Source organism: Perca fluviatilis, chromosome 18 (assembly GCF_010015445.1).
Source record: "Perca fluviatilis chromosome 18, GENO_Pfluv_1.0, whole genome shotgun sequence".
In the NCBI taxonomy this organism is placed as follows: domain Eukaryota; kingdom Metazoa; phylum Chordata; class Actinopteri; order Perciformes; family Percidae; genus Perca; species Perca fluviatilis.
In genome coordinates, this window is record NC_053129.1 from 14,143,741 (window position 1) to 14,287,919 (window position 144,179).

At 40.9% G+C, this 144,179-nt stretch overlaps 4 protein-coding genes and 1 long non-coding RNA gene across 11 annotated transcripts in view; 3 read left to right on the plus strand and 2 right to left on the minus strand.

The window, feature by feature from the left end:
* The first annotated feature begins 844 nt into the window (after positions 1-844).
* On the plus strand, positions 845-85,487 carry LOC120546405 (1-phosphatidylinositol 4,5-bisphosphate phosphodiesterase beta-4-like). The gene is made up of 40 exons (XM_039781330.1): positions 845-1,123; positions 4,643-4,688; positions 20,401-20,462; positions 47,295-47,392; positions 52,174-52,251; positions 53,354-53,413; positions 57,603-57,746; positions 61,346-61,425; positions 61,605-61,658; positions 61,768-61,849; positions 61,961-62,061; positions 62,544-62,739; positions 63,438-63,462; positions 64,046-64,256; positions 65,522-65,615; positions 65,909-65,988; positions 66,095-66,179; positions 66,278-66,368; positions 66,450-66,545; positions 66,847-67,001; positions 67,268-67,363; positions 67,466-67,610; positions 67,812-67,896; positions 73,322-73,446; positions 74,541-74,592; positions 75,178-75,280; positions 75,627-75,791; positions 77,504-77,708; positions 78,618-78,706; positions 78,983-79,139; positions 79,232-79,281; positions 79,987-80,052; positions 80,566-80,681; positions 81,027-81,102; positions 81,232-81,407; positions 81,531-81,632; positions 81,754-81,811; positions 83,798-83,884; positions 84,562-84,598; positions 85,342-85,487. Exons 4-40 carry the CDS (start codon positions 47,309-47,311, stop codon positions 85,416-85,418), a joined length of 3,783 nt encoding a protein of 1,260 aa, XP_039637264.1. The 5' UTR covers positions 845-1,123; positions 4,643-4,688; positions 20,401-20,462; positions 47,295-47,308; the 3' UTR covers positions 85,419-85,487.
* Positions 85,488-88,537: 3,050 nt separating this feature from the next.
* On the plus strand, positions 88,538-91,251 carry LOC120546497 (inversin-A-like). Its single transcript, XM_039781439.1, has one exon. It carries the CDS (start codon positions 89,118-89,120, stop codon positions 90,576-90,578), a length of 1,461 nt encoding a protein of 486 aa, XP_039637373.1. The 5' UTR covers positions 88,538-89,117; the 3' UTR covers positions 90,579-91,251.
* Positions 91,252-91,538: 287 nt separating this feature from the next.
* Positions 91,539-96,858, plus strand: lamp5 (lysosomal associated membrane protein family member 5). Its single transcript, XM_039781440.1, has 6 exons — positions 91,539-92,031; positions 92,482-92,660; positions 93,185-93,316; positions 93,789-93,885; positions 94,375-94,563; positions 95,701-96,858. Exons 1-6 carry the CDS (start codon positions 91,971-91,973, stop codon positions 95,874-95,876), a joined length of 834 nt encoding a protein of 277 aa, XP_039637374.1. The 5' UTR covers positions 91,539-91,970; the 3' UTR covers positions 95,877-96,858.
* Positions 94,686-99,535, minus strand: LOC120546499. The gene is made up of 4 exons (XR_005636876.1): positions 99,307-99,535; positions 95,308-95,339; positions 94,884-94,982; positions 94,686-94,719 (listed from the first exon to the last, which is right to left on the minus strand). It is a non-coding gene; the product is annotated as an uncharacterized LOC120546499 (long non-coding RNA).
* Positions 99,536-100,700: 1,165 nt separating this feature from the next.
* The window catches only part of pak5 (p21 protein (Cdc42/Rac)-activated kinase 5), a 77,701-nt gene continuing 34,222 nt past the window's right edge, over positions 100,701-144,179 (minus strand). For 3 of the 7 annotated variants that reach the window (XM_039782010.1, XM_039782011.1, XM_039782008.1), the window contains 11 exons: positions 137,129-137,352; positions 135,118-135,162; positions 116,503-117,342; positions 111,143-111,352; positions 110,383-110,524; positions 110,130-110,284; positions 108,503-108,636; positions 104,465-104,591; positions 103,812-103,937; positions 103,532-103,666; positions 100,701-102,568 (listed from right to left, as the gene is read on the minus strand). In XM_039782010.1, coding sequence (XP_039637944.1) covers positions 102,413-102,568; positions 103,532-103,666; positions 103,812-103,937; positions 104,465-104,591; positions 108,503-108,636; positions 110,130-110,284; positions 110,383-110,524; positions 111,143-111,352; positions 116,503-117,342; positions 135,118-135,162; positions 137,129-137,332 — 2,274 coding nt within the window. In that variant the 5' untranslated portion in view covers positions 137,333-137,352 and the 3' untranslated portion in view covers positions 100,701-102,412. Of the gene's footprint in view, positions 102,569-103,531; positions 103,667-103,811; positions 103,938-104,464; positions 104,592-108,502; positions 108,637-110,129; positions 110,285-110,382; positions 110,525-111,142; positions 111,353-116,502; positions 117,343-130,132; positions 130,157-130,286; positions 130,470-135,117; positions 135,163-137,128; positions 137,353-143,854 lie in introns of those variants that run through there. The other 4 variants (XM_039782007.1, XM_039782009.1, XM_039782012.1 and 1 more) reach the window with 4 other exon arrangements.

The following is a 144,179-nucleotide window of genomic DNA, read 5'->3' on the forward strand; positions in this document are numbered from 1 at the left end:
TTCAGCAGTTTAGTCTACTTTTGTATTCTGTGACACAGGGATTGGGAAACAAATTCATGCAGTGGTTGCAAGGGTACTCCATCGATATGACAAATAAACATCCATTTCGTTTGGGGTACTACTGTGAAAACAACTTATTCTGTGGCTCTGGAAGACCTGGAGGTCTTAAGTCTGAAAAAAATCCTCATCAGGGTTATTTGAGGACTGCTCATCTTTTAACACAAAACATGCGCTACAAATTAGGAGTGTTTAGTTTGAAATATGTGGACTTTGACCTTGCAGGGTGGGTCTAATGTATACTGGTCTAATGTTACATTAGGATAGCTCTGCTGCATCTGTTTTGACCATTCTTTTTAAATGTGTCTCTCACAAGTCAGCAATGCTGGCACAGCCCTGTAAAGAAAAATGCTTCAACAGTTTTCACAGAAGAACATGCATTTCACGTAACTATAGCTCCCCAAAGTCCACTATATCTTCCCATTTTACACTTGCAGTTACATTCCAGCTAACTGACTAAATTGTGAATCAGATTATTATAATCAGGCTATGGTTATGAATTAATGTCATAAAGATTCATTTCAGCTACAGTAGCCACACAGAAAAACAGAGCAGTGACTTTACAAAGGGGAGGCAGTGTTTGTCTTTATCAACGCATGGCGGCTACAGTAGTCAGCTGTTAGAGAAAAGCAGGGAGGAGCTGGGTCTGGTTCTGCTGGATGACTCACTCTGTCAACCCAAGGCACACTCATTCACTCATCTGCGCACACTTTTGTACACACACAAACGCTCGCGCACGCACTGAAATTCACGTTTGTCGAGGGGTGGTGGTGGGGGAGGGGGGCGCGTGCTGCAGCAGCTGAAGAGGGGGTTCCTAATCAAAGCGCATCAGGGCCACGTTCATTCTCCACTGGAGGGCGAGTGGTACAAGAGCACTGGGACACTCCGGCAGCAGGGAGACAGGGCAGAGAGTCGGAGGGAGACGGGATAGAGCAGCAGCCACTGGAAGACACACGGGCAGAGACACAGACAGACAGACAGACAGACAGAATATCCCGACCCGGACTCTGCAAAGCATTGTTTCTTTTCGCCGTCGGATTAAACCCGTCCCTAACACCGATATCAAGTAAGAAACAAACACTCTCTCTCATTGCTGTGTTAACGGAACATTCAGAGTTAACGTTACTGTGCCGACTTGCTCCGTTTAAACGTGAGCTAGACTGTGTTGAATTTAATGTGTTTGTTTAGCTGCTGGACGGATGCACTTGAGCCCGCGGACACTTTTCATTTAACTCCATCACGCTAGTAGCTTTCAGAGGCTCACTTCAAATCCTGCTCTCATCATTCAGACATCCTCTCACTGCCTCGCTCTGTCTCTGTGTGTCTCTCTCACACATACACACAGCTGGAGACCGTAGCTTTTGCTAGCTAGCTAGCCAGGCGCATTGAAATGGACCGTTTATCAATTTTATATCGAATTTAGTCTCGCTTTCCTCGGCACTGTGGCTTTTCTTCCAGGTAAACGCGATAGAGAAGAGAGCCGCCGCGGCTTGATAACTTCGTGAAATGCAGGGATTATTGATGTTTCCATCGGCTGGGAGGCTAGCCAGTGGAGCTAGCTGTAGCGGGATAGATCAGAAGCCAGGCATAGTGCACACTGCATGCACACAGTGGCCATAAAAGTCAACGGACAAGCCGTGCTTTTTATGTCCTATATTTAACGTTACACCGACGTGTGTACATTGTGGCTTGCTGCACTGCAGTATTCGCATCCTACTGCCCCGCCAAAGAATCGTACTATAATGTTAATTAAATCCGTTAAACTGGTGCGTCTATAGCTGCTGCTAGTCAGCTAAGTGAATGTGGGAGCTGCAGCTGCCATGCATACATCCCAGACAGCCACAGCAAGGTGTCATTGATTCACTGTCAGGACAACCAGAACGTAGTTAGTGTTTAGTCTATCTTCAATGCCATCCATTTTAACCAATGAGCAGGAAGATGTTAAAATGGTATTAGATTTTGGTGCTGGGTCTGCATTCAGTGCATTCAGTCCATTTGCATGACATGAATGAGTTAAAAAAGATGTAGAATATTGGATTTCAGTGTTGATACCTTGACATTGATTCTAGGTTAAATCAATGTCAATTTCTTGTTTGGGACTTCTCATCCATTTTTATTAAGGGGAAGAAATACAAAAAAAGTGTCTTTCTTTTGATGCTGGTTCAAATGACAGCGTTGCTTAGTTTGACTCTAGTTCGACCTAGAGTCAGACAGCGGGTTTCTATTTTCAAAACCTGTTTTATCACACACACCCAGCAGGTAGAGTGTTATTTGTTCAGGAATAACCTGCATGTTACTCTGTAGGCTTATTTGCAGTGCAAATAGCCCATAATGTTTTATTTCGCTCAAGGTTTCGCTTGGCAGCCTTAAAAATAAATTGATGAATGTGTGTAGATGGCGCTGCCTTAACAAGCTTGTTTGGCTATCCCATCTGTTCACACCGACTTGGTGTGTCTCCTTATACATTATGAGCCATATTTGCAGAGGAACCCTATGTTCGTCTTGTAAAATGCAGATCAGGTGTATTACAGTTTATCTTAATGTTGTTTGGCCACCGTATCTAATCTCAACAGGCTTTTGGTCACAGATCGCAAAGTGTGTCATTGTCTATTGCTGTAAAATTACAGAAAGCCCATGAAAGATCACAACTATTATGTTAAGAAAAGCAAATTCTGCTCTGGCTTATTGACATTGCAACGTAAACGTTTTACTGGTGATTACAGAGGCAAACATGACTTTTCCCTTACACAATAACAATCCCTTACCTGTGGCTTAAACCCGGACTCTGAAGCATTTTGATGAATAGCAGCGGCCTAAGAAGCTTAAAGGCTAACTGAGGGTGTGCAGGTGTTTTATTATTTTCTTTTTTTGGACCAGATGACGTTGTAAGGGCAATATCTTTGGTGCACTCAGTGTTAAGTGCCTTTGATAGAATCTGGTTATTTTCAGGAGGTGCTGAACAGTCCAGTCCAGTGCTATCCTATTTGCTAATAGGATAGCTGCATGATTAGGGCTTTAATGGTAATCCCTATTATTATTTTTTGCAAATGTACTGAGATCATTGTTATCACCTGCTATTATAAGTTATATTATGATTTGAGGAACAAAACTAACTGCACCTTTTGCATCCTATGTGTATGCATTCTAAATTTAATGTCTTTTTGGTGTCGGGGATATTCTATAATAATCAGATTTTGTGAACACTGACTGGCACACTTTTAAGAGTTTGCCTGGCTAATTGTATCCATATAGCTTTAAGAAATTAAATATTTTCCAAAGGCTACTCTCCTGTAGTTGTTGCTCTACTGTAGTTCCGCTGGTTGTTAATGTGATGCAAGTACAGAGTACGGAGCCATATTGTGTAATACCTTGAAAACGAGTCACACGTAGTGTGGTGTAATTTAATTTACTGTTCAGAATTGGATAGGTTGAAGGTAAATTGCATTTCCTTTTTTTTCCTTTTTTATATCTGTGGATTTAGACAGACAGAATAACAATATATTTGCTTTGAGTCACAGAGAGGCTAACTACAAAACTAGATTTTGACTCTTGGATTAAACGACAGCATGTAAGAGAGGAGGAGGAAAGGAAAACGACATCCTGGCACAGACATCCTATGCCAATCATTTATTAGAAATATAAATTCTGGGTTTACAAATGTGACTGTGTTGGCAGCCATAGATACAGTACAGAATTAGATTGATTAGGCCATGAACTTTGTCTAAGCCAAACATTGCCCAGTGTTATTTTTTGGGATGCTTGTTTTTCAGAGTGTAGCCTGAATGTAGCTGTAGGGTTTGCTTGAAAACAGCAATGAAGTGAGAAAATCTCTTTTTGTATGTTTTCACAGTGACGCACTTGCCAGCATCATATTGAATTGCTCGAAGGTTAGAGGTTTATTCTGGAGGGACTTTGTTGTAATCCATCCCACTGCCTGCCAGTTTACTGCGTACATCTCCATTGCTTGTTTCTCTTTTGATAGCTGGCGTGCTCCCTCGCTTGTTTCCCCTCTTATTTATTTTCTTCTTTCTTTTTATAATTAGGATGATCTTGTCTTTTTATTAGCTTGGCAGTCTTTAGTTCCATCCCTTTTGTTTTGATGGGCCTATCAGGTTTTGATCACAGCGCAGTTTCTTCTCACAGCATTCTTGACAAAGCTGTCAGTCATCCTCATGGATGTTTAAAGGCCTCACAGAGGGATCTAGAAATGTGGAAGTGCAGACAGACCACACATTGATAGGCCAACAGACAAGCAGCCTGGCACACCAACTGACAGGCCTAGTGTTGTGGTAATATGTCAAAAACATGTTGACTCACAGCCCTCGGCATGTTCTTATTGTTAAAGTCTGACGAGCTACGGCCGTGGTGAAGCGGTTTGTCGATATTGCGATCTACTTTGTTTTCCTTGGCAGGGGAGTAGCGCGATGTGGTATCTGCTTGTCTCTCTGTGTGGTTCGACTCAGTTCCTGCCCTTCCTACTGTATAGCAGGGTTTTAAATCTCAGCCAAATAAGTCCAGATCCAGGCCTCTGTGATTTATGAAATTCTCTCTCCTTCTTACTGTATGTCCTTTTTTGTCTCTGCAGGCCAAGACATGAGCTCCTCCCACTGAACGTTATTGATGCTGAACTGGTGAGTTTTGGGGTTGTTCACTGCCAGTGGTCACTGCAGCGACACATATTTATTTTTCTTCAGTCCCAGTTCTGTCTAATTCTGTCTAATGGCACTGCTGGCTACCATCTGGTAGCAATTGATGAAAAGGATCTGTTCCCATAATTTAGTATAACACAGGTTACCTCTTCAATATGAGTTTCCTCTTTCCAGAGCATCCGGTTCATGATTACATATTAATAACTTTTAAAATGTGATACATTATAACTTAATCTGCATTAATTAAGGCAATTGATGAAACTGTATGCATAATGTGTATGAAAACTATGGCCTACTTGATAAGTTATGTAATCTGTTGATGTCTCAGTGTGTAATCTAATGGGTTTCTGGATGCACAAAATACAAAAGGGGAGAGAAACAAAACTATCAGAAGGTGAGGAATGATTAAGGACTTTCCTGCCATCTGATATTTAGCTCAGTTATCCTTCGGTCTCTTATTTTGCGTTTTTGGTCTCATCAGTGAATACAGATGCTTTTTCAAAGTGTTCAACATTGCAAACAAGTTGCATTGAGAGATGGAAACTACTGACATTTTGTTGAATCTGTGCTAAGTGACGAAAGCAGGAGGCCCTATTTTTCACCGTATCTTTCATACCAGACTGATGTGAAGTGTTCGCCGATCCAGAGCCAGACATCACTCAGGGATAAGCAGGTTGTGTGGCTGCTGCTGTATACTCCCTTATGCCAAGCTAGAAACTGTAATGTGGCTGAGAGGTGATTGCTCTCTATAATATGTTCTGTATTAATGATGTAATCTGTGTTAATAATGTATTGAGCAGCATGCAGGCTGGTCTGTTGGCTGGGCCTGATTTAATTTTCAGATGCTTTCTACTTTAGGAGAGAGGTATACATTTTCATTATCCCAAACTATATTTGCTTTATTGCAAGTACCCTGTAAATATTTATGCTGTTATTTCCATAACAAGCAACGCATCAGTGCAATGGCAAAAATAAGGCCCATAAGTAGACTTTAATATTCTAAACTATTTTTAAAACGTAAAGCATGACATACTGCATAGAGACAGATTTTACACACTGTTCCGTCTCTCTATTCATGAAAATGCTATATATCTGAGATTATCTGCTGACTTTTGAGATGTCAGTGCCCTGTTATTTCCTGGCTACTTATTAATATTCACTGCACTGTGCTAACGGAAGAAGTGGATAACTCAATAGCTCTTTTAGAAAAAGTATGCTTGTTACTTAAAGTGATTGCAGGATGTATCATAAATTATTGTCCATTTTTATTTTCTTTTAGTACGTCTTTCTTTTGTCACCGTTAGCTTATTTATTTCCCCCTATTTTTGGTCATCATTGTAATCTATGATTCCCACATAGCACAGGACTCTAACACCCATCAGTTGGTAAATATAAAACATGTATAAGACTTGCCACATTACCAGTTCATTGGTCCTGACCAAGCCTTTGTTCAGCAGCTGCCCTCTTTTGGGGATTTGTAAAACATGATATAACTTTGCCCCAAATTCTGTAGTGGTTCTCGGCCTAGGACCAATTCGGTAGAAGAAGAAGCAATCACCGTAACAATCGCTTGCTGGTTTTCCATTTTGTCCTAAAGTGGTTGCATGTTAGCAAAGATGTGACAGACGGAAACACAGTTCCCCTCTTTGTAGTCAATGAGGGATAGAATGACTCACAATAGACACGGTTCATGTTTCTCAGTTTTGTGGTCATGGTTCAGTTTATTTGAACATGTATTTGGTACAGCAGGGAAAGTGCATTTGCTCATTTTAAGGTGGCCCCTTATGTATCTGCTAACCGAACCTATTAACCTCCCCAGGATTAACCTCCCCAGGATTAAAAATGTTATAAAATAATGTAAGTACAATACAGTGACACAAGGCTCAGGTCAATAACCTTTTTATAGAAATTCCTTTTGAGGAACTCTATCAAAGTGTTTTTTTAATATAGAGCATTACTGTAGTAAATTATTGATTAAAGTATCATTGGGCTCAGAAAAACAGAAGTATTAAAAAGAACATCAGGCTCATCCAATGTTAGAGTCAATGGTGGCTCCTATTAAGCACCTCTCTTCAAATCCTTACAAATGGTCAAAACTCATGTGCTGTAGCAGCAGCAGCAGTCATGCATCAACAATGCCTGTACTAGCAGCAATGTCACCAGCAGCAGCAGCAGCAGAGTCAACATACCTACATCCATTCCTATTGCGAGTGTCTAATTCGACGATCAGTCGACGATAGGCAAGACTTGACGATTCTTATTCAACTATGTAAATTCTTAGTCGGGGACAGGCCTATTCTAATATTCGACTTTTAGTGCACAGCCCTCATGTTTACAAACTTTAATGTTCAAAAAGCACATTATTATTCTCACTGGCTTTTTGAATATACTCTGAATTCACCCTGATTCATTTTAGCGACTGTCTCTTTAAGCCCCCCCTTCCGAAACAGCCCAGTCTGCTCTGATTAGTCACAGTTGCCGGGTTTTCCGTATCTGTGCTGGCAGACTCTCTGCCCCGTCATTGCAGCCGGGGAATGACTGTATCGGCACTGTAGCAGCACTTTCACTTTTGGTATAGGTGTGACATCACAACCATACGGAAATCCTGACTCCTTGTTTAAAGGCACCGTTTCTGAATATGGGTTGTGTGCATTTCTCTGTGGATTGAGCATTTTGATACTTTCAGTTTTATACAGCACCTCAACCTGCTTTATAATCATGGCCAAAATGGCCTCTCCAGGGCTCTAGAGTGCGACCAATTCGGTCGCAAATGCGACCAAAATTTGTAAGGGTGCGACTAAGATTTTTCCTAGGTCGCACCGGTGCACCTAACGCCCTCGCATCCGCTGCCTCTCCACTAACGAAGCGATGTCGTTTATATGGATATGGTTTAATGTTGCGTTACATGACCCATTCCTTCTGGAAAGCCGTGCCTGTGTTTGGATCTCTCCTCCGCGCAGCCCCGCCCCCATTCACTGACACACGGCTCCTCTGCAACATGGAGAGACACAGCGCCGCCGGTCCACATGCTGACATTCGTCTACAGTTTTAATTGTTATTAACACAGCTGTATATTGTTAAGTATGAGAGGGAAACCTGTATTGGTACCAGTGTTACCGCTGGTAACTCTCTGTTATTGCAGCCGCCACGGCGAAAAACACATTAGAAGTTATTAAATGCAACTAACTTCAGTTCGTTGAGTAATAGCGTGTGAGACGGAGCCTTCTGGATCATAGTTCATAAAAATGCAGCGCAGTGACGATACAGCCATTTCATAGCCTACACAAGACAGGTGTAACGCCGCTGATGAGTCAGCCGTCACTCTCTGAGTAGCATATGCACCATCGCACTCCCCCTGTCTTTCGGTCGTTTTATTTTTTTTAATTTTTTTTTAAGATTTTCGGATTTAGGAAAGCTGAAGACATGGGGGGGGGGGGTGACATGTAGGAAGGGGCCGCAGGTCGGAATCAAACCTCTATATTTACCAACTGAGCTATCCGGGCGTCCTCTCTTTTTTTTAATCAGTCTGTTATTGTTGTTGAAAACAAGTGAAGGAGCTTTCTCAGATTATCTATCTATCTTAATAAAAGAGCTTGTGAAAAGTGGCTTTGACTTAAAACTGAACATTTAGCCCACTTTGTAAAAAAAATAAAACAATACAGCGCTGTAGATCGTGTATCGCTATTCAGTGTTAGCGTTGAAAAATGTGGGTGCACCAAAATTTTGCACTGGTGCACCTAAATAAAAAAAGTTAGGCGCACCAGTGCAACCAAGGCAAAAAGTTAGTCTGGAGCCCTGGTCTCTAAAATGGCTCAAAACCAAAACGGTTTAATGTTCATCTAAATGTAAATATGAAAACTGAAAAAAAAAAAATCATTGAATATTTGTGCAATGAAGTTCAAGAATATTAGCTTCAATGACTGTCTAGTTGTGGTTAAGAGTTAGAATGTCTACATCTATTTGAGCCACACTAACTACAGTAGACCCGATTTAGGCTTAGTTGTTTTGTCGTCAAAGAACATAGTTCTTAGCCTCGTGAGACCGTCCTGATCTCGCGAGCTCCAGTTTTCCACTCGCAGATCAGTCTGGCATATTGACCTAGAGAAAATTTGGAGCCGTTCGCCAAACGACTGGGCCAATCAGCGTTGGTTTTGAGGCGGGTTTAGGTGGTGATAGACTGATGGTTTATCCAATCAGCTAACCAGTATTTTCAGACAGCGGTAGCCCTAATTCTGTTAGCTGCTCGCTAATGCTTTTTTGGAATATGGACCGGGAACCTGAAAGGGTGCCTTTTTTTTTAAATTTTATTTATTTATTTATTTGTATTCGTAAATTCTCGTTACACAAACGGCAAATATCCTTTACCGACATGTTGCTCGCTTGCTGAGCTAACGAGCTATGCTTTGCCTGCAGCAGCAGGGGCTTGTGGTTGTATTTTCATACGCTTCGTTGATCTGAATGGTTGATTTGGCCTGTCTATCACCAACATAGGTGATAGACAGACAGATGGTTTATCCAATCAGCTAACCAGTATTTTCGCCCCTTCCCAAAAGTTCTCCAACGGCAAGTTCCCAGATAGATATGCCGAGCACATGCGAAGCAATCCATCTTGGGGAGTCAGGTTACATAGTTATACCTTATCTTAAAAAGTCTAACCTCACTTAGAAAACCTATGAAACCTAAACATGTAACACTTTATCATCATGGATGCACAGTTCTGCTAGCCTGTGACACTACTAAAAAGCTCAGCAAATCCCTGCATCGCCCTCTGCTCTCTTCGCTGATAAACTCAAACTCCACTACTCCACTCAATCAGTCTCGGCTTCAAATACAACACAACTGATCAAAACCTGGCCTCAACCCTCACTGGTCCAGATGTTGTAGATTAATATGTGAGCACAGCGTTTGCTTAAAGGAAGAGGGAGAGATCAATGATGAGTGCGTCTTCAGTGCAAGGGTAAGTGTGGCTGGAGGGTGAATACAATGACCGGGGTATTCTCTGCAGACTCTCAGCCAGCAGCAGAGAGAGCAGGAGAGGTGACGAGCGAAAAGCAAAGCAGACCGAGAGGGAGATGCTTACTCTCACACCAACAGATGGGATCTGCCGTCATCAAGTCAATATTTACTGTTTCTTAACAAAAAAATTGGCAGCATTAGCTTAGCTGATTCAGAAGCAGGCAGCGGAAGCATCATGGTTTGTGTGAAAGAGGCTTAGAAGAGTAAAAACAACACTTCAGTAAATAATAATTGTAGCTCTGCTACACGTGTGGCTCTAAAAATACATTGCAACTGAATGAGAGAGATATTGGCCTCCCCTACACTCTTTGATTCTTCCCTCCTTCCATCCTCCCTTCTCCTTTTTTAAATGCCGACACGCTCGCGGTGTGCACATTTCACTTTACCCATGGCTCAATCCACTATGGGGATACATGTGAACGCAATTTGCACTTCCAATTAAACTGTCGACCTCTGCTCCAGAATGCAAAACTTGATCTTGTACCATTCTCTCCTGGATAGCTATTATTACCCAGCCAGCCCAATAATGGAGAGAATAGGGCTTCACAATTACACTGATGAGGATCTTTTGAAGTCAGCAAAATAAATGGTACATTTATCAGACTTGTCAGTATTTTAAGGAGGCGAAACTAAGACTTTAGAGACACTATTGATTTTTTTTTTTTGATTTTTTTTTAATAAAGATTTTTTTTTTTTTTTGGCATTTTAGACCTTTATTTGTATAGGACAGCTTATACTTGAATGGGGAGAGAGAAGGGGAATGACATGCAGCAAAGGGCCGCAGATCAGAGTCGAACCCGCGGCCGCTGCCTGGAGGAGTAAACTTCTATATATGGGCGCCTGCTCTACCAGGTGAGCTAATCAGGCGCCCCTATTGATTAGATTTTTGTGTCTACTTGTGTATTGATGTATTTGTTTGTGTGACATGAAGAGACCAAATCAAACTTGTCCTTCTCATCACCCGAGATGCCATACTGTATCTAACGTATTGCAGGTTGCTGTTTGTGGTTTCCTAAAACAGAGGTTTCAATAAGCAGAAAAAAAGAGAAAATCAGTGCTGTTTGTGGAATGAGAAACGGTTTTCTGATACATGGCATTCTCCAAGCAACCTAAAACCAGGAAGCTACAAATGTGTCATATGCAAAGTCCTCTTCACTGCAGCATTTGTGTGTTTTCGATGGAATGCAGCGTATTCACATTAAGAGAGAGCAGTGTGAAAGAATAACTGAATACATGGCAGAATATGTTAACCTAGCGTTAGCCTAAAGCATGCTGCCAAGCCTCCAACACATGACTTGCTAGCCAGATCAGATGACTAGATAAACAGAAGGAATGTTGCTTCTTCTTCCTTCCTTTTTTTTTTTTTTTTAATACAGCATTGCTCTAATCTGTGTGGGCAATGACAGAGAGATGCGTATGTGTTCTGTATGTGCCAGAAGAGCATCCCACTACTGTACCAGATTACAAGTCCAAGCAGAGCTGGGCACACAATTGTCTCTATTTTGTTATCAACTTGCATAATCTAATAGCTGCAAGGGAATGCCTGGTTTTATGCAGATATCCCCGAGTGGAACACCATGAAGTATTTAATATGGGCCTAATTTATGTCTTTATTTGTCTTGCGTATTGAAAGACGAAGTGGATTTTAATGGTGTGTTTTTGTTCTTTCAAGTTTTAATAACTTTATTTAGCAGTTTACAACTCTATGAAAAAAAAAAAAAAAAAGTCGTTTGAGTGTTTTAAATCATACTTTAACATTTTCCTAAATGACACTGTAACAACTATACCACATGAAGGAGAACAGCAAATGATATATACTGTGTATATATATCACATATTATATGTATACAGTTTTTCTAGCTGCACCTTCTTAATCCTAAAGGCAATTACTCAGTGAAAACCCTTTCCAGCACCTTCAACATGCATTGTCTCCATGCCCCCATTAGTGACTCTGGTCTCGTAGAAGGCAGTGGAGTTAACGAGCACAAAATATTGGCTGAAGAAAATCTGAATAAGAGGTGTAAAGTGGCCAGTGATCCAACCCAATAGCTGTTAGGGCTGGGACTATATGCTTTTGTCCCGATTTTAGATTTATTTTATTTTTTTTCACGACACATGGGTGCGATCTTCAGTTATTGCGATTCTAGGAGTATTGTGATTTTTTTCTTTTCCTTCATTAACAAAAACAAAAGTTTGAAAAAAAAAAAAAAACACTTCTAGAGATACTATGTCATGAGACATTTTCTAAAAACTTAGTTTTTTAAAGAGAATGCACATTACAAGTCAGTCAGTCTGACCTTTTTATTTCAAGTACATAACTTGGATTTTCTGCTTTTCCGTCTGTTTGGTGATGTAGTCACCGTCAAGAAAATATTTAGGTGAATCATTGGTTAAAAAAAAAAAATGCATTTGGGGGAAAGGAATAGATTTTTGAAATTGTCGCAAAAAAATCACAACAATTTCAAATTTTCTTGACCCCACCACCCCTAATAGCGGTTGTTGTTGTTTCACAAAGAGAGGGTTGATCATTTCACAACAGTTTATCTTTCTTGGCTCAGCTAAACATCTGCTGATGGAGATCATCAATGAGAAATACAATCTTATGATTGGTGTCATTGTAGTACAATCAAATAAATTGTTGCAGTTATTTTCACTTAAGGCTTTTGAATTAAAGGCACTTTATGTAAATGCACTGGCAATTTTATGTCAGTTTCAGGTTTAAATAAGTCATTACTGCAATCCTATGAGGTCAAGCCTCAGATCAGTCTATAAAGAAAGAAAATTATTTTTTTTTTAACTCTGAAGACTATGAATATCAAGCAAAGTCGTAATCCTTAGAGTTTCAGTCCCTGGTGATTTTGCAACACTGCGGTTGCTGTGACAACAAGTTTAATAGCACAGGACCCAGAGTCCTGGGGGCAGCAAACACTCTTGGCGCAGCTATTTTGTCGGAAATCCAACAAAAGAGCAGCTTACATGCATGCCTCATTTCCTGTGAATCCCTCATGTGAAAGTAGGCAGTTTAACAACCAGCACGGGAGGATCACTGGCTCGTAAGTATTGGCATGTAAGCCAATACGAATTATATACTTATTTATATATAATTCTTTTCTATCTCTATATCATTATTTTCCAAGTCACCGCTGGTCTGTAGCAGGGCCACGCTCCCTCTTGTGTACCAGAGGCCAAATATTACATCTCCATCAGTAATGATCATGTCAAGTTTGAGGAAAGTTATAATGCAATATTTATGTGACAACTTAAGATTTTAACGTTTTTAAAAAGCCTTACTGGCATTAGAGATTTTACACATATTACAAGTCTGGAAAGGGCTAAACCACTGCAATACGCGGCAGCGTTCTGCAGAGGCTTCATCTATACAGTGTGCAAATTATGCTGTATAATAGCTGAGGTTGAATGGATTCCTATTATTGGTAGTAAAGAGTGTGTGTGTGTGTGTGTGTGTGTGTGTGTTGTAAGATGGTCATTCTTCAGGGCAAAAAGAATGATGTTCTCTTGGTGTTCACTCTCTGACTCACTAAGTAGAAAAACCTCTTCCTCTCACCTTTTCACTCTGCCTGGATTTTATTCTCTCTGGCTGCCTCTCTCTTTGGCCCTCCAGGGAGTTGGCTCCTGACAGCATCACAGAGAAAAGGGAGAATTTAAAAGTCAAAGTGTATGTGAAATGTTTTGTGCGTGTGCATATCTCTCTTTGTCTGACTGCCCTTCTCTCTTCCTTCATCGTCGCTGCTTCTCTCAAGATGCCTCTCCTTTTTGTCTTTACCTCCCCATTTCGATTTCACCCACATTCTACTGAGAAGACAGTAAGAGAGTGTTTCAAGTCATTCAATTCATTCAAGCCACTGCTGGTCTTTTGGTTGGCTTGTTTCTTATGTATCTTTACACGAAAAAAAATTGAAATTTTATTATATAACGTACAGTAATTAGACATAGTAAGAAAAATAACATTCAATTGTATTCTTCTAAAATCACACAGAAAATACAATTATCATTGTGATCAGTTAAAAGTCACAGTTCCCTCTGTTGCTTTAAATATTTGATGCATCGCTAAATGTTTTTAAGAGAATTGGAAGAGCTTTCATAAATGTCAGAAGTTCACTGCACATAATAATAGCGTGCTCTGACCAGGCTAACCTCAGGATGTGTTAATCCTGGAGCCTTTTCTGTTCACTCAGCAGTGGTGTTACCTTTATTGTGATCAGCTTGTATTAAAATACAACAGGTGCATATTGCTGTTTTATGTAAGTACTGCTATTATTTAAAGTTGTGACAATCATTTTTTATAATTATTCATGTGAAAGTCATAGTTACTGATATTGCTGTATGAAGACTGCTGTTCATATTGTCGTTAGAAGTTTGGTGAATATATCATGGCAGTTGTTGAAATCATTAGAAAAGGCTGATAAAGCATTTTTTATTTAAATGAAGTCAGTTACTAAGGGCAATATATAAAGTGCTGTACATGTGTGTTTCTATAGTGGACCAATGCACCTTAAATTATTTTCGATGTTTAATTTTTTTTGTATTCTTTAACAATAAAGGATTCAATACATTGGCATTCGTAGCACACAATTTGTCTTGTTCAGTAAACTGGGACTATAATTTGGGAGGATTGTACATTATAAAAACCTATCCTAATTGTACAATCCTCCTTATTGTCTTAGTTCACTGACCCAATAACTATATGTGTAGACTGCTGTACATTCAGGTAACAGGGAGAGGACACGTCAATGGTTTTTGACCTTCTATTTTGCTGAGGGGAAATAACTGAATAAACTCTGTTCCATTCATGTTTACAGGGTGCATTATATTTATCACTTATCTTTATAGTTTCTAGAGTTAGTAGAATAGTTTCCAATTTCTTCAGTGTCTTTCTTTTCTATGTCCATATGAGGAGCAAAGCATATAATATGTAAAGAAGGAAACTCTCTATTTATAAAAAAAAAAAAAAAAAAAGTGAGAAAAGAGTGGCAGATAATTCAATTCAGAGCAGTGGTCAGTAAATGTAGATTTTTAGGCTACATACGCATTCAGGCGGTCCGTGATCGTCTACCACGCTTGCACTCGGCTATCGACCTTGCGGTCTATTAAGGAAAGCAGTGACCACACATCTATCCAAAATACTTCAGCCTGGCTCGACCTAGTCGCTCCTCCTCAGCCTGACTTGACCTTCGTGAAACGCACAAAGCCAGGCTGCAGAGATTAGACTAGGTCAAGCCTCACTTTATCAGTTATCCTGGATTTATAAATTCTGCTTTTGTGAAACAGCCCCCTGGTTGCCCGACAACCTCACAGGGACGACAAGACAATACATGACCCACTATAACACCACATTAAACAAACAAGATATAATCTGTTAATTGAGTCGAGGTGCTAGTAGGCAGATTTTTCTACTTTTGAACAGAGCTTACAGTTTTTGTGCTACGTTACGTTAACTGGCTGCTGGCGGCTGCTTCATATTTGCTGTACAGACACGAGGCTGCTTCATTTCTCTGGCCACAGAATCAGCACTTTCCAATCTGGTGACCCTACTTCAACCCTCTCAGAAACCCCGCCACCCTTTGGGACACATGGTGAACAGGAGGTGGGGTTTTTCTCAGAGTGCTCCTCCGCTCACAGAAGTGTAGTTTGATGTCCCCTTCACAGTGACTCTCAAAAGAGCAATATAAAAGGGGAAGATGGTTGACTTTGGGACGATAAGAGAGCTATCCTCTCAGTACCCTGACAGGTGCTGTTCATGGCAGCAAAGCAGCCAACAGTGAGTCCCACAGAGAGCTGCACGTCAGGCTGTGGGTTAGGTCGATTTCCTGAGGTGGGGACATATGCTTTTAGCTTTTGATCCACCCAGTCATTCTTTTCCCATCAAAGACATGTTTGACAGTCACTCTTGTGGTTATTTACTTTTACATATCGCATATGCATGATTATTTTTAGATGCCACTATTCTAATCCTTACAAGTCCTGTCACTCTTGTTGTATGACCATAGTTTTCCTGCATGTGTGTGGAAAATTTTGCTGTTATTTTTTTAGAGAAGTTTATTCCAGGTAACATGGATAATGTCACTTCCCCTGCCATATCCCATCTTGTGATACCTGTGGGAGTGTGTGTGGTTGGCTGTGTTAACAGTGCTGTCCTTTTTAATCAGCACCCCTGTGTGTTTCCCCTGTAGAGCTGTCATTGATTGAGTGATGATGGTAGAGCTGCCACTGTTTACAGCATTTAAATCTGGCAGGCAGGGGTGGAATTACCAGCCTCTCACCTGTTGCCTTAATCAAAGGAATTATTACTGCACTGCTGGCTACCCCGGAATACCCCCCCCTCTAAAAGTACTCCCATACTCTACACACACACACACACACACACACACACACACACACACACACACACACACACACACACACACACACACACACACACACACACACACACACACACTTGGACTCTGTTGAAACTTTTAGGAAACACCTAAAGACTCTTCTTTTTAGACAAGCATTTAGTTAGCAATATGGCTTTGGATTGTATTTTATTTGTTGTTGTTTCTTTTATTTGTTCCGACTGTAAAGCACTTTGTGACCATTCTTGTCTGTGAAAGGTGCTATATAAATAAATTTTACTTACTTACTTACTTACTCAGACAGACAGACAGACAGACAGACAGACGTTAGAGGGAGAGACCCTCTACCCTATCAGGTAGCAAAATTCCTTCATTTGTTTTGATATTGTGTATCTATCACTGGACTTTACTGGTAGTGGTGCTTGCTGGGAGTTTCCATAGTTGTACTTTTGCGCTCTAGTTTGCTAGTATAGTTCTTCTGTGTGACGAAAACATTGTTACTTTTAATAAAACTATTAGTGCTGGGGCGACCTCTAGCTCACCCAGTAAGCGCGTGCGCCCCATGTAGGCCGAGTCCTTTGCAGTGGCCTGGGTTTGAGTCCGACCTGCGGACCTTTGCTGCGTGTCATCTCCCACCTTTCCTGTCTATCCACTGTCAATAACTAATAAAGGGAAAAGCCCCAAAAAAAAATCTTTTTTTTACTACTTTCTTTCACCTGTCTTAATTTTCAAAAGTTCCAGACAGGCTGTCAAAAAAATAAGCCAACAGGTCTTAACAAAAGAATAAACTGGATGTGGCCGGTTAGTTCAGTTGGTAGAGCATGCACACAAATATAGAGGTTTATTCCTCGATGCAGAAGGTCCAGGGTGTGAGTCCGACCTGTGACTGTTTTCCTGCATGTCTTCCCCCTCTCTCTCTCCCCTTTTCATGTCTTTCCTATCATTAAAGGCAGAAATGCCCTTAAAAAAAAAAAAAAAAAAATTTGAGCACATTAACCGTATTTTAGTGCCACAGAGGCCTATGAACAGCTCTCTGCTTGTGAGGCCACTTGACATGTAGAATATTAGATCCACATAAGCTGCCACTGTGGGAGAGCCCCATCCACATGAAGAGGACTGAGAGCCTGAGAAAGCGAGAGAGAGCGAGATGAGGCACATGACTCCAGAGACAAGATGGATGGACCAGGGTCAATATTGAGTGGATCAATGGGAGATTACCAGTTGCATAAATATTGACTCCGTTCAATCATTCCTGATTACTAATTGATTTCTTTTTGTTTAGTAAAGTAAATCATTTTCTGTGAAAGGCTGTTATCCAAAACAATATAACAATATTTTTTTGTTATCCCAAAAAATACACACACACACACACACACACACACACACACACACACACACACACACACACACACACACACACACACACACACACACACACACACACACACACACACACACACACACACACACACACACACACAACCAACCAAACCCCTGTAGTCTTATTTTTTATTTTTCTTCAATGTGGTTGTATGTGGCTCAATGCCTTAATATTCCTTGTACACACCTTGATGAGGTGTCTTGCTGCTCTTTGTATTAACGATCCACGGTTGCTGAGATACAGTTTGTTTAATTTGCATCTTTTGTTAGAGGATTACACACTCCATCTATTCAGGCCCTCCAAATGGAGCCCATTGAAGCAATTGTTGTCTTGCAGAGAGATAGAAGTGGTTGCTACTATGTTTTTTTTTTTTTTACTACTTCTGAAGAATATAATGTCATTTAGGGTAACTGAAACCGTATACGTTCATATTATTACATAATTGTGAGTAGTAGCTGACCTTAATCTAAATGAGATGGTATTTTAACCAAGCAGTTTAATTTATAATCCTGTTCATTTTGCTATATTCAAGAACATCTCCTTTTCTATTGTCAGAATTTCCTTTCAGTACTTCGTCTCATTAATATATTTTAAGAACGTGGAGTATCCTTGGTGCTACTTTGGTCCACATTTTGTAAGTGGACTGCGCTTTCAAATCATGAACATGCAATTCGTTATGTGATAGTTATAAAGATGGTTCCTCTGGGAAAGAAAACCTCCTCTAGGAAATGGCTATACAGGAAGTAATAGGCAGAGAGCTTGTGTTAATTTCCAACAATGGAAATGACTGTGGCAAATGTTTCCAGGATAATCATTAGCATGTATTGTTAGAAAGCAGTATTGGAGTTTAAGACAAACTCAGGAGGTACAGTATTTTGCCTCGAGTGCACTCTCTACCAATTGGCGCCAAGGGTTTTGAGGTTATAAATAAACCTTTATAAATGGAATCTACTTTTGATTACACCGAAAAAGCATTTTTCTGTTACCTCAGTAGCTTCCCTAGGGTGTAGCCTCACTTATATTGAAATTAGAATGTATATACATACATCATTTGGTAAATGTTGCAATATTGTAGTCCATATATAAACATTGTGAATGATAAAGGTTAATGTAGAAAATTGTTTCACCCTTTTCGAAATATATCCCAAAAATGTACTGTATGATAAGCCTTCTGCAAAATGGAACAAATGGGCCAGTCACAGGATCCTTTTTTTTTTTTTTTTTTTTTAACCGAGCTTACTAAAATCCAGATGTAAATACAATCTGCAGAACAGCAACTTTCCCTCACTTAGTTGTTGAAATCTATCCTGCCGTGGCTACGCTTATCTGACAAAGTTTATCTTGCAAAGTGACTGTATAAATAAACCATTACCGCCACAGTTCCGGTCCTTCACTGGACAAAGCAAGATGGAGCTGTGATGATGAGGTGATGAGAGACACGAGCAGAATCACTGCTAAGTACAGGAAATGTTAAGGAATTTGTCTTCGGTCCATTCGAACATAAGGATTTAAGATGGCTTGCCAAGTGGAGGATTATCCTTACCATCTGTAGCTTTGTTCCTGTTTCACTCCTTCTCTCTGTCTGCCCCTATGACTCGATCTGTACTTTACATTTACATGTGAAGCATTTAGTAGGCTCTCTTCATTCTCAGTGACAGACCTACCACTCAAAAGCTACAACAGAGCAGATGCGGAGGTGGTGCCGTTTGTCTAATTTGCCAGCTCATTTCCACCACTCTCTGACCAAGGGAAGCAGCTTCCGGTAATGCTTTCTATGAAGCCGGTCTCTATAATGCATTATAAACATAGTTACAATGTGTTTAGAATCTGCTTATACTGCTTTATAAGCACTTGTGAATAATCATGTTTTATAATTATAATCATACATTATAAAGCATATTTATAATGACTTTTAAGATCAAGTATCATCATTTATAATTGCTGTTCACTTTGTCTAAAATGCATTATAAACACATTTGAGTTTATAATCTGCTTATAACAATAAGTATAGTTATAAGCACTCGTAAATAATCACAATGCTTTTTAACAATCCTAACCTATTAAACATTTTATGATGACATAAGGTCAAGTATCATAATACTGTATTGATAAATAATGAAGTAAGTCAGCAGCACAGTGGAGGTCTGCAAATTAGACTTGACTAATTTTATAGGGCTCTAACAATGCATTGTGAATTGGTTAAAAATGTATTTAAATGTTTAAAGATTACAACCGGTTGAGATAAAAAAAAAAAGAATCTCGATGCAATTTTTGCCTATGGCATGACACTAGTTAACATACAGCAGGTAATGTAAGCCTACCGTTAGCCTACAGCTAGTAATGTTAGCTGGCTTAAACACTGTTAAAATGCTGAGAGCTAAACAGTGTAAAGTGTGACTTTATTTCACTGGAAAGAATTCCAGCACTTGGACGTACAACTGTGTTCAGCTGAAGACTCAGAGGGGAATAGCTTCACTTTGAGAAAGCACGGACCCCGCCACTGTCTGATAAACCGTGATGGGACATATTGTTGTGTTTGAGTCAGCTCTGTAAGCTTTTGTTGTGTTAAATGTTGTTGTGAAATATCCTTCTGCCTTCTTCCTTTTGTCGTTAAACAGCAAATTACTGGTGAAAAAAGTTATTACATTTTAAATAAATCCTTTAAATTTACCCATATGGCCTTAGCAATAAACAAGCCTTTCTTTAATCTTTGATTTATTTTTCGTTTCTTTTTGTAATTTAAGATACAATACTATTTCAGTTGCACTTTTAATTAGAGGACCCATCTGCTGTTTTGCACAGTTTATACAAATAAAGGAATAATTTTCAGTCATTTCATTCTGTTAAAGAAAATCGTATCATGAACTTAAAATTGTACATATGCAATTACATACCTAATTTAATTTTTTTTTTTATTTCTGACTTTCCTCCCTCTCTCTAGAGTGGTCCAGTGCAATCCTGCAGTGTTTCCCTCCCCTCAATTTTCTGTCCCTCTGTCACTTGGTGAGTACACTCAGATTCACCTCCCACATATACAGTTTAGAGGCTTTCAGTGTTTTTCAATCCTTTACGTAATCATCAGCTCACTGCCTGCCTTGAACTGCAAATTGCTGTCACCTTTTATAAAACCGACCATAATTTCCTGTTAATGTACATGGAAAGGCATTTTGTGAAATTGTCAGGGTTTATTGCACATGGTAGGCATACAGTATACCACTGAGTATAGTGAGTGTTTTTTTTTTTTTTTTTTTTTTTTTAAGATACATGCATTATCTAGGCAGTATATGAATAGTCCAACAGACAATATTATGTGTCAGAAATCAAAGTGATTAACACTTAACAGAATTCATTGGTAAAAACAACGATTTTCTCTTGATGGGGCAAATGTGCCTCTAAGAGTCTAACCCTACCTTCAGAAATCTGGTTTGGACACCTTTGAATGATCACAGAGCAGCTTGACAGATTTGACAAATTATGGTACAAATAGCCATTTTCAGATCACTGTGACACACCTGGTATTCTTGCCAAACGAAACAACAGTTGCTGTCTCACTCAAAATCCCATTGTGTGAAAACCTCATAACATGAGGCCAGCTGTAATATTTCAGATGTGTTTGAGCAAGGTTTTTGCTCATGTTCAAAACTTTGTGCACATTCAAAATATAACTAATCCCATCTGTGTTCTCTGAGATTTGGAGGAGTTTTGACATTTTGATAAAAATAAAGTTATAATAGGCTGTTACCTGAATAAAGAGCTCTGTGTGTTTGAGTCTGAACCATAGACTGGAAACGTCACTGGAACGTCAAACAAAATCATTAGTATTGCGCTCCTTTGTGTTAACTTAGTGTTAATAGCATCAATGTATCAGACTGATTTGGCTATGATTCCTCCGGAAATTACACCTTTCACAGCTTTCCTCACGTAAAGACTTTGCTAGGTGATAGCAACAAAAACTACAAGTTGGTCAGACCCCGCACGTAGCTGCCCGTTCGATTCGCCTCGGAAAAATATACTGGACAAAGTTCTACCATGAGTTCTACAAAAAACAATGAAAGAACTGCGAGTGCCTTGGAAAATACTTGTTTCCTTTTATTTGCATGTGCCATTCTGGGGCTTTTTTATTCTATTATACATATTTTTGTAAAAAAAAAAAAAAGAGGCCGAGAGATCCGGGGCAATTCATAAAACATTCGGGGACGCCCAGGCCTAAAGGCACCTCTGCTTATCAGTCCATTCATCATTAAATCTTGGGTTTTCCACGTCAACTTTTCGCTTCAGGCTCCGGCCCCCGGAGTGTCGGCATAGAAAAATTAGAAAAAACATTATCGATTTCTCTATGTAATAAGTGTACATATTTAATAAGCAGACAAATCAGCCAATGATCTGTAAGTCCCAGCTATCTGTTATTGCCAATTACAGGGCTTGTTTACTCGGGGTGTGTTGTGTGTGTTGTGTGTGTTGTGTGTGTTGTGTGTGTGTGTGGTGTGTGTGTGTGTGTGTGTGTGTGTGTGTGTGTGTGTGTGTGTGTGTGTGTGTGTGTGTGTGGTGTGTGTGGTGTGTGTGTGTGTCCTTTAATGATGGGGTAGATTGTGTCTGTTTAGATATGTGTGTTCTCTGGTAATGCCTCTAAGGGGTGGTTAGGCTGGGTGGGCTAGTGAGTCCCTCTGTCTCTATAAATACACATTAGGATCCCATTCACAGTCTGAAATTTGCCGGTTTGTGTGTATGGTCTATGTGTTTGTGCGTCTTTATGACGCCGCTGCAGCCAGGCGAGCTGTGGGCTATTACTGGCCAGCAGGGTTGCTATGGAGACCAGTGGTGGTGTCAGAGAGGAGCAACATCTGTGGGGTGTTTGTCAAGGCAGGTTTTCCTCTTTCTGGCTCTGTCTTTTCTCTTTTCTCTGGCAGTCTTGTATTCAAAAGCTCCTTGCCTTGAGGAGATTATGCTGAATGAAGTTGTAAAGCTTGATGAAAAAATCTGTAGTCTCCTGTCATTAGTGTTTTTCAAACATTGGTAAACATGGCACTTAAATGTGGAACCGATTTTTAAAAGCTGTAATTTCTTGGGCAATAGTTCAGCTGCCGATGCTCAATCATGATCAGACTAGGCCCTCGGGCTGTCAGTCAGCAGGGACTCGTGTCAGGGATTCTTCACTGGACTTAAGCCAGTGGAAAGCACACATTCTGGGGAAGCATTTAACCCCTGCCCCCTTCCTGCTCCCTTCCTGCTCCCTCTCCCTACAGCTCCCCTCTCTATATGGACATGTTCTATTTTAACAGCTCCTTTCTTTTGGCTGCCTTATCGGCAGCTCAGCAGGGCACAAATTCTCTTTTAATAGGTACTTATTTGGGCAGTGGGAGAAATTGCATATTTTTGAGCAACCCCTACTCTCTCCTGCCCAGTTCCCCTTGTCTCAAACTCTGAAGCTTCTATTTATTACTAAATGTTTTGTCCTTCTTCCTTTGCTGGGCTATCCCTCATTCCCCCGTGACTCCCTCTGAGATGGGCAGCAGTTACTAGGAAGGGTGGAAGGCTGCATCTTTGGCTTGATTTTAAGATGTGACAATTTTCCTTCAAAATGGAGTTTGTATTATTGAGTATCCATTTATTTGGAACATTTTAGGCTCCTTTAGGTACTGTCTCAGGTAGTAACCCATGGTGCCATTTTGCAGGAGCCAGCACAAATGGCGAACTCCTGTGGATTGAGTTTATCTGAGGAAAATGAAGAAAAAAAAGCTTCTCAAACACTTCACATAGGTCAACCGGAATAGGTTGTGTCTATCTTTAGTATTTCTGACCATGTTTGGGCAAACCTGGCCCAGAAGAGCCCCCAGCAGGGTATGTGTAGCTGGGCGAACCAAACCTTTGACCTCCTAATCTGGTCTAAATGAGACCGTCGCACACACAGCACAGTGCTGCACAGTCCAATGCAGCACAGAATTTGTGATGTAACCGTAATTTGGAGATACTTTTGATATTTTCAGTCTGCAGGCGTCACTCTGCAAAGGCCAGTTACCTAACTTCCATGCCCAAATTAACAGGCTTTTGCAGGGTGCCCTGCATCTCAAAGTAAAACATCAATCCATGTATGCCATAACTTAGCCTTGAGTTATATACTTGCTGGTTCCTCACATGCATTCAGGAATATTACTTTATAACATGGGTGTCAGATAGACTTCTTCAGTATGAACTGATTCTGTTAGGGGCTAGTCTGGAACCGGATCTAGACATCTAACCGGATGTACAGTGAGAGTATATCCCCTTTCTCTATCTATTTAGCAAGGGCACGGTCGCTTAAGGGGCTTTGTGCTGCCCAAGACGATTGTGATTGGTTTAAAGAAATACAAACAACCCAAGCATTTTTTCCCCATACCAGAATGTTAACTCGTGCAGCCAAACCATACTCCAGCGCTGACAGCGCTGTGGAGATAGGTCTGGCAATGCGAGACTAATTAGGGGCCAACTAGAAAATCATGCAGTGCACATACAGTATAAACTACTCTGTATTAAAGTGATAATACTATGCTCATTTTCAAGTTCATAATTGTATTTAGAGGTTATATCAGAATAGGTTTACATAGTTTAATAAAAAAACCACCATATTTTGTTGTACTGCACATTGCTGCAGCTCCTCTTTTCACCTCGTGTTGAGCTCACTGTTTTAGCTACAAAGAGGAAAGTGCGGTCTTTATATCCACTTCTATTTCATCTTTGTTTTCCGTTACGCGCTGAAAGACAAGCTAAGCGTCCTAATAAAGCCCCAGTCAGCAGAAGTCAGAGTACGTGGTTCGAGCTTTTGTGAACCTTGAAAATGCTTGAATTTTGATGTTGTGTTTGAAAAGTTCTTGAATTTTGGATAAAATGCTTGAAAATGCTTGAAATTGTAACTGTATTTCTTTCACAACAAATGCCTAACTTACTGAATAGTTTGTTTTATTAAATGGAGAAATAAAATGTTGGAGAGCCTAAAATTAAACCTGCTCGCTCTGTGACTGCGATCTGCCACCACGCCAAGACCCGCCCTAGGAAGCAGCTCGATTGGTTTGGGTTAGGCATTTCACCTCGAGAGGTTAAGGTTAGGATAGCTGATTGGTCACGGTTACGCTACCTTGCGTAAGCATCACGGACACCTGGCCAATAAATGGTATTGAAGGGCGGGTCTTGGCGTGGCCATAGTGGGATTTGTAATAACACTGCTGGCAGGTTGTCGTTTCAATGAACGTTGACTGGAAAATGAAAAATTATTATGGATTAAACGGGGACAAACCCTACAAGTTGCCTCTTGTAAAGTCTGCAAAAAAGACGTGCAGCTTTTTCACAATGGGCGAGTCTTCGCTCTCCAGTCACATGAAGTAAGTTTCAAGTAAGCCAGCTGTAGCCTACTGTACACATTAGCGCCAGTTAGCGCCTATTTGTTTACGCTAGTAACTTCTAGCTAGGAATTCGCAGGCTAGCTGAGTGAGAGTACTTGGTGTGATAAGGTAATGTTAGTATTGCATGTCCGTTATGGCACGTTCATTTATGGAATATGCAGTGAACATGGCCAAAGTTACATCACAATAACTGTAATATTACTACCCGCAAATTAAAACATGCAAACGTTAGCCCAGTGCTTAACAACGATCGTTGATTGCTGAACAGAAATCGTGTCAGATGGAGTGTCCTACAAGTAGCCTACTGTAAGCTTGAGGATGGCCTTATGCAATATTTGCACTGCTCTATTCCAGTAGATAAATGTATGTCTTGACAATGAAGTACACTTTTTTTTTTTTTTTTTCTTTTCTTTTCTTCAATTAATATAGGCTATTTATCAGGCAGTCAGTCTTCTGGGTTAAAATTGAATTACAGGTTGTTGTTGTTGCACTGTTTCGGATTTTGTTTAAACCTTGTCTATATCAAGAATGTGTCCTAAAACCAGGGCCTGTACAATATTTCTGTTCAAATCCTATGTCTTCATATTTTTAGCCCTTGAAATTACTTCAGTTTTACAGCCTGAAAATCACATTATCTCAGAAGCAATATTTGGACATTAATTTATAGATAGCCCAAACTTTGTAGGTTGGAAGACAAACCTGTCAATATGATTGAACCATTACAAGTTTGTACAGCATACCCTAGATTTGGAAAAAAGTGTGAAAGGACATTAAGGGTAGCATAAACTTTGAGCAAAATCGAAGGTTAATCTAAAGTTTTTCCTGGATTTTGACACAGAATGACGCAGCTGCATGTCATTTGACTCACATCCTCAGTGCTCCTCTCCATATCTGTCTTACTGTATGTTATGAACCATGAAGAGAAGGTGATAATTCAGGGTTAGTGAAGTGAACCTGTCAAGTGATTTTGTTTGGGGTAATTGTTTTTACATTGACTCAGGCAGGTTAGATAGCTTACACAGTGATACATTTTGAAAAATAAAACTTGTGTTTTTGCTTAAATATCTGATTCTTCTGCTATTGCAAAACACAATTTGGGCTGTTTATAGTATTATGTCTTTTAATGTGACAAAAACACTAAATAATAATTTTGACTATATATTGGTATACATTTTACGGTGGTGTAAGGTGCTGGAAAAAGCTTTAAAATGGACCTTAAAAGTGCTTGAATTTGACCTTGGAAAAGGTGTACAAACCCTGAGAGTATGAGGGTGTGCCATGCTAGCAGCTAGGCGAGCATTATAATGTGTGTTACAAAGTGACGCACGTTTGTCACGGAAGTAAAGGCTGGACTACAACAGAGCTGTTTGGAGCATTTGGTGAACAGTGTTTTCTGTTGGAGATGGTAAGTGCCTTTGGGTGGACTTTGGGCTTTTTCACTTTGTACACTTATAACATGCACAAAAAAGATATATAACACAATTAAGGAAAGGGGAAAAGCCAAAAAGCATAATATGAGCACTTTAAATAGTCGAAAATGTAAACCTAATTTCTGAAAATAACCTGTTCAGGCAAAAACATTTTCAATGTTACTTCCTGAGCAAGAGCTTTGATTTAAAAAAAAAAAAAAAAAAAAAAAAAAAAAGGTTGAATCTACTTCAGAAGCAGTTGAAATTAATTTTGCAGTCATCAGTCTGTCAGAACAGATATTGTACTGCCATTTACACAGGATGCTCACAGGCTCACTCTTCTTCAGTCACACTCCTGTCTGAGCTATTTCTTTTTAGATTTCCTACCCATGGTATGTCCAAACCTTTTTTTAAATCGACTGCCTAGACGTTGAAGTCTTTCTAATACAAGTGTTCCGGTGGGATGTTTTATTATTAACCAGACACGGATACCATCTCCTCACCATCACCTCATGAAAAATGGTCTTTTCCATATTCCATTTGGTGGCTTCAGTTAAACATATTCATCAATGTGCAAAGACTGAGGATTTCTAGTCATATATTAGGCTCCTTTTCCCCATACGTTATTTAAAACATTACTGTAATAGAGATTCCCCCTGTCGTGCATGGCTGATACAATTTGTTGATACAATTTTTGTTTGTTCCGCCCTTCCATAATTTGTCTTTCCCAAATACCTTAGTTATACCGTGTGCACCCGTTATACTTGCAAATAAAAGTGATGCAGATACGCTTGCAGAGGAGGTTTCGACCGGAGAGGGTTGGGTAAAGTGTGCTAATGCGTCAGCCTGGCCCCTCTACCTCATTACATTCGGGGAACTCCCTGACTAAGTGCCTTTTTAAACACACACACGCCCACACCCACACACACACTCAGTGTTCTAAATACCTCAGATTAGGATTGCTGATAACCCGGGGACCGCCCTCACCCCTCTCTCACCTCCTTCCCTCGCGTTCCCTCGGAGGGCCCTCCGTATTCCCTCGGTGAGGGTAGTCATTGGACCTCGGGTCAGCAGACTCTCTCCAACACACACACACACACACACACACACACACACACACACACACACACACACACACACACACACACACACACACACACACACACACACACACACACACACTATAATATCCAACATTTGGCAGAGCTCCAGGCCATCATTTATTAGGTGTATGCTCGGTCCATTAGGCCATGTGTTAAATTCTTTGTGTAACTCAATTTGTTTGATGTGGATGACTATATATAGAACTCTTTGAGCATTGTGTGTGTGTGTGTCCCAGTATGGGTGTGTTTTATGAACTCATTTACATCTTCATCTGCTGTAGAATGGAATGAACCCGGAAACTGACCTGACAAAGGTCTTGTGTTTAAAAGTGAGGGAGATCCTACTGCTGTATTTGAATGTGGGAGGTTTTATTGACGTCCATGCACATGGTCTGTATGATACTGTATTTGAATATGTGCGGTAAGTGCTTGTATGTGCACATGTTCTGTCCGGCCTCAGTGTGTGTGACTGAAAGACAGCCAGTTTCCAGTATCCCAGGCTCAAGTTAATTATGTAACCTGGGGCCGAGGAGCGTGAGTGAGCAGGATGATCCTCAACTATAAAAGGCAAAGAAGAGGGTAGAAGAGGGTCGTTTGGCTTGGAAAAATACATTCTTCCCTTCAATAGCATAATGCTGTACTTCCTCGTCAGCAGTCTCCGAGAAACAAATAGTGATTACAGATTTTTGTACATATATCCCAATATTACATTACATGTTATTTAGCTGATAAAAAGCCTACATCAGCCAACTGATAAAAGTTTATTTCTTTTCTTATCGCTATTAAATAACAATTACTTTATCTCTCTCCCAACCAATTCTACACAGAGGGAAGGTATTGCCATCAATGTGTGATGGGAAACTTGCTAATAGACAGGTCAACCTTAAAGAGTGAAGTGTAAAAGTTTAAAAATAAAACCTTTAGACCAATAGGAGACAAGTAGAACTTTTTCTAGCTTTGTTTTCTTTAGAAAACTCTTAATAGGGTCACAATAGAATTCTTAATTGGAGAAAATTTGGTATATTAACATTAAAATGTTCAATTTCTCTCTCAATTAGTAGTTACTATGACTGGTGAAACTACCATGAATGATGTTCTGCATTTTGTAGTTTAATAAGAATATAAAGAGTGGAATTGAGCTGGAATCCATTTAATTTTATAGACACTGAACACTCCTTACTGCAATTTCCCCTTAATCCATTATGTAAGGTTGTGGACTGTGTGTGATTCATCATAGTGCTCGCTTGTTGTTTGACACATTTGCACCTGGGACCTGCCACATACACTGCCACAATCTACGGTTAGCCAATTACCAGCTTCACTGGAGCAGTTGTGTAACTCAAAGCTGTGTGCCTTGCACAATGGCAATTCTATCGTGAAAGAAACAGTTTTTGTCTTATGAGTCATTTGACAAAAACAAACCTTTCATGCAGCAGACCTCTTCATTGTGAAGATGTCTCTCCTCTTAGTTTACAATAAAGAAGTGCCATCAGTAGCAGATTTGTGTGCAATCCACTTGTGTTTTTGTTGAAGTCTGTAAGGAGCCTGTAATAAGTTAAAACGAGCCAATTGAAACCTATTTTTCCCAGTTGTTGAAGGGGGGGAAAAAAGTTGCTTCTGTTTTTCCAAGGGAGAGTGAAGGTTAAAATTTGCAATCCTCTCTCTCTCTCTCGCTCTCTCTCTCTCTCTGACCTGTAGGCTTACACTTCTGAATAATGGTTATTTACACTCCTATAAGTGACTCTTTGGGCTAAGTGGGCAAACGAAAACAAACTTAAATACGCATGGCTTGACAAACACATGGAAACATACAGGCGTGAACATAGACAAACATGGGGACACATACGCAGCCAAACACATGCACACACAAAGTCACACACTGCTGGAGGGGCCACAGAAACCTCAGTTGACACTCAACAGTCAGTAAGCGGAGTGGAGCCCAAATGTGGATCAATTAAAACGACCGAAAAGGGAATTTTAGTTGTGATTAACGGTTGGTCTCACCATTCAGCTTTTCCACTCACTCTTTCCTCAGTCCTGCAGCGCTCCACACTCAAATTGTTCAGAAATTGTTCCCTGCATGTCAGGTTTTGTGTACTAGTCTCGCATTGCCAGACCTTCCTCCACAGCGCTGCGGAGGAGGGTCTGGGTAATCCACACAGCATTCCAGGATGGGAGAAAAACGTGCTCTGGTTTATTGGCATTTCTTTAAACCAATCCCAATCATCCTGGACGGCGCTAAGCGCTGGAGGCAATAATGGTGCCTCTGCAAAATAACCTGGGGAAGGAACTTGTTTTGGTGAAACGTGCTCGTTCAAAAGTACAAGAGAACTCCGATTGGACAGATAGTCTAGGTCAGGGGTCAGCAACCTTTTTGATATGAAGTGCCCTTTTCAAAATTTCTTGTTTATTAGTGTGCCTGAAGCCTGAAGCGAAAAGCCCAGCTTTAATGATGAATGGACTGATAAGCAGGTCCTGTATGCCTCATTTTCAATGAAATGATGCTGTGGCAAAATAACACAACCAGCATCATTATCAAGAATGAAGTACACGAACATAACGACTGCGTCATTCACGTGCATATTAAGTAGCCACATGTATTTGTATTGGTCTTACAATGCATCCATATTTACCGCTCCAGCGGAGAGGATGGTTTCTTCAGCCAGCTTAAGTTTATAAGAATTTGTCCAAATTTCAAGATTCCCTGCAAACGAAGAAACGGACTACAAACCAACAGCTTTTGTTTTAGCTTGTTTCTTTGCTATTTACAGAGTAGAGCTGTGTTCGCGTAAAACAGCGCGGTAGACAAGAGTGTACTGAGCAGACAGAGCAGATTGAAATATCACCTCCTACATGTTTATGCCGGTCTACACATGTGAGTGCATTGATAAGTATTGACTTTTAACTCACAAAGGTTTTAATGTAGCCTACTTACAGTAACAAGACTAGCGTTAGTTCATCTGCCCCAGCGGCCGTTGGTAATCCTCTTTGTATTGTTCCCAGTCAGAGATATGAGTCAATCAAACTACCGTAAATAACAGGTCGCGCAACTGTGAAAGTTGTAATTTGGCGGATGAGAGAGTGCTTCAGCATTTCAACACATCAATAACTCTCTTGCACACATATTGCCAGCGTGCCATTTGTTAAGGTCCCACGTGCCCATGGTGGCACGTGTGCCTAAGGTTGCCGACCCCTGGTCTAGGTGAATCGTCATTGATATTAACTATTGTGTACTAACACATAGCCAGTTGGCATGCTACATTAGACTTCAGTTGAGGTGTGAAAGCCAGTGAAACCAGAGATCTTACACAGGTCACACACGCACACAGGATCTCCATCCTTGTTTAGGGCAAGTACATATTTACTTAGCGATCACTGTGCCCTCTTACACCACCTTGCTATTTAAAGACTACATGAAATGTAAAAACGGATGCAGACGATAGTAACATTGATTTCACTGCCATATATGCTGTTTGCTCAGAGAACAGAGGTCTTCCTGGTGCAATAAAAACACTGTATTCATTGCTAAGGGCTGTCATTGATTTAAAGACTGCATGTATCCAGTTTAAACAGTAGCAGTTTTATGGTTTTGCTTGGTTTTCTCACGGCATAAGCAGTGTGTGACCGGTGTGTGCAGCCACATATGCTCAAACATGAACCCTTCTCCTAACTGGGTTCTATCTGATAGGGAGTTTAATCTAATTCATGGTAATGCAATTGAACAAACCTGCCACCACCAGAATGTTGTAGTCCGTCTACGATGTTGAATCAATGTCACCTCAGAACGTGTGTGTGTGTGTGTGTGTGTGTGTGTGTGTGTGTGTGTGTGTGTGTGTGTGTGTGTGTGTGTGTGTGTGTGTGTGTGTGTGTGTGTGTGTGTGTGTGTGTGTGTGTGTGTGTGTGTGTGTGTGTGTGTGTGTGTGTGTGTGTGTGTGTGTGTGTGTGTGTGTGTGTGTGTGTGTGTGTCCTTTTTTCTTTCTGTGTATCCTGGTTGGTGGTTGTCTTGCCGGAGGTAATAACAGCCTGTTTAACTAAACCAGTTGACCTGATGGGGGGAGGGGGGTTCTCTTCCTTTTCCTTTTAGTGTGTGAATACTGAAATCATTCCACACTATCGTAAACACCTGTTCAATATAATGTATTTCCCCTGCATTAATACTACTTGTGAAGTTTTTATTCAATTTTTCTTTAAACCATGTGAGAAAGGTGTTTATTCTACAAAACTATACATTTTAAGACTATAGTTTGTGTTGTATTGTAAATTATTATAAGATATTCCACTTATTGTCCCCATCTTATGTGCAGATGGGTTTTACAGGAACTCCTTACTATGTAGTGCAGTTGAATACAACAAAATACTGTGTCCTATGACCTTTCTGACATATTTGAGCTAAGATGTGAAAACGCACACATACACAGTACAGTGCAGTCAAAATGGCTATTGAAGTGTCACCTGAACATGGGCCTCTCAGTGTGCTGCCTACAGGAGTTGGTTTCCTCTTGCCTCTGGGTTTCTCCTCCCCTTTGCATCCTAACCTACCCGCCGATCCTGCTAAGTGCTGGAACTCTGCAGGTGTGTGTACTGTATGTACACACGCTAGGGGCTCGGTTTTCTCGGCAGGGACTAGTTTACGTAAGTACAGCAGCAATATGATATTTTGGTATTTTTCAGACTTTTAAATTAACTTTGTCTTTGGTATTTTGTGTGTCATGGATGATCCATGCGGATAAGGCAATGCAAAGCAAGGTGTTCATATCTTGGTGGAAACTGTCTCTCACCAGTGGCTCTGTGGTTACCACTTGCACCATATCCACCAGGCAGACTTGTGTGTCTGCACTCATCAGACAATTAAAGGTTCACTCCCACTCTTAATCTCGTTTCAATGCCTTCTCCAAACCTCGCTCTGTCTCCCATTTTTATTTTTCTCTCCTCATCCAAAAACAACGGGGGTAGGGAGCAGCCATGTGCATCATAGCTTTCTTTCCATCATAGCTTTCTTTCCAAAGTGTCGGCCAAAGTGCTGTTTAATTTTTCATCTTAAGATGCAATTTTAATTGCAATATGATATGATGCAGCAAAATTCTGAATGAAATAAATGAAACTTGTGTTATGCATTTTAAAATGAAAAGGTGGCCTAAAACATTGGACACAGGAAAGAATGGCATGCCAACGCCTTCAATATTCTACATTAATGAGCCTTTGCTAGCAGATTTGTAATGCCACTTGTGTGAAACAATGCAATTTGTCGAAGACCTATCAAGGTGTGTGTGTGTGTGTGTGTGTGTGTGTGTGTGTGTGTGTGTGTGTGTGTGTGTGTGTGTGTGTGTGTGTGTGTGTGTGTGTGTGTGTGTGTGTCAAAGTAAGGCACATTAACAAACAGTATAGGGGGTCCACACAGGAAACCTTCTATGCCTTCCAGCTGGCATGCATACAGGAATAAAGTGTATAATGAGAAAGCAAAATGCTTTAAGTATTTTCAGTTGCATCTCTGTATTGTGATACTGCTATCTAGGCTCATAGAATGTCATCATTGGTCAGTAGTTTGGAGCCCTCTCTATGTAGAAAATGTAAGCAGTGTGTTTCGTGCCTTCACTTCCACACTCTTGAAGTGGCAAGACAAATAGGAAAATATCCTAGACAAACAGGTAAGAGGACATGATGACACATTGTCATATGTACAATTGAGATTAGAGACCCGGATGCAGCAGTGAGACAGTAATGTGATTGCATTGTATTTACATGCGCAATAAAACCTCAAGGACCATGCTACCATCATACATGACATTCGTGTTTCAGCCAGTTTTATTTTCACACAATCACTTTGTTGCTCTTTTTTTCTTTCTTTTTAAAACTAACCCAGCTGTGTGTGTAAGCAGTAGTAAAGTGTAACAACATTGAAAAATATGCTACGTTTCTGTGTGTGCAAAGTATGTAGACAGACATAGTTCTTGTCACTCCTCTTGAATCTAAGGCAACCTTACTGTCTTGTATTATATTATTTGTTTGTGTTGATCATCTGCTCAATCGGTAACAGTGAGGACAGGTGTGCATTATTAGGTTATTTAATCAGTGAGTGAATGATCTTAGCAGTTAACTGAAAAATATTAAATTTAATGTTTTTTTTTTTTTTGTTACTGTGCGTTTATTGAATGCCTTGTTATTAGATATGGCCCGATACCATTTTTTGCTTCCCGATACAGATTCTGATACCTGAACTTGTGTATCGCCCGATAACGAGTACCGATCCGATACCAGTGTGTCATATATTTTATTATGTTTTAACAACTGTATACTACTATCCCTGTATGGATGTGATATTATTTCTATCTTTGTTGTCAGTCTGGCTCAGGTTAAACTCTTTGTGAAACATTAACAAACACAAACGATGAATGCCACAGAACTTTCTTTTATTATCCAGTTTGACATTCAGTTATAACAAGAAAAAAAACATAAACTACTTTTATTTACTTTATTATGTGGTATCGGATTAGTGCATAAACTCCATTACTTCCCGATACTGCCTAAAACGCTGTTATCAGTATTGGAGCCGATACTGGTATCTGAACATCTCTACTTGTTATTATCTAGCTTGCCCTGTTCTTACCAGAGCAGGTGGTAGGTTCCAATTTGACGAGGCTACGGAGGTAAAATGCCACCTGTCGGCAGTAGGAGAGAGTAGGTGGCAGCTTGCTGTAAAGCAGCAGGGGTTTTCGATAGGCTTTAGGTTGTTTTTGGCAAATCTCCCAGGGTTTGTTTTTTGCCTCTGTTTCATGGATATTTTTATGGGTTTAAACCTGTGTTGTCTGGGTCAAAGACACATGATCACTTTAAAAACCCATCACTGTATCCTCAGAAGCTGTGGTTTAAATTGTATTTGTGGTTTAGTCTTAACCTGCTGTGTCCTGTATAAATCACCTAAACCCCTGTAGTGGTCACTGTATCCGCAGTTTAACTTGAACCTGCTGCACACGTGGTTTAAGAGGTCAAAGCAGTCTCAGAAAAGATTTCAACAGTTCAAATCGTTTTATTAATTTCTTAAATTACAAATTTTAACCATGTAGGTTCTTATGAAGGCAACACTATAATCAAGTGTCAAACTTACATAATGTGTAATTACAATTGATGGTTCACACTTTCCTCAATTCAGTTTTGATGTCAGAAACGGGGTTACCGATTATCTAGTCTATATCCAAGACCTTCCACTTCAGGGCTCTGTTGCCGCCGAAAATTCCACCATATGTCCTTCTTTTCAGCCGTATGTCCGTTAGCTTACGCTTTCTTTGTGTTGTGATTTTAAACTCCGGTGGATTTATGAGGACTATGGTTAACTGCTCCTCAGATCTCTGCAGGGTAAATCTGTCCAATCTGAGTGTTTGTGTTGCACGACTAAAACAACTTTTGAACGTACACGTTCCACCAAAACAAGTTCCTTCCTGAGGCTATTTTGCAGCGGCCGCGGGGCTCCGTGCGGCACTTAGCGCAGCCCATGACAATTGTGATTGGTTTAAAGAAACTGCAATAAACCAGAGCACATTTCTCTCCTATCCTGGAATGCTGTGTGGACTAGCCAGACCCTCCTTTGCAGCGCTGTGGAGGAGGATCTGGCAATGCGTGACTACGGATTATTTGACAAACATAACTAGTTGTTAATTAATGCATCACCACCTGCAAGGAGGATGTGTGCCATTAATGATGAAATCACAGAAACAAATAATCAGATGTATTTTTAGACCACTTCCTCCCACAGCTTTAGTGTAAGCTAATACTGTGTTATTTGACAGATGAATTATACTGCAGTAGATTGACAGATAACACGGGGGCAAATGTGCTACGATATGATGTCAATTATACTATTTTACGGTAGTGATAGTCAACTATTACAAGTCATTGTAGGGTTAGGGGGGAAAAAAACTGAGCGAAGAGACAGTTTCTCACTTGCAATTCATGAATTTACTATCAATGTTGCATTGAGCCATCAGATCATAGCCAAGGGTGACAATCTCAGTAATCGTGCACACAACATCACTCTGGTGTAATCTACAGTTACTCAAACATGACTTATTGTATGTGGAAATGTGAACAACAGTGGAAACCTAGTAGAACACAATATCCAGACCTGTATAAAGTACTAGAGAAAAATACAAGTGCTCTATCAATAAAGTAACTTGAGTAGAAGTTGAAGTGCTCTTCTTCAAGCACAACGCTTAAAGCTGCTGTAGGTAAGATTGTGAAGATCCAGGACTTTGCCAACAAATTTGAAAATCAACAACTTCTCAGTCCCTCCCCCCTTTCTGCTGCAGCCCAAACCGTCTCCTAAGCCCCTCCCACACAACGGAGTTTGACAGAACTGCCTAGGCATGTCAGACAACATGTTCAATAACTAAACACTAACACAATGTTAACTTAACCACTGTGCAAACGTTACCATTATCCTCACCAACGTAGCTTTGTGGACTTTTTATTTTACATAATTCATGTAGTTCTACTGGAACATAGGGTCAGTTTCAGCAAATATGACAGAAAGTTAGTTTAATAAGACTTGCCTACTGCATCTTTAAGTGGAAGTGCTAAAGTATTCAAAATGTTTTTAGTTAGTTAATTTCCTATCCTGGCCTGGGACACACATTCATACGCTTTGATAAAGTACTTATTGGACTTTAAAGGTCCCATGACATGGTGCTCTTTGGATGCTTTTATATAGACCGTAGTGGTCCCCTAATACTGTATCTGAAGTCTCTTTCCCGAAATTCAGCCTTGGTGCAGAATTACAGCCGCTAGAGTAGAGCTGTAATCGGGCCTTAAAAGTACGGCCCGAAAAGGCCCGAGCCCAACAGAGTTCGGCCCGAACCCGACCCGTACATTTTGATTGACAGCTTTTTAAAAGCCCGAACCCGTTTACAGCCCGACTGTAAAGGCCATCTATCAGCAGTCATTAGAGTGTCGGACACGCGCTTCGCACTGCGAGCGGGCACACGCACCACTCGGCGGAAAAGGGAGAGAAAGAAAATAGACTGCGCCGCACGCACACAGCTCCTTTGTCTTTCGTAAAAAATTTGTCATTTATACATTTTTTTTTTTTTTAACATCATTTATTCATGAATAACGGAGGCTATAGGCCACTTGGAAGTTGGAACATAGAAATGAATTAAGTCCTCCAGAGACCCGCCTCCGTTTCACTTCCTCAGGATCCATTTTCACGCTAATCGAAACGCATCACCTGACCGCATATACCATGCAGCCCGAGCGCAAGTTAAAATAATAATAGATATTGGGGTGTGTGGGGGGGGGGGGGGGGGGGGGGGGGGGGGGGGGGGTGTGTTTTTTTTTTTTTTGGGGGGGGGTTTTTGGGGGGGGGGGTGTGAAAGGGGGGGGTGAAGCAACTGATCTGGAATCTTGCTCCTTATGACCTCATAAGGAGCAAGATTCCAGATCAGCCCATCTGAGCTTTCATTTTCTCAAAGGCAGAGCAGGATACCCAGGGCTCGGTTTACACCTGTTGCCATTTCTAGCCACTGGGGGACCATAGGCAGGCTGGGGGAACGCGTATTAATGTTAAAAAACCTCATAAAGTGAAACTGTCATGCCATGAGACCTTAAACTTACCATTGCACTTACAATAACAAGCGTAGCTGTCCTCAATTTGTGTGTGTGTGTGTGTGTGTGTGTGTGTGTGTGTGTGTGTGTGTGTGTGTGTGTGTGTGTGTGTGTGTGTGTGTGTGTGTGTGTGTGTGTGTGTGTGTGTGTGTGTGTGTGTGTGTGTGTTTTGCAAGGGGAATTGAGCTGCAGCCACTGAAACAGAAGCAGCTTTCAGCGACTTTAGAGTGAAAAAGCGTTAGAGCGTACATTGATGTTAAAATGTATACAGGTTGGCAGGATGTTCTGAAATGTTTTGGACGGTCTTTCGCTGTATTTTTTGTTGATAAATGTGAGATGTTTGAGTCACACACGTCTCTTCTTCATATCCGAAACAAGGAAATGAATTTAGCGACGTCCGTGTGTTACGGCATCATGTTCTCACTCCCGCTTGGTCATTGGCTCTCAGTCTCATACTGATACAAAGTCTGGCACGTGGGACTACTGGGATTGGTTGAAGTCATGGGAAACTCCGGTTATTGGTCAAATTTGAAGAAACGTTGCGGTGATTGGTCAAAATTGTGAGCCTCACGGTGATTGGTTGAAACGAGTAACAATGCAGCACATAAAAAATGTATCGGCGTAAAAGTATTAAACTATATTAAAAAATATGTACTGAAGTGGAAGTAGGAGAACAAAAATAATACTCCAGTAGAGTACAGATGCAGCCTTTTAGTGCTTAAGTACAGTAGTGAAGTAGTTTTACTTCATTACTATACATCTCTGACAGTAACCCCAATAACAGCGCAGCAGCACACCTAAAATGATAACTAGACCTGCAAGCACTTATGAAGGGGTCCAAGCCTCCCCGGCGAGAGTCACCCCCCGATGACCTGTGCATGGGCTGGTTACCTGTTTCAAGGTATACTGTGGTTTTGAAAAAGTCAGTTTCATAACCATTAAAATGTTCTGTCATACCGTTTCTAAGGTACAGTGCCTTGCGAAAGTATTCGGCCCCCTTGAACTTTTCGACCTTTTGCCACATTTCAGGCCTCAAACATAAAGATATAAAACTGTAATTTTTTGTGAAGAATCAACAAAAAGTGGGACACAATCATGAAGTGGAACGAAATTTATTGGATATTTCAAACCTTTTAAACAAATAAAAAACTGAAATATTGGGCGTGCAAAATTATTCAGCCCCCTTAAGTTAATACTTTGTAGCGCCACCTTTTGCTGCGATCACAGCTGTAAGTCGCTTGGGGTATGTCTCTATCAGTTTTGCACATCGACGAGACTGACATTTTTGCCCATTCCTCCTTGCAAAACAGCTCGAGCTCAGTGAGGTTGGATGGAGGCGGTGTGAACAGCAGTTTTCAGTTCTTTCCAGATTCTCGATTGGATTCAGGTCGGACTTTGACTTGGCCATTCTAACACCTGGATATATTTATTTGTGAACCATTCCATTGTAGATTTTGCTTTATGTTTTGGATCATTGTCTTGTTGGAAGACAAATCTCCATCCCAGTCTCAGGTCTTTTGCAGACTCCATCAGGTTTTCTTCCAGAATGGTCCTGTATTTGGCTCCATCCATCTTCCCATCAATTTTAACCATCTTCCCTGTCCCTGCTGAAGAAAAGCAGGCCCAAACCATGATGCTGCCACCACCATGTTTGACAGTGGGGATGGTGTGTTCAGGGTGATGAGCTGTGTTGCTTTTACGCCAAACATAACGTTTTGCATTGTTGCCAAAAAGTTTGATTTTGGTTTCATCTGACCACAGCACCTTCTTTCACATGTTTGGTGTGTCTCCCAGGTGGCTTGTGGCAAACTTTAAACGACACTTTTTATGGATATCTTTAAGAAATGGCTTTCTTCTTGCCACTCTTCCATAAAGGCCAGATTTGTGCAGTATACGACTGATTGTTGTCCTATGGACAGAGTCTCCCACCTCAGCTGTAGATCTCTGCAGTTCATCCAGAGTGATCATGGGCCTCTTAGCTGCATCTCTGATCAGTCTTCTCATTGTATGAGCTGAAAGTTTAGAGGGACGGCCGGGTCTGTAGAATTTGTAGTGGTCTGATACTCCTTCCATTTCAATATTATCGCTTGCACAGTGCTCCTTGGGATGTTTAAAGCTTGGGAAATCTTTTTGTATCCAAATCCGGCTTTAAACTTCTCCACAACAGTATCTCGGACCTGCCTGGTGTGTTCCTTGTTCTTCATGATGCTCTCTGCGCTTTACACGGACCTCTGAGACTATCACAGAGCAGGTGCATTTATATGGAGACTTGATTACACACAGCTGGATTCTATTTATCATCATTAGTCATTTAGGTCAACATTGGATCATTCAGAGATCCTCACTGAACTTCTGGAGAGAGTTTGCTGCACTGAAAGTAAAGGGGCTGAATAATTTTGCACGCCCACTTTTTCAGTTTTTTATTTGTTAAAAAAGTTTGAAATAGCCAATGAATTTCGTTCCACTTCATAATTGGGACCCACTTGTTGTTGATTCTTCACAAAAAATTACAGTTTTATATCTTTATGTTTGAGGCCTGAAATGTGGCAAAAGGTCGAAACGTTCAAGGGGGCCGAATACTTTCGCAAGGCACTGTATGAGCTGTCTTCAAGGACAGAAAGTGCAGTTCAGAAATCCCTCCACCTTTTGCATTGAATCCTGCATACAGTGCTGCTTTTTTCAACATCCCCTTTTAAATACCAATGACAGGATTTAGCATGGAAGTTACACAGCTGCATTCACCTGTTGATTTGATCTTTTCTCAGAACTGTTTGGTTATGTACACACTGCTTTTGTTTGACATCTAGGGGTGGGACAACTTACTTCTTTTTTTATGTTCTTTTTAAGCAGCAAAGTTCCACCTACTTTGAACCTGAAAAGAGGTTTAATGAGCCAGAGCATCTGAAATTGTCTTTGAAAGGCCTATAAACATTGTGCTTTCTTCTAATTCACCTAGCCTCTTCATTACTGAAGTAGATTTACAATCTGATAGCAATTAGAGATAATTCCTTTCACCTGGCTTCACCTGCTCATGGATGTCATGGAAACAGCAGGTGGGCCAGAAACTGTTGTTCCTTAGAGAGGACAAACCATAACAAAAGTAAAGTCCCAGGAGGTAATAGAAATGCAGACTCTGTAAACCAGAGGTGAAAACAATGATCTTCCACTTCATCTCTTCTTAAAATGAAATAAAACCAGTAACACTCATGGGTGTAGAATTGTATTATGAAGTGGAGCCTGTGAGTTAATGTTTTGATTAGCAAACTGACAGAGATGCTAGCCTGTGGTCTCAAATCACGGGTGGCAAAACAGAATGACACGTTTGTTTAGCCTATCTCAAGATTCCCCTTTGCAAAGCACTTACGAGTAAAGTTGACTGTTTTTGGAAAACTATTTTTTTCATACCCACAGTCGGATGACAAAATCAGTTTTTAGTGTACAGTTATCTCTCTGCTCACTACAGAGGTCCAAGACATGTATAGTGGGGAGAAGCTGCTAGCAAACTATCAAAAGTGGAAAAAGATAGGCCAAAGGTTGTGTTTAGTGCTACACTGTTTGTTTTATTGCCTTTCTCCTGTTATGTTGTATAATATTTAACTGTTGTTAATTAGCCAAGTTATACAATTCAGGGTTTTTCCTCTGGCTCAGAATGGGCCTCTGGGGGGGGGCTACGCACTGCAGTAAGCCTGATCGGTCCGCGTACAGTAAAGGCAATGAGTCTGTGTTACCTTATTTGACTGAAATCTATGCATTTTCAATTTGATAAAAGAAATGTATATAATGCTGGTGTGAATAAAACTCCAATTAACAAAACTGGTTGAAAAAATATTTTATATTTAAATAAATCACTAGGAGAGTCTGGAGATAAAACTGAGATTAGCTCTCATATTCAAGTTTATGTTCTACCTGTTCAACTATTTGGTAAATTGCTCTTAAACACATTTAGAGAGCATTTGAATTGCTATTTTTATCTCAATTCTTGTCATTTTGGTGCTTGTGATTTTCCTTTGGGGCTGGCTAAAACCTCTTTGGGGGATGCCAAAAATTCCTCTATGCAGGAAAAACAGTTTGGTCACGCAAGATAACAAGGGTACAATCTATGGGTATAATATGCAGTGTATGTACAAAAGTAAAGCAAATAATTCCTGGTCCAGTCTAGATCCAACACTGAGACGATAACTTTAGGATATTTTCCCTAAAGTCAGGCCATACATGGTCAAACAAGGATATCTGCAGGGCAATCATTGTCAAGTCGCATGATGAAAACCATCATAAGTACCATTTATCTTATGCTCTAACTCCGACCAGCTGGTCCAAATAAACACTGGGCACAGGAACATGTTTTTCCTGCTTCTTAGGCTACAAAAGGAGAAGACTGCAGGAACTGGAATTTAAATACTGTAAATAGTTTTTGTGAGCCATTGGTGCAGTAGTTTCAGTTCATCTTTTATATTGGCCAATCCTGTTCCAGGTGTTATGAATCAGGGTTCAGTGGAGCCCTTTGCCTAATTGACTAGTGACGGAGTATAATTCACTTACAGTATTACACACCTACTGTAATGTTCTGGCTATCATCCTAGTCAAGGCCACATTCAAGGTAAGAGAAAAACTGAAATAAATTAAATATTTTATGGTATTATGTGAAGTTTTATTGTAATGGTAATGTTGCTACTGTGTCTTAGTAGCCCATAAATCTTATTTCAGGTTAATTTAGGAAGTAGCCTACTCCTCTTGTTTATTGGAAAATGAAACTCCTGTGAACCTCTCGTGAATCTAGATCATTTTGAGATATTGCAGAGATGTAATACTTTTGTAAGCCGGTTGGAAATCTGAATATCAAAAGACGGGTTGGATTGGGCCAAATTTTAAATGAATTCATGATGACTGTACCACCAAAAACATCAGGTGATGATTTGTGCTGTAAGATCGAGTGAGGCATTAAAGCAGGCCTGACTTAAAAGGCCTGTTTTCTCCCTCGGTTTCCTTGGATTCCCTTGGTTAGACAGATCTGCAAGATGTGATTTTTATTTTTTATTTTATTTTTTTTATTTATTTTTTTATTTATTTTTTATTGTTTGAGCCCTTTACTTAATACCTGTTGTGGATTATGCATTAAAGGAGAGCTTTGGTTATTGTGCCAGCCATGTCACATGTGCCTCTCTGCGTGTGTTGTTCACTTACAAGTGTCCATCTGAGTGTGTCCCTAGTCAACCCTTCCACCACTGGCTGACTGATGTAGCCTTATTTTAGTTTATGAGGTGTGGGACCGCTGGGTGTTACCCTAGCTGCCATTTTAGATGAGGAGGCTGGGAACAGTGTGCCTCCTGGGGCTCCTATCTATTGTAATTATCTCATTGTCAGGGGTTGGACCAGGGGCTCGGACCTCACTCACATCCTTCAGCTTCCCTCAGCGCCCCACGTGTACACTCACACGTCCAGGAGCTCAGAGGCCTGATGTGGGCACTGGCATGGCCTTACAGAACCTTAGTGTGCCGTGCTGCTATTGGACAGATTTCATCCCGCAGAGGATGATGTTATCTAATGCATACTGTGCAAGATCTAGGCTAACATCAGACAGAACAGCACAACCCAATTAGTCCAAATTAGACGTGATTTGTCCTATCTGAATCATTTTCAATACGGTTTAGGAATTTGTAACTTTTCCCTCAGATTTGGTTTAGTATTATTAAATAGTCTAGACAGGGTGCAGCCTATTTACACTAGCCTTCTCTCTGTGGGTTGTGTCTTTGGCACCCTGCCTGCCCTCACTTTTTAATCTCCACAGGAAGTGTGCATCGGTGTTTTCATTCCCCTGATGGGATGTGTGTGCCTGTGTTGCAGTCCCCTGGTAGGACACCACAGATGGTGGAGGGCTGGGTTTGATGAAGTTGGCTCCTTTTTCGTACATCACTGCGTGTATTGGCCCAGTCTTGGTGCGACATTTCCTGTAGCGCTGTGACGTAATAGCAGACCACACTTTTGGGTCAGGACCCAAAACAAGCTGAGCTAAAAAGGAGTAATAGTAGGTTTTCTCATTTTCTGGTTGGTCTACGGTCTTCTTTATCAAGAGTAATTGTATCTTTTATTAAACCTGCACATGGGGGTGAGATAAGCTCTCATAAGCTGCTGTATAATTGTGCAGCCTTTCTGAAACACCCTGTATTCTCATAATGACAGCCTAAAGACATCTCAATATCCTTCCTTCATCTGCATTTGTCATGCCGGGGGTGGACCTTAGCCCACCCAGCTAGTAGATTTCTGTAGCCTCTGTTGATGTTGTCTCTGATCTGTGTTCCCCACATCAAAAGCAGACATCCCCCGCTGTACTCACCACCCTGTCCCCCAGCCTCTCCAGCCAGCCTCTGTCACACACAGCTGTTTCACTCATCCATCTCTTCCTGCCCACCACTGTTCTCTTGTATCTATACGTTCCCTCCTCAGTTCATTCTCTCCTCACCTTTCTATTCCATCTTTCTATCTCTCACCTCTTCGTACCTCTAAACTGGCTTTATATCTTATCTTTTAGTGCACTGCTTTTATTTTGCCTCCTCTTTTATCCGCCTTTTTGCCCGTTCATTTTCCATCCTCCCATCTCTATCTAGGATGTGCTCTCTGTCCCAATTCCTTTCTCTTTCTGTATCACCCCTCCTCTGCCTCCCTCTTTGCTATTTCACCCATCAACATCCAGTTTGCCTCTTCTTATCCCTGGGAGGAAAATGGTCGGTTTTGGCATGAAATGTGGGACTTCAGCACACACACACACACACACTCACACTCACTCCCTCACAACTTTAATAAATAAAATAAATTGCACCATCAGTACACCCTTTGGAGTATTTTTTTTTAGACACTAAATTACAGCCATGCCCATCGGAAAGTATATATGATTGTTTTGATTGTGTGTTATATGTGATTTTCTATATATTAGACTATGTATATACTGGCTGTATTGGTTATTATCATGAAGGAATCTTAGCCCTGAAACTCCTAATCAAAATCAAATCACACCTCAGCGTATTCCCATAATGACTTAATACCGGCTGAGTTCTTAGACTATACATAGTATGTCATGTTCTCCCTCTCAGTTTTGCCTGACACATTTGAGTGCTGACGCAAGGAGAGCCTATATTTGGAGCGGTCTCATCAACAATATTACGGTTTCCTGTCAGGACCCTCTCCATTCCCTGAGCTGGATATCTTACATGATGCTACACATGCAGGTGTGTCACATGAATCAAGCACAAAGAAAGCTAATAAAGCTGATTTGGAAACCTTATTTTAAAGATGAATTAGTCAAATTAGGATGTAAAAGAAAATGGTTCTGTAAAGCAATTACAAGTAGAGGTTTGGAGGTTTAAGTCAGATTTCTAAAATGTCCAAAAGGTACAAGTTAGTTGATTTTAGGCGGTGTTGTATTTTGTTCCATGGGTCAGGTGCACTAAAATTAAAAGCAGTTTTTCCAAGTTCAGACCGAACTTGTGGAACATGAAGCAAAAGCTAGTCAGCAGAGCATGTCCCTCTGAGTGACATTTTTTTAAGTTAATATGGTAGTTTCCAAGGGCCTTACAGATTAAGAGACACAAGTTAGTATCACATCTTTCTTGAAAAGTAGGCAACCAAACCCTATGCTGTAAAACACAATATTGTGTAACATAAACATGACCGGTTATAAATCTCAAGGTAGAGTGATAGACAGAGTCCATTGATTTAAGAGTTGAAGAGGATGCGTGTATGTAAATCGCATCACCGTAGTCCAAGACTGACATGAAAACTGCCTCAACAACCGTTTTCCTACAAAACATGGGAAAGGTGCTTTTGTTTCTGTATAAATAGCCAACTTTTGCATGAGTCGGAACACAAGATTATCAGTGTGAAATTTCTTTTTTTCTTTTCATCTATCCAGATGCCATGATATGAGTCTTTGACTCTCGATTCTAAGTCCATTTGTAGTAGAAATATGAGGTCAGTATAGTCTATAGCTCTGGCTTTGGAAAATAGTATGTACTTTGTTTTAACAGCATTTAGTACAAGTCTCAGGTCTTTAAGAGCGTCTTGCAGAATGTTAAAGAACGCTATGTTTTTAACTGCTAGATGAACAGAATCTGCAACATAATACAACATTGTCCGCGTACAAATGAGCATGACACTTTGCCAAAGATTAAATAATATTATTAATATAAATGGTGAAAAGAACTGGACCTAAAATTGAACCCTGTGGAACACCTTTTGTTACTCATTAAAAAAAATAAACTGATAAAAGCTTCCCAATTTAAAAGATTTGTGTCTCTCTGATAGGTAGTTCCTGAACCAATTACAAGCATTAATATCAAACTCAACATTATGTAGCCTCTGCAAGAGCAGACAATGGTTTACACAGTGTCAAATGCTTTGGAAAGATCAATAAAAAGTGCTGCACAGTGTTTATTTTATATCTGAAGTTGATACAATGTAAGTTATGACCAAAGTAACAGCATTTACAGTACTGTGCATGAGTACATGAGATTATTAAATGCTGTTGATGCTTACTGTATGCGCTCTATTGTGGTCTTTCTTGTGCTGAAGGGTATTTAGGGTATAAGTTTGGCCTTTCTGCAGAATGTATTTACTGTCTTCCATGGTCTGGTGTTACTCGAACATGAATACAGTGGATCACATTAAAAGCCCACATACAACTTTTGTGATGCTGTGACATGAAATTGCCTGAATGCTATTTTATTAGGCCCTTAACTACCCTGTGAATATAGCTCTATTTGGAACAAGAGCTTTTCTTCCAAATATGGAATGCTCATGAATATTTAGAATGAGCTGCACGCTGATTGGTTTGAGCAAACTACATAGAAACGCATGGGAGACTTGACAGCAGGTCTCATATTTCAGACACTGCAAAGTTATAAATTGTTTGTCGGGCTATTTCGTTATTAAATTCACTTCTGAGAATTCTTTTAGCGAGATACCAACTATATAAAGCTTAAATATGGGCCTTTTTACGAAAATGTATGGCCAATTGCAAATTTGGTAAGACTGTGTGTGTCGGAGTTCAGCGGCTGGTGCTGCCTGCGTTGCTGCCTCGCCGCCTGGCCTGCCTTCCTTCACAGACCCCGGCCTGCTATGAGGTACTTGGAGCTCCGTCACGGCTGGCAGCCCACAGCACTCCATTAACTCGCAAAGTCACCTACTGACAGCTGACCCAAGATTAACTGGAACTGTGGTAAGAGATTGCTGGCGTAACAAGCTCGCTGACCGCGCACTCACTCGCGTACACCGGGCATTTAGCTAGCAGGAAGAAGGGAGTTGCAGGCCCTGGAGCTCTGTCAGAGCAGCGGTGTTTGGTTGTCCATTAGCCCAAAAAACGGTGACTTTGCGTGTTAATGGAGTGCTGTGGGCTGCCAGCCGTGACTGAGCTCAAAGTACCTCATAGCAGACCGGGGTCTGTGAAGGAAAGCAGGCCAGGCGGCGAGGCAACAACACAGGCAGCACCGGCCGCTGACCTCCGACACACAGTCGGACAAAATTTGCAATTAGCCATCCATTTTCGTAAAGCGTCCCATATTTGAGCTTTACATAGTTGATTTCTCGCATAAAAAAGTTTCAGAAGTGAATTTTGTAATGGAATAGCAGAGATCTGCGCGACCTAGATTCAGAAGGCTACCTGATCTCAGGTCAATTGTGTAGCCTATGTAAATGTTGGGGCGTGACCGTTCTCTTAATACACCCATGGGCGTGACAAAGGTACAGGTCTTGGGAAGCTTACGTAAGCAACCAGCTTTGTTGAGATTCGCCCGTTTTCAGTGGCATTTTCAAAATAGGAGATTTTCATAGTAAAGGGGTGTCAATGGGATTTTGAGCTTCTATGTATGTCCTATTTACCCACCGAACTGTCGTTATTCAACTATGACAGGGTAAAATCGGTTTTGCATTCTATCACCCCTTTAATGAAAACTAGACCAATAGTTTATTATTTGTGATTCAGTATTCATCATCAAAACCGCTGACAGGACTGTCAAATTCCTATTGCAAACATCCAAGTTTTATGTATATGTTATGTTTAATCCAAAAAAATAACCCCAGAATCTTGCATATCAGGTCTTGTTTATTGATAAATGGCTTTACATTTAGTTATTCTACTTCTCAGGAGAGGATATTTTTGGATGAGCCCCTGGAGGGCCAGGTTCAGTAGCTGTGCTCAGTGAATTCAGCATATCTTTGTGACTAAAGGAAAGGAAAAATATATTGTGTGGGTTTATGTAGCCTGCGATCTGTCCTTAAAACCTCCATGGGTCTTTACACCTGGTTGTTACAGATTGTTCACTAATTATTTCTCTTTTTGTATCCGTTTTTCTCTCCTCTTTGTCTCAGGTTTGTGAGCAGCCATGACAAAGTCCTACGAGTTTAACTGGCAGAAGCACCTGCCTGAGTTCATGCAGGATGGCGCCTCCTTTGACAGGTTTGATGAGGTAAAAATTATGCATTTCATTGGTGTTTATAAGGTTTTTACAATGCATTATAAATAAATAAATAAATAAATAGAACAACTTGGAATGTAACAATTAACAGCCACCTAACCTGTTTATGTCAGGGTCATGATACATTATAGCATACCGTATCATAATATAATACGAGTTTAATGTCCTTGATGATCTTATGAACGATCAGTCTGCGATGCAAACTGTACGAGTTTGTCAATAACCTTGTTGTTACAGGTTATTTGCTCTGTCCTATTATCATCCTTCTTCCCTAACGACCGTCTCCCGGTCATTTATTAGCGTGTATGCATACACACACACACGCGCACACACGTACACACACACACGCGTGCACGCAATGTAGCAGAGGCGTCTCCTTTATAACCTGATATGTCATTGTTGTAGTCAGAGCTCTAGCTGTAGGAAGGCCACATTGATCAGAATCATTAAGAAGCTTCGTGTGGCGACTGCTTGTCTACAACGCTTCCAGGTCCTCATCCAGCACTCTAAAAAGAATGTGTGTATGTGTGTGATCTCAGTGAGTGAATTTGTTCTTCATTTTAACATACACACTCACCAGCCTCTATAATAGGTACACCTGTTTAACTGCTCGTTAACAAAACTGTCTAATCATCCAATTATGTGGCCTCAACTCAGTGCATTTAGGCATGTAGACATGGTCAAGACGAACTGCTGAAGTTCAAACCAAGCATCAGAATGAGAAAGAAAGGTGATTTGTGTCTTTGAATGGCATGGGTGTTGGTGCCAGACGGGGTGTTGGTGCCAGACGGGGTTATTTCAGAAACTTCTGGGATTTTCATGCACAACCATCTCTAGGGTTTAGAGAATGGTCAGAAAAAGAGAAAATATCCACTGACTGGAAGTTCTCTGGGTGAAAATGTCTTGTCATTGGCAGAGGTCAGAGGAGAATGGCCAGACAGGTTTGAGCTGAGAAAGGCAACAGTAACTCAAATAACCACTCATTACCTACTAGCCTACCTATTAAATAAAGTGGCTGGTGTAGACTATTAATTACCCTTTTCATTGGTATGTAAAATTATTACAGGTGTAAATGGAGTTGACTAGTTGGATTGAAATCTGTAGAAAATGTGGAAAGCTACAGCTTTGAAGAGCAAGAAGCGTATAAATCCTGAGATTTCTGCAGAGATCCTGAAGTGTTCACAGTGCCGCTGTTGTTTAAAAGTGTAAAACCAGCATCACAAAGATGAGGTTGAAACTGTATACATCAGGATATAAGACGCAGTTACAAAGTGCTTTACCAAAGACAAAACACCAAAATAACATAATGAACACCAACAGATAAAAACTAAGCTGACCTAAACAATATAAATAAATCATTGAAAAGCTATTTGAATAAATCAGGTTCTTAAATGGAATAATATTAAATTATTTCTTAGTTGCAGCCAAAAGAAAATGTATTGCCTGTCTAGCCAATACAAATATAATCAAATTAAAAAAGATTTAGACAAATATTTACCAATAACATTAGTGTCACCAGATAGCCATCTTGGCCTGTGTGTATCTTTGTGTATCTTCCTGTCGTTTTGCCCACGTTTCCTCTGACTAACTTAATCAGGACACTTAGCTAGGACATTTGCAGAGCAAAGGCAAAGTGTGTCACACACACACACACACACACACACACACACACACACCTTTGCACACATCAGGAAATCCCCTCAGTCCTCTTCGCTTATGTGGGCGTCAGTGGGGGGAGGAGGATCCCTCTTAGGTGGAGAAGAAAACTGGAAAGAGCGAGGGGAAAAGCACTATCAAATCAACAGCCATGTCAAAGTGAGCCATGAAACTGGGCCGGCATGCTTTTGAAGAAAGTCTTCAGTGTGTTGCTGCTGTGAATATGAGCCAGGGTTAGGACTGGCCTGAATGGTAATAAGGTCGACCTCTGCTAGTCCCCTTAAAGGTCCCATGGCATGAAAATTTCTTCTTTTTTTTTTAACATTAATATGCATTCCCCCAGCCTGCCTATGGTCCCCCAGTGGCTAGAAATGGCGATAGGTGTAAACCGAGCCCTGGGTATACTGCTCTGCCTTTGAGAAAATGAAAGCTCAGATGGGCCGATCTGGAATCTTCTCCTTATGAGGTCATAAGGAGCAAGGTTACCTTCCCTTTCTCTGCTTTGCCCGCCCAGAGAATTTAGCCCACCCATGAGAGAGAGACATCATGGCTTTCAAACGAGCAAAGTGGCAGTTGGTCAAGGCCACACCCCCACCCTCCACCTTGCCCCCCCCTCTCTCCTCCTCAATAGCTACAAGACACAGAAATGGCACCTACTAAGGAAAGCTCATTGTGGGACTGGCTCTAGTGGCTGTAATTCTGCACCAAGGCTGAATTTCAGAAAAGAGACTTCAGATATAGTATTAGGGGACCACTATATATATAAAAAAAAAATATATATATATATATATAAAAAAGCATTCAAAGAGCACCATGTCATGGGACTTTTTTAAAGATAAAAATTAATGATGTCAGCTGCCTGGGACATACCACTGCCCTCTTACCGTTCTTTGTCCTTAATGAATCATTGTATCCTTTACAGTACTAGACACTACAATATACTCAGAGAGCGCAAACCTCTGCCAAGGCATAACCTATTTCACAATGGTAATGCAGTGTGAATGTTCCCAGTGTGGGAACTCATTTTTGTGATTATTCCGACACCACATAAACACCACAAACTCCCTCGCAATGGTCACGAAAGTGAAAAATAATTTTGTTAATTTAATGTCTGGAGGTAAAAACAATGGAGGGTACAGTCGTTCATTCATTAACAAAGGTGTGTGTGTGTGTGTGGTGTTTGCATTTAATAATTCATGGCAGTCACATTTATCTCACTTAATGTTTGCCCAATAGGTCTCATCTCCTTGCAGTGTGTCTGTGTATGTCTGGTGTTTTACGTCCCCTTGATGTTGCGTTTAAGTTACTTAGCTTAACTTAATAATGCAGACATAGTAGTACGTTAACATAAATCATGAATGTGTTTTACCTGCATGTGTGTTTAAATGCTCTCTGCTTTTTTCTGCTCTACCAAATTGTCAGTTGCTGTTATCAGATCATTGTACGGACAGGAACAAACAAGAGAGGGATACACACACACACACACACACACACACACACACACACACACACACACACAGATCATTGTACAGACGGGACAAAACGAGAGGGATACACACACACACACACAGATCATTGTACAGACGGGACAAAACAAGAGGGATACACACACACACACACACACACACACACACACACACACACACACACACACACACACACACACACACACACACAGATCATTGTACGGACGGGACAAAACAAGAGAGGGATACACACACACGCTGAGCTGACCTGCACGTACCCTTGCACTTAGGAAAGAATGTACACATGTTGAGTGTGAGCTGGACGACTATAACTAGGGGTGTCCATCCACTTCCACCCAAAGATGGTTGAACCTTTAGCTAATTGTTCCTTTGCATGTGGAGTGTTCCCATAAACCTTTTTAGTTTAACAAAAACAAGCCGTCCGATAGTGTAACAGGAGCCTGCTGTATGTTCTAAACAGTCAAGGCCCATTTGGGACCATCTCTTTCATAGAGTTGGATTCACTATGTGCAACCGAAGCCTCTGTCAGTCCCAATTCAGATTAAAGAGAGTCACGCTTTTAACTGCACTTACACCATTGTCACTATTTCCTAAGTTAAGTTAAAATTGTTTAATTGGTTTTCAAGATGGTTTTAGATGACATGATGTAGCCAAATAATAGCCAGTTTAGTCCTATTTGCAGCAGTATATCACATGAAAGCAACCTCCTGAAAGTGTGTGTGTGTGTGTGTGTGTGTGTGTGTGTGTGTGTGTGTGTGTGTGTGTGTGTGTGTGTGTGTTTTGTGTTTTTGTTTGCGCGGCGGCGGTGCGTGACACACTGTTCCCTACTGCTAATATTAGAGTTTGAGTGACCCGGCAGCCATCTCCTATTCTATTTTTTGTATCATGTTTTATCCTTCTCAGATGTGTGATTTGAGTGGGAAAAAACACATATATACACACACACACACACACACACTTTGTCATTCGTCAGCACAATCACAGCTTCCAGCAGCTGATTAAACTGAGTGAAAAATGTTTGGGTAAGATAAGCAGGCTAATGTTAGTAGATTTTCTGCTCTGACACTCCTGTTGAACTGAATAGGGGGCCGCTGCACATTGCACAGGAGCTGAAAGATGGAGCGTGTGTGCGTGCGTGTGTGTTTCTGTGCATCATAGTGGCTGGGCGTGCAAACTTTTTTTTAAATACTGCTTAAACACACATGCATCTCAGCCAGGGTTGTCCCCTGTCTGTAATGCACAGCACTGTGTTCCAGCCAGATGATGTTTGCATTTAATAATTCATGGCAGTCACATTTATCTCACTTAATGTTTGCCAAATAGGTCTCATCGTGTGTGTGTGTGTGTGTGTGTGTGTGTGTGTGTGTGTGTGTGTGTGTGTGTGTGTGTGTGTGTGTGTGTGTGTGTGTGTGTGTGTGTGTGTGTGTGTGTGTGTGTGTGTGTGTGTAGTGTGTGGCTATGTATGCTGTGTGTGCAATGTGTGTGTGTGTGTCTTTAGGCAGGTACATTTTAGAAAATTAATTAGAATTACTTCTGTTTGTCTGGTTGCGTAAGCTGTTTAATGTCTTCCCATGTCAAATAAACCCCTGTGAATGATGAAAGATAAAAAATACTTCTCCCCCTCTGCAGGACTACATTTTTGAGCCCAATTGTCAGATGACGGTGGACGAGTTTGGCTTTTTCATCTGCTGGAAGAGTGAGGGAAAGGTAGAACAACTTTCTCATGTTGGTGTATTCTCTTGTCTACCAGGGTGGTCTTCAAAAGTAAAATGTATTTTTATTTAGTAGTAAAAGGTTTTTGGTATTTTCAGGAATACTTTTTTTCTGACCCCTTCATTGGTCCCTGGAAACCTGTAAAGCATATAGAAAAGAATATCATAATACATCATAAAGCATCATCGTAATACTGCCACTCGGCCAACAGAGTAAGCTACATTCTGGTATTGTACTACAACATGTCATTTTACTTCAGGAAGACGTCCAGTGGCATGTTTGTCAACATTCAGATTATTCTTTGTTAACCTTTTGTGTAACAAGTGAATTTGAACTAGAACACTTCTTATTTAAGTAAGTCAGTGGCCTGGGGTTATTTGTAGTTACAGGTGTTACACCACTCAAATAGTATGCTACTTAAAACCTAAAAACCATGACAGAAGAAATGTGTGAAATTGAGTAAATGAAAAAAACAAAGAACTCTGACGATCAAGGCCCCCAAAATGAAACTGAATTGCATCTGCATCTATCAGAGATTTTAAAGGCTTTAAAGGACCATACTGGTGGTTTTAGTGTGTTACGCTAAACTACAAATCCTCATCCTCTGATGACCATTTTCCAAAGCATATTTTTAGATTGATTTCCTTCCCTCTATGTGACCGGTTGTTTTCAGCGCATGCCAGTACGGTATTAAAATCAACTAGGGCAGAATATAGGTTATCCATCATAGTCAAAGTCCACAGACAAACAAATGTGTTTTTGCAATCGTTACACCTGCTTATCCTGTGTGGTGTTGCAGGGGGCTGGAGACCCATGTATTATAACACCTAATCTGACCACAATAAACAAAGGAGAAAATGTTATACTGTAGGTTTTGGAAACTTGATTATGAGAAAGACGTAGAGATGTTACTCATAATAACCTAAATTAATGACTGCTGTCAGATGCTAAGAAGTAGCGGCATTGCCGCTGTGTTAGAAATGATTGCAAAACAAACAAAATGCCCTGTGACCCATCTGTTTTTTTTAATCTTTTCTCCCCCATCCCTCTCTGTATCCCTCTACATATTTTATCTTTTTGTGTACATCTCCTGCAGGAAGGCCAGGTTCTCGAGTGTTCCCTCATCAACAGTATTCGTGTCGGTGCGGTCCCCAAGGTGAGACCTCGGGAAAGACTATTTCCTCGCTTCTGCTTTTACAACATTACCGCTCTTTTGCTCACCCCACCCAACATTTAGTCTCTTGCTTCCACAGTGACACTCCTAGTAAAATCTGGGGGAGACAGCCACGTCAGGCACATTATTCATGCTTTAATTAGCCAAGGCTACAGCAGCGTATTCTATCGAACGACTGATCTGGGACTCTCCGTTGAGTTCTCACTCCTGAGCTTCTCTCTACCAGATTCACCAGGGAAACTAGCTTAACAAAAACATGAAATATTTAACTCATCAATATGTATACAACCCTGGCTGGGTTTAGCTGCAGGTTGTATCTGAATTCACACTGTGGGATCAAAACCTCACAGGTATGAGACGTTCCATCTCTGTCAGAATGACTTTTCTTATCCTGTAATAGGAAACTGATCTTGAAATAGCCAGTATGTAAGTACCGACCAGCTGCATTATTCTGAATTTTCAGAGCAGCTGGCAACCAATCGGTTATTTATTTGGCTGGTATGGAGCCAGATATACACAAACCCTCTCCTGTGTGGTTTCTCTGTATATTAAATATTGATTAATGCAGTTAAACCTCAAGAGTGACCTGTATATCTACTGTATATGTCATAGTATTTGGCATTTTATAGACCAGATCAATCTTGAAAGCTGTTGCGGGAATACCCATGTAGACGCCCGCCTCTAATTAGGATGCAAACCTGTCAAGCCACTGGTGTGTACTGTGTACATATACATTACCAGGGGCCCGTTTCAGGAAGGAGGTTTAACAAACTTTGAGTCTAACCCTGATGTCTGAGTTGATTTACCCTGAGATTGGAAACTCAGAGTTTTCGGTTTCAGAACAGCTGATATGAGTTGGTTCAATCAACTCACAGTATGTTCACGCGCGTGCACCACCACCACAATAAAAAGGCAGCATGAATGGAGCCATGATACTACGATTCACCATGGTAACAACCACAAATAGTCGGCGGAAATACTCATGCGCACATACAGCAAGTTTGAACATGTATTTCGTTAAAAAAGCAACACAGCGACTGCTGCAAAAGAGAGAAAATTGCTGCTAGAGTAAATGCGTATATTCCAATATAGTGTATATCATATTTAATCATAAGTATAGCCTAATATTACTGGTGAAATGGTATTGAACTTATAATCAATTTCATTTAGGTGCAATACTGCGGACGAAAAAGTACTAGGCCTACTAATCCCATTCTCAGGCTGCAGCACCATCATTAACATAATTATAATTCATAATCTTTTATTTTAAAGGGTACACATGGATGTATTGGGTTAACATCATTCACCTGCAATACTGTGGAACTCCTTTTTAATGGCTCTTACTGGTTTGTGTCCAGGGAACACTACAGAAACATTTAAAACACGTTCCAGAGCGAGTCACACTCTTCTGACAGCGCTTTGCTATACAGTGGCTTTACTAAAATGCTCCGCATTACCAATGTTGTAAAGAAAACTGCCATTTGCAGAAAAAACTTAATGTGACACAAATAATATGCTGGGATGTAGAGCATGTCCACGATGGTGGATGTTCGTGATATGAGGACGGATAAGGTTATGTAGGCTACTGTGAAGAAAAACGATATCGCTCAAATGGGAAGTTATCTGGAAATTAAAATGCGTCGGGGCCTCAATATCATCTCCCGACATACTGTATGTTTAACTCTGCGAAATAATACAGCTTCTTCATCAACAAGATCGTCGACAAAAGGAAATGCCATGTTTTGAGAAACAAAAACATTTTATAGTCTGCCTAACATGGTTAATAAACCAACACTGTTTTTTTTATACATGCAGATAAGAAACTGCACTAAAATGTGCCTGATAAGCCTGAATGAATGAATGAGGAAATGAAAGAGCGCTGTGTCAGAGGGAGGAGACTGAGAGAAACTCGAGGTTTCTTGAAGAAAACCTGCTCCCGACCAGGTTAGGTTCACAGGCTCAGTTACCATAGTAACTGACTCAGGTGACGTTACCTCTCTTTCTGAAATGGAAAACCCAGAGTTTCCCTCATCTCAGGGTTAACAAACTCAGAGTTTTCACTAAACCTGCTTTCTGGAACGGACCCCAGGATATGTGTGAATTGTTGACTGCAGGAGGTGGTCTGTTTGCTCGGTCCTCCGTGTGGACGTGTGTGTACGTACATGCGTAACGACACGTATACAGATACTGCAGCCTGATGGCAGCTCCTCCTGTTTGTTCAAACGCTGTAGGCTCTTGTGTAAGTAGCAGACTAAGAACAACTGAGAGAAGGGCTTCTCTTCAGAGGCTAACATGGTTACACAAGCCCCCGAGAGCTGTTTCAGATAATCCAATGAGCGAGAAAAGATGAATGGCATTGGATGATTGCCGGCTGGGGTTTTAAAACTGCAGAGCCTGTTGCCGTTGATTCAATCATATAACAGAAATGCATTACGCTCTTCCACGGTGACAGTGGTGGCAGACAGAAATCTGAAAAGATAAGAGGGAGGAGTCAAGCTGTTTGCAGGTTTGCATGGATTTTCTGTCTCAGTGATTGAACAGGATTTTGCAGTCATGTCAGCCTGAACTTTGGTGTGGAACGTAGATTATCCTGAGGAAAATAACCAGGGTATTTACAGGTCTTTTAAATGTCAGAAAATACTTTTGCACCAATAATAGGGTCAACATGTCAAACATTTTGGACATTTTTTATTGTGATTTTTCTTATATTGCTGAATTATACAGTATATGGCTTCCTGACTTCATTATGTGTGATCAATCAGATTCCACATGTTGTTTTTTTTGTTGCTGTTTTTTGTTCTGTTTGAGTTGTTTATTTTGGTCTGACTGACTAGTAGCATTGAAAAGAACATTTCTGAAACCAGTTGATTTGCTTTGATGTCATGGTAGAAGCATATGCACGTCCTGTGCGGACAATAAAACCCACTGACATTAAAGACCGCTAATCTAATAGTTTGAGTGTCAAAGTAATTGTATTCTTAGTAAAAACCATAAAGTTTGTGAACTTTATGGCTCCAAACTTTTTAATAAAAACAAAAGACAATATCTGTCACTTAACTGTTGATTGGTTTTTGGCTTTGAATGAAATGAAACCAAACTACACGTGCACATTTACTTGGCTAACATGACCGACTCGTTAACATCCTATTAGCCAATCCTCTAAACATTCCAGTTATGTAAAGTGACATATTACTCACCACTTCCCGGAGGTGTCTACAAACCTTCTCCTACATACTCCAGTAAAGTGGTGTCTGAAGTGTTGCTTCCAGCACTGTTGAACACAACTAAATCTGGATTCAGTGGAACTTTTCGTGCTAAAAAGATTTCTTTTGAATTAAAGTGATGGTTCGGAGTAATTTCACCCTAGGGTCCTTTGCACCATGACCTCGAGCCAGTTACTAACATTGATATTAAGTGTCTTTACGTATACCTACAATAATGCCCGAAAGATACCAACAACAGCAGAGAGCAGAAGCCGCAGGCAAGTGTTATTTACATAAACTTCTGGTGTACTTACAAACTTTACAATCCATCGTTTTATGAGTGCATAACCTATTTGTACTACTGTAGACGTTTGGTATCATTTCGGGCATTATTAGTGGGGTAATGTTAAGAGACACTTCGGATCCATTAGCCCCTGCGCTAAGCTATTCAGCTGATAACGCTACGCTACGCTAACTCGTCCAATGTTCGACCCAGGTGAAAAAAGCTTCTGGGGGGGTGTTTGGCTCGAGGTCATGGTGCAAAGGACCCTAGGGTGAAACTACTCCGAACCATCACTTTAAGTATTGTAATCTGTTCCTCCCTGATGGATGTCAATTGTATATATTTTTAGCTGACACGAAACTTTAAGTCTCACAAGCATTACTGTATATTATACTTTTTCCACAACAACAGTAAACATTTCAACATCCTTCTCTCCAAGCTTCTTTCCCATTATGTTTTCTTGTCAGTGACTATTTGCTGCAACAATACCAGAGTAGGAGATTAAAACTGCCGCTTAGATTTCTTCCATTTCCTCTACTAACTACATTTCTGAGATTATTTCGACACCTGGACAGCCTACACCACTGCTCCCGTTTCATATATTTTTGTCTGTCTGAGCATGTAATTGTCTACCTATCTGTCTGACAGCGTTTTACTAAACTCTCTTGCTTTCTCTTTTTTTTAGGACCCAAAGATCTTGTCATCATTCGAGGCCATTGGAAAGACAGAGGCAGACCTGGATGGCTGCATCATCTGCATCTGCAGCGGCACAGACCTGGTCAACCTCAACTTCATGTTCATGGTGGCGGAGAACCCAGACACAGCCAGGGTAAATACTTGCATGCAGTGCTTATAAACGAGGAAGTCAAATGGTACAATGAGACCGATGACGTGCAGATCTTGGAGAATTAATTTGATGTTTTGTTCTTATCCAAAGTCAGTGCAGTTTTGGAAAAGTCTAACTTGTATTGTATATCCATATTTCTTTTGTCTTAAAATAATTTCCTTATAATCCTAACATGTCCTCAGAGCAGGGTTCCTAAAATACTGCAAGGGACTCGCTTAGCTGCCTTACTGTGTTACAGTATATGGCACTTGTTACAGCTACAGTATGCTACACAACACAAGTTATCACTGCCCCTAGACGCAGTCGAGGCTAACCTTTTTAGATGAATGTTCACGATGGTCAGAAAACAAATGCGGTCTAGGAACAAAGCCGATGTGAACTCTGCTTAGCACCTGGAGTATGCCCTTACTTCATTCAACATTTCCACATCACATGTAGGCTTAAAGAACCCCCGACACAGCAAATATTTATTCCAGAAATAAAGCAAATTGCCAAGTGAATGGTTTATACGCCAACTTCTACACAAAGCAAATCTGGCCTTGGTTCACTCTGATAATTAGAAACATTTAGATCTTTCCCTGTATCACCCCATCTCTATCTCCCTGTGTGCCTCCTGCACTCCTGCTTTTGCTTTCATTTTCTGATCATTTTTGTCTTGCGCTTAGTCTACTCTCTCCCTCTCTCTCTTTACTGTCTGCTTTTCCTTTGTCATCTAGGAAAAATCTGACTGACTGACCTCTCCACCCTTCTCTTTATCGCTTTCTCCTCTCTCTCTCTCTCGCTCTCGCTCTCTTGCTCTCTCTCTTAATCAGACATTATTATTGCTGACCCCTGCTGGCAAACCTCCAAACATTGTACATATACTTTATAGAACACAATTCACAACTGAATGTGCTGATTGAATTGTGGTTTCCTGGAGCTGAATTGATCCAGATTTGAATGACAGAATGAACTAAAACCAGGCTTGGTCATTGTTCAAATGAGAAGGTTAGCATTATTGTATATATTTTTCATTTTGTCAACAAATCTTATAAAAAGGCTAAAACCTGCCCTACCCTGTCTATGGCTCCAAGGCCATTTGTTCTTGTAAATCAGTGTCACGAATGTATAGCTTACTTTTTTAAAAGGCTAAGTAATGTCCTAAAACATCTGGGCACTGCAGTTTTATAAAAAAAAAAAATTTGTTGGACTATTTTTAGCCACAGATTAATACACATTTGGTATGCTAGTAAGTATTTACAGCAGCAGGACGGTTTATGTGGGATTGACTCAAAGTAAACTACAGTGCCCATGTTTATCATAATAAAGAAACATGTCTGTGTCAATAAATTGAGGTTTTAATATTTCTGAACAATGTATGGCACGGAGGAATAAACTTTATCAGGCTTTTAGCCAAAACAGACAATACTTATTAGTCGGGTACATTCGTTGTTGGTTCTGGTCTTCATGATTTGTTGAAAATAAAAAGTATACTATAGAATATTGCCAGTCAACTTCAAGGCAAAGACCTGTGGAGACAAAAAAGAAAACCGTTAAAGTCGGCTATCTTCTATTTAGTGACAAATCCAGCGTGGCCCAAAGGCTTAGCAGTAATTGAAAGACACTGAGCCAAAGCAAGAAAAAACACTTTGACAACCTTCAGTGAGTGTCATTTTATTCAGCCTTAGGGTTGTCAATCCAGAGTAAATAACATACAAATAGTTGATATTAATTCATGTATATGTCATGCACAATTGTTTGTCTATGAAGATCATTCAAGTACTGAGAAAAGTGTGTGTGTACAGTACAGGCCAAAGGTTTGGACACACCTTCTCACTCAATGCGTTTTTTTATTTATTTTCATGACTATTTACATTGTAGATTGAACACATGAACACATATGTAATTATGTACTTAACAAAAAAGTCTAAAAATAACTGAAAACATGTCTTATATTTTAGATTTTTCAAAGTAGCCACCCTTTGCTTTTTTTATTAATAAGGGAAAAAATTCCACTAATTAAACCTGACAAAGCACACCTCTGAAGTGAAAACCATTTCAGGTGACTACCTCAGGAAGCTCATTGAGAGAACACCAAGGGTTTGCAGTGCTATCAAAAAAAAGCAAAGGGTGGCTACTTTGAGGAATCTAAAATATAAGACATGTTTTCAGTTATTTCACACTTTTTTGTTAAGTACATAATTCCATATGTGTTCATTCATAGTTTTGATGCCTTCTGTGAGAATCTACAATGTAAATAGTCATGAAAATAAAGGTACTGTATGTATGTATGTATGTATGTATGTATGTATGTATGTATGTATGTATGTATGTATGTATGTATGTATGTATGTATGTATGTATGTATGTATGTATGTATGTATGTATGTATGTATGTATGTATGTATGTATGTATGTATGTATGTATGTATGTATGTATGTATGTATGTATGTATGTATGTATGTATGTATGTATGTATGTATGTATGTATGTATGTATGTATGTATGTATGTATGTATGTATGTATGTATGTATGTATGTATGTATGTATGTATGTATGTATGTATGTATGTATGTATGTATGTATGTATGTATGTATGTATGTATATTTGATTTGATTTTTAACATGTCCCCAGAACCCCAAATCACAACCAGTTTCAAACCAAACTGAAAATGCACATTTTGTGTTATTTGACACCGCAGCGTCTGTGTTTATGCATCTCCCATGAGAGCGGGTGTTTGTGGTGATGGGTGGTATAAATGATGTTTGCGCTCCGGAGGGCTGCCTGCCACAGGGCTGCCCATGATATTCGTGCAACAACCTTTAGCAAGGAGACACACACACACACACACACACTCTGACACCATCACCACTTCCCAGCATGCAGGTGGCCCTAAGTAGCAGACCTCGGGAGATGACAGCTATTTACATCAGCAGACACACGTTCACACACACACACACACACACACACAACACAGGGCATCACGGACGCCACGTGCCCAAACAGACTACCCCTGCTGCGCTCGTTATCTTGTTTAATGTTTTTTTAATGAGGTCAGTATTAATTTTCTGTGGAGGTGGACAGGCGGAGCACAAAGAGGGAGAGTTGGAGTCAAAGACATTCAGAGACGGAAAGACAGAAGGATCGAAAAAGTACAGATTATCTTACATAGTGACGTTTGTGTTGATGCAGTGTATTCATGTGAACGGCCTTCTCTTGCTATTTGTTTACTGTCACTGCCTAGCATTGAAACAGCTCACTGTTTATCCCTGTGTGTATATTCTCATGTGTGCGTGTTCCTGATTGTCCTGTCAAGGGGTGTGTGTGTGTGTGTGTGTGTGTGTGTGTGTGTGTGTGTGTGTGTGTGTGTGTGTGTGTGTGTGTGTGTGTGTGTGTGTGTGTGTGTGTGTGTGTGTGTGTGTGTGTGTGTGTGTGTGTGTGTGTGAATTAAGAGGCAATTAATTAGCTTGTGTTTATTTCCCCAAAGACACTCGCTTCTAAATACAATGCACACTCTCTGCTGTTGTGTATGTGTGGGCTTTGGTTGGTCAGTGTGTTGAGAGTGTGTGTCCTAAATACTGGTGCTTGTTTATTTGCAGAAGTGGATCGAGGGTTTGAGGTCAGTGATCCACAACTTTAAGGCCAACAATGTCTGTCCAATGACCTGCCTCAAGAAACAGTGAGTGCATTTTACACAACACTCCCTTAATTCTGTCAATGCTGTGCCCTGAACGGTGCTATAAACGGTTCAGTACATTTTCCTCTCAAATCTAAGTGGTATAAATCTGGGAAGAAATTATCCCCTTCTCTAATCTGTGCTCTTCTATGGGTGCGTTTTCATTTCCTTCTCTGGTTTAGTTGGATGAGAATGTGCTTCCTGACCAATGTGAATGGGAAGATTCCTGTGAGAGGGTAAGAGTGAATTAATGGGATATTTGGTTAAACATTGTGCCATCCCATTTTTCTCCAATTTGTCTTACTCGACTTTGCTCTTCACCTGTTCTCTCCGTTTCTTTTACAGCATTACTCGAACATTTGCATCTGGAAAGACAGAGAAGGGGATCTTTCAGGCTCTAAAAGATCTTGGCCTTCCTAGTGGAAAGGTCAGACAATACCGACTGTAGACTGTAGTGGTCAGATGGATCATACGTTTAAAAGCTGTAGGTTTATAGCTCTCACGTTAACGAACGGCGGGGCTCGTTTATCTTCCACAGAATGATGAGATCGAACCATCAGATTTCACCTTTGACATTTTCTACGCGCTCACACAGAAGATCTGCCCTCGCACAGACATAGAGGAACTCTTCAAGAAGATGTGAGTCTCCTTATTTTTTTTACCTGCCTGTCCTCATCTTTGTAATTGTAATGTTTAGTGATTTATACCTCAAAATGAGTACTAGAACATAAACAACTTAATAGTAGCACCCCTGCATTGTTAATACCCATGTTACCCTTTGACTAAATAAAACAGTGCTGTTAGAATATATCCCCAAATGTGTGCTACTGCATCTTGTTGGAAATAATGAGGACAAATGTTTCTGCGCCTGCTGCACTAACTATGTCTGGACAGCCTAACCTGCTTCTACAGTTCAACATTAACTATGAGTGATGAATAACATGTTATTACTAAAAGTGTAACATTTAGGTGTGAACCCCCCCTTTTTTTTTTCTTTTTTCTTTTTTTTTTTTTTTAAAAAAAAGACTGCTTTCCAAATTTACTGAATGTGTGAATGACTGTGAGTGTCTCGTTTTTAAGAAGCATAACATTTTGTTTTTTTCTAATTAATTCCTTTGCAGCAATGGGAACAAAACTGATTATTTAACTGTAGACCAGTTAGTCAGCTTTCTGAATGAAGTAAGCTCTTTATCATTCATTAACTTCTCTGTGTTTTTGCTTGCTCGCACCCCATCTCTGCAACTCCCCCTGCTTTACCCCCGTCCCGCTCTGGGTCAAAGTTGCCCTCCAGCCCGGGCTGCACATCATCCAAACTCTCATTAAAAGTCCATTAATGAGGTGGACAAAGTATTTAACCTCCAGTCAACCCGCAAGGGCAACTTCAACCAGCTCCCCCTGTACTGCATCCCCGCCCTCATCCCATTCCCCATGTGTTCTCCCTACCGCGGCTTGCCTCCTCGTGTCTGATTGGTGTTTCCACAGCAACGGGAGGGTAGAGGTTTTTCGTCCTGTCGCTTTCTGCTCGGCTCATCTCGCTTCCTGCTGTCTGTTTTCTGTGGCCGTGCTCTTCTGTTTGGTTGAATACCCGCACGGTCCCTCCACTGGGAAGCTGCGTGTGTGCCGCTTAATGCCCAATCCTGTGCATCACGCTCTAGACCCGCAAATGGAGGCAAAGCTTTGGTTAGCTTAATTCCCACCTGGCTTTGTGAGCGGGCACTGGCATTATGATGTTTGATTGCTGTTGAAGTAAAGTGCGCACACACAGTAAGTGTGGCTCAGAGTTAGTTTTTCTTTTTAAATGTTTTAGAATACATTTTGTTTGTTTAAACTTGAGTGCTCTCCATTTGAGGTCACTATAATTTAGTTGTTAAAAGCAACTGTGTTGATTTACTTGATGATAATCAAAATAAGGAAATGAGCGACTGTCGGTACCTTTTCCCATGTTGTTCCCATTATTCTGGCTGATATTAGCATGAGAGCCTGTTCACGTTAGAACTACTCAGAGAAATATTTAGAGAGACGAAGAGCTGAAGAAGAAAGGTAGAGGAGAGTGGAGGGAAACGGGAGGCAGAGATATTTTAGGCTGTGCTGCCATCTGCCTGTGTACCTTTTGAAAATACACTATGTTGCATCATGGTATTGGCATAGTTCTCTGCCAATATAAATATTTTCAGCCTCTGTCTTATTTTCCATTCCTATCACCCTGATAAATTGACAGTCAACACAATAGCACCCTCATGACAACATGATCTGCAAACATCTGATTTCCAATCATCTATAGCCTGGAGCTTGCACATGTTGCAATTTTAGATGATTTAAGATTGGATTACAAATGAAAGAGTTTATCATCATACACACAAGCAGTACACATAGCAGTGAAACCATCAAGTGTAAGCAGTCCAAATAAAAAAATCAGCGTTAGGAAAAGGCAGCATCTTTTATCCACAAATAAGAATGATTTTTATTGGGTTCTATCAGGGATTTTAATACTTTGAGTCAGAAGCCATAAATTCCATTTGTAGGAAGTTCATTGTAACCAGCAATTATTTTTCATATAATAAAGAAACATTGCTATTTACCCTCAATCCTATTAACTTCCACCCCCTCGTTCCCTCTCCCCCAGGTTACATGTCCAGCGACGGGTTCTGCCGGTACCTGATGTCAGACGAAAACGCTCCAGTTTTCTTGGACCGGCTGGAGCTGTACCAGGAAATGGATCATCCGCTGGCCCACTACTTTATCAGCTCCTCCCACAACACTTACCTGACAGGGCGACAGTTTGGAGGGAAGTCTTCAGTAGAGATGTACCGCCAGGTCCTGCTGTCCGGATGCAGGTGCGTAAGTGCGTCATGGTCCGTTAAGATGGCGGATACACGTAAGGGTGTAGCAGGGCTCCAGACTAACTTTTTTCCTTGGTTGCACTGGTGCGCCTAACTTTTTTTATTTAGGTGAACCAGCGCAAAATTTAGGTGCACCCAAATTTTTCAACGTTAACGCTGAATGGCGATACACGATATATAGCTCTGTATTTTTTTACAAAGTGGGCTAAATGTTCAGTTTTAAGTCAAAGCCACTTTTCACAAGCTTTTATTAAAACAGATTGTGATTAAAATAAAATGCAAAGACAGGGTTTCCTTTACCAGTTTAAAAATATACAGCTGCAACACATGTTAATGAAAGTTATCTAAAATAAATAGCCTAGGAGATATATATATATATATATATATATATATATATATATATATATATATATATATGTATTTTTAAAAAAAAAAAAAAAAAAACACCCCAAAAACACTCTTTCTTTTTCCCTCTCTCTCTCTTTCTTTTTTTTTTTTTAAAAAAAAAATAAAAAAAAAAAAAAAAAAAAAAAAAAAAAAAAAAAAGAAAAGAGCGCGATGGACTGAAGCATATGCTACTCAGAGAGTGACGGCTGATTCATCAGCGGCGTTACACCTGTCTTGTGTAGGCTATGAAATGGCTGTATCGTCACTGCGCTGCATTTTTATGAACTATGATCCAGAAGGCTCCGTCTCACACGCTATTACTCAACGAACTGAAGTTAATTGCATTTAATAACTTCTAATGTGTTTTTCGCCGTGGCGGCCGCAATAACAGAGAGTTACCAGCGGTAACACTGGTACCAATACAGGTTTCCCTCTCATACTTAACAATATACAGCTGTGTTAATAACAATTAAAACTGTAGACGAATGTCAGCATGTGGACCGGCGGCGCTGATGTTGCAGAGGAGCCGTGTGTCAGTGAATGGGGGCGGGGCTGCGCGGAGGAGAGATCCAAACACAGGCACGGCTTTCCAGAAGGAATGGGTCATGTAACGCAACATTAAACGACAATAAAGATAAGATAAACGACATCGCTTCGTTAGTGGAGAGGCAGCGGATGCGCGGACGTTAGGTGCACCGGTGCGACCTAGGAAAAATGTTAGTCGCACCCTTACAAATTTTGGTCGCATTTGCGACCGAATTGGTCGCACTCTAGAGCCCTGTGTAGACAAGCATGCATCCCATTGCATGCTTGCAAACACACAGTCTTAACAGCTAAGGTAAAACTGTTCTGTGTGCTTTCTATCCTGTCAGATGTGTGGAGCTTGATTGCTGGGATGGAAAAGGAGAGGACCAGGAGCCCATTATCACTCATGGCAAGGCCATGTGCACAGACATCCTGTTCAAGGTACACACACACACACACACACACACACACACACACACACACACACACACACACACACACACACACACACACACACACACACACACACACACACACACACATACATACATACAGTACTGCTGTTGTCAACAGTTGTCTTTTTTTCTGTTGGCTTCAATATTATTGCATAAGGTATGCCTGCCCCCTTGTGTTGAAAGTATGATATTGCATATATCACAGCTTTGTCCTCTGTTCTCTCATCCCCTTTTTCGTCCTTTTTTCCACTTCATTTTTATTCTCTTAACTTCCAACAGGATGTTATCCAAGCCATCAAGGACACAGCATTTGTGACCTCAGACTACCCTGTTATTTTGTCCTTTGAAAACCACTGCAGGTATGTGTACAACTAGCGATAAGCAAGTGTGTTAGTGCATATTCATTTCTTATACAGCACGTGGACCCAACGCATTCCTTGTGCATGTTTGTTTGCGTATCACCAGTAAACCACAGCAGTACAAGATGGCAAAGTATTGTGAGGAGATCTTCGGTGAGTTTCTCCTCAAACAGCCTCTGGAAAACTACCCGGTAAATACTCGGATTCACAATATCTTTCAGAGTTGATTGCATCTGGATGACAGTCCTCTATATATTCAAATGTATGACAACGATGTTCTCTTTGGCAGATTGAATCTGGGCGCCCTTTACCCTCTCCAAATGACCTCAAACGTAAAATCCTCATCAAAAACAAACGCTTGAAACCTGAAGTTGAACAGAGTACGTACACAACTCGGACTGTTGACTTGTTAAATCTGTTCATTATATGGTTTATTGATTTAATGTGTGTGTGTCATACAGAACAGCTAGAGGCCTTTAAGAAACACATGGAGGCAGGAGAGACCAACACCCCTGCTATCATTATGGGAGAGGAGAATGAAGAGGACACAGAGAATGGTCAGCTAAATCTCTCTCTCTCTCTCTCTCTCTCTCTCTCTCTCTCTCTCTCTGGAGAAGGCATTTAATGCTGACATGTACACAACATGACATCTTATCAAACATCTTTTAAACAATCATATTTGAAGGGAAAGCGATAGCTTTTAATTTGATTTCATGAAGATCACAAACAAGAAATCCTCAAAAAGCTGCATCAAGTGCACAGTTGAATGTAAGATTGCTTAGTGGCCCAGCTTGTTTAAATAAAGACTGAATGCAAATATTAACATTTAGAGAACGTTTTTGTTTGGTGTGCATTTAGGTGTAGGAGAAAAGGAGATTGAGGATAAGGATTTGAATTCAGAGGCCCCCGGCAGTCTGTCAGAGGCAACCACTGAGAAAGAGGCAAGTAGCATTTCCCAGAGTAACGCTGTCCGCTCAACGAAAGAGGAAGAACGCAGCAACAGTATAAAGAAGGTGGGTTATCACTTTGCTGATTGTTTGGCTTTTGAAATGCTCAAATTAACCATTTACACTGCCAATAATGCCTTAAATGTCACTGCGAGATTTAGAAATGGCCTCAAAAGTATAAATGGCTGCTTCCTTCAGTAAAACTAAGCGGCCTACTGCACTGCTCTGAACGAGTGCCTCAAAATTGGGATATTTTATTGTCAAATCCCACACTCTGCATTTACCTAAAATCATCTTTGTGTGTGTGTTTTTTTTTCTGTCTGCGTTTCCAGGCGCCTGACGACGAAGCAACAGAGATGTCTGAAGCCACAGAAGCAACAGACGCCACAGATATCTCAGAAGCATCAGACCTAGACAATAACAAGAAGGCGAGCACACAAGTTGATCATAAACCAAACGTCAATCCACTTTTAAGCGTGTACATGTGAAACATCTAGTATTTGTGTACGATTGTACCGTGTCATGTGCAGGTTGCGGAAGAGCCAGAGGACTCCGAAGAGGCACTGATAGCTCAGTACACCTACGTAGGAGCCACCACCAACATTCACCCATGGCTCTCAGCCATGGTGAACTACGCACAGCCTGTCAAGTTCCAGAGTTTTGATGTGGCAGAGGGTGAGTTTTTCACATCCTCCTTACGGTCGTTGCAATTTTTAATTAATTTGTACTGCGGTCCCGCTTCTCGTTGGTGAAAAAATAGATAATGTGGGACCAAACTGTTCATTTAGCATCTTTGTACTGCTTTATTCTGTGTGCGGCTGTGGGTAAAAGCAAAATGCCATAAGCATTTTTCATTCCCCGTTCTCTGTCTTTCAGAAAGGAACATCCACCATAACATGTCATCTTTTAACGAGTCCGTCGGTCTGGGCTATCTGAAGACGAACGCCATAGAGTTCGTCAAGTATCCTTTGGGCTTCAAGTCATAGTTGTATTGCATTCATGCGAACATTCAAACTGTTACAGTACCTATTTAATTACCATTGCGTTTGAGAAAACTGTTTTGGTAATCCAAAAATCCAAGGCGACTGAAATTGAAGGCATCTCAAGGGCAGAAACGTTTCAGTAGTTGTGCACTAGATAGCTGTTTGTTGATGAGCGGACAGCGCATCTCAGTAAATTGAAGTCGAATAGCAAAAATCGAATGTGAATTGTGAGGATTAAAGGCAATTTCATAATATTAAGTGGATTGGAATGGAGTTCCAAAGTACTAAATTCAATTATGCAATTATAGTTTAGCAATTCAAACAAATTGGGAACACATGTCCATATATCAAAGTGCAAGCAGTTGCTTATTGGAACATGCTTGGGGCAATGAGACTAGCTTAGTGTCAAGCGTGCGGTTGGCCGGTGAGCTGTGCTTTAACTGATTGGCGAGGGTGTGGCCTCCACACCTGTAGCCAAGTTCCGTCATCTGTTCCTTGTATTTAACGCAGGCGCGTGTCTGAGGCGGCAGCCTCCGCGTCGGACAAAGACAGAGGAGTCCACGCAGGAGTCTCCAAAATGGCCGGCAGTGTCAGTGATTCTCTCGTTAACACAGGTGAGTGTTGGTGAGGACGAGGCTGCACATCGCTCTCACATTGTCGTGCTGACAAGACAAGGTGAGCACTACAGTCATGGATGTGGCCCACAAGTTAATTTACAGCATGCCGGGGCCGATTGCAGACATCTTGAAAAAAAAGGGTCAACACTGCAAAAATTGACTCTTGGCATAAACTTTATGGAATTGAAAACTGTTCAGGCACCGTTAAGGCACCGGTACCGTTTTTTAAAAGTACCGCTTTAGCACCGGAGCAACTTAACAATACCAAACCCTAATATTGACTCTAGATTCAAATGTGTGACTAGATTCACACATTTTTCTTTTGTTTACAGTAAATAAATAAATAATAAACAAATACAAATCTTAAAATCAAGTTCATAAAGTCACTTTCTTTGCATTAATTTGATTCCCAATCAAGATACACTGGTAAGAATTGCTTTCCATTGTTAATACAGTATGTACTTAAAAACGGTTCTGAAATGCTAAATAATAGAATTTTAATGTGATAAAACATGTGATTTATCATGATTAACTATAGAAATTCAGCGATTAATTAAGATTTTTTTTTTAAATGAATCATTTGACAGCCCTATTTTTGACACATGATCTCTTCACACCTCTAGCGAAGAGCAAGGCCAGGGTCTCCTTCTCAACAGTTAAGTAGTTAAATTGGTGCCGTTTGAACTTTGAACAAGTAACGCACTGGATGGCTTACGTCGCCCTCCCCGTCCTGCGGCATAACGCACCGGCCCCGAGGCCGCTGGCATCAACTTTCGGTTTGAATGGAAGAGAGAAGTTAGGGGCCGAGAGAACGGGAGCGCTACAGAGGAGGGAGTTTGCAGCTCTAAAAGCATGATCACAGTCCTTGTTCCACACAAAAGGAACAGATGTACTACACAGATGAGTAAGCGGGACAACTGCTACAGAAACGTTTTTATAGAAACGCCGATAGTAGCTGACCATACCCGAGAAGCGTCTGGAAGTAGGAGCTGGAAAAGACGGTACAGCTTCGCCTTTCAAATCCACGGGACGCACCCGACCGTGACCGACTTGCTTTCCGAGATGAGTAACAGTGGCCTTACCGAACTCTCATTTTGCAAGGGTTAAGGGTCAACGACTCATCAGCTGGACTGGACGCTGATCTGTCCACCTGTCAGAGTACGCCGCCGCATCGTCGAGATACGCATTACATTGCGACATATCTCCCCGCACTAAGTGTATCAGGTGCTGAAAGGTGGCGGCCGCGTATCTCATTCCAAAGGCCATTACTGTGTACTGAAAAATTATCAGTTGTTACAAAGGCAGATATGTCAAATGCTCTAGGGGTCAAAGGCACTGGCCGGTACACTTTGAGCAAGTCCAGTTTGGTGATAAATGCGGGAGGACCGATACTGTCGATACAGTCCGCCGTGCATGGCAAGGGGAATGAATCTGGTTACCACGTTAACCTTCAAAGTCTGTGCAGAAAAGCATGTTGTTTAATGGGAGACGCAGAGCCGACATCAATGTCACGCCGCAACGCCTTGCTACAGGATCGCTAAACAAGGTAGAGGATATGCAGGTAGAAGAGACAGTTGCGCTTCAATGTCAGACAGGAAGTCTGAGTTTGACAACCTACCGCTCTGCTGACCATCACTAAGCACTGTCAAACCGTAGTCGCGTGAAGCCTCAGCACAGACCAAAACAATTGGAGCCTTAGCAGGGGCAGCAGTCTCCGGAGTTACTTCCTGCTTTCCCCGACCACCATCCCTGGAATGATAGGGCTTCAACATGTCAACGTGACAATCTGGACTTTCTTCTCTGCTCAGGGGTGTAAATGTATGTATCAGATACCTTACTTTCTACCACATCCGGCCCTGAAAAACAGGCAGAGAGATGATTTTAGAGAGGAAAATAGTTCCTTGGTCTGCACAACTTTTGGCAGCCCGAAGGTAGTAAAGAACTTGGTCAAGGCTTTGAAGTTGGTGCAGTGATTCTTCTCAATGGGATTGCCTCAGGGAACCGAGTGGAAACGCACATTAATGTCAAGAGAAAACGATTACCTGACCTTGTTCGTGGCAACGTTCAAAAGGCTCTACGACCGCTGGAATAGGACGGATAGGGGTTGGAGGCACTGCTTGATTCGGCTTCCCCACTTGACGGGTGCGGCAGGTTTTGACCAAAGAAATGTTTTAGGATACAGTCATATGTTTTAGTTACACCCAGATGGCCCGCCCATACGTGTCCAGTGCCAACTCTAACACCTGCTGTGGGCAGTCAGTAGGAACAACAATCTGGTAACAACAAAAACAACAAAGGACTGTTCCTCACCAAGTGCATCGCGAGTAAGTAGAAAGGGTACCGTGGGGGCAGTGGCCGGCTTCGTCGCGCGATCTCGCCAACAGGAGGCAACTTATCCCCAGACAAACGGACGCAAACAATGAGTCGGACAAATCAGCATTTTCGGCATGCTTAAATGCTTGACCACGGGGCAAACTGCTAGCGGGGAACACATGAGGATGATGCTGAGCTACATCAACCTTGGACTCAGATATGGGGTTATCTACAACTTCAGGGTTAGGATACACTTTTCCCCCAGCAATATCATAACTAGGATTGGGTACCGTTTGGATTATTACGATTCCAATGTCGAAGGGGTACTTTTAAAACATTCCTAAACCGATTCTTGAAAAACTTTTTTTTTTTTTTATTGAAAATTATTTAAATTGAACAATATATTAACATTTTAAAGTACTTAAATATATAATAAGTAAACCTAAGTCACCTAACGCATAACTACAATAATTTAACAAATAACAGTTACACTATTAACAAGTAACTCCAAAATAAATGTTGTGTTGGTATGCCAACCAGCTTCAAACTTTAGCAGTTCTTTTGCAGAAAAATGACCATATTTGCCTTCTCTGGCAAGATACTACACCTCTCCTGACTTATGCCATGTCTGCACAGGAGAAAACTCTCAGCTGGTGTCCAAGAGGTCTGTACACACCCAGGTATGAATTTGAAAGGGCAGACAATTTGGGGAGGCTGTCCTACCTTCCCCACCACCAGGCTACACGGTCTTGTCCTGAACGATAGACTAGCAGAGCAAGTGTAATAATATGTTTACTAGCGATCACGTGCAGTGATTGGTTTAATATGCTTTCACGTCCGTTTTGGTGAGCCCAGAGGGAAAATATGGCATTTTAAAAGTAGCCTACATTTACGGTAGCTAGCTTACGGTAGACTACAGAGAACTTGTGATATTTTTACGTCCGTTTCGGAGTGTGTACAAAAAGCTGTCTATCAGCAGGGATTGTAGAGTGCATGTCTGGGGAATAGCGCAGACACGTGCTTCACACCGCGAGCAGGCACATGCACCACTCGGCAGAAAAGGGAGAAAGAAAAAAAGAGTCTGCTGCTGTCCGGAGCGACAGAGGGAAAATGTATTTCAGTCGGAACCGAAATTTGCATTCTAATCCGGTCCGAATACTACAGTTTGCGTAGGAACCGGTTCCATAGTGGAACCGGGTTTCGGTACCCAACCCTAATCCTAACCCATTACAAAGTCCACTCCAGTGACAGGAAAACATGACAGGACTGCTACAGAAAAGTCTTTAGCATAGAGTTAATGTGCACCCGATGGAGAGGGACAGGTACAAAACTCATGACACTACCCCCAACTATGGTACTGCTGTAACAGTCAGACTCCTTACTTAAAGGGAAAGCACTGGAAAAGATAAAGGACTGAGAACCGCCAGTGTCCCATAACACTGATTGGACGCTGGTCCTTGGGCCTTCCTTTAAGAGACAGAAGCAGAAAAGATGAAGGCTGGTTCTTCTGGGCAACTTCAAACATCCAGACAGAGAAGTCAACTGACTTACTACATCTGCTCTCTTCCTTTGCCCTCTCACTTTGCCTTCCCCTGCTACTCACAAAGCTGGCAACCACCTTAATCTCATATTCACCAGAAACTGCTCTACATCATGCTCTTCATCTTCTTACTCTCTCCCACTTTCCCAATCTCACAGCCATATCTCAAGAGATACTGTACCTGTTGCAACATATGCTCACTCTCTCCCTCTTCTCTGGCTTCATCTACTTTATCAATCCCTTCATCTGACTCTTTCTCACTCATGCCTCCCATGCTGCCACAGACACTCTATTCTACTCTATCCTCCTCTTTACTCTCTCTGTCCTCCCACTTCACGACAACCAAAATTCAATCCTCCTTCTCCAACCCCAAAAAAACTTTGTTCCATCTTCTCTAAACTCCTTGAACTCCTCCCCGTTGACATCAGGATAGCCGAAAGCCTACACATCTTTCGCTGCAGGCTAAGAACGCATCTCTTCCGACTGCACCTTGGATTTTATTTTTACAGTTGCACTCATTTGGCTCTTTGTAGTTTGGCTTATTTAGAAAGCTAATGTACTTGCACTTCTTGCTATTAGGCGAAGTCGCTTTGGATAAAAGCGTCAGCTAAATGACATGTAATGTAATAGATTGACGTCACCTAAATGAAAGCTTAGAGGTGGGTCAGAACTGATGTTTTTTAGCCATATTTGTTTTCACTCTGCTCTTGGAAAAGAACTGGAGGCCTCTAGAGGCCAGTGTGCCTTTGGACTGTGTGACTTGGCCGGACGCAAAAATACACACAAACTTTGCCTCTCTCTCAGTCCAGTGGGACGCTTTACCCAAGCTGTTCACACTAAAAATAGTCCTGCAGTCTATTTGACACACACACACACACGTGCTGGAACACACATGCTCTCCCTCTTTAAAAATTTTCCTGAGCGTCAGTGCAGCTACAACAAACGTCAGATGAGCCGTATCTACCCCAAAGGGGGCCGGGTGGACTCCAGTAATTACATGCCTCAGATCTTCTGGAACGCAGGCTGCCAGATGGTCTCACTCAACTTCCAGACCCCAGGTACCACAGCACACAACATGGAACCTCTGACCTCACACACACCCATATAAAGTACTCCACATACAGCAGATACATATTACAAGCACACATGCACAAATACAAGCACTCAGTTAAACTTCTGATCCAACAAAGTGCAGCATGCAATGAACTTCTGACCTCACATACTCTTACATCACACTGAAAGCATCTTCTGCATGTGTTGTCTGGATGAATATGGACCCACTAATCAACAACCCTACAATCGCATCCCCAATCACATGCACACATCCAAAAAAACACATGCCAAGAATAACAACAACGAGAAGGACATTCGGACTTAATGAAGATCCAGTTTGGCTTGAAATGTTAGTTTAAAAATTGTCAGTTCACCTAAATTACAAAAAAGCACATGTTCTCACTGACTGCTAGTATTATCTAGTCATCTTGATAGCTTTGATTTTATGGGCCGAGGTTTTCTGATATACATTTTTTTTTACCACCATTCCAACTGCAACATGTACATACGTGTACTGTAACATTCTTGGGGGAAAAAAATTTTCTAATGAAAACTGCACTCACCGAGAGCTCACCGAGAGGTTTGTTCTGATTTAGGTGAACTAAGTCTTTAAAGAAAAGTGTCGATTTGAGTCTGTGCAAAGCATATGAGAAAAATTTTGTTTTGAGAAACCATAGTGTTACTTCTGGCCACATGACACAAATTAGTTCCTGCAAACGGTTTGCAGCATCAGGTTATGCATGCATGAACCCGATCGCACACACACAATTTTTTATTTTTTTTTCTAAACTCTCGCTGCTACATACACACCTATACAGTGAGTGTTTTCTGTTGGAAAACAGCTGTTGCCCCATGACCAGAGGCAAAAGGGGTCGGACCATATGGCCTGCTGGGAGCATAGCATGTGCAAGCCTGAGGAGGGAAGGGGGAGTCCCACAAGAGGTGGAGCTTCTGTGATGGAGGGATACATGATTAGAGAAGGAGAGAGATGTCAGGAAAAATGTTTAAAAAAATGAAGGCTCCAAGATTTGATGTCTGTGTGAGTAATGTGAGAACCTGATATCCGCGTCTCATCAGAACTTGTCTCTGTCTCTCTCAGATCTGGCCATGCAGTTGAACCAGGGAAAGTACGAGTACAACGGCTCCTGCGGGTGAGAACAGCTCCTCACTCCTGTCCTTAGCTCATTTCCATCCATCCCATCCCTCCCTTCTCCACCCCTCTCCGAAGTTCATCAATTAAAGCTTGTCACATCTCATTAGTGGTTGCCAGCAGCGACCGTAGCTACCGTCTGCCCCAAGAGACAATTAGTGCTTTGGGGAAGCGGGCTCCTCTTAACCCGCCTCTGAAGCTCTCTGCAGTCATCTATCTCTTCCTTTCTCCATCGCCGTTTCGGTCCCTCGGCTCTAATACTGTCCCTGAGGGCAGACATTTTACTACTAATGCTAGAAATCTCATATGTGGGAAGATCAGGGCTTTTGCAGACACCCATCATTACTAATGCCATTCTGCTGGGCCCCGGGTTAAAACACACAAACACTCACTCCCACACAAAAAGCCTTCTGCACCTCCTTATTCCCCATTCAGATTGTTTTAGAGCCTAATTTAAACTAAGTATTTTATAACTGTAGGATTATGTATTTCATCACATAAGTGTTCCCACATTTGATCTAAAAGGTAAATTGATTTTGTTGTGTGTGCATTTTCCTTATATTTATCTTCTGTGTGTGTGCATCAGTTACCTGCTGAAGCCTGACTTCATGCGGCGGTCAGACAGGATGTTTGACCCTTTCTCAGAGACGCCAGTGGATGGAGTCATCGCTGCAACCTGCAGCGTACAGGTCAGGTCATCTGACACTTCAGTTATGCAGGAAAACTGTTAAATCAAAAGAAAATTACAGTTTTTTAGCATTAAACTATGATCCGTAAAAAAATGTAATGTACTCAAATGTATACAAGGGTTAGTTCCAGGCTTGGTTTTCTCACAACATGGTGTGTTGTATGCTACTCCAGGGAGGCAGAGCTGTTGTCGTCTTACACATATCTTTACCTTAGTAGATGGTGCTTGATTGTACCCCATACCTGATGAGTCCAATAATAGTGAATAATTACTTTTTAAATATATTATTCCTGTAAAATCTATGCCTTCAAAAGATATTCATAATGCTGTCCTCCTTTTTACTTTAGGTGTTTTCTGGACAGTTCCTGTCAGACAAGAAAATCGGCACGTACGTTGAGGTTGACATGTACGGGCTGCCGACAGACACCATCCGGAAGGAATTCCGCACAAGGATGGTGATGAACAACGGACTGAACCCAGCCTACAACGAGGAGCCCTTTGTCTTCAGAAAGGTAGCGAGAAGGGCACGAAAAGGGGTTGTTGGGTGAGGAAAGGGAGGAAGCAGAGGAGGTCAATATAACCGATACAGTGAGTTAAAACAAATGTGCTGCATTTATTCTAATGCTGTCTTTATTGTGATGAAAGCGGTGGTATTTCAACAGTAGGAGAAAAAGGAGAGGGATGGAGGACAGCCATGATTTGGATTGGAAGAAAGGTCTCTCTGACGATGGAAGTTAGTCATTCTGTCTTTACAGCAGAGAAATAATAATTCATACTTTTTATTGATCCCCAGTGGGGAGAAGGAAGGATGGAGGGAAAAGACAAATATAAGTTGGCAGTACTAGCAAGAGTAAAGAGAGGATGAAGGGAAGTCTGAAAAAGTGATGCAAAACCAATGGCGAATAGAATGCTGGTTGAAAATCTAGAAAAGATTTTAAGAGAGGAGGGGAAAAAAGAAAAACTGAGGGAGTTTTTTGGGATACTCTTGAAAATGTAGTCATTGCAAAAATATCACAAGACAAAACGGAGAGGGGAACAAGAGGAGAAAGAAAGGAGGGGGGGGGGGATAATCAAAGCACAGCAAGAAGAAAGGAACAAACAGAGAAAAACAATTAGGGATAGAGAAAGAGGGGAAAAAAGGAGAATGAAGGAGAGAGATTAGAGATATGGAGAGCGAAAGAGAGTTTGTGTGTGTGTAATAGTGCTGCTCTCAGCAGTCTGTCAGCCATGACTGTGACTCCAGCTTCCTAACACACACCATCAATCACAGCCTGCCGCAGTGCTGCTGTGCTCACACACACACACACACACACACACACACACACACACACACACACACACACACACACACACACACACACACACACACACACACACACACACACACACTTACAGTGCTATCAGAGGGGCATCACAAGCAGAGCTGCTGGCAAGACTCATTTCTCACATCTAGTGCACACACACACACACACACCTTTGCATGCATGCACAGCACTGTCAAGATGAGCGAGCAATACACACCAGCAGCATTCGCATAATGTACATCAGCAAGGCTACATTTGCGTAAGCATACACACAAGTGGGCGCTTCCACCCATTCATCTCTAGTGAGTATTCTTAGGTCTTATCTCTTACCTTCCTCTTCGTCTAGGACTAGGTATTAATCATCCTCTTCTCTCCATTCACTTATCTCTACACACAAGGCCATTTAAGACTCACTCTTTTTTTTTCAAGGGTATGCACACAAGCTCATCCACAGCCACAAGTTACACACAGACACACAGACATATACATGATTTACTCTGTGTATGCATACTAGCTGTGGAGATGGCCTGGTCAGTCATCAGTTATGCTGTGTGTTGCTGCGCTATCATGTCTTTTTCCTGTATCACACTGTGACTGTCCCGTGATAGCGTCCCCTGCAGTTTTATCCTTGACCTTCACCTTCAATGATTCAGTTTCTGCTTTAGCGTAAAAGAGAGACCATTTTACTGCAATGGCTGTGAATTGGTTTGTTTATTTTCACACCAGAATGAGCTCATTAGACTTCCCACAGTTCCACAGGGGTGATGACCGACTCCTAACTGCAACTTTTTTTTTCATCGCAATTTTTGTCCTCACGCCCCTTCACCTCCCCTATTCCTGATCCCATCTTTTTTTCCTTTTATTTTGGCTCCTTCTCCCCCCCCCCTCCCCCTCCATTTCCCTTCATCCACCCCACCTAGGTGATCTTACCAGATCTGGCAGTACTGCGCATCGCCGTCTACGATGACAACAACAAGCTGATTGGCCAGCGCATCCTGCCTCTGGACGGCCTGCAGGCTGGCTACCGTCACATTTCGCTGAGGAACGAGGGCAACAAGCCCCTGTCGTTGCCCACCATCTTCTGCCAAATCATCCTGAAGACCTACGTGCCAGACGGCTTTGGAGGTGAGAAGAACGCGCACACACACACACACTCTTTATGTTCTTTGATGTGTAAATGCAGAATTACAAGTTTGTTTCATACTGACATTCTTTGTTTTAATGCTCCCTTTATTCTTGGCTGATATTAAAGTTGTTTCTGTAGCCTGTTGGAAGGAGAGGGGGAAAAAAAGGAAAGCAAGACAACTCTCTCTCCCGCTCACTTACTCTCTGCATGGGGTTCAGTTGGTTGGGTACATTCAGAGTAATGGCATAGTGTAAATAATGACACTGAATATGCAGTATAGACAGTTTAAAGCAGGCAGAAACATACAAATGAATAGGAATGGAATTGGCATTAAATAAAGCCAAAGGGGCTTACGTTGAGGAAACATTAGCTTTCTTCTGTAAGATCTGCTGCCAGAATCACTACCTTGCCAGACACACAGCAGTGTACTAGTAGTAAAAATCCTTTCCTTAAGCACTGTTGTAGTGAGATCCTACCTCAGTCTTGACTCAGCATAATGAGGCAGTACAGTAGTTAATCATGCAAGAGGAGGATAGCTTTTGTGATAGTTCTATAGATAAGTCTGAGCGGAGTGACATTAAACACATTGTTTACTGCCTTTCTTATTGCAAAATAATATTTTGGTTACTATGGTCAAAATAAATATTGTTTTAACTAGGCCTACTTCAGAGATGGCTCCTAAAATAGAATTTTCTATGATTTCCTTAATTATATATATATATATATATATATATATATATATATATATATATATATATATATATAAAAAAAAAAAAATATATAGCCATCTGTATAATAAATTATTTATTTATTTATTATACAGATGGCCAAGAACAAGCCTTCAACCCACCAATTTATCAATGAAACTTTTCTTTTCCCTATACTTACAAATTGTTTTGTGCGTTCAGCAATTGTCGATGCCCTATCAGACCCAAAGAAATTCTTGACCATAGCAGAAAAAAGAGCTGACCAGATGAAGGCATTGGGGATTGACACGGTAAACAACACACACACACACACACACACACACACACACACACACACACACACACACACACACACACACACACACACACACACACACACACACACACACACACACACACACACACACACACCTGAGTTACCATACTGGTTTGAAGAATAGTACCTAATTGACTGGGTACAACCAGCGTTAACTCACACAGCTAAACTTTAACTCCGTACTTAGACCTGCATCCATACAACAAAACAGTGTCCCTTACCATCTAAATTAATCATTTCTCTTTTGTAGAACGACATAGCGGATGTTCCCAGTGGAAGCTCAAAGAACGACAAGAAGGGAAAGGGTAAAGGAGACACTGTGAAGGCCAGTGTGACACCGCAGACCAGCTCAGACATGGCCCAGACCTCCAACTCTGCCCAAAATAACACAGCAGAAACCAAGAAGGGTATATACTGACGTACAACATATACATTTTAAACACATACGTACAAACTATTGGGACACAGAGTTAAATTCCACTTTTCTCTGCTGTTTCAGATAATGCACTCGTGCCTAATGTCAGCATTGATGACTTGAAACAAATGAAGGTTGGTAACTGAACTCCTTACTATTAACACAAAAACAGGGCTCTAACCGTTCAGTCTGTAAGACAATGTAAATGTGGAAGAGTTACAGAATACGTAATAAGAAATAATGCAGTAATTGTTGGTTCAAAAGAAAATTGTTATTAAAGTTCCAAGAAAGTATGTTTTTTATCAGGTTTCTTTCTATCATGTACATGTAAACTATAAATATTATTTATGAGTTATTGCTAAACCATGATATTGGTGTAATGTACTTGTGAAATTGTACAACGAAACATTACGCTTCTGTTTGATGACATTTCCCTGCACGTTGCCCTAAAAAAGGATGTGATTTCTAAGCACCAAAATGAAAACAAGGGGAATATTCATAGGATGAAAGTGTTATGTGACCATAACTTCATACTAATTAGGCATTATTACATAGTTACTACAGCTAAATAGAATTATAAGCGCTAACAGTAATACTGCACTATTTCTTAGAACACTTTTACTTAAATTATATGTAATTTTTTAATAAATCCTTTGTTTTCTCTTGGTAAAACTACAGTTATTTATGAATCACCCTTTTGTACCAATAATGATCTCATAATATATCTTCTTTACTATACACATGCTACCAGAAAATGCTTATACCAAGCTATTATGCTCAAAGGCTATTCTCAATATGACCTGCACAAGAGCAATAAATACACTTCTCTCCTGCTGCAGACGTACCTTAAATTGCTTAAAAAGCAACAGAAGGAGCTCAACACTCTAAAGAAGAAACAGTCAAAGGTGGGTAATTGTTTTAGTGCCAACCTGTCTGTTTTTAATGCAAAGAGGCTGCAGCTTATTCTGGGGCTTCAGCTTTCATCTGACCACTGCTTCATCACTGCACGCACGCACGCACGCACGCACGCGCGCGCGCACACACACACACACACACACAAATTAATGTTTTGTAAGAAATTAGACTTGCTAAAGTTGCTTTTCCTTTGACCAGAGCTTACCATAGAGATCATGGTGGGTGCTGGCTCATTCATAGTGGCTGATTAATTAACATAGCATTAAGTCCTATTGCGTAACCCATGTATAATAGCAGCATCCAAACCCATCTGTTGACTGAATAAAGACTGCTGGCTCATTACTTGATGTAGACAACAGTAACATATTACGGTTTTTAAAATAATAGTTTCATTTAGCAGCTGTCTGTTTTGCTATATCTGTCAATGGAGGAGGTTGATACAGTACTGGTACAGGTTACAACTGCACTTCCACAGTATAAATAAATACTTTTTTCCCCAATAGGATCAAAACACAATGCAGAAAGCCCACTGCACCCAGATGGACAAGATGGTGTCTCAGCATGATAAGGAGAAGACAACCCTGGAGAAACTATTAGAGAAAGCCATCAAGAAACGGGGGTAACTGAAGAAAGAATTGCATTGCCCGGGTTTCCTGTGTGGGCTAATTCAGTTTGCTATTGTCAGTTCTCCATTTGCAGTGATAGTCAACCAGAGACTGTCAAATGCAGTAGCCAACTATGGTAACATGGAGGAATCTCCTTGTTTGAACTACATTATAATTATTGTAACACAATCTCAGGTCAATTATGATTCCAGCTTTTACAGTACAAAACCTTTTACAAAACCAAAAAGGCACTCAGTTTGTGATTAATAAGATAGGCCTCTTGAAAACCTCTACCATCCCATTAAATTTGACTTGCATGGTATTAAATCGACACTTATATGTATGTGGTTTCCTCACAGGGAAAACAACTGCCAAGAGCTGAAGAAGGAGACGGAGGATAAGATCCAAACACTGATTGCCGATCACAAAGTCAAGGTAACACAAAACTTCTTAGCCCAAAGCCAGCATCCTTTCCACAAAGTTATTAGCTGTGAGGATAAGTGCCTCAGCTGTGGATAATTGACTGAGGTGTGTGTGTGTGTGTGTGTGTGTGTATGTGTATAGGTAAAGGACATCACAGCACAGCACACTAAAGAGTGGTCAGAGCTGATCAGTAGTCACAGCAGCGAGGAGCAGGAGATGAAGGACAGCCACGTCGCACAGCAGTGCGAACACCTCAAGAAACTCTTAACCACTGTCCAGGAGCAGCAGACCATGCAGCTCAAACTCATCCATGAGCGGTGAGACCAGATCCAGAGGGGCAGCAGCCCTCTGAATTGCTAAACTGAAGCCTTTGTAGCCTAACTGCCGGTTGTGACCAGGTTTTCTTACAGTACATGTGGCTTTTTGTTACACAATTTTAGGCAGAGCAAAGAGATGCGTGCCAACCAGGCCAAAATGTCCATGGAAAACAGTAAAGCCATCAGCCAGGACAAGTCCATAAAAAACAAGGCAGAGAGAGAGAGGTGGGTCACACATATTACCATGTAGTCATTCAGCAGAAGGTTGACTTGGCTGTTGAATTGTTATGTTGGGATTGTGTTGTGCCACTTGTAATGCCATGGTCCTGCTCTTTGTGCTATTCAGGAGAGTGCGAGAGTTAAACAGCAGTAACACCAAGAAGTTCCTGGATGAGAGGAAGAGGGTAGGTTGTTATCTATTTATTTATTTATTTATTTATTTATTTATATATATATATATATAAGCTAAAACAATATTCCAGGGATTCTCCCATTTTAATGGAATAATACAATTAGGTCTGTAGCAATTATTACATAATTGTCTAATTGCAATTTTTTTTTACGTAATCCCGCCTTTTTTGTTTAACCACAATTAATTGCTAACATTAGCTAAGGACCTAAGGGGTATGACTGTTGGATGGTAATTGTTGATTTTTTACAATATGCCAAATTGTAATTATACAAGTGATAATTGGTCGGACTGTTGAGCTAAAGCTATGCTAGTGGCAGCTGTCATTTGCTGCCAACGCTACTCTGAACATCCTGGGCTGTAGCTGACTCGAGCCATGGAAATTGAACATGCTACTGGTTCTGGGCCAAATTCTGCCTGGCAAACACGCTGATTAAGTAACTTTTCTTTTGCCCATCATCACCACCCCACACCTTTTTTTCTGAGGACTATACATTTTTGTTATTTAAATAGTTAGTTGTTGGCACTTGTCCCTACACGTTCATAACAAATAGTGATGACTATTATTTGTACTCCTTATTTAATTTAATCTGTTTTATTGTTCATGATTTGATGATTTGTTTTTTATTGATGAGGATAAATGTTCTATTGTCAGTTTTATGTTTAATACAATGTTTTATCATAATAAAGAGACACAGTTTACTTCATAGGCTGTGTACTTTAATTTGTTTGAAAAAGTAATAAATACATTTTAAAAAAGAGACAATTATATTGTTAATAGCAATTATTTCTGAGACAATTAAATGTACAGCAACATTTGGAAATGTTACAGCTCTAAATACCATACAAATGTTTGGATGTCTATTGCGACTCCAGCAGTTTAATTTAATTTTAGAGTATAAATACAAGGAAACATTCCTACTTTAAAAAGAAAAGGATAGTCTAGAACTGTTACAGAAAGTATATAATCTTTTCTTTTTATATTGATATTTAGCACACAAACATGTTTTGATTTCTTAACGACAGTGGTTTAGATATTTAACCTGTGTCACGACTGTGGTTAACAACTAGTTCAATCAACCCAGGGTTTCGCAATCCAGCGACGCGCGCGTTCACATAAAAGAGGCGCTGTTTGCACAATATGACTAATCACAAACCTCTACCAGAGCAAACTATAATTCTACATAAATATGAAGAACACAGACACGGTTTAAAAGGCAAAACGCAATACAGTCGCTGCTTCCTAAAACAGGAAGGAAAGCTGGCAAAAAAGCTGACTCTGTAAATAAGTAAATCACAACGCTCATCAATATAAAAAAAATAGATCTGACCATAATTACGCTTGTGCTTTCCATAAACTGTCGTTGCTTTAGCCTATTATTTCAGTTGCAACCCTGGCAGTGGTAAGAGATCATGGGAGCAAATAAAAAATATAATTCAAATCAATGTGCGCATTGGCAACACACGGCTCAAGAAGCCGACAAATAGCCTATACGTAATTCCCTCCGCTGAAAATCTATATCTTTCTTGAAGATCCCCATCGGGGAATGTTAACGGGGTTGTCTGCCTCTAAATGTTTTAACTTTTCTGATAGTCAGTCTCAGTCTCTCCCTCCCTCCCTCCCTCCACCGGATCTTCTAAGAACCGTGACGCCGTTATCAATCAAGTATTTATTGGTCGGTAGGCGGTGAGGTAAGGTGTTCAGCTTAAGTTACCACGGCGATTTAACCCGTTAACAAGTGATCCACCGTCATGATACACAAAACCCTGGGTTGAACCTGAAGTTACCTCATTAACGGCAAATTTTGCTTCGTAGGACAGGCCTCTGGGCTCACATGCTCATATCAAGTAAATATGGTTTTCAAGACTCTAATCCTAATCATGGCTTGAGACTCAGTGTTCAATTGATAAAAGTTACTACTTATTTATAGTAATACACAGTAACTAACTAGTCTTAGTGTTGTTCCTGGTGTGTCTGCAGCTGGCCATGAAGCATCAGAAGGAGATGGAGCAGCTACAGAAAAACCAGAGAGAACAGTTGGAGAAACTGGATAAGTTCAACGAGCAGGTATGACAAATCAAAGAAACTGAACCTTACAGGCCAAATTTGACTGCCAATAAACTGTAGATTGTAGAAGAAATGACTAAGAATAACGAGCATGTCTGCCATCATCCAACTTGCGATCAGCTGACTACTGTTCTCCATCTCAACTACTAAAAACCTCAACCACCACATTTATTAGACACACTTCCTGCATAAACCAGAACATATCTCAGTTTATGGTCCTTTGTGCTCCACTGGCCTTTTAAGTGTAAATGAAGATCGAAACTAGGGGCCTAGTGCAGTTTCTGCCATCTGTGTTGTAAACTGTAATTAGTATTGCAGAAAGTGTTCCACATAACTGGCATCAGAATTGCCTCAAGATACTATACAGAAAAACCTTGTTGGTCCAAAGAATAAAACACAAAGTCTATATTAAAGAATCCGTCTCAATGCACAATGATTCTTCATATGGTAACACAGCTTTGTATTGAAGTGTTTATTTCACCAATTGACTGGACCGTCTCTCTGCCCTACATGTGTTGAGTGTACACTACAAATAGTAGAAACTCACTCTGCAGAAGGTCTCGTATCTCCATTTGTCCATTTTATTTTGCCACCTGCCACACTCCATTACCTGTTCATGTCTTACATGTATACACATATTCATTTGTTTTTAAAATGATTTGCTTCTTCCGGCACAGCTTTTGAAATCACACCATGCAAACAAAAAGGTTCAAGGTAGGCATACACATCTCACGTAACTACCTCTGATACCATCCTTAAGTGATCATGTTTCCTTCCATCTCTCTCTCTCTCTCTCTCTCTCTTCTACCTGTTATGTTACTCATTTTATCATAGCCTCAGTTTTTCTGCTGAGCCTGTATTTTCATACTATTTAACTGACTACTATAATGAGCACCACTGACTAAAGCCAGGAAATAATACATGACAGGTCTGCCTTTAAGACATTGAAAATGCATTTTTCTTTGTATTGTGAAATGCCTTTCCCACATTTGTATTCTGCAGCTCTCGTGGTGTCAGCAGTGCCAACGAGCAGCTTGAGTCATTTATCACCATGACTCACAAGCTATTACTAAGCAAAAACAGCCAGCTCCCAACCAGCCCCACTGTGCTTTCACTTCAGCTCACAATTATTTGCTTTCATAGTATGTGTCAGTATCCCACTGCAGACATTTTGTGGGAGCCATTATACGCTACTCCTACTAAGCGTGTGGTTTATATTATCTGCAAAAGTATGCAAGGAAATGCACGCAGAGGGGATTATTGGCTCTTATTGAAAAAATGATGAGCAATATAACATTCAGAACTTATGATAGACGGAAGATCAGATTTGCACCTGTCAAAATTGCTACCAAAAGATGAAATGTGGATCTTCTGCAAGTGTTACACGTGTGTATTTGTGTGAGCTTTAGTTTCTGTATGTGTGAGTCTGTCTCACTGTGTTTTCTGTCTCCTCGAAGGCCAAGGACATGCAGCAGATGGTGAAGTTGGAGGAGGAGATGGACCGCAGACCTGCCACGGTGGTGTGAGCAACTGAGACACAAGCACACACACGTGTATACACACACCACACACACACACACACACACACACACACACACACACACACACGTATACAAACACGTGTACAAACACGTAAACACACACACACACACACACACGTATACAAACACGTGTACAAACACGTAAACACACACACGCACACACACACACGTATACAAACACGTGTACAAACACGTAAACACACACACGCACACACACACGTATACAAACACATGTAAACACACACACGCACAAGTAAACACGTGTAGAAACACACACACAGATAGCCCTCCCCCACCCCTCAGTTTCTGCACCCTTACCCCACCCACTAACTTTATACCACTGAGCCATTGGTGCTTATTACTGTTTGACGGGGTGTTTAACCACTTATCGAGAGAGGAAATGCGGAGGCAGTAACAAAGAATCAGAAGTATCCCCTCCTACACTGTATGTAGATCTAAATTGTCTTCAATGTTCTCTGCTATCCTACCGGCAACACAAGCTGCAGCTATTGGTGGACACACAGACACACACACACAGACACACACACACACACACCTTCCTTTGGACTTTTTTTTTTCCTTCCTTCTTTCTTTAAAAATCGGTACCCGATTAACCGCTACAGAAACAGCGTGGAAGAGGGGAGAAGACTATGTATAAGATGTAATGTCATTTCAGCACAAATGAATTAACTTTGTGAAATACACTGTACGCTACACACCAGTCCTGTCCTGAGCACTTTGTTTGTGATAGGCCATCATAACGATGTGGAAAATGTAGCAGTGCACTATGGTAGTTTTTTTGTATTTCAGTAAGAATGTATTTAAAAAGAAATCACTGTATGAAGGAGTTGCAAACCCCTCTATGTCATCTATACTTACAATGCAAGTTGTGTGACTTCACAAAGATGTATTACTGACTTTTTTGTTGTGCAACAATGTTACAGCCAACTATAAAAAGGCGTATTATCTTGCTGAGTCAGAAGACTATAAAGGGATAGGATGGATGTTTTCACTTTGATTATGGCCTATTTCCCAGTAAGATTTTGGTTTTAATTACTAGGAAATACCCAAGAGACTGCTGTGCTCAACCTTTACTTAAAAATAAAATGCGATAGTCATTTTTTACAATTGGGCTCAATCATCATACGTTTACAACTGCAAAACTCAACATTTTACCATCCTAATTTGGGGTTTAAAATCATGTATACAGTACTATGCAAATAAACAAACAGGATTCTCTCAAAGTTTACAAAAGAAGGAAAATCAATCAGGACAGTGACCAAAAGAAGTATATGTAAAAACACAGTAATAGTAACCAAAATGTGGTTGCTTTTTTAGCCTTTAAGATTAACGTTGTGATCAAATTGTTGGATCACTACAAATCAAGGCAATGACATGAGTAGTTACAACCCCGAATTGAAAAGATGATATAATAAAGGGGACATCTACCAGTAAATTAAAGGTTAAGATGGATTAAATGTTTTTTCTTTGAGTTTTGCACTTGAAACTCTTGTGAAATTGTGCCGAATCTGTAGTACAAATAAAATAAATATGTAATAAAATGAATCCATTCTTGGCAGCACATTAATTCTGCTCTAACACATTGTGTTAATTGACAGAAGTCAAAGCCACCTCGTCTAGCCACTATCCCACTCATTAGGGCAATGTTGAAGTGAAGTGCTCCCTTAATAGCTTCCTGACTGCACGTTAGCAACTTCAGCTTGTAATCCTAATCGTTTCCCTGCTCGCCTTTGGTCAGGGGATGTCAGACTGAATAATTGTAACTAAAAAAAGTCTGTAAAATGGCTGCCACACACTTTCAACACCAGGGATTTCAGACAAGGCCTGCACACCTGTGGGCCCCAAACAGGTTCCCTCTTACTTTTTGTGGGAGTACAGATTGGCTTGAGGAAGAACTATTGTCTGCAGCCCTGGTGACATTGCTGGACAAAAAGCCACTGCAGAGAATGAAACGTGACGTGAAGTACTATTATGAGCCTGTGGGTACGGTAGTATTTGTGCACATATGATCATGTCAAGCATTCACATTGCATGGCATACCACTAACATAGATCGACCAAAAGTCACAATGATGATGTGAAAACACATAAAAACATGGGGATAAAAGCACCTCGAGGTATTTTGGCCTTTTTAGAGGATTTTGTGTATTATTCTGCTGTAACACACCTAGGGTAGACGGGATGTTCTTGTATATACTGGAATGTATGTAGTTTAATTTACTTTGACCAATTGTGTTCTGTCATACAAGGGCTCAGGGGATAGAGTGGGTCTGTGGGATGTTGGGGAAAGACATTTATAAACCACCGGGTTTTCTTGTTTGTTCTTTTTGTCTCCGTTTTCCAGTCTGCCCTTACTGCACCACACGACACAGTACAGTATAAAGCTCTCACCACATATCTAGTGCAGAGATAAAATGAGCAAAAAGTGCTTTTAAATTTTATTCCATCGCTTTCAAATGTGCCACTCAGTGTCTGTTAGGATGGTAAAATTATTTTATGAATGATAAAATGCCAAATTAAGGGGTTATTTATATGAAGTTATATATAAATAAATGAATATATATATTATATATATTAGATATAATGTGTAGTTTAAGATTATTATTTTGTTTGTTAGAGGCTTTTTTGCACTAGTTGAATGTTTCTGTTGTGTGATTACATGTAACCTTTGGCTCTAGTTTGTCTAAAAAAAAAAAAAGCAGATTATTTTTGCAGAGCAAGTTACCGATTTGATTTCCTCAGTTTCTACTGTATCACCTCTTTGTTTTCTATTTGAACTGTAGCTTGTCAACAAACCATTCTGTGTGTTTTTGTATTTATGTTGTATTGTTGAACTTAAAGCAATGAAAATACTGTTGTTATCCAGCTCCTTTAATACTGTTTTATAGTATGTGTACCAATAAATCCAGGTGTAAAATGGGACATAACCACGTGGCTCATTTGTGTTTCTTCAAAGTACAATTGTGAGTCTTTTTTAATTTTTTTAATACTTTTTGTCAGAACATAATCCTCCTGTTTCAATGGTCAATTTATTTAATTTGTGGGGGAACCATTACAAAAACATTATTAATTAAAGAAACTAAAGTGTGGCATTAGGGGTGAATAGGGATATTCGAAGTGCTTAAAAAAGGACTGTATCTTAACAGCACCACCAATTATATTTCTATGAAAATTCATCTTATCTTTGACTCATTAAAACGCCATTCTAATGCCAACAATAGAGAGACCAGTCTGTTCCCTTCTGATATCTGATCATTGTATATTCAAAATGGCTCAAGTGGGGTCACACTGTCAGGAGGCCAGATTTATTGTTAACAGCGGGAGTGCGCAGCCCTCTGTTAACACACACCGCCCGCGCACTTATTTCCCAAACAATGACCACTGCTGCCTAATGACATTCAACAAGTGCAGGATGAATCCAGATCCACTCTTGAACACAGGCGGCTCCAGCGCTGAAGCTCTGAATTGCCATTATAAGCAAAGTATTTCCATAAGAAAGACGAACAAAGCGCGGTCGTTATGTTTGCGTTGCCCGGCAACTCCGTGGCTTCCCCTTCACTATATAACAGAGGTGATGGGTTGATTTTGTCAGCACTCGTTTTGGGGAGAGGTTTCCAAATCTGCTCCGAATGGTAAAATTTCTCCGATAAGTTTTTGGCCCTTTTCAGAATCATGCTCAATGCTCAGGGGAAATCCGCTGGGCAAACGGGCACTAAGATCCTCCTGGAGGCGATGGCCAAGGATAAAGTCCACCTGGCCAGGTTCGTTCTGGACGCGCTGGATGGGGAAATCGTGGACTCCAAAACAGAGGACGCACAGACTCCGCTCATCTCTTCTATCCTGCTGCCCGATAGTCAGACTAGGTGTAAGTTTGTAGAGCTTCTGCTGCAGAGAGGGGCCAATGTCAACTGTCAGGACGGAAACGGGCGCACCGCGCTCAGTTACGCCTGTGAGAAAGGCTATCTGGATGCTGTGAAGAACCTGGTCCGAAACAACGCAGACCCGGAGATTGTGGACGCCTGGGGGAACACTGCGCTAATGTACGCCGCAGTAGCAGGTCACTCCCCTGTCGTTGAGTTTTTGGTGAGAGCTTTCAAGAGGCTGGGTCTTCAGATAGACAGGCAAAATCAAGTTGGCAACTCTGCTGTTAAAGTGGCAAAGTTTCTCGGCCACACAGAGTGCATCGTTGCGCTCACTAACAACTCCAAAAAGGCCCGTGAGGCTGAGCAGGGCGCTCGGGGAAATGCGCAGCCCCGACTTGGTTTGGGACGCGGTGATGTAATTGAAAAGTTTGAGAGGAGAGTTGGACATTTAGGGAATAAACTTGAAGACCTCCAAACGTGTAATCATGCAGAGTGTCCATTGGTTCGAAATTGCACTTGGCAACCAAGACTTTGGGTAAAGCAGAGTCGGTTGCCATCGATGGACTCGATAGAGGAGTTTGAAAGAGATAATGATGGCTCCTACTTGCCTCCACAGGAGCTAGTCTTCTCCGAAGTCCTAAACCCTAAACCCCCACCGCGGACTTCAGAACATTCTTCCAACTCTAAGCATCCTAAACCTGGGGATGATCACCTCCCCCCTCTTAAACAGAGCTCGATTTTCTTTTCACCCCGGCCCAGCAGAAACACCCCCAAACCCAGCGCGCCCTCTGCCCTAGGCATCTTACTGGCTCCCATTCTCTCCCACAAAAGTGAGATGGAACCAGGGACAGAAAAATCTAAAATATTAGACTTCGGTGTGCGCAGATTTCACGAAAATTACTATCAGAAAAGAAGTAGTCTACCAACCAGTATCCTCAGCCCCACACCCCCGGACCGCACACTGGTGCCCGTGCGTAAATCCACAACCATGAGGAGGCGCGAAGCGTCACCCTGCAAGCCTGAACCTCTTCTTTTAACCGCTACTTCAACCACGGCTTTCTCGGTGTTGAGCAACAAACTCTTACGCCGTTTTACGTCCCCGGAGTTAAAAAAGGACGCGAAAGAGTTGGAGAAGAATCCGATGTTGACTTCAGGGCGGATTCCGCGATCAGAAACTTTTCCTCAGAGCATGAAACATCCCCAGGTGGGCAGTAAACCTAGCATCGACAGCATCAGCTCTGTCAAGTGCGAGTTTGGCTTTCTGAAATGAAAACCAAAGTGCGTCATGCGTAAAAAGTGTTTGTCCGTAATTTATCCACCACTAATGTCAAGACTACGACGTTGCTTTTAGACCTCAGAAATCATCTGTTACACTCAATTGCGCTATTTTTAAAATTCACCTTCGAAATGTGTCTCAGTGACCTTATAAACTCTAATGCATTGCATGCAAGTGATAGAGCATCCAACAGCGTCTGTGTCCAATGTTCTCGTGGTGACAATATATCCGCACTGCAAAAGTTTCTTACATCCGGACGCTATCAACCGAAGGATAGAGGGAGTCAAATGAACCTAAAAGTTTAACTACGACTGAATAACTGAAAAACCAACAGTAATTTAAAAGTATCTTGCGTAAACTACGTGCGTAAATGCCAGGTGCGTCTGCCAGTTGGATACTGCAGCTACAGAGGTAAACGCAATGTGTAACTTCTACTGTAGTTTCAGTGTGGTTGCTCCTGTGTTCAGCAGCATTTGCCACTCCCTTTGGAGTGGGTGGGGGTTGCAGAAGTTGAAGGGGTGATAAATTATTGAAAAGAGTATTAACTTGCGTTGTGCTACAATCTTTTATAGGTTTCTGTATCTTTCACCACGTTAGTGTTGATTTCTGTTAGATTAGTCTGCCATCTTTAAATACTGATTTTAATAAAATCTCACTATGAACATGTCCTGAGTGAGTGAGTGAGCGAGCATGTCGTTTGTGGGTAATTAGTATGATTCGTAAAGCAAGACAAAAAAATAGTGCTCTCCACAATATCCAACAAGACAGGTTTATTTGTAGAAGTAACAATGATTTTTCAGCATTCATTCTCACCAACTCTCAGCTGCAACCTTGCAGAAGTGGAGTTTGAGAGGGAGGGAGGGGGTGTTATCGGCGTTTCCCTCCAGACATACATCATTTCAGCCCAACCTACAGCTGCTGCCACAGAGATGGAGACTACAGCATTGCGGGAATAACTGAGACTGCATGCCGAGTCCTTCCTTACAAGAGACAAACTCAGGTGACGGACTTTTTCCTTTCAAGAAGGATCTTTATTCCTGTTGGTAATGATGTGTAGAGGGAGCTCAGTCCTGCAGCTGTCACTGGGTTAAAACCCGTCAACCTTGGTGAGGGCGGTCGGTTTGGACAGCCAGAACCCCTCGGAACCGGCTGCTTCTGCAGAGCAAACCGGATCTCACGTCCAACCTGGAGACATTTTTTTGCTGCATTCACGATGATCTCAGCGTGACTACTGGGCGCTGAGTAGAGGCATCCCTCCTCTCTCTCTTTTCCATCTTCCTCTCCCGCCCCTCTCTGTCTTTATTCCTCTCTTTTCCTTTCGTGGGTTTAGCACAGGCTGCCCAGTCATTTAGTCCCCTTTTTTCTGCGCTGGGGAAGCTGATAGCAATGGGACGGCTCGGTTTCAGCACCACGGAGAGCGCCCGGCTTCTGCTGCTCGTTGTGTTCGGTAAGAGACAGAGAGAAGCTATGTGTGTGCGTGTGTGTGTGTGTGTGTGTGTGTGTGTGTGTGTGTGTGTGTCGTGACTCCTCACTGCGTGCGTGTGTTCGTTTGTGTGCACCTTCTACGCGTGTTTAGACATGACAGAGTGTGTGTTCCGGCCTATTTCACTTGTTATTTCCTCCTCAAATGAATATAAAAGTTGTTGCTGCATGTTGCAGTTCATCACTTTCTGACGTTGTTTAGACTGCAGCCAGTGGCGTGCTGTTGCTCCCCCGATACTGCAGATTTCAGTATCCGGTGAAACAGACGTAATGTGTCAGCGATCTAAAGCTGTGAGCTAAACTAAGAGTAGCCCATTATGCCGTTGTTTCTGCTGATTCCGCATGTTTTGCGTGTGCGTGGGTCCCCGTTGACACAAGTGCCCCCACCTCCAACTTTTCAGTATTCTATTGTCAGGTGTGCTGGCGCTGTCCGTGGTGCTGGCGGAGCAGGAAGGGGAGAACCTGTCCGGTCTCTCAGACAACCCAGACAAAGCCATCTTCGCGGTCCGGGAGAACGGCACGACATGCTTGATGGTGGAGTTCGCCGTGAGATTCCTTGTGCCATATGACGTGCTCGCGCTCAATGGGATAGACGTAAGGAATCCCCCGTGGATTTTAATACATGTGGATTCTTTAAAAAAAAAACGCAATGGTTGTTTCAAGAATGTAAGATGCATAAAACGTTGCTTTGTGTTGAAGACATTAACATGTTTATTCGTTGTGCGTAAAGGTTGTTGCAGCACGAAAAACATTTGGTTTTACATGCAAAATATTTGGCCATTTATTCTGTTTTTGCTCTTATTATTAAGGAAATATATGTTACGTAGAACTGTTATGTAGAACATTACAGTTGTATTTGGAAACTGCTTTTGTAACGTGTAATTGTGCGTAAGATGCTGACGTCGTTAGACCAATCATTTTTTACATGGAACTTCTTTATCATTAATTAAATTTACTTTTCTTTGTTTCTGCTTGTAAGAACAACTTATTCAAATAATTCTGCCTGCTTTCTGGATATTTGGTTGTACTATAAGATCGTGCGTAAAAATGGAGGGAAAAAAAAGATCTGTAATCTCGGTCAAGTTGTTTTCACATTGCTTGCTGTATCTTTTTTGCAGCTGATCACAGAGCAAGCGGCGTTCACTCTGCCCCGTGGTGCAGAAATCGAGGGGAAATGTGGGAGCACCGAGTCAGAGATCCAAATCACCTGGAAGAACAAGGCCTACACCCTCCGCATCTACTTCGACACGGTGGGCGAGACAGCGTCAAGGGAAACGGCAATAATGCATAATGTATCCTCACATGCCATTTTAAAAGTCCGAATCATCTCCTGGTGATCAAGACGCCAACACTTCCCCATACATCGCCTATATATACGTTTTCACAAATTTACTGTCACTTGGAATCTTGTTTTTGTTGAGCAAATTTGACTGATTCCCTTGAATTAATTGCCATTACCGATCGTATAGTGGAATCTTTAAGGGGAAATATTTTAGTCAGAGGAAATTACTTTGCTCATTGTCAGAATATATTCATTTCAACAGTGGACAGGAGCCTAAAAAGACTTGCCAAGATGGATTCAGAATCAGAAATACTTTAATAATCCTAAAAGTGTAGGCTAACCTGCCCTCGCAGTGGGAAAGCCCATTTTGACGTGTGTGTGTGTGTGTGTGTGTGTGTGTGTGTGTGTGGGGTTGTGTGTGTGTGTGTGTTTTTTTGCAGGAGTTCCGTGACAAGGGCATTGAGGTGTGGAAGATCAGCAAGATCCAGTTCGTCTATGACACCTCGGAGACATCGCATTTCACCAACGCGTATAACCGTGAGTCTCCCGCCGAGCCCGGGTAGCTACTCGGCACCATCCCGACGGCTTTGATCGCATCTTGCTCTCATTCATGTCACATTTGCATTCAGATGGAATTAGAGGATTGATTCATGCATATGGATTCAGGATTTTCGCCCCCGTAGGCTTTATCAAAATTTCACGGACCTCTTCCAATAATCTCACCACACTTCTTTCATAAATAAAAATTTACAAGTTTTAATAATTTTATTGTCAACTTAAAATATTTTAAAACAATTGTTTTGTTTTTGATGATTATTCCCTTTTATTTTGCTATTTCTATTGCGTTTGGTCAAAGTGGATCCACCCAATTATATATAGAAAATCCACACACACCCCACACACACACACACACACACACACACACACACACACACACACACACACACACACACACACACACACACACACACACACACACAATAATGCTTACTTCATATTTAATCATGACTCATCCTTTCTCCTTAGCTGGGAAGCACACAGCCAACACCCACCACCTCTTGGCCCTGGTGACCCCTTTCGGGCGCTCCTATGTGTGTTCAGCGCAGCAGACTTTCACCCTCATCTCAAGCGACCACCAGAAGGGTGTCACAATCTCCATGTATGACACCCAGATCCAGCCCTTCGACATCGCCTCTGACTTCATATTCAGTGAACGTAAGAACAATCTTAATATCAATAGCTTTTTGAGAAACACTGCCACTGCAACCTTTGCTACACACTGCCACTGTGATAATGATACGACATCCTGGGGGGTTTGTTTTTTCTCTTTTTTCCGCGGGGTTATTGCTGCAGTATGAGGAGTACATAGGGCTGCAGAGAGGGAGACAGGGTAAAAAGAGAAAAAAAAAGAGGAGGTAGGGATGCAAGAGGGACAAAAGAGACACAAAGAGAGAAGAGGTGGGGGTCATTAGGATTTTATGAGTACGGTCATTTCCTTGCACTCAATGCAGCTTTTATAGACATACTCAATGTACCTGGCTGTCCTCTGAATCCAATCACCTTGGAAGAATCATGTGCTCGGAGCTGCTGTAAACCAGGCTGTGCTTCACTGCCTCACCCGGTGTGCATTATTGCTGTCCACAGGGAGAAATACCTTCAACTTTAAACCACGCACGCAGACTATAAAGCCAGTTTTGGTTTAGGTGTCCTCCCCCCTTACAAACGCCATGTATGAACGTGAATGTGTGGATGCTAACATGCCTTTAACTAAGCACAGAGTAGGAAAAAACTGTGTGACTAATTGAACTGAAAGAGAGAAGAAGCATCTGTGTGAAATGTGTGTCATTTAGCGAATAAAAGCCTCCGTAGGTTCTGTGCAAAAACACACAGATGCTACCTTCATTTTTCACACACATACTAGATGTGCATGCACACACTGCACACATAAGGTACACATACCTCTATTGGCCAATACTGATGCCTGTCTAAACCTGTCAGGGGCAAAAAAAGTTTTAACAACTTATTCAGTTACTTACTTAGTATTTTCACCTAAAGCTAGAGTGTGGAACTTTTACATAGGTATGAACAGAGTATTGCAATAGGACAGTATATACAGTGCACAGTAGAAATGTGTAGAGATGTGGCAATACAATTTCCAACATAACATGATATGATCATATCATTACAATCCAATTCCATTGAAAGGCATTAGAAAATAATATTGAATCATCACCCAGCCCGAATAGACAATACACATAAATCTATGCACTATCTTAGGCTTTCTGCGGCCCTTATCAGTCAGGTTCAGTCATCGCAGCATGCTCACTGTGTTCGTTATTCCCCTTTCTGCAGCCTACAAGTGCATCACTGACCAGCGGGAGCGCCTGGAAGAAACCCTCCCCCTCATTCTGGGTTTCATTTTGGCCCTCATAATCGTCATCACACTCACGGTCTACCACTTCCACCTGAAGCTGACAGCGAACCAGCCCCAGCTGCCCAGAGATCGCTCCATGTACAAGAACATGTAGCCAGCAGCAAGGCGGCAGCTCCCTCAGATCTCCCCAAAGCTAACCTGATAAAGACTTGTCTCCTCGATGTCCCAGGCCTAACACCACAGAGGAAAGTGCCATGCGATGGACTGAATCCCTGACAGAGAAATGTGTGTAGCCTGTACTGAAGGCCTACTGAAACTTTTGAACAGCTAAAACACAAGTTAATGGGACAGCTTGGGGCCTAGCATGGATGTAGTTGCAAACCCAATTTACCTGACTGCTGAATTGAATCTCAATGCCATAAATTCATAGTTGGTATTACACTAATTAGAATTTTAATGAAAATAAAAACAAATGCTTTTATGAAAATATGATTGATTTTGTTTGGATTGGTGGTTGTTAAGATTGGTGGATGTCATTTGAAAATCACCAACTTCAGGTTATAGTTCACCTATTATTTTTTTTCTCCATAATGTTGTTTCAGCAAAATTTGATCCAACTTCTATTTGAAAGAAATTTCAGAAATTGCCAGAGCTTCTGCTGTCATTTGCCAACTGTTTGTTGTCTTCTCCTCTCTTTCTCTCTCTAAAACTGCTGCTAAATAATTTCTGTTCTGTATTTCCTAATCTTGACATTTCTTGTTCAAGAATCCCTTTAATTTATTTTTTTGAATGCAGCCATAGTGTTTTACAGTGGACAAGTCTTGTAGTGTGTGCAGTTTAGTGGCATTCAGAGTTGCAATGTTTTTGCTTTGAAATGTTTTCTCTACACCAATGTATGTAACATATCAAAAAAAAGGAAGAAAGATATACATAAACATCTGACAAAACTTCTGTACTAAATACTGAAGAATTTATCAGAAGGCCATATGAGAGTGTTTATGAAAAGATAGGTTATTAAATTGAAAAAATAATGTGTATAATATTTTCAGAATCAAAGTCTATGCATAAACCTCTGCTGATGCAATCTTGTGCAGTATTCTTCTGTTCATTAAAATAAATTGCTGGAATCATCTCTACACACTGGTCAAGTTATTTCTATATCTATCACATTGCTACAGTACACTCTCTTCAATTTTATCAATTGAAAAATGATTCCTATGAATTGTTAAAACAAATTCAAGACTAGTGTTCATACAGTGTTCAAATAAAATAGCTCAACTTGGAAAATGTGATGGCTACCCGTGTCAGAAGACACGCTGCAGGGATGAGGTATTGATTTTGTCGTCCGACGCTGGGCCTTCAAAGGAAACGCAATATGAACAAGTCTAACTGAAAACAAATAGAGCATTTGTGTCGGCTACACCTATTTGTTTTAGCTGCGTGGGCATCATACATCATCCTCAGTCACAAGTCATCAAAGTCAAAGCCCTTAATCCAGTTTTTCAGATGGACAGATGGTTGGAAATGATCTTGAAAAAATGGTCTATTCGTTATGAAAGGGGGCATTCCGTCAGAACTTAAATCACTTTCTGACTTCACGGCTTTTGATTTGAAATTTTTTTTTCCTAGAGTGCTAGAACACAGTTTGATTAACCAGAATGGCCAACCAACCATTCAGGAGACAGGGGCCCTCAATGGTGACCCATACTGGACACCTCCTCTCTTACACACAGAAAACGGACACAGATATCTTCTTTAAAAATAAACATATCATTATGGTTTTCTGACCATCGGAAACCTAACAATCAAGGTTATCCACAAATGAAACTCAGTGTAAATTCTTTCAGGAAGACTTATATGCTTCACATTTCTCTCTCCCAACCTAATCAGCTGAATGTGGCCATTTACTCTTTCAGTTAAACCAACCAGACTTGCACAATCTCCATGAGCTATCACGTTGTTGCATTCAAACTTTATGTCTGTTCTACTCTCTACTGCTGTCGGTTGTCATTTCACACTAAATCGATGTGACCCTCCTCCACCCCGTTCACCTCCAGTTCTCATCATTCCCAGCACACAGGGTTCCTCCATCAGAAGCCCCGCTTCACATCACACCCATCCAGATCTTCAGGCTTCCTTCATCCCTTCATCACCTCCACCAGTGTCTAGACTCCATCGGGGGGATATTCCTATATTTCCACAGCCTCTATACCCCTTATAAATTAACATAGTGATGGAGTCTAATCGCCCAAGACTCTAAACATATCAACCTATTATGCACTATGTTCATTAAACTTATTTCACTCTTAAATGAAGTCTCTCCTGATTAAATTGTTTATGTTTATATGTTACAGGGTAGACACCGCTATCAGTTGAGCAACAGCAGACTTCTGAGTATATGGTACGTACTAGGTCAGTCTAATGATACCTATGATTTTCTGTTTCACCTCAAATATTACTTAATTTTTCCCATTTGTTTATCATCACATAACTGAAAAACAAAAAATGAAAAATGAAATTACATAAAAAGGAAGCCCATGTCAGAAAATGTGTCTTTGTCTTTACCAAATGGGTCAACTTTGAGGTCTTCCGTCTCCTGAATGGCTGGTCATTAATCAAACTATGTTCTAACACTCTCTCATACTTCGGGCTGGGTACCGAAGTCAATACTTTTTAGACACCAACCGAATTGCCTATGAGGTATCAGAGTATCGAAAAATGCCTCGTCATTCAATACCCAATTTCAATACCTAAGGAGTAAATGTCATCAGGGTCAGAGAGCCAATAAGCACACAGCATGCTTCTACCAAGATCTAATAATGTCTGTGATTGGCTGTAGCATTACACGTCGTTGAAACACGCAGGAAAAACTCTACGTTACACCGAGAGACGGGGCTCACGTAGTAGGAGCTGAAAAATAGATAAAAAGATTTGTGAGAATGTTGTAATTTATTTTTGTTTTATAAAATTGGTATCGAAAAAAAATATCTTTTAGGAATCGGTATCGAAGTCATGGTATTGGTACCGGTATCAGAATTTTTCTAACAATACCCAGCCTATACTCATACTACTAATATGTAGGAAAAATGCATTCAAACCAAAAGGAGCGAGGTCAGAAAGTGATTGACGGAAAGCCCCAAAGGTCAACTCAAGGCCTGACTTTTTCCTATTTGACTATAATTGCCATGTTAAAATCAGACGATTAGATTAGATGCATAGCTTCATTTATGTAAAATCAGGAAGACCAGATAAATTAGAAATGCAGCTGACCTGAACACAGGACACTCATAGCTGAGGTTGCTATGACAATATATGAACAATACATGAACAATGGTGCACAAAGAGTATCAGACAACAGAGCTATCTTACAGCCAGTATGTTTCAGCCAGAGATGGACTTTTAACAACCGGAACCAAACAGCTCATTCTCAACCCCGTGACATGGCAACAGCACAGACAGGGAGGCCTTATTAACAGATGCCAACAAGCGGTTCAAGCTACCAAAGTATGTCCACCAAAAAGCTAATGAAATAAATAAAGAAATAAAGGGCCACTGCTAGCTCACAATTATTTTAGAAAACTCACCGGTTGCCGAGCTTCATTGACATCCAACAGTGGAGCCGCTGCTTGTCCAGTCCAGTTTGTTTCCGGGTGTTCATCGAAATACCGATTGGACATAAACCCTTTTTCTTCCTCATATGGAAACAAGTTCTTCTAAAAACCGCACAATTGCATATCAAAGGGTAAAGAAATCATTCAAAAATTTAAAATCCGCCACCTTTTTCGCATCAGACCTTTCAGACTTGACGTAGCAGGAAACACACAGGTGTAACAAATATCATTAACGATGGCTCTATTACAAGTGTACCGGTAAGCAACGCCGGTGAGCAAGCATGCAATCTGGTCCCCTTGACCGGATACATAAACTTAATGCTTTTAGTTATTATTATTATTATTATTATTATTATTATTATTATTATTATTATTATTTTACATGCCATTTAACTGTTTATTTTTTACAGAATGGTCAAAATTCTCAAACTGTCCACACTGCTAGAAATATAATTTTGAGAAAGAACCTCTTTATTTAATTTTAATTCTTCTTTTTTTGTGCCTAAAACTGGTTAGATTTAAATATACTGACTCTCACAAACACCTCCTCAGGTTGTTAAATTCAAAGACCTCATTGTCCTCAGTGGTATGGCCCTGAATGAAGCTATGAATTATTGATATTAATTACACGTGTTTTTCCTTTAGTGAGGTGTCCAAGGTCTGCTGTGAAAATGATGAAAAGTCTAGTAAAAAAAAACAACATGAGAGCGATTAATAGTAATTGATGCCATTTGAAACTTGTACAAGACCACCAACACACCAATTTAGGTACACATTTACAATCTTGAGTCCCCTGTATCTTTAATGTGATGCTGACGTCCTGTGTTTGAAGCAGATGAGTGTGTCCTTTTGAGAATTCACCTTAATAGTAACTCAGTGACTCTACAGTCTTGAGTGTGATCATCACTGATGCCCTGCAGTCCCACTGGACCCCAGTACTTGTGCTTTTATTTACTGGGCTGGCGGCAGAGGTATCTTTCTCTGAGAAAGAAGCTCTATTCTCTGTCCAAGCTAAATCAATATCCCATTATAGTGTTTCAGAGGGAATGGCTTAGAGGAAAAGAAAGAGAAATAACCTCATATATTATGGCAACGCCAATCCATGTGTGTGTCTTTCTGCCTCTCTGTTCGGAGGTGAGGTTAGAGTGAAATAGTTGGAAATGAGAACTGTTGAATTTAGAGAATATGGTAGTCCCAAACAACAAAGAGAAAATAAACTGTTGATGACTGAAAAGAACTCTCTTGAATATCCGACAGTGTGCTGTTTGAAAAAAAAAAAATCTCTGCTTGATATGAGACACAGAGAGAGAGAAGAAGAAGAGGAGACTGTAGAGGGCAATGAAGGAAAAATCCATGCAACACATCTCAATGTTTTTATGGGCGTTTTTTTAATTGAAACCAGCTTCACTGATAACAAACATGCAATATCACTGTACAAGCCAACACCACAGATAAGTGTTACTCATTCAAGTCTTGACACATTGTCAAGGATTAGCCAGCAGCACACACACGCACACACACACACACACTTTCAGATGTTGTACAGAGATAAACACGCTCTACCGCTTTTGCTCTTTGACACACACACACACACACACACACATACACACACACACAGACAGACTCACAAACAAACACACGCTCACATCCACATATGCACAGTCATATTTACATATCACAGTGAATGATGGGTAAAAACGATGCGGGGAGGAGGATTACACTGTTCTCCCGGTCCGACTAGAGATGAGAATGGCAGCACAGTTCCAGTGATAGCGAGTAGTGTGTCTAACTGAGGTGGGATAAGGAGTGAGATGATGACAGTGAGGATGTGAGTAGAAAACGAGACCTTTTATCAGCATCCTAAAATCTGTGCAGGCGTCTTGGATGGACGCCTCTTAGCATTTAGAGAAACATGATGAGACTCCTATATAAAAGAAAACAGGTCTGCGTAGAGTAAATCTTTTTTCGTCAAATCCACTCCATCTGTGCTACATTTAAATGCATGGTGTAATTACAGTATCATAAATACAGGGCTTCATGATTTCATAAATAGGTTTGGGGTATTGCTTGAATGATATAACAACAGATAGCACTGTCTGTGATGCACTTTTAAAAATTTAAATCAAAACCCTCCAAGAACAACAAAATAAACCAAAAAAAGGCCACACTACCAAAAAAATAAACCTTCAATTCCAATAAATAAATAAATACTTTAAAACGTCATAAAAAATTCTGACATTACCCTTTTTTCCCCAACATTTAATGGAAGTTCTGTCTACAAATGTAAGATAATAAATATATTTAGAATTTTTAGTAACAGTTAGGTTTAGGTGGGTTTATTTGGGATATCTCTTATATCTTTAAGCAAAAACTGGATTATAAACAGTAGGAAAAATCTCTGCAGAAACTCTATTTAATACTGCTCATATCACAATGGTTACCACACGATAAAATACTGCAAATTATCAAAACTGTACAGAAAAACTTACAAGTTTCTCTAAAATACATTTTCACTGTTAGTGTGTGAGAAGAGAAAAACAAGAGAGTTGGTCTCTGTTTGAGCAGCAGCAGCCTGTTCTTCAGATGGACTGACGACACAGCAGCCATACAACAGTCATTAGTCAAAGACCCCTCTGTGCACGCAGCTGATTGGTCTGCCCTCTGCTGCTCTGGTCTGGAGCAGAGCACCGGACGCCAAGGTCCCTCCACCACGTCAGCAGCTCGCCACACCCCTCTGAAGCTCTTGCTGATGGCTACTACAACTCTACATGGAGCTGAGGACTCACAGTCTAGGAAGAGAGAAGACAGCAGCAGGGCGAGCCAGCCCACGCGTTGCGACAGGACGTCTAGTGAGTTCCTCACAGTACACTCTTCTACTCCAGTTCATAGTTTTACATTGGTAGACCATTTTTTTCTTCTTTTCTCTGTCATGTGTTTTTTTGAAATGTAATTTCTTAGATATTCCTCTAGCTAATCTACTTCACGGTTACAGGTGTGAGTGTTAGTGGCGCGCCACCAAGCGGTAGGGTGTTTATGTGTGTGTTTTAGTCTAGAGGAGGGCAGGTTTTGGGCCAACAGGTCAGCGGTGGCGATAGTGTCTCATGAGGGGCACGATGCAGGAAGGGGGTCCAGACATCTTGAGGAAGGGATGCTGGAGGAGTTCCTGGGCAGTGGCTCTCTGCGAGGGCTCCCTCACCAGCATCAGGTCTAGGAAGGACCGCAGCACCGAGGACACCTGAAAACGTAAAGAAATGCTTTCATTCCAGTATGTTATTTGATCTATGATTACTGATTGTAGAGGGACGTTTACTACTAACACACATATATGCAAAGAAAGAAATTAGATAAGGAACTTGTGTTTAAGTGTTACATTAGCTGGATCCGAGTGAAACATTGCCAACTAAACAACATAGAATTATTGCTGGCGACATTATCAGCCTCAGCTTTACTTTGTGTTTTGTGCTAATTACCAAATGTATACATGGTAACATGCCAAACAAATAAGGTAATGGTTGTACCTGCTAATCATCAGCATGATAGCATGCTGACGTTAGCATTTAGCTCAAAGCTGTGCCTAAGTACAGCCTCTCAGAGCTGCTAGCGTGGCTGTGAACTCTTTGTCTGGTTTAAAGATACCCTGCCAGCCAGTGTGCTAATCAGAGTGACAAAGATTTAATGACACTGTGTAAGTGTAATGATGTAAGTTCTTGTTCACTGGTAAAGAGGCAAAGGGTACAAGGTTTTGTACATAAAAACCTTAATACACAAGAAAACTAGTAGTGTTTCTGAAAGAAAAAGACCTTCTACAGTAGGTCAGGTCACAAATCACTAAATATTTCGTTCAGATGTGTTTAGCTCATTGTTTCATATAGCAGAAATGACAAGATATACAGCCATTAGTTAGTGTCTGTACACATGTTTATGTTAGAGCAATCATACAGACTGCCTGCATGTATTACTTTGTATTTTAATGCATTCACACTTAAAAATCAATCATAGATATGGGCAAAGATTTAAAAAAAAAAAATTATAGATATTTTATTTTTTATGTAGTGACAGACTTCAACATCTCAAAACATGTTCATGACATAACAAGTTTTAATTTTTGGAATGATCTATTCATTAGGCATCTTTGACTTCATAATCTCCTTCATCTATGCTTACTGTCGAAAAAATACTGCATTGAAGTCTTTCTTACCTTGTGCGACTCTTTTAGCCGAGGGGGCAGGTTGTCTCGTATCCTCCTCATGGCCTGCAGAGGGGGTTCGTTGAAGTAGGGGGGCTCTCCGTCCACCATCTCGATCACCATGATGCCTAAAGACCAGATATCCACCTGGATAGACACAAAAACATTCATTCTGTGCACTGGAACTGAAGTCAGCACAGTAAAACATAATAATTTACAATCATACATTAAACTGGGAAGTTTCTCTAGCTCAATGTTAATCCGTGTGTGTGTGTTTGTGTGTCGTCCTCACCTCAGTCCCATAAGGTAGTCTAGAGATGACCTCTGGTGCCATCCAGTAGGGTGTGCCCACGAGGGACTTCCTCTTGGGCACCTCTTTGGAAACTTGGGCACAAAAGCCAAAGTCTGATAGCTTGATCTGCAAACACACACATGCTGCCTTCAGGTTCCACTCTCTGTCGTGTAGGTGTGTGGATATACAGTTGAGATTGTATTAGTTCAGAACCTCTGTGTTTGATGTCAAGAAGTGCACTGACCCATTGTGATGAAGAGCTTTCATAGAAGACACTAATCTCCCATATTAGTGTTTAATTAGCCTTCAATTAATCATGTCTTATCAGCTCGTTAGGAGGCATTAGGCTGGATTTAATTACTGGGGCACGACTGGTAATAGATGATGATGAGTTTCTGGCACTGGCTGTTGACAAGTGGCACCAATGGAGAAGGTCAGTGTGTGTGTGTGTGTTAGTTATACTGAAATCACCAATGACAGGAACAAGGGTAGTAGCATTGGTTATTAATACCTGGGGTATTAGTAAGATGGGGGGGTAAATGGGGATCTCCGGGTTAAATAACATCCCAAAGGGAGGAGTGTGAATGAAAAATCTGAACACATATAGAAACACACACACACTCATACTCATACACTCATACATGTGTACTTACCCTGCCATCACTGGTCAGGAGAATGGAGTCGCTCTTAATGTCGCGGTGGATGACGCCCTGTGTGTGCAGGTAGGACAGAGCCCTTAGCACCGACAAACAGACTGTAGCAATCTGCTCCTCGTTCATCCTGTGAGACACACACGCACACACACGCACACACGCACACACACGCACACACACACACACACACGCACACACACGCACACACACGCACACACACGCACACGCACTCACAAACACACACACACACACACACACACACACACACACGTCAGCAATGATTATGAAAGTATAAGAGCATGTAGTACCATATTTGACATGTTGAAATGTAATAAGAACAAAACACTTTCTTAAAAAGACTGCAGTCCTTGTATTAATGTTTGTCCTGTCATTTAGTTAACACAACATGCAATATGCAAATCTGGGAGAGGACGTTAAATGGACAAATCAGATTGGATTGGATATAACATATAACTTTCAATGATTTTCAGACGTTCTAAAACCCTACAAACTGAAAATTTGAGAAGCATTTAGGGACTGTTTGAAAACTATAGGGTGGGACGGGGAGTCAGAAAAGGGGCAGGGAATTGTAATTTTTCTTTTGGCTGAGGTCAGGATAGTATGAGTTCTTTGGAAGTGCAGTGGAGGGTCCTTACTTTATTCTAATTACTTATTTTCACTTGTATTTAACAAATTACACTTATTTTCATAGCTATGCATAAGAAAGTCTGTAGGAGAACTTTCTACTTTTAGTAGTTTTTTTATGTTTTTAATTGTCTGTACTCTGTTCTTTCTCTGTGGTGCATTGTGGGAAGGGGAACAGTAAGTGTTTTTTAAGAAAGTAAGGCTAGATTTAGTTTTTTTAAAGTAAAAAAATAATCAAATGTCTTAAATCAATTGTATTAAATCAATTTGTAAACCAATTTCTAAAGAAACTACAGCAAAAAGACCATATAGCCAATAGCTAAAGAAGATATATTTTAATATTTTAAGTAATAACACATGTTTTGGGTGGTAGACGTTACTACTGTTTCAGACTTTGCTGTCATGCTTTAAAGAGATTACAATTCAACACAATTGCCTGCAGCGGCTGGAGCTGTGATGTGCAGAGCAGCCAGGAGGGTCCCATATGGAGAGACAGGGCGATGCAGTGCGTCTGACTGAGCTCACACAGAAACTCCCAGCTCCACTGAACATTAACATCGAGACCCAGCTGGCCAGGCCATGCCATGGGTTTATGAGTGTGTGTGCTCTAAGCTGCCATCACATACATGTACAGAAATAGAGACACGCTCATTTGCAAGCATAGACCAAGGAAACATACATATTTGCAGTACATGTTCATGCATATAGAATGCACACATGCACATGCACACGCACACACACACACACACACACACACACACACACACACACACACACACACACACACACACACATATACTCACAAAAAAAACACACACAAAAACTCTTCATTCTCATTGCTCAGTCTAAAAGATCCCACTTTGTGTATAGTCACTTCAGATAAACTTGCATGATGAGAAACACCCCCCAGGCCCCCCCCACACACACACACACACACACACACACACACACACACACACACACACACACACACACACACACACACACACACACACACACACACACACACACACACACACACACACAGCAGATTGTAGCAGATTTTTTGTCACACATGTATGCATTTACAATCACAAGAGATAAATGAGCCTTCTGCTAATGGAAAAACAACTGGCTAACTCAAAGTGAATGGGATGGAGACGTGTAGGCAAAAACAATTCACCTCTTACTGCTCCACCCAATCGCCCCCCCCCCCCTTACCCCACACCCTCCACCCGTCACACACACACAAAATGAACGCAAACAATTGAACGAAAACAGGATCACTGAAATAGAAAATTGTTTCAAACACAAAGTGAAAAACAGTTTTAATGAGCTTGACAAGGTTGTCAAGGGGAGGTGAATTACCCATGCACCTATGTACACACAAACGTACAGGCATCCGTCCACATACACACACACACACACACACACGCTTTTGCACTTATATTGGAAAAAAATCCCTGTGAAGTACAGCTCATCAACAAACTCTAAAGTATAATTTAAATCTGAAAGTAATTGAAATAGTTCTGGAAGATGCCCATTCTGCCACTGCTGACTCACTTGTGTATGTGTGTTAGATGTGTGTGTGTGTGTGTGTTCCTGTGTCTCGGTGTGTGAGTTTGCTTCCAACAACCCAGCAAGCTGATGAGGCTTGCACGTCGCAAGGCAGGCAGCAGTTGTTTCTACAACAAAAGGCTTAACAGAAATAGCACAAAGCATTCACCTGGACAAATACGGCTGTAATTACCAAAGAAAAAAACCCACACTGGAATATTCTCTATATATTATCATTTTGGATATATACTGTAAGAGCCAGGTATAGTTCCATTATTTTGAAAGGATATTTGTTGGTAATTAAGGCACCTGGTGGGGGTGGAGAAAGTAAGGTAGCATTATCTGTTCACCTGTTCGGCTTTGGGAACGAGGAGAGGGGGTGAAAGGGGGAAGTCATATTTTTGCTGACCGCTGTCTTCATGCATGTTTTTACGTCTTTCTATGCCACTGATGACCTCAAGTAACAATTATGTATGCCGGTAACACGATTATGGTATGTTGGAAGCAGAACCTTGTTTGTGTTATCGCAAAATTAAATTGTGAACTTTAAGCGCGTATGGCAAGTTGTTATTCCCCTGCTCAGCCTCTCGGCGGACGAAATGAAGTGTCAGATTGCCGCCTACATATACAATACCTGATAATTAAATCAAGTAACTTACTTTACTAATTTACTAACTTTTCCTGTTTCTTTGTTGTTTCTTACTGGTTATATTTGCAAGAATATCAATTAGAATATTAAAATAATACACAAAAAACATACACATTTACTTCCACTTAGAATTCAACAAACTGAAACAGGGAAAAGGGGAGAATTAAAGAGAGAACAAGTGTGCCAAATAATATCGTCTTTACTGAGATTTCCATTAGTACTTTTAAAAGCACTTCTGTTTACTTAAACTCTCTCACACACACTGAACACACAAACGGGCAAACATCTGTGTGGGAGAAGACAATACTTCCCGGTAGCAGCGGTGCTCAGCCTCACCAAAGTGTGTTATTAGCATCCGACACCGCACAACACTAATGCTGACACTCCACGCAAATGACTGTAATTAAACACCAAGCACAAAGTAAGCTTAAAACAATGAGGCGGCAGCTCAGAAACACGACAACAGAGAAGCAATTAGGAAAAGTTGGAGAACAATAATCCTAAAACTATCAAACGCACTACTTTTACAACCCATCTGCTTGTTTCTCAAGGTTGTCTTGTGAAATCATTCATCTTTGTCAAGTTTCTGATGTGTGAAGCAAATTAAATGACCTTTGGACCTTTTTAAAACAACACAGCTTTGCTTGCTAGCTACCAGTTAAACCAATTTGATGTCACCAATATCAACAGAACATCACGTGCATTTGGTCATTCAGAAATTTCAAATTAAAAAATTATATGAGAGTGGTTTTGATCTTCCCATCTACAGTACATCTCAGGAACAAAGCAAATACGCATATTTTTCAAAATTCCTTAAACTGGTACTGATGCTGTTACTCTGGCATCCATCGTCTGATTGACAAGCGATTTTAGGATCTTACTAATTGCATTTAAAGCAGGAAGAGTCTTTTCTGCCAGTTATATTTTAGAACTTTAAACACCATACAATATGTGCCAATGCACCATGTCATCCTCAGATTCAGTATAGTACTAGTCTTTTAGAGTAGGTTGTTTCTACTAGAGAAGATTAAGTAAACTAAATCATTAACCTTATTGAGAAGATCTTTTTGATTGGTTCTGAGTTGTTTCAGTGTGCTAGGACCCCGGTATACCTGCTTGCAGGTCTGGTCCTTGTCTTGTAACTCTTTCACTTCTGTATTGTTACTCTGTTTTTGACTATTATTATTTCTATATTCAAGAGAGGTTACCTGGTGTGAGTCACAATGTCAGTGAGTGCCCCGCCCTCAAGAAACTCCATGACAACCCATAGCTCGTCTCCCACCAGGTAGCTGTTGTACATGTCAACTACGTTCTCGTGATGGTAGTCCCTCATGATCACCACCTAAAACACAGAGAGAGACAGACAGACAGACAGACAGACAGAAGGAAATTACTGATTATATATTTACTTATTAAATTTCTTTAGACATGATATGTTTTTATTGGAATGGTTCATGATACAGAGCTATCACAAACCTTGGCATAAACAGTATATATATTATATATATATATATATATATATATATATATATATATTGTTAAAACATACTACAACATACTATATATATATATTCTGTTAAAACATACTATTTCAATAAATTAATAAAGTTAGTGATGTAATTTTAATTATCTATTAATTGAACTTCCCTTTGTCTAATGTGAACATGTTCTGAAGGCTTAACTATAAAAGGATTACTTTCAGAAATTAACGGGATTACACAAAGCAAATTAGTTTCCAACTGAACACCCACTGCTTCACATCTGTGTTCACTGTACACATGTGCTAGCATACATACATACATGCATGCATTTTATCTCTCTCTCTCTCTCTCTCTCTCTCTCACAAACACACACAAACACACACACAGACACGCACACACGCACACACACACACACACACACAGAAAGGACAGACACACAGACACACACAGATACAGACACAGACACACAGAAACAGACAGACACACACACACACACACACACAAAAAGACACACACCCACAGAAAAAACACAGACGGAAACACACACACAGACACACACACAGACACACACAAACGAAGACACACACACACACACACACACACAGATACAGACACACAGAAACAGACAGAAACACACACACACAGACAGAAACACACACACTTACACACACAGACGGACACACACACATACACAGACACACACCCACAGAAACACACACACACCGACGGAAACACACACAGACACACACACACACAAACAACAAAGACACACACACACACACACACACACACACACAGAATATAATCAGTGCAATACTGCTTGATACGGAGCTATGAATAAATTCCTTGTAGCAAATTAATGCAATTACAGATGTAAAATGTGTTACTGGTTTGATTGCCATGGATATATGTTAAGGAAATAGAGCAAGCTACTGTTTTGCTGTGGGATGGTGGGATTTATATTTAACTACAGTATTCGGCACAAAATTAGTCATGTTTAATGATGCTATTTAAGCAGTTTCGTCTCTGCTGCTGCTTGTTTGAGCTATCAGCAATCAGAATAACGTTAGCTCTGATCTCACATATGGATGGTGGGCGTCACGCTCTTTATTTGTGTCGGGCAAACTGACTTACAGTAGCAGTATAACATCCAACATCAAGCCTCTAAATAAATAAATACTCTACTAATTCTCACATGCAAAACATACAAAACCAGACCTGCAGTAACTGTGTTGTTGTATAAACTAATAACACCCAGGGATGATAGTCAGTGTTAAAATGTGCTGCTTTAGGTGTGAGCATGCTTGAGATTCATGTAGTGCAGTTACGCCCCATCTCTGTCAGACTTTCACACCTCATTAAAGAGCAGCTCTCTCCTCTGCTGTTTCCTGAGGTCCATTTTCTTCACAGCCACCTGCTTGCCGCTGTGTTTTTCGCTGGCGATGCACACGATGCCTGTGGAGCCCTCGCCGATTTTGATAAAGCTGTCCAGGTATTCCCGAGGGTCGCCTGTAGGCAAACACAAATATAGCTCAATTTTGATGCAAAAAAACCAGAAATGTTTATGTAAGGCATTTCAGTGTCCCTTTGTATTGACCATTTCTCACCTGGGTTGACCACCAATTGAAGTGCAGCTCTGAATTGCTCATGAGAGACTCTGGAGGGTTGAGTGTCGGAGCTGGAGCCCCAGGAAGGAGGCGGGTAGGCCCCCGGGGGGATGTAGGGTGATGAAGGCTGTGAGTAGGCCCCCTGTGTTTAAAACACACAGATGTACAGAGTGACAGAGAAAAAGAAAGAGGCTATAAAATAGTATTGATATTTTCCTACATGAATTATAGTTGGGAAAATGACCCCTGTTTTTTTAAAGGGACTTTTGAGCTGACGATGGAATTAATCTTGGCTGGTCTTGGTCTAGTTTGGTTTGTCAAATTCATGCAGTAAACACGCATTCAACTAAACTACAGTGACTTCCAAAGCAACATAAAATGCATTACTCTACCCTAATCTATAGCACAATCACCAATGCTCTGTGAAAATCATGCATCTCCAAAATGTCATCTTTTTAGGCCTGTTTCCAGACAATTCAATGTTTTTTTCCCTATGGTTTATTTGGCTTAAGAAGCAGAATTATTTCGTCAAATTATTAAGGAATACCCAATATTTCAGTTTTTTTTAAATAATTCAAAGACACCAAATATGGAGATAGATGGTTTTACTGGGCAGTGACAATAACGTTTCATCAGGCTCTTTCTGGTAGAAATGTTTACAAACAGGAGAAAACCAGTATAATATGGAGTAATCCCATTCAAATTACATTAAAATGATTATAAGTGTATTGTATAAGTGAACATAATGAACATCCTGTACCTGAGGGGTGTACGGTGGGCTGGGCTGGGAGGGGGGATGGTGGTAGGGTGAAGGTTTGTAATGGTGAAAGACAGGAGGGTAGGGCAGGTGTGCCGGCGGGTAGCCAGGCGGCTTGATGTGGCTCTGAGGTTGCTTAAGAGGCCCTCGGGGATAGGTGTCACCACCGGTAACCTGGGGACTGCCGTCCCGTGCAGGACGCTCGTAGTCACCCTGGAAGAGAGAGCACAAGGACAAGGTTATTTGATTGGTGTTTGATTCACCAAGAAGAAGAATGTAAACTTTATTAGATATATTATATAGATTATATTTGTATTCACTGTCAATGCTTTTTCACTCTGTTTTCACTGCAGACCCATACAGTACACATGCTATATTATATATTATATTAGGGAGGGGGGCCGCCTCACAGGATGAGCCGCCTGAGCAGTTGAGGGTTTGGCAGTGCCGAGGAGGCTGCCGTACTTGGTCAATGCAGGGACTTGAACCGGCGACCCTGCGGTCAGTCTTGACTGAGTTACTGCCACCCCCAAGAAACAACACTGTCCACTTACACAGGCTCTGAACTTGTGTATACTGTATGCATTGGCATGTAAATACATGGCCACACACACTGTCCACAGTAAAATACCAGCTCTACTTCCAGGGATGTCTTCAGGTACATTAGCCCTTGACAGACCTAACAGAGGACATTTAGTCCACAGGACAGGGACCATATTTTATCATTAGCACCCCACAATGCTCCTCAACTACTCCATTCATCAACCAGGAGCCCAGGGAGCATCCGGATCTGGGACACACCTCTTCCTTAAAGTGGCTATTTGTAACTTTCAGTTTGTGTTGAATCTAGCGGCCGCTTTGGACAAAAGCGGTAGTGTTTTTACCACACCTGCTGTCGTGAAGGGCTTTTCTTTACGGTGCTTTATTGCCCACCGTAGATTACTGTAAGAGTTAGCGTTACCGCTAACCATATAGTTGCGATGAATGTTTTGCTCGGACAGAAAATCATTCATTTACAATAAGAGAATAAGTTACAGATGCATGGTTGCATTTCAAGTGTTGTATACGGTAACTTAGTCTGGATGTATTGGGAGCTAAACCGGGTGTCACTGTCACTGTGTCACAAGCCAAAGCATTAAGAGATGGTTGTAGCAACCAATGTAATAATAACTTAGATTAATATAGCGCATTTCATGAAACCCATGGATGCTTTTACACAAGTACGGGGGGACAAGGGAAAAGAAAATAGTAGGCCAACAAAAACAATAAAAAGGAATAAAAACCAGGCGCTAAATGGAAGGGGGACGTAATTTAATGTAGGCTACTGACTACAACCACATCGCATATTGTAAAGTTATTTTATGAATGAAATAGACATATTACATACCTGAGGGCCAATTCGGGGACATTTTTGAATAATTTATAATCCCGTAATTGTCTCTATCTGTTAAAAGCCTGACCGAGATTGACTTGGGTTTCGCCCATCGTCTGTCTTTACCTTTTAGTTCTTCATTTAATTTCCTTTTTTTCTGTGATGGTCCTGCCCCAGTATCAGCCATAACTACAACATATAACTTCTAAAATAAAAGTAAAATACAATTAGGCCTATATAAAGAAATCTCCTGCTACCCTTTACCTGGCTGCATAGGCTTTTCCGGTGTTACTAAGAAATCTGTGACCCATCAGAATGCGTGACTGAAGCGCCGTCTACCTGCTATGAATCATTTTGTGACTTTGCGGGAAAAATTGGACCCGGGCAAAGGCATTAATAAAAACTATAGAAAACTAGCATTAGAGTCTCCTTTAAAGCAGTGCTGGAGCATGAAGTGAATACTTGTACACACACAGACACACAGACACACACACACACACATTGAAAATAAAGCGCTTAACTCCGAGAGAACTGACTCAGCTGAACTGGTCTGACTTATAACAGGCCTGACCTACACACACAAACCATATTATATTTATGTACTATGTTATACTATGTCAGTTTATAGCTAATAAAAAAAGTAAATAGTGGGAAATGCTGGTGGTATTCAATCCTTATTGGCATGTCTAATGTGTATTGTAGAGTATAATGGATTGTCAGAGAAAAGTCAAGTAAAAAATATAAATTTGGCTTGGTTGAAGTGATGAAATCAATTTGGCATGTTCAGCTGCAAAACAATCTGTCACATTAAAACTAGCAGAGGAATGAAAGGGCTTCAACATGATAAAGAAACTATGTTATTGTTTTTAAATGTAACTTCCAACGACAAAAAAGATGATAGTGTAATTGCTAAATATCAATATCAGAATAAACAGACAGAGGTGGATCAAGCTGCCTCAACCCTGCAGAGATTAAATTAAATTACCTTTACCACACCTCCAAAAAATGTTCTTCAATCAGCATGTCAAACAGCAGAAAAAAAAACTCCTTTGCTTTTATTTGTTTCTCTCTCTGTGCCTATCACTCTTTCTCTTTGCACTTACACAGAGACCCACACGCAGCACACACACGCAACACACACACACACACACACACAGGGCAGGAGGAGTAGTCCTGATGTGTTGGGATGGTGTATAATTACATGGTGTGAACTCTTTTAATCAATCACTCTCAGGCAGGTGTAGGGGGAGGAGGGGGGGGTGCTGCTGCTGGGACGGCCTAGTCTCACGCCCCCCTATCGTTGGCCGGCACCGCTGGCTGGCTGTCAGCCAGAGGTCTCCTGATCCATGTTGGTTAAACGCGCATTAATCTGAGTTTGGCAGGGTAATCAACATCCTAACTCAACTGTGAAATTGAATTCCGCGGTGGAACATCGTTCGGCCAGTTTTATGCTAAGGCTGCAGAAAGGGAAAGTGCTGCAACATCAATTTGTCACCGAGAGCTGCTGCACTGAGCTCGTGCTCGCCACAAAACACAGAGAGAGTGAGAGGAAAGAGAAAGGAAGAAGACAGAGAGTGTGTGTGTGTGTGTGTGTTTGTGTCTGTGTGTGTCTGTGCCTCTGTGTGTGGCCAAGTCTCCGTGCTGTCTACTGTTACATCCCCACCGGCTCCCAACAGCAGGCAAAAAGAAGGATTTACTTCAGTGGTGTGAGTGGGCTGAATGAGGGAAAGAGAAGAAAAGGAAGAGAATGAGAGAGGAGATAGAGAGGGGCGGGTTTGTTACAAGGTCCATGAGCCGAGAAGAATAGTAATTCTTAAGCTGCCAGATGACTCCTTGTTTTTTCTTTTTATTCATACCACTGCTGCAAAATCTCCAAACATCATAAGACAAATTAGGGTGCATTGATTCCTCAGCCCATTTTTCACTATGGCCTATATTTAATTTGATTTAGGATTTGACAAAACACTGCATATAACATCAAATATTAACAATACACCTTATATAGTCTGAAGGAGATTATGTCTTTTAGCATTTTTTGGCTTTTTTTTCATTATACAAGCTGCATCCTGTTAAATCTTTACATTCCCTTCACATACTGTACATTTCCAGGAAAGCAAATGTGCCTCCTCAAGCACGACTCTGAAAGTGGTAATAAGAAACTATATGTAAGAAAAATGACCTTCCCCTGCACCAAGCCAATCCTGCTACCCTTGCATTCTCTGTGGCTGTTTTTCTATAAGTGGTTATTTACTGAAGCATGCAGGTTAAATGGTTTTTCATCAAGGCACCCTGGGATCTACATCAGCAAACTTAGCTTCCTCTCAGTTACTGGTCTCAGGGTTAGGGTTAGAGCAGTGTTTCTGTGACTTACCCCTGCTTGCCTTGCACCATATAACCTATTCTAGTATATTTTACTGTAGCTAACACAGCTCTGCACAATAATATTATATAGTATAAAAGAATCACCACGAGAAAATAATACTGGAAACATATGGTTACACTACACAGCCACTAATGCATGGAAGATTTGTTTGCTCTTGTCTGTGGCGTCTCTGCGTGGAAGAATCTCTAGGGTATCTCTCCCACTGCTCCACTGGAGCACATCACAGGCTGCATCACGCTCTCCCAGTGCCAACATACTTACACTGCAGGTGTTTCATACACAATGGGAAGCTAAAAGCGATGAAACACGACATTAACAGCAAGTCATGTTACAACAACAATCAAATCGGTACTTTTATATTTACTGTACATTATTTTGTCATGGTAATAATATTTTACTGGCTATCTGCTGAGTATAATCTAACCTAAAAATTGGCCCTTTTATCATCTTTGAGGTGTTAATCTGCGAAATCTGTTGTAAGTTTATTTTTTGGTGACATCTTTGGTTAAGAGCACCCATGATACGAGGATGGTTAGGATTAATATCCGTGTCTAGTTTAATTCTTTACATACAGAACACAACTTCTATGCAGATGACACAGCTGTGTAACTGTAACCATTCTAACATATTTAACTTGACCTAAAGTTTGCCTATTAGATATTTAATTGCCATAGTACATTTTTGCCTTTATAAAAAGAGTTCTGCACAAATCTTAAGAGCAAGTTGTGTTACTCCAATTTAAGCCTCTCTTTGTTTGTTACAGTATTTAACATATATTTTAGAAAAAATATATTATAATATTTTAGAATTTTGTATAATGCTCTATTTGTTCTTTGCACTTTTTCTTTGAGGTTTTTGTACTTTTAGGTTTTATATAATTTGATCATAATACAACCACACAATTACTATCTAAATGTGGCAGATTATTACACAGTTTTTGTCTACTTTGACTTCCTCTGATTTTAGTATTCTCATTTTCTTTCCCACTCTCTTACTGCCATGCCATTGCCTTTCACGTCTTTCTTTGTTCTCTACATTCCTTTGTGCCTCTCTTTGTCTAGTCTAGTTCTCTTTCTGTAATTCAGAGCTTTCTGGTCGATGGTCAGCGTGAGCATTAATTGATCTGTGTGCAGAGACAGTGGCTTCTGAAGAGGGGTAATTCTGTATGTGGCAGCGCCTGCCACCTTCAGGGAAGAGAAGATGAACAGCTGACACCATCTGACAGGAAGGCCCAAATAAAAATGTATACTGTAGAGCGAGAATGAGAGAGAACTAGAAAAAAGGGGAGAGAGAGAGAGAGAGAGAGAGAGAGAGAGAGAGAGAGAGAGAGAGAGAGAGAGAGAGAAAGAGGACTGAATATTTAAAAGAGACTGCAGATGGATGGGAGGTGGGACTAAATGTGGGGATACATCTGTGTAATTTTCTCTGAAATGTTTCCACAGGCTTGTCAGGAGTGCTGGACAGCCACTGTAGCCATTTTGTAGCTTATACAATATGCCCTGCAGTATTGAGTAAACACTGTCCCTGTCACAATTATCTTCATAGATAAACATAGTTTTATAAGAAAGTATTAGAATGCATAGTTTTTGTGTTTTGGTGTTAAGTTACCTTGGTTAAGGTCTGTGAGTTAGTGAGACTCTCCGAGAGGCGAGGGTATGTGTAGGAGCTGTATGGGTGGGCCTGTGGAGGGTTCTTGAAAGCCCCACTGGCTGCATAAGGGACATTTGGCTCCTGCAGTCCAGAGCCTGACCGAGATCGCTGTCTTATAGCCGGCGTGGGGCTGGTCTGCGTCACATAGGAACTCTTGGGTCGCTTTTCGTATTCGTCCCGAAGGCCGCCGTAGCTCCACTCACTGTCTGGGTAGTTAATCTGCTCGCTGTGTAGCGAGGCACGAGATGGCGTGCCTACTGAAGTGTCCCGGTAGTCCTGGCTGGATGAGCCACCCACAGACGCCCGATAGTAGCCGCTGGAGCCCACACCACTGCCCACCGTGGAGGCCACCTCATCGGCAGAGCGTCCTTTGCTCTCCAAGTAGGTGTGGTAGTCCGGGGGAAGCTTGCCATAGTCAGATTTTTGGGGCATGGCGTCCGGGTAGAAGGGGCTGCGTATGGGGTATGAGTGACCATTCTGCTTGGTGAATCGATAGTGCCTCCCAACTGCCCAGTCCCCATCGATAGAGAAGCTTGGCTTGCTGGGATCAAGAGAGAAGTCCCTGCTGGAGGTGTCTAGGTCACAGGAGTAGCGGGAATAGTAATGATTGAATCCATTCTCCTCCGGGGCGTTTGGGTGACCACTGCCGGAGGGTTTGGAGCTGCTTCCAGCCTGGTGGGGTCCTGGTGGGCTCTCTTTACGCAGGGAGTTGGAGCGCGTTACTGAGATGTTGTCAAAATCCTCCAGCAGGCCATTGATGGAAGCATCTTTGGGTGGCCGGTTCCCTCGAACAATGGTCTACGAGAAGAACAAACACATTTACACTTAACATACAAGAGAGTCTGCTGCCTGAGAGTTTAATGAAGGTAGCCCTGATACTTTGGGTTGCAGTACATTCAATTTCAGTAAATCATTCCTGGCTGAAAGCTGAATGGGATGAATTGAAATTCCTGTTTAATCAACTTCAACTAAAAACACGTCAATTTTCAGGCTAGAATTTCAATTCATGTGTATCAGGGCTTTGTGACAAGTATGAAATTAATCATCACTTGCAATAAATGAACGCCGGTATTTTTCATCTGAAAGAAGTGCAGGCATTGGTCTTCACAACCACTAGTTGTTGCGAGTTGGGGTGCAGCTTGCAAATGCATGGAGATAAATGGCGGGATACCTTAGATGCTAAAAGGAAACCAGTGGAAGATTGAAGGAGCTAATTCCTGCCCCATTTCCCTCGCAACAGATTAGCTTCATTTTCAGTGGGCTGATCAGGATACATTAATAGTCGTGACGTTTAGTTTAGTGCTTGTAAGTTGCATGAGCACATCAGCATGCGCTAGCACACACCAACGAAGTGAGAGTGAGGAGGAAAGAGAGGGAGAGAGAGACTGAACACACACACATGCTCACATCTGCTTCAAAGCATAGGCAGCTTAAACATCAGGGGTGCTGCTTATCCCCTCCTACCTTGTGTTAAGCCCTTTACACGGATGTGTCGTGAGTAACGGGGAACTGGCGCTACAGCGGGACTCGCTGAACTACACTCTGTGCGCATGCATGATGTGCGCGCATGACACATATGCTGTTTTTATGGTGTGGACTGTGAGGATTACCACAGAGTGAAACGAGAGACACACAGTTTTTATCTACCTGTCTCTCTACTACTTGGACATCACAGGAAAAGCTGCATTAGAACAATGGAAACATGTTGCGTGGCTGCTGAGTGCTGAGAGGAGGCTGAGCTGTAGGGATTATTGTTTGAATAATTCTTACATAATCTATTTGAGAGCTTTTTGTGATGATCAAACAAAACTGCAAAATTTTATTTTTGTATATGTGACTGTGTTTTGGTGATGCTGTCCTTGGATTATAGCCTCTAAGTACCTCAAGTAGTAAATTTATCCATGATTTTTGTTATACTTTGCAAAATCCACCACAATCACAGTTGTTTCACAAATCCTTGTGTGCTTTTACATCACTACTTTCCATTCTGGATTAAAATCCCTGAAAGTGCCCATCATGCTTTTAGGCATTTTGTGTATGTGTACCTTGATGTTTTTATGGTCTCAATCAGTTTTCAGCTCCTTATCCTCATAAATTACCCACCCACCTGTCAATGCTAACTCATGTGGCTTTCACAAGCCTGCGGAAATCCCTTGAAATTCAAAAAATTATATTTCCTTGAATATCATAAGATGAATGGGTTTGTTAAAGCTGTAGCAATCAGGGAGTACAATGAAGCTGAACTGACTAACTGTAACCCAGCATGCCTGTTCCACAGGGACAGCTGTTTAATTCCCACTGGGACAGCCATTGCTAGAAATGTATTGCACACACTCATCACAATGTGAAGCACTTTGGATACAGTGGGATAGGATATGTGGTGTGATGATGACCTAAACTAACCATATTATTCTTTTCTATTTTTACTTTAGAGATAAAATCCTCATTTTAATTTTGAGAAAGCTGGCAATAGTAAACCCATTGTATTAGTCACATGTATACTTGGTAGTCTTTTCTACCTCCGAAGGTGTTTGCTGAACCTCGCTCTAAGACCCGACGAATGTTACATCAGCAAGTTCTTTGACATTCTTTGACAGCGCTCATGCCTTGCTGTCTGTCACATAACTGTCATACTTGTCTCCGCTGTAGTTTGTCCATGTCACATGTACTGAGGGAGTCTCAGAAAAGCGGGGATAATCATCAACTCTCAGCAACATTGTGCTGACACAAGAACTCATAAACATGCCTTCACTTAGCTACCTGCATACTGTCACTGCAAACACACTGCCTTCCTCTCTCATGTATCTATGAGATTGTGGCTCAACCAAGCTACCACAGCAGAAGTATAATTGCCTATTATTAAGGACACTTTCTTGTTTTACCCATACAAGAAGGTCTGAGTTTTGCCCCAAAACACATTTCTGACAGAGGTGTTGACTGAGGGCTCTTCAGTTAAATCAAATCTCCCTTACTGCCTGATGGTTCCATATTGTTTCACATTTTCAGCCATGCCTGCTGCTGCCATAAACATTTGTACATATATTCGAGATCCCTGGAGAATAAATATTAATGACTTCAGTGATTTCCTGATTTTCCATATAGCACCATCTTCAATTTGCCCAATACTTTGAATTATGACCGAATATCTGCTAAAATAATAATAATAATAATGACAAACTTTAGCTACTTTAGCTAGCTGAGTTAGCTACTTTTGTTGTGTTATGTATTTGTAGTAGTTTTTTACCAAGTGAAACAGATACAAACAAACAGTGTATAGCTTCAATAAAATTAGCTGAATCAATTGTATTAGTATTAATAGTGTATTTTATTTTGATGTAACTGCCTTTAATGATATTCTGCCAACAGTTTGCCTGTAATTACGGTTTAAACAATACGGCATGAACGCGGCTTATTGCTTTGTGAAAAGAATACTAAAAACTAGCCATACAATAAGTCATACAGAACATGCTCATTAATAGCAATTTATACAAATCACGTGGGTATTGTATGCTATGGTAACTAACCTTTTTCTTTCTGTTTTAACTTTAACAACTTTAACAACCTTACACAACTTTTTTTCTGACTTGTACCTACTAGCTGAGTACAGTTCTTTCCGACTAAAATAAAGCCACTGCACAAGCCTTTATTATTACTAAGGCTGTTTTATTTGCACATAATCTCTCCCTTTGATTGTATTACTTGGTAAACCTCCCCTCTCCCTCTTTAACACTCCAGTTGCTCTCCTCTGTTTGAGAGCTATAGGCTGTTTGGTGCCGTGACCTGGAACCCAAGGTGAAAAGGCCTATAAAAGCAGCGAGTAAAGTCTAGCTGAGAGGCGGAGGCTGCAAGACGGATGGTCTTTTGAACAGGTTGGTCAGTGGAAATCTAGCATGCCTTGGACAGATGTTGCCGAGCATAAGGCAGGCCTTGGCTGACATAAAAAAATCACAAGTCATACACTCCTGAAAAAAGTCACACAGGTCTGCTCTTCATGTTGTTAAACTACATTTTCCTCTAAAATAATGTTCATGTCACATTAATGATGCAAATAAAACTGCTAAAAATAAACACTGCTGGAACTGTCATGAGAATTATCCGTACACGTCCTCTGAACTGTGCTATGAATTTGTGAATGGCGTGCTTTGTGTGAAACCTAAAATGAGGCCAAGTAACATCATGTTACGCTATGTGGATGTCGGTGATTCCAAGCTAATTCAATTGGCATACAACAGTAGGAAGTGTCAGTTATCTAATAAAACATTGTCATCTCCATTTGGTTCATAATCAATAAGACTGTGTCAAGGAGCGTGACAGGTACAGGGGATAGAGAGAGCCGGAGAAAACAAGGCGGCAAATGAAACCGAGGAGGTGATGAGAGTGCAGAGGGGAGAGGGAGACAACGTTAATTGTGTGCCAAATCACTGTCAAACTGTCGGCATCAAGCCTGAAAATCTTTCCATTAATTTAGAATTAGGGGGCTGATACTGGCTTCCGTACCCCCCCTTTCTACTCTCCCCTCTTCCCCCTGTCCTTACAGCTCTGTGAGCTCTGTGCACGGGTCGTGTTCAGCAGCGGCTGTGACAGCAGCCATATTTCACCGGCGTGCGGCGTTGGCCTGTCTTTTAGTGATAAGCTGTAATAGATCTACTCCCTCCACTTACTACGGCCTGTTCAAGGTAAGCACAGGAGAGGAGAGGAGAGGAGAGGAGAGGAGAGGAGAGGAGAGGAGAGGAGAGGAGAGAGGGAGAGGAGAGGAGAGGAGAGGACAGGACAGGAGAGGAGAGGAGAGGAGAGGAGATAAAGAAAGAAAAGGAAAGAGGAAAATGGGAAGATAACAGATGGAAGAAGAGCAGAGGAAATAGAAAGTATGTGTGGGAGGAGTGACAAAAAACAAACTAGTTGGTGTGATGTAAAGCTAGCAATAGAAAAGCAGAACAGGACACTGAAAGCAGCTTTGAAGGAAGAGAAAGAGGAATCACATACAGAAAAGGATGGAGAAGGGGTGACGAGGGAAGGGAGGGAGGAAGTGTCGTAGAAAGGGAGCCATGAAAAATGAGGCTCATTGGGAGATAAGGGGGGATTAACCTTGCTGGTAATGAATGGAGGGTGTGATGGGAGGATGGAGGGAGGAAGGGTGGAGAGATAATTAATGAACTTGCCCTTCCTGTGACTCCTAGCTAGAACCCTGGTATCTAGGCTACGCTCCACTGGCCAGCAGGGTCCCGGGACAGCTGAGGGGCCAGAGGAGGAGGAGCAGCGGTGGCTCTCCTTCTCTGCACTGCTGTTTCATGTGATTTTGGTCCTCAAACTGCTTTTTGGTCAGGGATCTGCCAAAAATGTAACAACTATTTCACACTTTTAACAGTTGAAAAGCCCGCTGTCATGTTTAAATACAAGGAGAACGTATTTTCAGACTCTCCTGGAAGCATTCACCCTGGCTCCTTTCTCACCTCCACATAGCAGCTGACCAATCATGGCGTGAAGAGGGTGCAAATGTTGGACTGTCAGTTTCGGAAAGTCACTGAAATGGTCAGAGAACAGGCACTCCAAACCTACATCTGCAAGCTGTGGGGGGAAGGGGGTGTCTGAAGATATTTGACCATCCAACAAGCAAGTGAGATATACTGGCCTCTTTAACTTATGCAAACCATTTAAAATGTGTTAAATAAAATTACCTGTCAAACTAAATACTGCTTCTCTTTTCTTCTCTCTGTTTTGAATAAAATACGTTATTTGGTGTATGAACACATACTCATAAGAGTAAATTTAATGGGACTGAAACCCTTACAAGATTACCTGTTTCAATCCAGTGATGCTGGGTATGTGAATATTATCTGCTACTTCTTCGACAGACACACACACACACACACACACACACACACACACACACACACACACACACACACACACACACACACACACACACACACACATGTCACACACAGCCTGATAGATTTAAAGAAATACACACAGCACGCAACAAACAAAGGCAAATGTGTAACCTCCTCCCAGTCGTGAGTCTTTAGTTACACATGAAAGCTCATCACTTACAGTACCACACACACACACACACACACACACACACACACACACACACACACACACACACACACACACACACACACACACACACACACACACACACACACACACACACACCAGTACATCGCCTACTCAACACACCCACTCTCAACTCTCAGTCCTGCCAGAACACGACCAAATAGAAATTATGTTTTTTGACTGCTGACATGCTCTAATATATACATGTCTTAAACCAGAAGTATTTATCTTCTTCCATTCCCATCGCACCATGCCCCCTCTCTCTTCCCTCTTTTTGAGGGGGCAAATCCCAGGCACCAACTCTACTCTGTTAATCTCGCTGTCACGACTCACGCTGTAGAGAACATGCTCGCGTGGGTATTGATGCACACACACAAACATACACTTCTACTATTACTACTGTCACTGCTGCTCCTGAAGTGCAGTATCCTTCTGCATCAGTGACCAATTTGTGAACAGAAGATATTCACGGCCGTCTGAGAAAGATGATATCAGAGAGCCCTTGAGACAGCAGACAAAAAGACTACGCACGACTCTCCTTTGAGTGTCTCGCTGAGGACCAAACATGCAGCGCTGATTAATGAATGATCAAATAAAGCAACTACCACAGCTGATGTATATACAAAGAGGGAAGACACTGTTTGTGTGAAATGAAACATCCATCATTCACAGGGTGATAAGAACAGCTAGGTGTATCGTCTCTGTTTTTTATCAGCCTCCACCTTGATGTAGGTGATACTGTATAAGACAAGGGCTCATATCTTTAAACAACAATGCATGAAAATATAGCAAACACAATCCCACACAATTCAGGTAAGCAGCATGATTAAGGTGTTCTTATCCTCTAGCTCTCTCTGGTGGATAGAAGTGATAAAACAACTAACTGCTTAAAGCTGAAATGTAAGTTATGCTCACTACTACTGTTTATTTCTAGTCTACAATACTACAAAGAGGAAGCCTAATGTTATTAATGTAGTTAGCACGATGTTTTGAAAATATTTCTTTTTTTAAGTGAAGTAATTTCTCAAATTATTTTATATATTAATATGTTTGCTTTTCAACATATTAATCATACTTCTAATATATAACAGTTTAAATGAAATTATAAAATATGTAAATATCAGCAGGGTGTTGCTCCTAAATCTAATCAGGTTTTAGAATGGGGCTGTAGTGTATCGACAGCCAAATGGAAATCAAGAATATTTGTCACAAACACAGACAGAAATATCTCAGTGGAGACTCTAACCACATATCAAGTAACATAGTGGTGGGACATTTAAATAAATAAACAAGTGATTATGCTGGTGTTATTTTATATTTTTCCTATTGTCAACAAATTACAAGAAAATACTATGGAAAAACAATCATAAGGGACAGGTGTGTCTGTTTGGTTTTATAGTAGCATGTCTTTTTGATGAGTGCTGGAGGGTGACCTTACAGATTTTTTTATGTTGTTTTTTGTTATTCTGTTGATTGTTGGAGCATTTGATTCAAGGACAATTTCCATGTGAATGGACAATAAAGTTTTATCTTAACTTATCTAAAAAAAAACAACAACAACAATGCATTAGTCCATCTCTCAATATTTTCTGACTTCACTTCTCTGTCTTCTCCAAGCCCACTAGTTCCAACTGAAAATATAAATCTTAAATATGGCTCAGAAATGTATAGTTTCATTTTTTTAAAGGCTCATTATTATCCTAAAACAGCTGGACACTGTAGTTTTTAGCAATCATTACTCAAACACATGATGAGTAAATGGTTTGGGGACTATTTTCTGCTGCGGATTAATCTACATTTGGTGCGCTATAGTATTTATGGCAGGAAACTAGAGTGCCCATGTTTATGATAATGAATGAACATGTTGGCCAGTGCAAAGGTGTAGCTCATTAATGTGTTTGAACACTTTTTGGACAACAAATAAGCTGTATGGTACAGAGCAATGAGCTAATAAAGTTATTAGTTTATGTTAAATTAGCTAAGCCAATTTGATATATCAGGCTTTGGCTACATAAATAATACTTAATGGTATTAATGTATTGTTTGGTCTTAACATGGGATTTGTTGGCAATAAGAAAAAATATTGAATATTACCAGCCTTGTACTTTATACAATACGTTTTAACTGATTTAAAGGGAGAGGGGTTGGAGTTAAGGTTTCAGTATTCTCATAAAGTCAATTATAACCAGATTGTTTGATCAGAACAATAGACACGCCTTGTAAAAAAGATCATCACAGAGCCAGGCATAAATGTAATTGTACCTAGTAATAAGTAATAACAATATTTATAGTGTCAAGAAATGTTAAGATGAGCCAGACAGTCGCAATGTTTTGTGTGTAGTCATGTGGGAGAAGCAGGAAGTGTCTTGAGCTCTGCTGCACTCTGCTGGTCTGATTCCGTATTTCATATCTGAACCAGCACCTTCATTGTGAATAATCGTGAATTAAAATGATGTGGATGTTAATTTCACTGATTAAGGGACAAAGTACAGTGAGGATCTGGTAGTAAGTTTCCTTGAGGCACATATCTAAGATATCAGTTATTAATTAGAATGACTCATCCTGACCCCAAAACCCAGTCGTATATGACCTCAGATCAGTACGCAAGCTGACAGGTTGACCCACCTGTATTACTTAGCCGAGGATTTCACAGAACAGTTTCACTGATTTCTTGACATGTTATTAGTGGAACTACGGATGAGGTCCAAGCAAACATGAACAGGATTATTCAAGGAGCGTATTATGGAGTGTTTCCATGATTAATAGGCTGTGAGCTGACCTGTTTCCTCAGGCCATCCTGCTGCCTGTTAGTTACAGTAGTTAATAACAATCATCTCAACATGCTGAGGAGAGGCTGTACACTGAGCGGTTCATTGAATAGGTGGATGCCATCATAAGATACATAATAATGAAAGTTGACATGAAAATGATTCTGCCTGTGTGCATAAAGGAATACAAGCCTTTGCTTTTACCACAACATTAAAATAAGGAATATAAAGGCTGAGGTTTTACTGTTATTAAAACACTGCTATACTTCAAGTTCCACAGTTTATGGAGTTTATGGTGTATAAAACATCTAAGAAATGGTCCTAAGAATGGTCCCAACCTGTAGGTAAAGAAAACTTAAAATAAAGTGATTAAGAAGCTTTATATAAATAAGCTGAAAGTAACTTGTAGTAAAGTCTAGGTTTGCTGACTTGAGTGAATCCTAAGTCTTATAAAATAACTACAATTTTATCTACCCAAAATGCCCACCATCCAGCCCCACCAATAGCAGGCCTCCATACAGTAGCTGACATGTCAGGGCTGCATCACATCAATCATCACAGCTTCATGCACACCTCATTATAGCTAAGACTACCCATCATTCATTATATCCAACTTTATATATGCTTTATTTTTATTGTAACATGCAAGAGGACAGCTTTTATAAGATATTTCCCCTAACACTTATGTAAACAATATCAATATATGCTGTTTGGGTGTATTGTTCATAAAAATCTTAAAATTAGTTAAAGAAGGCTGCATGAACCATTTTAAGTCATGGGTCTTGGGGGTCTTATAAAATTATTTTTGTTATTCAAATACATTTTTAATTGCTTCTGTTTTGCAAAAAAAGGGAACACACGGTTTAAAAGTTTTAACAGCAAGTTTATATATTTAGAACGTTTAATCGTATAGTTTAATTGTAGTTATATGTTTTATTATTCATCAACTTTAAAACTCACCAGAATTCTTGTATTTCACAGTTTAACTTATAAGTAATGCAATCTTATAATAACATAATTAATAATTGCTGTATCCATCATTTCATGACCTTTGCTAGTCACACACCAAAATGAGTCTGAGCAGCTTTATACATACCGGCCCTGGTTACAAGATGTACATAAGGGGTTGTAAGATAATTATCAAGATAGGAAACAGAAAATTAAAATGTCTTTCTTTTGAAATCCTGTTTAGTTTGACCTCTTTAGGCCTCTAAAAACTATTCAAATGAAACGATTTAAATAACTGCCTACTCTCTCAGTAGCATATTTCTCCAAGGGAGGGATTCTCTTTTTTGTCACATGAGAATTTGTGTACACTTTTGCCCACATAGAAGCCTAGAGTAAGCCTCTGGTGGTGTTCAATGGGATTAACGTATCAGTGTGTAAAGCATCAGTTAATGTATCATGTGTATGTGTGTTTATGCGTATCATGCTGCCGAAGGCATACTGTGGAGCCCCTTACACAAGCCGGTGAGTATTTGAGGCTATGTTTTCCGACTCTGATGAGACGCCTCCAAGCCCGACAGCTCCCCAGCCAGCAGCTCAGACCACCGTGACCCAGTCACCTTTGACCTCAGCTGGATAGAGCCTAAGCTACAAGCTCCAGGGATCCATGAGTCACACAGGATGCAACGCATGGATTGAGGGACGATTTCCAGCAAAATGGATTAGTGGGGAAAGCATAATGAAATACAAACATACAGTCCGACCAAATCCCTGACCTTAAGCATATTAGCGCAGTAAAGCCTGGACACCCTTCTTTTTTCCATCGTTCTAAGCACTGGCAGATTTAGCCTGATTCAGAAACATAGCCAGCAGAAATTGTTAGAAAATGTAATGATAATAAGTAGAATAACCAAACTGCAGTACAGTGTCTTTGCCAGTGTGATCAATTATGTGATCTAAATCGGCTTCCTTCGAGGAGTTTCCAAGTGAGTCCGTCACTGTCAAGGAAACTTTCTGATCTAAAGCTGGAGAGAGGAGATGAGATGGTGAGCAAGAAGAAGAAGAGGAGGGGATCAATTAGATGTCCCTGAGTTATCTTCTTGTCAACTCTGAGACAGATAAACAGACAGCTGCCTGCTATAGATTAATTACACACCGGCGCTCATTAATCTGAGCCCCGTCAGCAGGCCTCTGCATCACATCTCCACCCCTCCCATCCTCATTCAACGCTCACTTTCTACTCTTTTTTCCACTCATTTGACTGTTCCCCTGTTCTCCTCTTTCACACACACACACACACACACACACACACACACACACACACACACACACACACACACACACACACACACACACACACACACACACACATTCATCCAATATGTTACAGTTGCAATTTTCAAGGTCATTACCAATGAGATAGATTGAAAGCATTTTAAATTATGAATGTGAAGTTAACTACTGTACATCATCATTATGTATTGTCCTGATTAGCAAATGCTAGCATGCCAACATGCTAACCTAAGGTGGAGAACAGGGTAAACATTATACCTCCTACAAATCAGCATGTTAGCATTGTCATTGTGAGCATGTTAGCAAGCTGGTGTTAGCATTCAGCTCGAAGCACCACAGTGGCTGAGAAAAGTCTCACAGAGCTGCTAGCATGGCTGCAGGCGCTGAGTCTGTCACTGACAGCTTGATATTAAATATGAGAAAAACTGTTAGGGTCCTGCGATAAGCATCAAAATCAATAATTAGATGTGAAGAGTTAGCTAATATTTCTATACAGCATGTATATTTTTGTCTTCTAGCATTTTACAGTGTACAGAAAACAATGTAGCATTCAATCCTTAAATGTTATCCATTTTATTACATTGTACTCTTTGTAAGGACACATACATCTGAGTGTATGAAAATGATTTTGTTTTCTGCTCTAGTACAGCCCATCAAATAGATATTTTAATAGCACAGATGAGGCTTATGAAATATAAAAAAAAAAAAATCTGGCTGACTCTAATCTGCCCCCTGAAATGCTGATGGATGGATCAAAAATGGATTTTCATTCAATATTCTTCCAGTTAAAAAGGAAGGGAATGATTTAAAAAATAAAAACCTGAGTTGTAGTTTTCTATCTGGCCACACGAGGATACTGCAGGTCCAGCCATTATTAAATCCCCCTCACACCAAGTGTAAAGTTGATTGAGAAACAAAGAATGCAAATAATGTTTAAAGAGCCAATGTTGTTTAATGTTGAGAGACACTAGCTTTTCGATAGTGATGATACTGGTTTTCAAATGCTATGGTTTACTTTAATAGGATGCAAATATCCACATGAGAGTTGTGAAGAAAAAGAAGAAGCATGTGTATTCTTAACTCCACAGGACACACAGTATTAATGTGTTCAAGAAGATCAGGGTTTTGAAGTCACCCTGCAGTTCCTCATCCAGACATTGGAAAGCACTTCCAATCCATTACAAATTTGCAGCTTTTAAAGTATGACACGCCAGTCATCTCAAATAATTTTTTTCCTGCAACAATCCTTCCCTATTTAAAATTCACAGCCTAAATGTCCTTCCAAAAAACCCACGTTCAGACACTGAAGGATGGTTGTTAGCCAGGACATTTTGAGCTGCCCTGGCAAAGTACGGCACACGTCGCTGAAAGCCAAAATTCCCCCGCTGACTGAGGCCCCGAAGCCTCCGCGAGAGGTGTTTTGCAGTGTGACTTTGAATGGCAGCCGCGAGAGAAGACAAAGTGAGAAAGCAAGGGAGGAGGAGCAGAGTGGAGGAAGGAATGAGAGAGGTCTAAATCAATGCCATCCATTTCAGCTCAGTGCCAAGAAAGACAGATGCTCTCTCTATCGGTTTGTGTGTGTGCGTGAGGGTGCATGCCTGCACAGACACGCATCAATCAGAAGTTCTTTTCCTTCAAGTCTATTTCTGCTTTGACCAATTTAATCCTCAATCAATGTAAGATGGAGTGTAATACATACTGAGTCAAATTCAAATCAAACTTGAAATTAACACACATCGATCACAGCGTCCAACTTTCTTTTCTGTCCATTAAGAAGTTGAATGAATGCCCCAATCATTGTGCATGACAGGATAGAGTTGCAGTTTGGCAGATTTGGAGCAAAAACATACTGTATGTCTGTCTGTATCTATACAGTGATGAAAGAGGCACTGAACTATCTCATTTCATGGTCTTCCAAAACATCCATCCAAAAAAATACTCTTGACAGGGTTTTGGGTTATAACTTGCAACGAGGGGACAAAGATTCTGGACCTGCTCCACATCCAAGCACTTGTCTAGACCTCATTCATTCTCAGTCTGGACACTCCACTACCATGGAGCTCACCCAATATTATGAATACACGCTGCAATAAAATGCTTTCTCAAATTAGCAACTCCCTAGTTGCATATGTAAGAACCCTTACAGCCTGCTTCCTTCTTTTAAATAAAGACACAGGTTTGCATTTCTGCCCCTGAAGCAAGGACTAGGTGACCCTGTTAAATCAGAAACACTATCTCTCTACACTCAGTTTCCATATGTATATATACAGCAATCCCAGCAAAGCTACAAAAATAACTCATGCCATGCAGTGCTTCGAGCACAAACCTGCCCTCTCTCACGAAACATGAGAAAACAACCTGCACTCTGTACAGCTATAATTCATGGTGTGTCACACTTCCATGTTAAGAATGCAACAAAAATAGACACAAAGTCAGATATGTGACCCTTTAAACACCATATATCTCTAAAATCTGCACAAAGCAACAGAAATAAATGCTGAATGGAACAGCTACTATCTTACCTGCACCATCACTGTTTTGTCTAATATGTTTACACTTAGTGCTGGGAACTGCTGGCAGTGAGAGCTGAGACCTGTTGCACAGACAAATCTGCATAGCCAGCATACCAGCATGCAGTCTTGGCTCACCAGAAACAGAAACAGTGGAGCACCCCACCTGTGACTGTTTATGAATCGTCTGTGAATGGGGTTTAAACAACACCTCCTCCTCAGTCTTCACCGATCCCACCAGCAGCCTTGACTCCGGCGTCAGCTGCCTCAGCTTCCCCGTCTCTCTCCTGCTCCCCCCGGCCCTGATCTCCACCACTCCTCGCCCCCCATCCATAACAAGTCACTCTGCCCGGCAGCAGCTGCATCCAGCCACGGGTCAACTGGAAGTCTGTCCCCCTACACCCACAGCAGCTACCCTCTGAGAGACCCAATGATCGAGTTTCCTCCTCTGTCACCTGCCAAAAAGCTGGTGGGGGGTTGTGCTCTGCTATCACTGACCCACTGACATTTATAGTTGCGCCTTACCAGTTATCACCCTGCATGTCATGCCCATTGTCACGTGCCTTGTACTCACACTATGCCAGTCCATTCCTTTGTCTCGCTGAGACAGCCTTGTCTGACCTGGACTAAATAAATTCAGTGATTCAGTGTCATTAAAATACTGAAATATGACTGAAATATGACTTCTGTGGATGAATTACAGTGAAGAAGACTATTTTTATGTTATTTGACAGCAAAACTGTCACAATTAGATTTGTTATCAAACCCACAACACTAAGAAGTGTACATCTACAATGCTGTACTGTTCTCCGAAAGAGTACAGCAAACATAACCAAAATGAACAAATCAACCCTAAACCCTAAATCTAAACTACACATTTTTAAATACCAGCTACTGGCAGTGTACCTCACAATTCTGGGCACATTTTGTTGCATTATTTCTTCTTCCAATGTGATGTAAGGATGAGATATTTTCAATGCAGCTATAATGGGTTTGACAGCACAGAGGTGTTCAGCTACCCAAAATATCAGCGAGCTCTCTCCTCCTACACTACCTACAGCACATGTAACCCACAGCTGAATGCAGCAAGTTTAGGCATGTACTCTGGAGGCTGTCAACAGCCATTTTGGTAAATGCAAAAAAATCACAGGACAGGAGAAGAGAAAGACAAGGCAGGCTGGAGGGAAGAAGTACATCTACATTGCATAATGACTCCTGGAATGCATTGCTCATCACAGATTTATATATCTAAATGTCTCTCCAAGGGTGGATTTACTCTAAATCTTTATTACAGAAAATATCATTATGCACGTATCTGATTCATATGCATGAACCAACTGAAGTACATGTGTAAATGTTGTGATGTTCACACCCTGCATGCCGTACTCTCACTCGCCACATGGCTCCCTTCTTGCAGCCCCTGCACAACTTCCTGACTCCAACACCAATGTATCCCTAAGTACCAGGATCATTCTAATGGCATCTGCCCTGACCTGAGGATAATCTGCTCCCACTAAACGTCTTGCATTTACATGTGTTACCTTTCCTACACAGGTCATTCTGTTTCTCACTTACAAGAACTCAGACATCTAATACTGGCTCATGGTTAAAGAAATGTGAAAAAATACAGTACATACAAACATGTCAATACACACTGTACTGTACACATACCCATCTACACACACACACACACACACCACACACACACACACACACACACACACACACACACACACACACACACACACACAAACACACACACACACACGGTAAATTACCTCCTGAGCTCCATAGGAGTCGGCAATTTGAGGGTGTCAAAGTCAAGGTGTAACATGAGACTGCCATTAATAATACCCACGGCACTGCCCCTGCTGGTGCTAATGAATGCAACACATTAACACACATGTAACCTCGCGTCACATAACCCACCCACATACACACACTGACACACGTTAACCATCTACGTCAACATCAAAAGATGAAACACAACATATAAATGAAGATGTTTTGCATGGTGGTAGATATAGCGCACTTACTCATGCACCACCACACGCACCACACACTTCAAATTGTCAGACTGCAGAAGCTTTAAGAGCACAATGTTTAAAACATGGAAATACTGAGAGGGCATGGTGTTGGCCTATACTTCTGAATTAGCATGTGTGCGGAGGGCTGGTGGTGGAGGGGGGAGAAAAGAGATGAGAGCCAAGGCTTTGAGCAATGCTAATGCTCAGCTGAGATGAGCAGTCTGACAACAAGGCTACAAGCCTTGTGAATAAACGATGAGCGCACAAGCCAGAGGGCAGAGGTAGTAGTTATTTCGGCATCATGACCGTGACGACCTCTCTAGGCGCACACACAAACAATGTGTTTATGCACGCAGACGGGCAAACATGCAGACACACACGCCATGTTGAACCTTTCCTAGACTCTGTCCCTCTGTACAGTTTGGTCAGGACAGCACTGGACGTCTGCCAGACAGGAGATCGCTTTCTCCATGCCCGCCTGGTGTGTGCACAAACACAAACACACACATACATACACACATACTTAGTAGACGGAGCTGGGAGCAGAGGAAGCCTTATGTCAATCAAGTGTCAGGGCAACCAGGGGAGGACAGGATATCAGGCCATGGGTGAGACACTATAAATAACCTGGCCTACCTAGGGAGTCATCTTAATAGTACAGTAATCTGAAAGTCAACATATTTTGAGTGTCAAAAGACAGATTTGTAAAGGCTGATTTATAGTAATACGTAGAGCCTACACCAAAGCCTAGCAAGTGAGAGAGTGACGGGGATTAGCTTCGGAGCGAGTACCGACTCTGGTGGCAGACACCGGGTTCAGACTGAAGGTAAGGCCTGAATAGTGCCCATGGTTATATTACCTTTGAGCAAGCAACAGGGCTTCCTTCATGTGCTTCCTCAAAAGTAGCACACTCACACACAACTTCCACACGAATGTGTTAGTTTGTATTCTCTGCATGCACATTCTGAGCGAGAGCGTGCAAAATCCTTTGGATTTGACGTGGGAGTGAAGTGACCCCGACTTCTAAGTATTATCAAACTACTTTCCACAGTGGTCTGTGATCTACTTTTTTATTTGTCTAAAAGACTAAAACTAGAGCTCCATCCAGATGGGATTTTTTCCTCCAGGGTAGGCTGAGTGATTTTAAATTTGCATATGTTGCATGTGTGGTGATTTTAATCAAGTCTGGAGATCATTGTGATTCCAAACCCCCTATACAAATAGTAATTACAGTCCCAAATACCTACTATTTTTCAGCAAAAATGTGCAGGCGTTTGTTTACTGTTATTGGGGTTCGTTACTTCTTTTCTCACTTTGAAATATCCTTGTCTACTGTGCACTACCTTCTGAAATTTGGCATTACCTCAAAAGTCTGGAGCAATGACTTTGGTTACGAAGGAGCATGACAAATATTTTATTATTCACCCCCTTGATTATTACAGTAGATCTTTTAATATTGAGCTATAAAATATGGCAGATAAGGCTATGTCTTGTTTAAGCCTGTTTATGAAAAACTTTTGGCATGTCCATGCGCACTCAAGTCAAATCTTGACTTGAGTGACATGTTTTTTTGCTAAGTCAATAGTTTTGTCATAGAAAATTAATTTTTTCCTGAAAAAGATTCCAGATATATTTAAATGTATATATAATAATTTTTATATTTAAAAAAAAAAGTACAGCTTGCAAACTATCCAGACCAAATCATGTTTTAACAACTGAGAGACTACATCATGTTTGATTTAATACTAGAGAGGAGAGGAGAGGAGAGGAGAGGGAGAGGAGAGGGAGGAGGAGAGGAGAGAGGGAGAGGAGAGGGAGAGGAGGAGAGGAGAGGAGAGGAGAGGCGAGGACAGGAGAGGAGAGGAGAGGAGAGGAAGGGAGAGGTGAGGAGAGGATCTAGAGGTGGATCACAGAAAGGGTTCTTCTAACTAGGGTTGGGTACCGAAACCCTGTGCTAATATGGCACCGGTGCCTAAACTACCAGTATCTACTGTACCGAATAGCAACGTGCCTCATTTCAGTGGCAATTAAATGCCTTTTGTGCTGGTCTCTGATGCTCTGAAACAGATGTTAGAGGCAACAGAAGCATCGCTGCAAGTGACGCTAGTTAACACTTCACTTGACAGCAGGTAACGTTAGCCTACCGCTAGCTAGCAGCTGGATTAAACACGGTTAAAATGCTGACAGCCAAACGGTGTTAAGTGTGTCTGTATTTCAATGTAGAGGATTCCAACAGCGGGACGTTAAGCAGTGTGCAGCTGCCTTTGTCGGGAAAAACAACACAGACGTGTTGCGTTCTCTTGAAACTAGTAAGCCTCGTGGTGCATTCAAAGTTATTGTAAAATACCCTATTCCCTATTACACTATTTTTTTTTAAGTATCAGTTCAGGCACCGTTTAGGCACCGGCACATGTTTAAAAGTATCGTTTTAGCACCGGTATCGGAAAAAAACAAAACAATACCCAACCCTACTTCTCACACATGCAAACCTTTTCTGACCTACATTATTTTCTACAGTGGGGTGGCCTGCAGCAGAGCAGAATCAGCTGTCATGGCAACATGCACTTCCCATCTCAGCAACCATCATCATCACAATCATCATTATCATCATTATGATTATCATCATCATTATTATCAATGGCGCTCCATAGCAAGGGGAGAAACAAGGGAACATGCTGCTACAGTTAATTTAGTCATTTCTGGGGAGGCTCATGCGAATGAAACAAATGAGGAGTGGAGATGAGGCCCAAGAAAAGACTTGGCAGAGCAATGTAGTTAAGTCATTCTCAGTGTTTCTCCCTGTTCCTGCTTACACACCACCTCCACCTATATGCATGGTAGCAGGCAGCGGAGGAGAGATGTGGAAACAAAACAGCAGAGTTGTGACTGTGTGAGAGCGATCAACAACAAAAAAACTAAAAAGGGGGGGGAGGGGGGGTGTTAAAAACAGAAGGGAAGAGGAAGTCATACTTTGGGCAACGGCGTTTCGGATGACCGGACTTTCTTGGGAGATATCTGTGAAGAGAGCAAGAGAATTATTTTCTTGTTTCCCCCTCTTCAGAGATATCTCCTGTGGCATATTGCTGTTCTTTCTTACAGGACTTATGTGGATGTCTGATCATGTATTTTCCTGTCAGCAGCACCTGTAAGTGGTTCCTCAGAGACTAACATAGTTCGCTTGATGATTAGTGTAAATTGTAATTTCCCCACTGGGGATCAATAAAAAGTATAAATTAAATTAAAATGATAAATTAATGCTCACAATGGCGCTGTTAGTTTTACTGTTTTAGATTTATTAAAATGCATTCAAGTGCTGCAGTGCTTTATGTCAAGTTAGTTTAAAATTGACATGTTTATTATAGGGCAAGTGTTCTTATACTATTATTAAGGTCAACAAAAAATGGTGTAAGCAGGTGTTATAACACACACAGGAAAAGCTCCTAGATTTCAAAGCTGAAAGGCAGTGGGTCACACATGCAGTATGATGGGACCACAGACAGCACAATGGAAAATATAAAACACGCCCCTGTGAAGACCCATGAGGCCTAATACAACCTCCAATACCTCCAGTATGCAAGAGAAGGGCCTCAAAGCAATCACATGTTCTGCAACAACCCAGAGAAAGGTGCACAGAAATACTATGGAGCATTGTTAATCAAACTGTTTGGTGTGTAAATGACTATAATTAGCTATGGCTCTTTTATAGTGGATCAAATGTGTCAATGTGATATGTTAGGAAGAACCAATGAACAACAACACATCAGAGGAGACACTCAGAAGGTTCAGAGACAAGGGGAGACACGCAGTCACAGTCACAGGGAAGGTAAGAAGGAGAAATCACACAGCCGAATGAAAAAGAAACATCAGTTTGAATTAAGGTTTCTGAGATTGTGACATTATCTAATGAAGATGAGGAATTGTCTTTAAAGCCGCATTAAGCACTTGTTGACCAGCAGGGGGCAGAATATCTATGGGTTTAGCAACATGTTAGCAAACATTTGTCTACTCACATACACAGCTGACACAGAACAACATGAGCATCCCATTGAAGTCATGTTTCTGTCCACTTGGAGAATGTAGTGCGTCATAAGTCTGTTAAACGTATCTAGGTCACATTCTCTGGCCTATGGTTTGATCTCAACTGCTCAAAAAATTACGCAGTTCTTTATTTTGTATAATTTTGGATGGACTTTTGGTCTTTCTTAGATAGTTAATATAGTTAGTATAGTGGTGTAAGGGAATTACAGTAGAACTACATTACTGAACTGATTGTGTTGGCTGTTAAAATGTGGATATATATAGCTTTTGCTACTTCTTGTTTTACTTTTGTTATAAAAAACCACTAAGCTTTGACTGGTACTGGTGATACAATATCAGACCAAGTAAAACTGTAGCAGCACTGAATTGAAAAATGGTTCATTGTATTGCTTGTGAATTCAACATTTCATTTGTAAAAGGAAGACTGCTATTTCTTAAATGTTATATAGTCTGGCTTTAATTCTCAGTTTGGCACTTCAAGGGAGTCATTCAGTGTGACTTTAATATCACAAAATTGCTTAATGCAGGTTTAAAGCAAAATCATGGACAATGATATGACTATAATTTCATATACTAGGGCAATTTGAATAGTTTGAAGTGGTCAGATGGCACTGGAGAATGATCTATTCTGTCTCAGAGAAAAGACAACAGTGTGTAACAAGTGGATGATGGAACGATGAGTTACAGCCACACTGAAGGGTAACATAGCAATACAGAGGGGGAATGCAAAGATAGAAAAGTAAAAAGAACAGTGGTGGGTGGAAAGGGAAAGGGAATGTATGGATTTTCTTAGAAAGAGAGGGCTGTGGGTAAAAGCTGGGGAGAAGGATGAAGAGCAAGAGTCACAAAGATGCAAAAAAGATAAGGTGAGCAAAAAGACAGAAATGATAATGATTTGTCCACAGTGCTCAGGTTTGATGCCCTCTGTCCATTCACACTATACCTTCATTGGTGCCAGCTGGATGGGGGTGATGTAGGAAGGGTCCACCATGGGCTTAGGGCGGTTGGCAGTGTCCGCCAGGAGACTCTGCCATTGCTGCGGCAGCCCGGTGAACTTCTGCTCCCGCGGGTCGAAGCCTGTGTGGACCCGGTGCTCAAAGTTAGACGGAGCTGAGATCTCCAGCCGTTTCTTCTTCTTTCCAAACATGCTGGAAAACCCTGGCAATCCTGGCAAAACACAGAAGATAGCTGTTGATTAATATTCTAAATGCAGCATTGACTGGTTTACTTTAATGAAATAAATACAGCGATAAAACCCATAACTGCAAACTGTCTGTAATGTGGACTATAGGCAAAATACTCTTACTTATGTTGAAGGGCAGTGCAAGCTCTTGTCTGTTCAGAGATTTCAACGCCTTGAATGAATTCATGTTTATCTAACTGCAGGGAGGTGTGACACTACATCAGGGTGAGAGGATGCAGACGAGTGTGTTATTAATCTAGTTTGCATCACAGCATTATGGAATGTGTGCTTTTCCTCTATAAATACAACATAAGGCATGCATTATATGTTTTGTTGCACACACCCAAGCATGAGCAAATACATATCAAAGTTATTTAATTAGCATGTACTGTTTAAGTAGTTTTGATCAATGATCATTTCTCGAGTTGTATAGGGTGAATGCAGCCGATGGAATTGATAAATACAGCATAAAAAGGTGTGTTCCCACAAGTTAACAAGCAAACCTGAAAAAGTTTGATTAAAACTTGTTTATTTTGTGTAAAAGTAAAATGAGTAGAGACTTGTCTTAAAAAAGCCTGAGGATCTTTTAATATCTCATCAAGCATCTCTCACCATCCTTTAAACTCTAATACTGAGTCTTACAGATGGGACACTGTGCTAGAGTATATGGTAAGGACCATCTATGGTATGAATATATTAACACTTTACATACAATACAAAGGCAAACTATATCACATTTAAAAGCAGGCAATAATAAGAAAAAAATAAACTGATAAACACCATAGTTATTATAATGTAAAGTCTAAAGTATAGCAACCAATTAGGTTTTGCTTGCAATGCCTGAAAGCTGCACAGCTGAAGTATCCTACATTAGTCAGACTGATTGTCTGTAAATACCAGTTTTAAACTGATGTTGTGCTGTTATGTACTCTGCTATGCTAAGCTCAGCCTTCTAATGCTGCAGGGTACAAACAAGGAAAGAACAAGCAAAAATGTCCAAACATGCTAGAAAAACCAAGTGTCCACTTTGGTTACGTAACATAAACATCAGAAAAAAATGGATGCACTGAAGCACAGAGAAAAGGGAAAAAATGATGCCAAGTTAGGATTGTAGGGTTTTTTATGTAAGTTTTGATAGTGATTTTAATACGTAGCCACGGCAGCTGCCTGTGCCTGTGCTTTTTACTCCAACACCAAGAGGAACTGTTTGGAAATCCCATTGTGGTATTGGTGGTTTGGGCGGATGCATTATGTCCAGTCATAGGAACAAAATGTCATGACGTTGTTGGTGTGGCTGTGAATGGAGTCTATTGTGTCATTCCCTTCTAGGAGCCATTGTCCTCGGAGAAAAACAAAATCATCCTTCTTCCTCCGCACTCACGGTGGATTTTGTTGGCTGAAATGACAACTGTATGCTAGCAGCTGTAGCTAGCTAGCATAAGCTAACGCTAACACTAACACTAATCTTGAATGTTTATTTATATTTATTTAATTTTTAAAGATTATTTTTCGGCATTTCTAGGCCTTTATTGACAAGATAGTTGAAGAAATGAAAGGGGAGAGAGAGGGGGAATGACATGCAGCAAAGGGCCGCAGGTTGGAGCCAAACCTCCATATATGGGTACCTGCTCTACCAACTGAGCTACCCGGGCGCCCATTTATTTTTATTTTGAATAAAAAATAACAATACAATAAAATATAAAAAACACTATGAGTGTGTAGCAACACACCAAAAGAAAAAACAATATCTATGAAGTGTTATAATATGTTCAATCTGTCCGAAAAGGAGCGGGATGAAGTTTAAGCTTGTTATTTTTCCCACCCCTCATTCAACTGTAAATAGTTCCTGTATATATTATATATTTTGTATAGCACACTGTGAGTTGGTTAAAACCTCTATCTCCAGCAAAATTTGTAATGTTTACAGAACCTAATATATGCACAGGATGGCTAAATATAGAATATAATGCTAAAATAATTAGCTTAGCTACATGTTCCAGGCAAAAAGTCTGCATCCTCACCAACTGACGACCCCTGTAAGTTAGTAGAGAATTAAGGAAGCATTTTTGTGTAGAGCTTGTTAGCCTTGGTATTATAGTAGATTATTATAAATAGACATTTAATTAATTAGTTTGACCATAACTGATGATTTGGGTGCTTGCTTACCACACACAGGCTAGCAGAGTTCCTGGAGTGTAAACCTGTTAAGGAAATTATGATACATATTTTCCCTCTTGTTATTTATTAAACTGTTTGCATAGAATAATATTATAGTGATTACTATTAAAACAACTATATAAAACATAACACTACTTGTTCCCACGAGATAACATGGAGTCATTGGCTATCTAGACTGGGGCTCGAGGACAGAACATGCGTCTCTCTAACCAGATAAAGGGGGACACCATTGAGTCTGACCAGATAGAGGAGACACCATCTAAACTGACAAGATAGACAATTGACGACATCAAATTCTGTTATGATTGTATTTCACACATAAATAAGCTACTGTTCAAGGCTTACGTTAGTCACTTTCTGTACTTGTGCACTGTAAACTGATTCTACGTGCAAGTAAACAAAACTTTATTATAACTTCAGTGGTTCTCTGCCTATTCTTGATAATGAAAAGATTCTAACAAAACCCCAAACCAAGAGCAGGAAAGAGCTGCTAACGTTAGCATAAATTCTGATATACTAGTTTTGGGCTCCGATACAGTGGATGTTCCAGTCCTGAAGAGGTATTTTTCTAACATAATCCTTAACCCCACAAAATTATATAGTTAGCCTAATTAGCTATCATTTGCAGCGTATGTCAGAGCAGATACACATTATTATTAATATAATGTTAATATATTATTATTAACTATTCACTCCTTACAGTTCCTCTTGTATTTTTGATTGTAGAAAAGCCTAAAAAAGTCACCACTCTCAAAAAAATACAGAGATTATTAGAGTCCCCTGCACACCCCTTCAATATGTGTACGCGTCTCTGTATGTGAGAATGAGCAGAAGATTTAGCGAACGGTCAATTGTAAGACATTATTACAAATTATGAACTCTTTTGACCAGGCAGTACCTTCTGGATAGATGCAATGACAGAAGTCACCAAAGAGTCTATTTCTAAATGTAACTTTAAACAGACAAAGCAAAAAATGTAATCATGGTAATCTCTCTCAATCATTTCCTTTGCTGCCATGCAGGAGAGACAGGCAGACTGAATTAGTGGCCTCAAACAGGAAAGATAGAGAGATAGATTGATTGGAGAGAGAGAAAGGAGGGGGGGGGGGGTGGAGGCAGAAGATGAGAACAGAAGCAGAGCATGGTGGGAAAGTTAAAGGGATAGAGAAATGAGCGGATGAAAGAAAGAAACAGAACAGAAAGAGAAGAGACAAAAATGTAAAGAGGATGGAAGCTGAGAAGGCTTAAGGCTTTTGTGATGCATAGAGCAGCACGATCATAGCACAAGAGATTAGTACGCAGCACACTGCTGCCTTTGGAAAGCTCAATACTGGATCAAAAAAGTGTTAAGTCATAGACAGAAACCTTGTGCCACAGGCATGTTTACACAACTCTGCTTTCTATGCTGCATTCACCTTCGGTCTTGGTTTACACATTAAATACTCAAAAATGTATTGCTCCAATGTGTGTAAAGAATATGCCATTTTTTTAGTAAAAAGAAAAGATTGAAAGGGTTTATGTATAAATCAAAGCAAATCATGTTTAAATATTGACTATATTATTACATATTATTCACAATAATATTACAATACAGCTTTTAAATAGTGAGAAAATGCAGTACCTTATACAGAACTGTTTATGCAACTATCGTATGACCCCATCTACTGAATTGCATATTTAAATGACCATACCAATCTTTTTCCACAATCAGCCCAGTAAATCTCATGACAACTTCCATTACTGACAACCATTTCCCAATTCATGCAAGTGGATTAGGTTAAATTGCGCAGTGATTTGTGAATCCTTCCTGGTGGTGCATTTAGGTGCTGAAGCGAAGGTCTGACAACAAAGCTTTGTCATTCAGCTGCCACACAGCATTGCATTCATAAGCTATGATGTTTGGAAACTCAACAGGAAATACAAAGAATTATCATAAATGAGTGCCGTAAAAACTTGTGATAAATTGGACGGTTAGTTGTACTGAATGGACGTCTGCCCTGCATTACTTAAATACTCTCCACAGGTATCTCCCTTAGATAAGGGTTTGTACAAAACAAAAGCCTAATAATCCTAAACTCTAATCTTTTCCATTTTGTGCTGAGCTACAAATCTCTTATACAATGCGGACAGGTCAGCAACCCTTTCCACTTTTGGCTGATGTCCACCTAAACCTCCATAAATCGAAGGTTTCTGACCTTGTTACTATTTTCAGAGCATGCACACAAAGTGGCTTCTGCGAGATGAAACACTGACATGTAGACATTATGCTGATTAGAAATGGCATTCCTAAAACAAAGTCAATAAAGACAACGTCAAGGATGAAGCTGAACAACAGGGACAGTCTGACAGAAGGCAATGCTGAAATATTTTGTAAATATGGACTACAAAGTTGCCATCTACAGTCACCACGCTGAAACACGCAGTGACTAAAACTAGGCCTGATCGCAATATTGCACTGAATCATGAGATTATTAACAGCTAGCAGGGCTTAAGTCGTCTAGGCCAGGCTCAACTGCTAAGAGACAACAACACGTGCGTGTACACACATACACACACATCCGAATGCATGTAAAGACAGCAGATGGAGGTGCATGTTCAGGCCCAAACTTACTCCTGCAGAGCTTTTAGCTGCAGCCCTTTCACAACAGTTGAAACAGGTTTGGACTGAGATGTACTTTAAGTGTAGAGGCCTCTGGGAATTGCCTCCATGCAGAGGCCAAAGGAACGACTTACTGCACAACTCCTCCTGGCTGCCACATAAGCACCTCTTGAGCTGTAATTTATGGGCAAATTGTAAAGCACTTTGTGAAGTTTGAGATTAATGCCTGCAAGGTTATTCTGCCAAAGAGTAACAATGTCACTCCGATGAGAAATTGCACCTGGTAATATACGACAGAGATAATGAAACTCCATTATTCTAGGTGTGTAAGACTGGAGTGAGCTGTAACTGTGTCTATCTGTAAGTGTGTATATATTCACTCATAAACCACAGCTCTGTGGGCTCTACAGCTGAGTGAAGCTAACTACAAATGCATAGTGTTCTGTCACATGAGCATTTGACCTTTAAATATGTAAAAGCAAATATATCTTGATGTAACTGTCACAGTACAAGCCGTATTACATAACCACAACAGTACACAAACCATAGGTTTAACTAACTGTACTCACAATAGAGCTGCTCAGCAAAGCATAGACACACAAAGGCACATGTGTAAAGCATGTATACGTAAGAGCACACACACTCTACATACACACACTAACACACTGCCACAAACTACTAGTCCCAGGGCAGAGATCCTGACTCCCAGGCTGATTTGTCTTCAAACCATCTGTCACCATCTGAGCCTCCACAGGCATTTCCCCTTTTGTACAACAACACCTCAACACACACACACTTTCACTGGAACCTGCCTCATGCTACAGCAAAACAAGAACTCATTCATGTGTGTGTGTGTGTGTGTGTGTGTGTGTGTGTGTGTGTGTGTGTGTGTGTGTGTGTGTGTGTATACTGTATATACCATGTCTATTTTTGGTTCCTAAGTGCTCTGCGGCAGCGTGACGTATTCATGTGTTTTGCAAACGCCACATTAATTTTGTATCCTTTAATATGTAATTTAGAAGCATTATCTAGTGATTGAGATGCAGAGCATTCACTCGTGCACAAATATGAATTAAAAATACAACATGAAAAGGACACAAGTTCCTTCTGATAAACAAGTTGAGGGGAGGGGCAAAGTTCTCTGCTTCACTTAGCGTTACAGAAAAGAGGAGGAATTCCTAATTTAATTAAAAGGTCAAATGTTTCACGAAAACCAAAACCTGATGGTATATTTTTGTTCAAGGTGTTATCCTTTTCCCCAGTGAAAAAAAGGCACAAAGTGAGGAATAAATGTGTTCCCATGAATAGTGTCTTGGTTCTGTTATCCTCTTTTGTCGTGCGCTGCTTTGTTGTGTGCTGTTCAATTCAGTCCCATTTGCATTCACTTGTTCTCTCCAGACCTTGTTCCTTCAGATGACTTAATTGGCTCAAAAACTGTTTACACAGACATGCATTTCACCTCCCAATCCCCATAGATGTATCAGTAAACAACTTCAGCTGAAGAAGACGATTTTTTATCATTCGCACAGTGTTTACAACAAGCTGAGAAGTTTGTAACATCCCTCATTGAAATCCTGTTTAAAGACTTGGGATCATCAGGAAGCTGCAGCATGTTAAATTATGGCTCTGATGATGAATATTATCACATCTTAGTACTCCTACACTTTTATTTCAATTCATACATAAATTCATTAAATCACTGCTCTTACCTGGCAAATAACTGATGGTTTCTTTCAACCAATCAAAGTGCTCTGGGTAAGCCATAGGAGACAGTCCAGGACAATCAGAGGCTTATCAGATGTTGCACTTTGATGTCAAATTGCACTCCTAATTAATCCATTATGCACCTCAATTTTCTTTCAACAAAACATGAAACAGCGAGTCGCCTGCCCGATCCATGATTGCCATATTATAAGCCAATGATACCCTGGAGGAGCAACACTTCAGTGAAGTTATCGAATTGACAAAACAGGTCAGATCCAGGACCCTCTGCAGCCCCCAGTGAGGTGCTACTACTGCTAGCCTTCTGCTGCT

Coding starts and splice junctions, on each gene's coding strand:
- LOC120546405 (XM_039781330.1), top strand. CDS start 47,309: ATGACAAAGTCCTACGAGTTTAACTGGCAGAAGCACCTGCCTGAGTTC. Junction 62,740..63,437: donor CTGCACATCATCCAAACTCT/CATTAAAAGTCC, acceptor AGAAATATTTAG/AGAGACGAAGAGCTGAAGAA. Junction 83,885..84,561: donor TGGATAAGTTCAACGAGCAG/GTATGACAAATC, acceptor CTTCCGGCACAG/CTTTTGAAATCACACCATGC.
- LOC120546497 (XM_039781439.1), top strand. CDS start 89,118: ATGCTCAATGCTCAGGGGAAATCCGCTGGGCAAACGGGCACTAAGATC.
- lamp5 (XM_039781440.1), top strand. CDS start 91,971: ATGGGACGGCTCGGTTTCAGCACCACGGAGAGCGCCCGGCTTCTGCTG. Junction 93,317..93,788: donor TCCGCATCTACTTCGACACG/GTGGGCGAGACA, acceptor GTTTTTTTGCAG/GAGTTCCGTGACAAGGGCAT. Junction 93,886..94,374: donor TTTCACCAACGCGTATAACC/GTGAGTCTCCCG, acceptor CTTTCTCCTTAG/CTGGGAAGCACACAGCCAAC.